A 144,179-nucleotide genomic window follows, 5' to 3' on the forward strand; every position below is an offset into this window, starting at 1 on the left:
GTGCCGTTTGTGAGGGTGTCCTGCCAGAGCGAGCCGGTGGAGTCTTCGTCGACCAAACCCAACTGCAAGAGGAGAAAAGCAGTTGGCCCGACGACGCTTCCCCGCCATCGTCTCCCTCGCCGTTCACATCGTCTCACGGGGCGGCTATCTGCCGCCGAGGAATAGGAGGGGGCTGCCCCCCCAGCCCAATAGTTGATCAGGTTGTGAATTGTCAGGAGGAGCTTAGGGTTGTCATTATTTGCAGGTTGTGAATTGTGTTTTGTGTTGTGTATTTTGAGAGTACTTTCAGATATGAATGTCTTTTGAATTTCAGATTTGCAGTATTGAGCATATGAAGTATTTTATGAATTCTAGAGATCTATTTTTAGCACTTAAAAAATGTAGTTTCATAGGAGTATAAAAGTGCAGACAATGTGATTCTTAGAGAAGAAACTGCAAGTTTCAGTTTCAGATAAGAAACTGCAAGTTCAGTTTCAGATAAGAAACTGCAACTTTCAGAGGCAGAGCATTTATATTAACACGGCCTTTTCAAACAGGGTTAACATCATGTTGGAAGTTTTATTCATGGTCGAAAATGGAACTACCAGCCAGTTAACATCATGCTGATCAACATTCATGCATAGCACATCTTCATATGATGCACAATCAAAATGCCCACACAATGTCGAGTGTGCGAAACACAGAGAAAACGAGGGACGAAGTTTTGGCAAGTGTTGGACGTGGTTTTGGGCTGCCCCGTCTAGGCCTGCTCCCTCCTCCCCGCGGCCGGCTCTGCTGCCGCGCAGGCCTCACCGCCCCACCGTACTCCCATCGCTGGCCTAGCCATCCCTCTACTCACCCACACCTGCTGTTATTCTCTGGCGACGGCAGACGAACCAGTAAACCCTCGTACAGTCATACTCCCCTCCGCGTGGGAAACAACTCCCGAGTCTTCTCTGCCTCCGTGTCGTTCCCTTCCTAGGCCTCGCCGTCGTCCACCACCCTGGTGCTCTCGGCGTGGCCTGGTCAACGTGGTCAACGACCGACATGCATATGAAGTGGACTGTATGTGGAGAGGCCGACAGCTGGGTCCATGGCCGCACGCAAGGAAATGCCTCCTTATTACGCGCAAAATAATGATTCCTCCACCTGACATCAGGGACACACCGAAAGGGCCTCTGTATTTCGCGAAAAAAACGTTACCGCCGCAGACAGCTCGGACCCACCAGCTATATCTTCGCACGCAAGGAAGTGCCTCCTTATTACGCACAAAAAAATGAATACTCCCCCTGCTAGCTGGGACCCACCATGGTGGGAGGCTGACTTGTGGGCCTACAAAGTTGACTGGGACGGGGGCCTTTGTCAACTTTAGTCAATATGAATGATTCTAGCTCCAGTGACCGTACGATGTCCATCCAACGGCCGTAGTGCTTCTTCAACCTCTGGTCTTCTTGCTCCAGCCGCCCAAAGCAGCACCGGCCATGCCGCATGCTCCTGCCTCCCATGGCCGGCTGTGCCGCCGCAGAGGCCTCATCGCCCCCTACTATTCCCACTGCTGGCCAGGCCCTGCATCGACGGCAACCTCACACCACAGCCGAACCAGTGAACCCTCGTACTCCTCTCCGCGCGGGCTTCCACTGCCGCGTCTTCCCCGGCTCCCCGTCGTCCCCTTCCTAGGCCTCGCCGTCGTCCACCGCCCTGGTGCTCTCGGCGCGGCGTGGTCAACGTGGTCAAGGAGCGACTTCCATCGGACGTGGACTGTACGTGGAGACGCTGACAGTTGGGTCCACGGCCGCAGCAAAGAAGTGCCTCCTTATTACGCGCAAAATAATTATTCCTCCACCTGACAGCGGGGACCCACCGGACAGGCCACAGTATTTCCCGAAAAAATGTTTCCCCCGTGACTGCTGGGACCCACCAGCTACACCTTCGCACGCAAGGAAGTGCGTCCGGGCAAAAAAAACGATTCGCCCCCTGACTGCTGGGACTCGCCAGCTACATCTTCGCACGCAAGGAAGTGCCTGACAGTCGGGACCCACCTGGTCGAAGCGTACGTAGCGTTGTCATTCTGGTCGCGAACGTGTATGTACATATATACTGGTGGATGTAGAGGCGCGCACGTGTCGTAGTAGAGGCGCGCACGTAGCATGTACACGTACGTACAGCGGCCAGGGTGCAAGAAAGAAATTATGGCCACGTATGTGTACATACGGGCAGGGTCTCGAACGCCTACTCGCGCATACGTACGGCGAGGGCTCGTTGACATGGCTGGGTCGGAACGGAGAAACAGCGTCGTCGTCGTGTTCATGGGGAGGCAACGGAATGCGTCGTGTTCATGGGGAGGCAACGGAATGCGTCGTGTTCATCGAGAGGCAACGGAACGCGTGGGAGCCAACCGGCTGGGTCGGAACGGAATGTGTGGTCGTGTTCATTGGGAGGGCTTGGACGGAACAGGCGATGGAAACGAGGCCTGGCGTACCGCAGAACGGAGGAAACGGCCTTGTGTTCGACCGGCCACGTTCAAAACAGGATCCTGTTCATCAGGAGGGGTCTGGCGTACCGCAAAATGGACGAAACGGACCTCCTACAGTAGAAATGGGGGTCCTGTTCATCGGGAGGGGTGTGGTGTACCGCAAAACGGACGAAACAGACCTCCTACAGTCGAAACAGGGGTCCTGTTGATCGGGAGGGGTGTGGCGTACCACAAAATGGACGAAACGGACCTCCTACGGTCGAAATGGGGGTCCTGTTGATCGGGAGGGGTGTGGCATACCGCAAAACGGGACTCCACGGGATACTGTTCATCTCCACCGTCGACCTCCTCCAGCCTCCACGGGCTACCGTCGACCTCCTCCAGCCTCCACGGGCTCCATTTCATCCAGCCTCCACCGCGCGCTACTCTACCGGCTACTGTTCAACCACCCCTCCACGGGCACCCCTCCACCGTCTACTGTTCATCCAGCCCTCCACACCACGGGGTCCTGTTCAACCACCCCTCCACGGGCACCCCTCCACCATCTACTGTTCATCCAGCCCTCCACCACACCACGGGGTCCTGTTCATCCAGAGACAACGCCACCGCTCACTGTTCATCCAAACCCCCCCGCAACACTCACTATTCATCCCAGAGGCAGCATCGATCGGCTTCAGTTAGCAGTAGTAGCGAAGGAATCGCTCGATCGGGTTCAGTTAACAGCCATCGATCGATCGCTCGGGTTCAGTAACGCGTAGCCTGCAGTGCAATCGCTCGGGTTCAGTTAGAGCCCAACGCCTCGCTCGGGTTCAGTTAGAGCCGACGCCTCGCACACACGCGCGTACGTGTACGAGAGAAATGCGCATCGCTCGGCCCCCGACCTCCCACCGTAAGCGGGAACTCCCCAAAATTTTCCTCGCTTCTACCACGGTTTTTTCCGTCATGGACGACCCAAAGAATGTCATGCAGCCGCGTCTCCGGCCCGCCCAGGACGAAAAGCCCATTTTCTGTCATGATGTTTTGTCATAGAAGTAGGAGCCCACCACATCTATGATGATACCGGGTTTTGTCACAATTATCGTCATAGAAGTGTCATATGTATGACAGGAAAAAAAATCGTTCGGCCCAAAATGTCACGGATGTGTCTTTTTTTTTTTGTAGTGTCTGTAGCATCACGTGGCCTTTTTAAACCTGCCTCAATACGGATCTCCATTCTCCTCCTCTAGATTTAGTTAACCTATCGAGCATTATCCCTGATGTTTGTTTCCTCTTGTGCCTAGGTGCTAGTCCAACAACGAACATAGGAAGTGTTAGTGTACATCAAACTGTGGGACTACATATAAAGAAGCATGAAACTGTAACTTGACTCCAGCAACTACCTTCTTGCTGTTGAAGCTCACAAGGTTCATCTGATATTGCCAACTCGTCTTGTGTCAAGAGTGCTTGGGAAGTAGTGTCAGGTGGCAAGGGAGCTTGGGAACGTGCTGCTAGCTCAGTTGACGCACGAGTAAGTCGTGCAGCTGGTAGTACTGTGGTAGGTGTTGCAAGAACTAGGGCTGTCTCTGCTTGTTTGGTGGCAGCTATTTGTTTCTGTTTGGCTTTTTTTGCAACTCGTGTAGCATGGGATGCCGTGTTTGTAGAATTTTCCGCTGGACTTTGACCTTCTATTGCACCATCAATACCAGCAGAATCTGCAGGATTCATCCGCTTCTCATTCCCTGCCATTCTGTGTTTCTTCCTCTTTCTCTGTGCCATGTTAAGTCAAGCCGACAAGAAAAACGAATAACAATTTAGTTCTTCAGAACAAATTGATGCGTGATGCAGACGAACTGAACTTTGATGTTAGACAACCACATGATAGGAGGATGTAATATGTATGAAAAACAGGACGGAAGAGATAACCAGAACTATGATGTGTAAACTAAGAAGAAGACATTGCTCCAAATTAGAAGCAATGCAATGGAAGGTAGAGACCATATGAAAGATGCTACAAATATCGCTCTGCCAAGTTAACAGTGTCTCATCATAAATGGCGTTTAAACAAATGTGAAGCAGTACAAGAAATAAATCATATGCAAGATGCAAACAACATCACACTACCATGTTAGAGGTCTCTCGTCATTAGTGCCATTGCATATTCACAGCTTATGATGTGTAAACTAAGGAGAAGGCATTTCAACAAATTAGAAGCAATGAAAGCTAGAGACCATATGAAAGATGCAACGAATATCACTCTACCAAGTTAAAACTTTCTCGTCATAAGTGCCATTTCAACAAATTAGTAGTACAAGCCAGAAAAGAATGTGAGATGTAACCTATATCACACTCTGAAGTCAAACGTGTCTTATGATAAGTGATTGTTGCAGGTTACACAACAGTAATAATTTGATGTAAGAACATGGTGTGACAGACAGATATTGTATGTTCTAGAAACAGGAACACGTGTCTTATTCAAGTATAATGTGTAAAGTAAGTAGATGGAATTCAACAAAATTAGAAGCAATACAAGCTAGACATCACACATAACATGCAACCACATATAATAGTGCCAAGTTAGAGGGAGTACCGGTGATGCTGCACTAAGGGAGACGTGCTCATCATAAACACAGCTTTGTTGAGTGTCTATGCATGTGTTGTCTTGGAAATCATCTTGGGGTGTGGAGGAGTAGAAACTGTAGAGGCCCTCGTTCGGAAGGAGCACCTTTTTCCGCTGCCTTGCTAACTTCCTTCCGCTTTATTGATTTTGAATTGTCAAGTAAAACCGACAAGAAAAAGCAATAAAATTCTCTCTTCAGAACTCATTCATGCATGATACTGACAATCACTACTTTGATGTAAGGCAAACACATGATACCAGGATGGAATATGTACGAAAAACAGGACGGCATGGCATGTTCACAACTGTTTGTGTAAACTAAGCAGAAACCATTCCAGCAAATAAGAAGCAATGCAAGCTAGACACCACATGAAAGATGCAACCAATATGACTCTGCCAAGTTAAAAGCGTCCCATCATAAATGGAATTTCAACAAATTAGAAGCAGCGCATGCTATAAATCATATGAAAGATGCAACTAATATCGCACTGCATATACTAAAGGTGTCTCGTCATGTTGATTGATGCGGGATACAAAAAAAACATAGTTTTATGTAAGGACATGCTTAATAGACAGATGTACTATGTACTAAATACAGGAAGGCATGTCACATTAACAGGTATAATGTATAAGCTAAGCAGACTAGCACATGCAGTTTAACCAGATTGGAAGAATTACAATCTAGACACCATATGCAACATGCAACCACATATCACGCTGCCAAGTTAGAGCAAGCACCTGCGATGCTAGTGTAGGGGAAATGCTGTAATCAACTACAGAGCTACGTTCACTATCTTCATCTAGCATTTCTGTTTCTTGAGAATCATGTCGGGAGGCTGACGCTCCATTCTTTAAATGAGGAGTAGTCCCCTTGCCTGCCTGCCTCGTCATAAGTGATTGATGAGGGATACACAAGAACATTAGTTTGATGTAAGAACATGGTTAATACACAGATGTACTAGTATGTACCAAAAACAGAAAGGTATGTCATATTCAAAGGTATAATGTGTAAGCTAAGCAGATGCAATTTAACCAAATTGGAAGCAATACAAGCTAGACATCCGGCTGGAGTGGTGAGCATGATCATCTAGGACCTGAGAGCCTGGTGGGAGGCGGGCTGCTTCGCCACCATCGCAGCTTTTTAGTTGGCTTCCAAGTGATGCCTATCTTTGTTGGGCTTGTCACTGGCTCGGCCAGTGCCCTGACTAGCTATTTGTCTTCTGGTGCTCACGGGATGGTGGTTCATGTAAAAAAATATATTTCCTTATCTTACCGACTTCGGCCTTTCGAATACAAGCTAGACACCATATGGAACATGCAACCACATATGACACCGCGAAGTTAAAGCAAGCACCTGGGATGGTGGTTCATTGCAAGCGAGGTCATCAACTCCAGAGCTACGTTTACCGTCTCCATCTGCTGACACTGCACCCTTTATAGCGTTGTAACGTGTCTTGCCTACCCGCATACGAAGCAGGAGCGACTTCTCTCTTTTATTTTTGGCTTCTCTCATGGCAGCAGAGTGTGAAATACCCCATCATAAAAACACAATAGTGAGAGTAAGGGTGAAGTGTGTGCAGAACTAGTGCACTATAAAAGTAGCAGATAGCAGGTGGCTGAAAAATAAATGACAGGAGACATATGATAGCTCTACAACATTGCATGGCAAACAAAATTAGATTCTACTCCATATGATTTTGTAATATATGAGCACAGGAAATGCAGGTACTCCTCCAGCACACCACCACATGTGGTCATATCTAAGATAACAGTCGACTGAAAATAAATAGGTCAGTCGATTTTTTTAATGAACCGTCCGATCTATAAGGAACGGGCAGATGGCCTTCGTCTACCTCCCGCCAGTCACTGTTGACGATCTTTCTCGAACCGCCAGCGACCACCGCCCCAGACCCCTGCCTCCGCCGCCCCGCCCTCCCATCGACCTCACACCACCGCCGTGCTTGGCAGCGCCCCCAGGCCATCCCTTTAATCCCGGCCGACCTCCAGATCGGGCGCCAGTAGCTCTAGGCCGCACACGCCCCTAAGATAAACACCAAGGCGCTGCTTCCCCGGCGTAATAGGCGTACTAGTGCCTGTTACGCCGGGGAATGCTTCCGTTAATTGGGAATCAACTGGCCAGAAATTGAAATTCAGGGGGGCGACGGACCTCTAGCTAAGGTGAAATAGTATATGAGGAGAAACCTTGTGCATCGCGAGTTACTAGGAACATCTAGTATCAAGAAGAAGCGGTCAACTAGTGTCTTATGTGGGATGAATACCGTGCAAGCAGAGACGTAAGATTTGCACGAATAAGGGAAGAGGAGTACCTTTTTTGATTGCCGGTGTGGTCACCTCCACATGTAGCGCCGATCTTCTTCTTTTTACCGGGGAAACCGATGTTCTGGAGGGTGCAGGCTTGGACGAACCCATGACCAAATTGTTGACTATGTTGCCGTGGCCGTATGTCGGCGGAGGGGAAGCAGATCCGAGGTGGCGAAGGATGGCGTAGCAGGAACAGCTCCGGTGCGGTGGAGGGTGGCGAAGTTGGAGCGGCAGCGGTGAGGCGCAGGACGGCATGGTTGAACTGGCTCGGGTACGAACGGCTCGACCTCGGCTTCAACTACTAGCGGTGGAGGGCGTTGCGGTTGACGTTGCGGTGGATGACGACGTCGGGGTATCGGCTCCGGCGTGATGGAGGAGGGCGGCGGTTGATGGGTGGGATGGGGTGGCGGACGGAGGACGCCGGGGTTTCACGGCTGGTGGAGAGGTAGTTTTGGCACCCACGGAGTACGAATGGGGAATTAGACGGGTGGGGGGAACCATGTTTCGGTCTGGGACGCCCTTATTTTTGGCTTTTTTGAACAGAAGATGGGACGCGCTTGCTTGAAATTTGGGGAAAGTACAAACTTTGCCCCCCTCTTAAATTTCGGACCTACTGCGGGTCGGGTATAGGATGGTAATCCCAGGTGTCCCAAATAGTGGGCGGGAGCGATTTCGGCCGTGCGCATGTGTGCTTAGGCGGCCAATGTGTATGAATGTTTTTCGGATGCGGTTGCGTGGCGTCTAGATGAAGCTACAAACCTACCCCGGTTTAGACCTTTGGACGTCGGGCCGGTAGGTTTCACGGGTCGGAGTTATTAGAAAAGTAATTTCCTTGTACTACCAAACATTGGTCTCACACGGTTTCGGGCGAGTAGAGGCTCTTTTGGCGCTTCGTTCGAAATTTTGAAACACAAGCATTCACGTTTAGAGTACTCTTGAACTATGAGGATTGACCTAAATAGACAACATTATATTTGACCTTGTATGTTTGAAAACCTCATTAAATTATCCGCTTCTTTTTGAAATTTTGACACTTGAAAATCCTATAACTACGATTATTTTGGAATGGAGGAGCTAAATTTGAATCTATTTTTACACGACTACATATGCTATTATGTACAAAATCAGACCAAAGATTGGTGCCCCCATAATTTAGGTATGGTTTACAAATGCCATGATATCAAATTCAAATAATTGAATGGACTTCATGTTGAATTCGATTTTTTTAAACCACCTTAAGTTGAATTCAAATGTATGCTAGTTCATAGGTAGCTATTTATAATGTCCATTGTGTAACTTTCGTATGTATAATGTGCTTTACACACACAACATGAACTATACTCACGTTTATATTCGATTGCTAAAGCGATGCATTGTCTGGAGTTCAAAATACTAACTATGTGGATCAATTGTGTCGAATAATAACATAGACATGCTCAAATTCGATAGAATCTAGATGTCTGATGGATCAATGACCGCTCCTTACGCGAATTGCAAATATCATGATCCCATCCTAATATTTGGATACAATTTATATCTTTAATCAATGTGTAGAGCAGTCTTTTACGTGTAGTTTCACTCTCCATCGGTGGTCTCTCACACATGCTCACACACTCTCTCCCGAGGTGTCTTTCTCGCACACATGCTCTAGATATAACCCTCCCTCCCTCTCGTAACCATTTAAAACTGTTTTCACTAACCTTTATCACAAGCACTCTTCCTCTCGCAAACATACACACGCACAATCCTTATCGACCCTTTCTATATACATGGACCTGCCTACGTGTCTCATGTACGCACATTATCTTTACGCCTGTCTCTCACGCATTGTCTCACACCTCTCTTCCTAATCGACGAGTACGATTCTAGCAGAGCATTCTGTAGGATGCCCCTTAAAGTTAGGTTGGATGAATAGTAATATCAGAGATAAAGGGGTTACCTTAGTCCGAGAACCTAGGGTTACAAATCCTAGCCGGCTTTGTTAGTGGACACAGAGTCCTTCACAATTCTGCTATCTTTGTCTTGTACGACTAGTCATCCATGGGTCTTCCTAAATGCGTCATGGGCCGACCAATGTGGCGCAGGACGGAACCGAACGAAGGGCCTCACCTCGACCCACCGGACCTCACGCGGTGACACACCCTCTGCCCCCACGTCTCATTATCTTCTCACACCCACACATACCAACACAAACACCACACACAGAAAATTTCTCCTGGTGACTCTATTCCCTCCCCCCTTGCATATACACACTCAAGGGAATGGAATCTCTTGTCGTGACGTCATATTCGTCTCTCTCTCTCTAGACCACTCTCATTTCTCGTGCTATCTCTCCCACACCCCCCCGTCGGCCCCTCTATCCATGCCTCTCTCGAATACGTAATACACACACATACCTCTCTAGGCCCCGCCAAATGCATCAACTACACATTCACACATGTTACATCACGTACCCCATTGATCTAAAAAGCCCTCTCTTCACGTTTATTTCGCATACAACATTCCTTTTGAGTAAAGTGTGGCCAAAAAATTATTTTAGAGTTTCTACATATATACAACATTACAAAGTTATATGGAGGAGTACGAACGCTAATTTGCATTGCATGGTGCCCACAATGATATTTATTCCGCACTGTGAATTTGTATATTTTTATACTATATACAAAGTTAGTCATAATAAAGAGAAATGAAGAGCATCTCTCTCTCCATCGCATACCCCCCTGTACGCCCCTTTCACGTATGCACACAAAACTATCTCTAGGTCCTCTAAAAGTAAGCCCCCAGAAAATTCATGCATGTTTCATCTTTCTCTCGCGATATATGTAATGACGATCATTGTATTTGAAGCGAAAGCACGATACGTACATTGGACTTCAGAATCCACTCATTACGGTCACCATTTACGTTTAGTGGTTATTATACAGTCACGGGCTCACCGTACAACTCTGTATTTGCTCATGACATGACTAGTTGACCAGTTAAACACTCCACGTGGCACCTCTAGTGTTGCATCACATTATCTCACTACCATCGTGCCCACCTGTCGACTTGTATCTACTCTAAATCTACACTCTTATAAAATACATAAAATACACTCTTATAAAAAACAGAGTTGGTGATGATGGTGTGCCTGCCATCCTGCAATATAGGCCGTCCGGTTTATATCTGACGGATAGGAAAGAAACTATGGCAATTTTGCAAAAAGGTACCCACACACCTCTCCACATTTGGAAGTAAGTCCTTCCCTCGTTCATCCTTTTCTCTCACAAGATAAACAAGTCATACAAATGCATCTTGATGTTACGTGCAACGCACGGGCATCTTGCTAGTAAGAATGAAAACAAACGACAAAAAAATATTTGGACGGTCGTTCGAAGTCATGACCGCGGGCACAGCGGACAAGGTGGCCTTGTATTGGTATGTTGAGCCGTCTATTTTAACACACAGGAGCTGGTGTGGTGATTATACACACACGCACACATGCACACGAACTGCATCCACGCAACACTCACACAAACACATGCACCCACGCACGTACGCAACATTCACATGTACACACGCAGCCACGCACGCACGCAACACTCACACGCACGCACGCAACACTCACACGCACACACGCACACATGCATGCACACACCAGTACACCACACGACCAACACACACTCTCATGCTCAAGTGCTCAACCTACACGTGCATGTGCACACATCAGGCCCTGACAGACACATACACAACCAGGTGATTCCCGCGCACGGGTTGGAGCCTTGTCGCGCCTGCGTAAATTTGTGTTTATCTGACCTTTTGCCTATGCGAACTGACAGGTGGGTCCCACAAGGAATGTGGTCAATTTAACTAGTCAACATGGCGCCACGCAGACTATTTGGCCGGTCAACAGAGTGCAATCCAATGTTGAACTGTGAGCAAATAACCGTATAATCACCGCAAAACGTACATAGTGACCGTAATCAGCTTATTCTGAAGTTCGGTGACCGTATTACGCTTTTCTCTCTGTAGGCCCTCCAAAACTACATCTCTACACGTTCTCGCATGTTACATCAAACAACTATGCAATACAGCACTACTACTACACTCTAGCACAATAAATCATATGTGTTTTTAGTTTTACTAGATATCATATTGTTACTTATAATTATTCAGTTTGCATACATTAAAATTGCCTTTGAAATGTATGGCCAGTATCATCTACCGCGCGGGAAAAATCCCGCCCTTTCCTGTTTAATCGGGTTTGTACCGATGGATCGTGCGAAACAGCAAAACTATAGTACTATACAGTACTACAAGTGACAGTTCACTGGGCCGTCGTGTCGTCTACTCCTCCGTCGTAAGAGTGGAGTGCTCGCTTTCATAAATCTTCTAGTCCCTTTCGCCGACATGTGGGACATCAAGCTACCGGGTCCACGTGCCATACCGGAATACAGTGCAGAACAGCCGGGGTGAAGCGGCCCAGTCATGGCGCCGGCGTAGTAATGAGCAATGAGGCGTCAAATCACAAAGCTGCACCTTTCCCGCGGTTAAGTTGGAGGGACGAAGCAACCATCACATCATTTCACTCGTTGCTGAATCCGCTTCTCGCTCATCTTCTTCAACTTAACCACGTGTTGCTTCTGCCGTTGTTCTGCCTCATGTGGGACGCGGATCGGCTAGGTAAAGCACTGACACGTGGGACCGCATGTTAGCAAACCGCCAGGACAACGTCCTCCGAAAATAAGAAGCCTAATCCTAGACTTACAAAGGGCTACGTAGCTGCTACGTATACTTTCCATCTAATCTATATATGCCCCCCTGATTTTCAGGTGGGGTGGGCCTAACCTCTCCTTTAATCCAATCAAATAGTCCCACATCACATCAGTTCGTAACTTTACGTAAACCATTACGTGGATGTAGCATTGCTCAAATAAGAAACCTCCCCCGCCATCCGGGCAGCAAAATCACCTCCTTTTTACTAATCTTGATTCTATAATTTTTTAGATCAATATAATTGAGATTTGTATAGATAGCACACAGGAGCAAAACCAAGTGGTACGGTTAAGGGCATCCACAATGTGTAGCCAAATGTGAAAATAGCTTTTGGCATCGTGGGAACCATTGTGGACGGTGTTGCCAAAGCCAAAAAGATGGAACCGAAGCTCCCTGATTGATTGATTGAAGGAATAGAAACATGCAACGTCTCTCCTCTTTCTCCCATGCTTGGACGCATGTAGTACAGTATAGAGCACAGAGTCTACTCCCCTGTCCCTTCTATCACAAATCACAAAGCAGTGAGGCGACAAATCACAAAAGCACGGACGAAGCAACCATCATTTCACTCTTCGCTGACTCCGCTTCTCCATCGTCTTCTTCGAGAAACCATCTCACCGCACTAGTACTCCTAGTAGTACTAGTAAAGGACTTCCTGGATGCAAATAAGGCGGTTGTCTCGGCTTGCAGGTGGCACTTGCGAACGACTTACCGTGGTCTCCCTCAATGGTGTTCTCCGTCGAACGCACTTCGCCAAACCACCAAAAAAAAAGATATCGTCGACGTCACCGCAATGGGGAAGGAAGTCCAATATAGTTACTACCTCTATTTTTTTGTACACAAGGCCAGTATATCAAAATTACAATTTGCAAAGGGCCACTAACACAAATCGAGGCAAAATTGATGGGGTTAGCAACCAAGGACATTAATATCCCCTGCATGCATGCGGAAGTGAGAAGGTTGGTTTGCATGGCGCTGCATTAATCAAGCGATGAGGAGTGAGATGGTTAGCTCTTTGGTCTTTGGAGAAAAAATACGCATTAATTGACACGTGAAACGAGGATTTGTATCGATTAAATCCCGCGAAGGAAAACCCCGCCTTTCTTTTTTAACACTAGTACTCCTAGTACGTACGTACTTATCCTGTTTGGGTCTAGGCCTTGCATTGCCAAACTTCGCCACACATTTTTGCCAAGCTTGCCTAAAGTTTTCAAAATGAGAAGGAGGTACACTTGCGCACGGCTGTCGCGGTCGCACCGCACCCTCACACGGTCGCTCCTGCACGCCGCAGTCGCACCGCACCCTCACACAGTCGCTCCTGCACGCAGCAAACCCAACCAAGGGAACGCACCCTCACTGACACGTGCTGTCGCATGTGAACAAACCAAACTCAGCCATCCTATCGCTGAGACATAATTTTCGTTCATAGAGTATGTTTATCCAACCGGATGTTGGGGAGTATCCGTACGGCCCGTGCGGTGGTCTGTTGGGGAAGAAGAAGAGGTGAGGAAGAAGGAAAGAAGGGTTAGGAGATGTAGGATATTCATCCAACCGCCTGAAATGGTAGACTGACCCAAGTCAGGCGACTTGCATAACAAATATATGTTTTTACACAGCAAAAGATCCAGAAAAACAACAACATAAAGAAAAACTATCACTGCTCGCGGAAAGAGATGGCCTCGTCATCTTTGGCTGCCGGCGCGAACCAGCCGTTGCGGCCGACGTGTGTCTCCGCACCGTGGTTGTCCTCGGCCTCCAGCTACTCGTTCAAGCGGAGCGTGCGGGCGCTCTGCACGGACGAGAGCACAGCCCGGTTCAAGTCGAGGACGTCCGGTTCTGCCTGCAGGAGGGCCTCGATGGCAGCGGCATCCGCGCGCTCCACGTCGAGTCGAGCCTCCGCCGCCCGTTTCAAGTCGAGGACGTCCGGTTCCGCCTGCAGGAGGGCGTCGATGAGAGCGGCACCCGCGCGCTCTGCATCGCGTCGAGCCTCTGCTGCCCGGTTCAAGTCCAGGGCGTCCGGTTCCGCCTGCAGGAGGGCCTCGATGGCAGCGGCATCCGCGCACTCCGCCTCAAGTTGAGCCTCCGCCGCCCGGTTCACATCCACGACATCCGGTTCCACCTGCAGGAGAGCCTCGATGGCAGCGGCATGCGCGCGCTCCGCGTTGAGTTGAGCCTCTGCCTCCCGGTCCTCCTTTAGTATCGCCATGTTGAACCGCTGGTCCGCCTGCACCATGGGGGACTCGGACGCCGGCACGAAGTCGACGTCCACCGTCTCATACCCATCGAGGGCCTTCTGCGCCGCAACCTCCGCCATGAACAATGGATCGGCTTCCTCCTCCTCATAGCTTGGCTCCAGAGAACTCAGGGATTGGCCCGCCGCAAAGCGAGCTTGGGAACGGAGGTCTGTGGCACCGACCGCCGCCGCAATTTCTGCGCGGCGCTCCGGCGTCAGCATCTTGTAGTAAGTGATCTTGCGGCGCACCATGGCTTTCCGGCGAACTAGGGGATGCTTGATGCGGGATAGGGGATCGAAAGGTGGGGGAATGGGCTGGAGATTTGGTGTGGTTTTAGGGCAGTGGCTGGCGTAGGCCGAGCAGCGAAGGTTCTGGTGTGAATAGTGGTTCCGGTGACGACCGGTCAATCAGTTTTGACTGTACATCGCTCTTGTCGCGTTCGCGTTGCAGCCCGGCACGCTGGACCCTCCACGTCGCTCACCGAATGGAACACGCTTCGTCTTGCATTTTCGCTCGCTTGTGGGACCGCAGTTGAGAGCAAACCGATGTCCCTCCCCCTCCCCCGCCTGCGTCATTTATTATACCACCACTCCCTCCGTTTTATGCGGAGTAAATAAAAACAGAGGGACTATACTACAGATGAGGATCCCCTGACGTGGCCGAACCCATTGAGTAACTGACATGCGGGGCCTAGCAAGCATGGGGTCCGCCAGTAAGTGACCGAAAGGGAGGGTAAGGCAGGGATACCTACATCAGAGGATCCACTTCCACTATACTACTTTGACCAAATGTTAGAGTAATAATATATGACATGCAACTTACACAAATGTTAGAGTAATAATATATGACATGCAACTTACACAAAGCATACAGGGTCTAATGCATTTTTCGAGGCTAACTTTGACCAAATGTTAGAGTAATAATATATGACATGCAACTTACACAAAGCATACGGTCAAATTCGTATGTGAAAGGAGTTTCCAATGATATAATTTTCACATTATACATCTCATGTACTATTAATCTTGTCAATAGTCAAATTGGAAACCATCTTGAGTACAAATCTAGGAGTACGTACGAATCTAACAATAGTGATTGGGCTTTGTTGAATGTTGATACCTTTTTGATCAAAGTAGAGATACTTTGACTACACATAAAACTTATATGTAAACTAGAAAGGATAGGGGGAGTATATTGTACGTTCAAAAACGAAACGAACATTGAATACCCTTTATATATGATTTGCGGATGCTATGATCACCGGTTCAAAATTTTGAATCCGCCTTAGGTATCACGTGCCCCCACTCGTTCCCTCTCGATTTCATCTCGGGGTCCGGAGATCTATTGAAAGAGGACTAGGGTGGGTACATGCGAATGATACTCGGCGGAATGTTCAAATGAGGCATGCGGGAGGATGGACTCGACTGGAGGGCGACATGATCGATGGAGAAGAGGGTTGGAGAGGAATGAGAAATAAGCAAACGCCACATGATTATACTTGAACGGCTCAAATAAACAATAAGTTGTCTCGCTTGGCCTACATAGTGAAAGGCCTAATGCGCAACGCGGAGCACTGACGCTCAAATATGGCCGGGAAAAAAGGGAAACCGACATGTGGGGCACACCCGTCGGGACGACGTAGCGCAGACTAGTCCAATGGAGGAGCTGGCCCACGACCTCCTCGCCACCGACAACCGTTCATGTGGGTCGTTGGGGCCAACAACGGGGCGCAGCTCCAGCACCGCCTCTGGACACGGCGACCGCGGTGAGCGACACGCTCATATTGTCGCAAGACACGGTCGGTTTCAGTGTGCCGAGGGTGGCGTTAGTGTTGTGGCACGACCAACGGTATGTTTGGTTTGTGCCCAAGGTTGCCCCATCAAAGCATTGGGTAGCCAAAATTTTGGTTGAGGTATTGGTTGCCCATGATTTGGCCGACATTGGCAAGAAAAATGAACTAGAGTTGGCTAGAGTTAATTGGCATGCCAAAGAAATGGCAACCATCCAAACAAAGACCAATCTTTGGGTCATGACCAAAATTTTGGTTGAGGTATTGGTTGCCCATGATTTGGCCGACATTGGCAAGAAAAATGAACTAGAGTTGGCTAGAGTTCATTGGCATGCCAAAAAATGGCAACCATCCAAACAAAGACCAATCTTTGGGTCATGACCAAAATTTTGGTAAGGTGCACTTTGGCCACAATCCAAACACACCCCAACACCCGGCTCGTCGAGGACGCACGGGGCGCCGCGACGCGTCCGCGGAGTGGTGTAGCGCAGCCAACTGCATCCTCTGGACCTGAGACCATGCCGGGTCGTCCTGCTTTTTCAATGACATGCGGGGATGGCATGTGAGCAAAGGGCATCTCCATCGTTGCCATGACCGCAGCTGACTACCCTGGCACACCAAAACCCTCGTCCCTCGCGCCGTCGCGCGGTGCGTTCCCATCCGGCGCCAGCTGCCCGCATTCATGCCGTCCGTTCGTATGTCATCGTTAAGAGGCTCGGTGCCCGAGGAACCAACTCCGGTGACTTAATGACGCACCCGGACGCTTGGCCTCACCGGAATGCGCTACTTAAAGCGGCAACGCCCAGCTAACATCCACACCATAGCGCATCGTCCTCCTACCTGGCACCACATCCGCCATGACCGCAAGTGCGCACGCTCTGCGGGAGAGCTTGTCTTCGGGGATGAAGCTCGAGGTCGCCGCCCTCGCTCAAGTCGCCTCTTGCGACACAATAGCGGCGTAGCCGGACGCGGACGCGACCGCACAAGCGGTGGCCACGCTGGCGGCCGACGATGGGAGCACCGTCAGCCACGCGTCCTACTTGCCGCCGTCCAACGTCCGGCACCGCCGAGGTCGGGGACTCCTCCGAGGATGAGTAGGGCATGGGAGGCGGCAAGGCATGGTGTGCCAACTGGCCGGTCCGTATCCCGTGTTCTACTCTTCCTCGCCGGAGACCGCACCTTCACTTCACGGGTCTTGAACCCCGTCCCCCGTACATAGAGATCGCAGATGGAGGACGTCCGTCGCCGCCGCAGAATAGGTTTAGGGTCGGGTTTCTTTTATTTTTCTGTCCTATAAAAGTTCGAAATGTAATGAAAATCTGTCGTGTTTGCATTAATCTCGGCCGGTGTATATGAACTTTCACAATAATATACATATTGTGGGAGTACTAGCAAGATGCCCGTGCGTTGCACGGAAGATCCAGATCTTGTGGGAGAAAAGGATGAACGAGGGAAAGCCTTATCTGCAAATGTGGAGAGGAGTGCGGGTAAATTGTCATAGTTTCCTTCCTATCCATTAGATATAGATCGGGCGACCTATATTGCAGGATGACAGGCACACCATCATCACCAACTTTGCTTTTTATTGAACCGAGACAAATCTAACATGCGAAGTAAAATAAAAACATAGGGTCTATACATACACAAATTATCTTAGGCACTCCAATAGTACGTCCACTACACATTCACGCATTTCACATCTTTCTACATCTACGGGAACCTACAAAAGGGTGAACGTAAATTGCCTCTCTCTCTCCTCCCCTGATTTTCATGGTGGTGGGCCCCTCCCTCCCCCCAATCTACAATCAACAGCTCACACGTTTCACATTACGTTAATTACGTAACTGGGATTACGTAGGTGTAGCATTACTCGTCCTAAAAAACCCAACTAAGCCAACCTCCCAGCATATCGCACGGGAAAAGACCCGGCCGCGCCGTTTTAGTCGGGATTACCGGATTACTAGTAGTAGTATCGATGGATCGCGCGAAGCAACAATTTTTTTTTTGAGGGGGCGAAGCACCTAGTTTAAAATGAAAAAAGACGGTACACTCACAGCACTCCTGTCGCGGTCGCATTGCACCCCACACACGTTCGTGTTGGGAATCGTAGCATAATTTAAAATTTTCCTACGCTAACCAAGATGCATCTATGGAGTCTACTAGCAACGAGGGGAAAGGAGTGGATCTACATACCCTTGTAGATCGCGAGCAGAAGCGTTCCAATGAACATGGATGACGGAGTCGTACTCGCCGTGATCCAAATCACCGATGACCGAGTGTCGAACGTACGGCACCTCCGCGTTCAACACACGTACGGTGCAGCGACGTCTCCTCCTTCTTGATCCAGCAAGGGGGGAGGAGAGGTTGATGGAGATCAACAGCACGACGGCGTGGTGATGGATGTAGCGGGTCTCCGGCAGGGCTTCGCCGAGCTTCTGCGAGAGAGAGAGAGGTGTTGCAGGGGAGGAGGGAGGCGCCCAAGGCTGTTGTCTTGCTGCCCTCCCTTCCCCCACTATATATAGGGCCAAGGGAGAGGGGGGGCGCAGCCTTGACCCTTCCTCCAAGGAAGGGTGCGGCCAGGGGGGAGTCCTTCCCCCCCAAGGCACCTCGGAGGTGCCTTCCCCCTTTAGGACTCTCCTTTTTTTCTTATCTCTTGCGCATGGGCCTCTTGGGGCTGGTGCCCTTGGCCCATATAGGCCAAGGCGCACCCCTTACAGCCCATGTGGCCCCCCGGGGCTGGTGGACCCCCGGACCCCTTTCGGCACTCCCGGTACAATACCGATAAAGCGCGAAACTTTTCCGGCGACCAAAATAAGACTTCCCATATATAAATCTTTACCTCCGGACCATTCCGGAACCTCTCGTGACGTCCGGGATCTCATCCGGGACTCCGAACAACTTTCGGGTTTCCACATACATATATCTCTACAGCCCTAGCGTCACCGGACCTTAAGTGTGTAGACCTTACGGGTTCGGGAGACATGCAGACATGACCGAGACGCCTCTCCGGTCAATAACCAACAGCGGGATCTGGATACCCATGTTGGCTCCCACATGTTCCACGATGATATCATCGGATGAACCACGGTGTCGAGGATTCAATCAATCCGTATGCAATTCCCTTTGTCAATCGATATGTTACTTGCCCGAGATTCGATCGTCGGTATCCCAATACCTTGTTCAATCTCGTTATCGGCAAGTCTCTTTACTCGTACCGCAATGCATGATCCCGTGACTAACGCCTTAGTCACATTGAGCTCATTATGATGATGCATTACCGAGTGGGCCCAGAGATACCTCTCCGTCACACGGAGTGACAAATCCCAGTCTCGATCCGTGCCAACCCAACAGACACTTTCGGAGATACCCGTAATGCACCTTTATAGTCACCCAGTTACGTTGTGACGTTTGGCACACCCAAAGCACTCCTACGGTATCCGGGAGTTGCACGATCTCATGGTCTAAGGAAAAGATACTTGACATTGGAAAAGCTCTAGCAAACGAAACTACACGATCTTTTATGCTATGCTTAAGTTGGGTCTTGTCCATCACATCATTCTCCTAATGATGTGATCCCGTTATCAATGACATCCAATGTCCATAGTCAGGAAACCACGACTATCTGTTGATCAACGAGCTAGTCAACTAGAGGCTTACTAGGGACAGGTTGTGGTCTATGTATTCACACATGTATTACGATTTCCGGACAATACAATTATAGCATGAATAATAGACAATTACCATGAACAAAGAAATATAATAATAACCATTTATTATTGCCTCTAGGGCATATTTCCAACAGTCTCCCACTTGCACTAGAGTCAATAATCTAGTTCACATCACCATGTGATTAACACTCACTGGTCACATCACCATGTGACCAACATCTAAAGAGTTTACTAGAGTCAATGATCTAGTTCACATCACTATGTGATTATCACTCAATGTGTTCTGGTTTGGTCATGTTATGCTTGTGAGAGAGGTTATTAGTCAACGGGTCTGAACCTTTCAGAACCGTGTGCTTTACAAATATCTATGTGATCTTGTGGATGCTACCACGCGCTATTTGGAGCCATTTCAAATAATTGCTCTACTATACGAATCCGGTTTACTACTCAGAGTCATCCGGATTAGTGTCAAAGTTCGCATCGACGTAACCCTTTACGACGAACTCCTTTCCACCTCCATAATCGAGAAAATTCCTTAATCCACTAGGTGCTAAGGATAAGTTCGACCGCTGTCATGAGATCCTTTCCCGGATCACCATTGTACCCTCTTGACCAACTCATGGCAAGGCACACTACATGTGCGGTACACAGCATAGCATACTATAGAGCCTATGTCTAAAGCATAGGGGACGACCTTCGTCCTTTCTCTATTTTCTGCTGTGGTCAGGTCTTGAGTCTCACTCAATACTCACACCTTGTAACACAGCCAAGAACTCCTTCTTTGCTGATCTATTTTGAACTCTTTCAAAATCATGTCAAGGTGTGCTGTCTTTTGAAAGTATCATCAGGCGTCTTGATCTATCTCTATGGATCTTGATGCCCAATATGTAAGTAGCTTTATCCAGGTCTTCCTTTGAAAAACTCCTTTCAAACAACCCTTTATGCTTTCCAGAAATTTTACATCATTTCGGATCATCAATATGTCATTCACATATACTTATCAGAAATGTTGTAGCGCTCCCACTCACTTTATTGTAAACACAAGTTTCTAACAAACTTTGTATAAACCCAAAAACTTTGATCACCCCATCAAAGCGTATATTCTGACTCCGAGATGCTTGCTCTGATCCATGGAAGGATCGCTGGAGCTAGCATACCTTTTAGCATCCTTAGGATCGACAAAACCTTTCTGATTGTATCACATACAACCTTTCCTTACGAAAACTGGTAAGGAAACTTGTTTTGACATCCATCTGCCAGATTTCATAAATGTAGCTAATGCTAACATGATTCCGACGGACCTAAGCATCGCTACGGATGAGAAAAACTCATCGTAGTCAACTCCTTGAACTTGTGAAAATATTCTTTGCCACAAGTCGAGCTTCATAGACGGTAACATTACCGTCCATGTCCGTCTTCTTCTTAAAGATCCATTTATCTCAATGGCTTGCCGATCATCGGGCAAGTTCACCAAAGTCCAGGCTTTGTTCTGATACATGGATTCTATCTCGGATTTCATGGCCTCGAGCCATTCGTCGGAATATGGGCCCACCATCGCTTCTCCATAGCTCCTAGGTTCATTGTTGTCTAGCAACATGACTTCCAAGACAGGATCACGCATTACTCTGAAGTAGTGCGCATCCTCGTCATCCTACGAGGTTTGGTAGTGACTTGATCCGAAGTTTCATGATCACTATCATAAGCTTCCACTTCAATTGGTGTAGGTGCCACAGGAACAACTTCCTGTGCCCTGCTACACACTAGTTGAAGCGACGGTTCAATAACCTTATCAAGTCTCCACCATCCTCCCACTCAATTCTTTCGAGAGAAACTTTTCCTCGAGAAAGGACTCGTTTCTAGAAGCAATTACTTTTGCTTCCAGATAGGAGGTATACCCAACTGTTTTTGGGTATTCTATGAAGATGCATTTGTCCGCTTTGGGTTCGAGCTTATCAGCCTGAAACTTTTCACATAAACATTGCAGCCCCAAACTTTTAAGAAACGACAACTTAGGTTTCTATAAACGGTGTCGTCTCAACGGAATTGCGTGGTGCCCCTTTTAAAGTGAATGTGGTTGTCTCTAATGCCTAACCCATAAACGATAGTGGTAATTTGATAAGAAACATCATGGCATGCACCATATCCAATAGGGTGCAGTTATGATGTTCGGACACACCATCACACTATGGTGTTCCAGGCGGTATTAATTGTGAAACACTTTCCACAATGTCTCAATTGTGTGCCAAACTCGTATCTCAGATACTCATCTCTATGATCATATCATAGACATTTTATCCTCTTGTCACGACAATCTTCAACTTCACTCTGAAATTGCTTGAACCTTTCAATAATTCAGACTAGTGTTTCATCAAATAAATACACTCAGCATCCACTCAAATCATCTGTGAAGTAAGAACATAACGATATCCACTGCATGCCTCAGCATTCATTGGACTGCATACATCAAAATGTATTACTTCCAATAAATTGCTCTCTTGTTCCATCTCACTGAAAACGAGGCCTTTCAGTCATCTTGCCCATGTGGTATGATTTGCATGTCTCAAGTGATTCATAATCAAGTGAGTCCAAATGATCCATCTGTATGGAGTTTCTTCATGCATATATATCAATAGACATGGTTCGCATGTCTCAATCTTTTCAAAAATGAGTGAGTCCAAAGATCCACCTACATGGAGCTTCTTCATGCGTTCTACACCAATATGACTCAAGTGGCAGTGCCACAAGTATGTGGTACTATCATTACTATCTTATATCTTTTGGCATGAACATGTGTATCACTACGATCGAGATTCATTTTAGGTGCAAGACCATTGAAGGTATTATTCAAATAAACAGAGTAACCATTATTCTCCTTAAATGAATAACCATTTTGCGGTAAACATAATCCAATCATGTTCAGCGCAACCACCAAATCTCGATGGTAGAGGGAGCATGCGATGCTTGATCACATCAACCTTGGAAACACTTCCAACACATATCGTCATCTCACCTTTAGCTAGTCTCCATTTATTCCGCAGCTTTTATTTCGAGTTACTAACACTTAGCAACCGAACCAGTATCTAATACCCTGGTGCTGCTAGGAGTACTAGTAAAGTACACATTCATATAACGTATATCCAATATACTTTGTCGACCTTGCCTGCCTTCTCATCTACCAAGTATCTAGGGTAGTACTGCTTCAGTGACCGTTCCTCTCATTACAGAAGCACTTAGTCTCGGGTTTGGGTTCAACCTTGGGATTCTTCACTAGAGCAGCAAACGACTTGCTGTTTCATGAAGTATCCCTTTTGCCCTTGCCCTTCTTAAACTAGTGGTTTTACTAACCATCAACAATTGATGCTCCTTCTTGATTTCTACTCTCGCGGTGTCAAACATCGTGAATAGCTCAAGGATCATCATAACTATCCTTGATATGTTATAGTTCATCACGAAGCTCTACTAGCTTGGTGGCAGTGACTATGGAGAACTATCACTATCTCATCTGGGAGATTAACTCCCACTCGATTCAAGCGATTGTGGCACTCAGACAATCTGAGCACATGCTCAACGATTGAGCTTTTCTCCCTTAGTTTGCAGGCTTAAGAAACTTGTCAGAGGTCTCATACCTCTTGACGTGGGCACTAGTCTGAAATCCCAATTTCAGTCTTCGGAACATCTCACATGTTCTGCGACGTTTCAAAAATGTCTTGGGTGCCACAATTCTAAACCGCACTGAACTATCACGTAGTCATCAAAACGTGTATGTCAGATGTTTCGTAACATCTACAGACGACGCTGAGGTTCAGCACACCGAGCGGTGCATTAAGGACATAAGCCTTCTGTGCAGCAATGAGGACAATCCTCAGTTTACGGACCCAGTCCGCATAATTGCTACTACCAACTTTCAACTAAATTTTCTCTAGGAACATATCTTAACCAGTAGAACTAAAGCGCAAGCTATGACATAATTTGCAAATACTTTTTGACTATGTTCATGATAATGAAGTTCATCTGATTATGAACTCCCACTCAGATAGACATCCCTCTAGTCATCTAAGTGAAACATGATCCGAGTTCAACTAGGCCGTGTCCGATCATCACGTGAGACGGACTAGTCAAGATCGGTGAACATCTCCATGTTGATCGTATCTTCTATACGACTCATGCTCGACCTTTCGGTCCTCCGTGTTCCGAGGCCATGTCTGTACATGCTAGGCTCGTCAAGTCAACCTAAGTGTATTGCGTGTGTTTCGAGGCCATGTCTGTACATGCTAGGCTTGTCAACACCCGTTGTATTCGAACGTAAGAATCTATCACACCCGATCATCACGTGGTGCTTCGAAACGACGAACCTTCACAACGGTGCACAGTTAGGGTGAACACTTTCTTGAAATTATTATAAGGGATCATCCTACTTGCTACCGTCGTTCTAAGCAAATAAGATGCAGAAACATGATAAACATCACATGCAATCAAATAGTGACATGATATGGCCAATATCATCATGCTCCTTTGATCTCCATCTTCGGGGCACCATGATCATCTTTGTCACCGGCATGACACCATGATCTCCATCATCATGATCTCCATCATTGTGTCTTCATGAAGTCGTCACGCCAACGATTACTTCTACTTCTATGGCCATCTCGTTTAGCAACAAAGTAAAGTAATTTACATGGCGTTATTCAATGACTCGCAGGTCATGCAAAATAATAAAGACAACTCCTATGGCTCTTGCCGGTTGTCATACTCATCGACATGCAAGTCGTGATTCCTATTACAAGAATATGATCAATCTCATACATCACATATATCATTCATCACATCTTCTGGCCATATCATATCACATAGCACTTGCTGCAAAAACAAGTTAGACGTCCTCTAATTGTTGTTGCAAGTTTTTACGTGGTTTGTAGGTTTCTAGCAAGAACGTTTCTTACCTACGTATGACCACAACGTGATTTGCCAATTTCTATTTACCCTTCATAAGGACCCTTTTCATCGAATCCGTTCCGACTAAAGTAGGAGAGACAGACACCCGCTAGCCACCTTATGCATCTAGTGCATGTCAGTCGGTGGAACCTGTCTCACGTAAGAGTACGTGTAAGGTCGGTCCGGGCCGCTTCATCCTACAATGCCTCCGAAACAAGAAAAGACTAGTAGCGGCAAGAAGAATTGGCAAACTCAACGCCCACAACTACTTTGCGTTCTACTCGTGCATAGTAACTACGCATAGACCTGGCTCATGATGCCACTGTTGGGAATCGTAGCATAATTTAAAATTTTCCTACGCTCACCAAGATGCATCTATGGAGTCTACTAGCAACGAGGGGAAAGGAGTGGATCTACATACCCTTGTAGATCACGAGCGGAAGCGTTCCAATGAACGTGGATGACGGAGTCGTACTCGCCGTGATCCAAATCACCGATGACCGAGTGCCGAACGTACGGCACCTCCGCGTTCAACACACGTACGGTGCAGCGACATCTCCTCCTTCTTGATCCAGCAAGGGGGGAGGAGAGGTTGATGGAGATCCAACAGCACGACGGCGTGGTGATGGATGTAGCGGGTCTCCGGCAGGGCTTCGCCGAGCTTCTGCGAGAGAGAGAGAGGTGTTGCAGGGGAGGAGGGAGGCGCCCAAGGCTGTTGTCTTGCTGCCCTCCCTTCCCCCCACTATATATAGGGCCAAGGGAGAGGGGGGGGCGCAGCCTTGCCCCTTCCTCCAAGGAAGGGTGCGGCCAGGGGGGAGTCCTTCCCCCCCAAGGCACCTCGGAGGTGCCTTCCCCCTTTAGGACTCTCCTTTTTTTCTTATCTCTTGCGCATGGGCCTCTTGGGGCTGGTGCCCTTGGCCCATATAGGCCAAGGCGCACCCCTTACAGCCCATGTGGCCCCCCGGGGCTGGTGGACCCCCTTGGTGGACCCCCGGACCCCTTTCGGCACTCCCGGTACAATACCGATAAAGGGCGAAACTTTTCCGGCGACCAAAATAAGACTTCCCATATATAAATCTTTACCTCCGGACCATTCCGGAACCTCTCGTGACGTCCGGGATCTCATCCGGGACTCCGAACAACTTTCGGGTTTCCGCATACATATATCTCTACAACCCTAGCGTCACCGGACCTTAAGTGTGTAGACCCTACGGGTTCGGGAGACATGCAGACATGACCGAGACGCCTCTCCGGTCAATAACCAACAGCGGGATCTGGATACCCATGTTGGCTCCCACATGTTCCACGATGATATCATCGGATGAACCACGGTGTCGAGGATTCAATCAATCCGTATGCAATTCCCTTTGTCAATCGATATGTTACTTGCCCGAGATTCGATCGTCGGTATCCCAATACCTTGTTCAATCTCGTTACCGGCAAGTCTCTTTACTCGTACCGCAATGCATGATCCTGTGACTAACGCCTTAGTCACATTGAGCTCATTATGATGATGCATTACGGAGTGGGCCCAGAGATACCTCTCCGTCACACGGAGTGACAAATCCCAGTCTCGATCCGTGCCAACCCAACAGACACTTTCGGAGATACCCGTAATGCACCTTTATAGTCACCCAGTTACGTTGTGACGTTTGGCACACCCAAAGCACTCCTACGGTATCCGGGAGTTGCACGATCTCATGGTCTAAGGAAAAGATACTTGACATTGGAAAAGCTCTAGCAAACGAAACTACACGATCTTTTATGCTATGCTTAAGTTGGGTCTTGTCCATCACATCATTCTCCTAATGATGTGATCCCGTTATCAATGACATCCAATGTCCATAGTCAGGAAACCACGACTATCTGTTGATCAATGAGCTAGTCAACTAGAGGCTTACTAGGGACAGGTTGTGGCCTATGTATTCACACATGTATTACGATTTCCGGACAATACAATTATAGCATGAATAATAGACAATTACCATGAACAAAGAAATATAATAATAACCATTTATTATTGCCTCTAGGGCATATTTCCAACAGTTCGGTCCTGCACACGGCTCATGCAAACGGAACGCACTTTGGCTTGCCTCTTCACTGACACGTGGGACTGCACTTGGAGGAACCGACCATGCGCCAAACTCCCCCCGCCCACCGCGCGAAAATCCTCCCCCCCCACACCCAAAAATTCCCCCCAAATCCGATTCAACCGCCCTTCGGCCAACTAGCCAATATTATTCCCCAAACACCCCTCCCCCCTGTCCCCCTCCACTCCATTCGCTCCGCCAAAGCCGCCCTCCCCGCCGCGCCGATACGCCGGCGCCGCGGTTCGGCGATCCTCTCGCTCCCACAGTACGCTCTCGTAGACTGCCGTCCTCTTGCCACGCCGCCACCTCTGGCTACGTTCTTGTGGAGGCGCACGGCGGTCAGCGCCGCCACCGCTGGCGACGTTCGTGTGGAGACGCACGGCGGTCAGCTTCTCCCACGGTACGCGCATTCTAGACTGAGGCCCCGTTCATGTCGGTGTAGCGCTGAATGTTAGCTGATAGACGCTCTTAATCTCACTGTTTGCCGAAGTAGTTTACTGTCAATATGCTTTGCTTAAGAAGCTTCCTTGCCCTGTTCTGCACTCAATCTGCTTAGCTGAGATGGCATGCCAAGGCCGATTAGTTGCTAAAATATCCTACCATATATTTATTGTGACGTAGATTGCCATGGTCTAGTAGCCAATATGTTAGGTGAAATAGCTCTACACCGTTTTATACTCGATCTTTGTTGCTGCGATGGCCTTCGATAGTTTGATGGCTGTGTGCTCGGCCTCATTGACTGCTCAAACAGCCTGCCATAATTTGGCACTCAAATCTGTTTGTTGAATTTGCTTTACATATATTTCTTTACTTAGATGTGCTCGTCCAAATATCTTGCCATAGCTTTAGACATCGACCTAGGTATTTTTTTCTGGACTTCATAAAAAAGCATATATGTTTTTCTGTAATATCTAGTAGAAGAACTAATTTGTATGTCTAACAGATGGACAGGACTTGGATAACTTCTGCTCGAAGATTCTCCGCTGCATATGTCGAGGGGGTTGAAAACTTCATGAACTTTATCAGAGCTGAGTACGGTGGTCCGAAATCAGATGTGTTATGCCCGTGTAGCAGTTGTATGAATTCAGTTACAAGACCCCAGTCAACTGTGCAAAATCATCTACACTTGTATGGGATGTCGGTCACATATACTAGGTGGGTTCATCATGGTGAAGCTGTGAACGTCAATGTTATTGACTACGTGGAAGCAGCAGATCACCATCTTGATCCGCCTGATGCTCAGGTGGAAGAGAAGGAGGAGGTGGTGGTGGCGGAGCCAGTGAGTTTGACCAACATTGAATCAATGCTACGAAATGCTCGTGCATTCCGTGAAGTTTCACCTGCAGAAGAAAAACGGTGGGCCCGCATGTTGGAACAATGCAACGTTGCTGTCACCCCAGGAAATAAGCTGTCAGTATTCTTAGCTATGGTCACCTTTCTTCAGGTGAAGACATCTGAGCGGATGACCAACAAACCATTCAATGCGATGTTGGCTGCTTTCCGCAAATCTTTCCCAGATGCGTCTGAGCTGCCACACACCTACAGTAAAATGAAGAATTTCCTTCGTGCAGTTGGAATTGGATATGATATGATCCATGTTTGTAAGAATAATTGTGTTCTGTTCCGGAAGGATTATGCCGACTTAAGTGAATGCCCGAAATGTAAATCATCAAGATGGAAAGATGGCGATGCTGTGAAGAGGATTCCTCATAATGTTCTGAGACATTTTCCAATTACACCAAGATTGCAGAGGTTGTTTCATGATGCTAAAACAAGAGAGGATGTACTGTGGCATTCTAGGAACCAGGAGTACAGAGATCAGAATGTAATGAGCCATCCATCTCATTGTAGTGAGTGGAAAAGCTTCAATGATAAACACAGAAAGTTTGCTGCTGACCCAAGAAACATTAGACTTGGCTTAGCTTCAGATGGATTTAACCCATTTGGCCACTAGAGCGCCACATATAGCATGTAGCCAGTGCTTGTTATCCCTTACAACATGCCTCCAAATGTCTGCACCAAAGAATCAAACTACATGATGGCCTTGCTCATCCCAGGTCCAAAAATTCCTGGAAAGGATTTTGATTTGTTCATGGAGCCTCTTGTGGAGGAACTTCAACAGCTATGGAAGGGTGTTCTCACTCGAGACCTATATAGCAGCCCACCAGCTGATTTCTTTCTGCGTGCTATTATAATTTGGTGCATCCATGATTATCCGGCTTTGGGCACTATGTCAGGGCGAACGACACATGGTTACAATGCATGTGTTCGCTATGACAGGAATCCGCTGTCATACGCAATACTTAGGAAGATCTGTTACATTGGACACCGCCGTTTCCTTGCCAAGGACAAGCCGCATCCTAGAAAATATCGAAGACATGTGTTCAATGCAAAGCATGAAAACCGTGATGCACCAAAGAGGCTCACCGCCGATGAGTTGCAAGTGGAATTAGAGAAGGTCAGGCATATTACACCAGGAAACCATCCTGGTAATGGTAGCGGGAAAAGGAAGCGTGGCAGGGTAGAAGAGAGATTATTGTTTACCCGCAGGTCCACTTTGTGGGACTTCGAGTATTGGAAAGATTTGGATCTGCGGCATAATCTTGATGTGATGCACATCAAGAAAAATATATGTGACAGCATTATCGGCACACTTCTTAATATTGAAGGCAAGACGAAAGATACCTTAAAATCTAGGATTGATTTGACACACCTGGGTATCAGAAAGGATTTGCAGGTGCAAGATGAAGGTAAACCACGGGATATGGCACCAGCTGTGTACGTCTTGGACAAGGTAAAAAGAAAAGAATTCTGCGAGGTCCTGTCACGTGTGAGATTCCCACATGGATTTGCTTCCAACCCTGAAAGGAGAGTCAGTGCAGATGGAAACAAGGTACAAGGGTTGAAAACTCATGACTGCCACGTCCTACTTCAAAGGGTTTTACCTGTTATCCTTAGAGGATTGGGCCGCCTTGGCTTATATAGAGCAGTTGCAGAGTTGGGACAATTCTTCAGGGAACTCTGCAGTAGGAATATCAGGATAGATGCTTTGGAGCGTCTTAGAGACAAGATACCAACTATCCTATGCGACCTTGAGAAGATATATCCTCCAGCCTTGTTTGATGTGATGGTGCATTTGGCTGTTCATCTACCTGATGAGGCACTACCTAGAGGTCTAGTACAGTATGGCTGGATGTACCCTATTGAAAGGCGGCTAGGCACTTTCAAGGGCTATGTTAGGAACAGAGCTAGACCCGAGGGTTCCATTGCAGAGGCCTACATTGCTACAGAAGCGTTGACATTCTGCTCAAAATACATTGAAACAGCTGATCAGCTTAGCAAAGAGGTGGGTGAAGACAATCCAGGGCTCAATGTTTTCGATTATTCTGTTCGAGTTACAGGGAAGAGTCGACAAGAGGACAAACCTAAAGATTTGGACAAAATGGTTTGGTATGTGTTGAATAACTGTCCTAACATACTACCTTATATCAAGTAACTGCAGTACTGCAGCTTATACATCGTAATCTACTAAACTTGCAGCACATTCTTATATATTTAGATGTTTGACGCGATCACTATGTTGTGCAGCATCTACAAAGAGGAGTTACTGCCGCAAAATCCAAGAAACATTGACAAACTGGTTATGGTAGGATTTGCGAAATGGTTCAAGAACCATGTAAGCTTTTGAAGTGCACTGTCAGTTTTTTTAATATATTGAGTACATAAGATGATCAGCTTGTCTATTTTCTAACCAAAGGTTAAGAAGATGCGGGAGGATGGGCAGGCAGTTGATGATGCCCTTTACTCACTAGCAATGGGTCCTGATACTCGGGTAAGACATTATGAATCTTGCGTTGTTGGAGATGTGCGCTACAACACCCTTGCACGAGACGAAGGCAGGAAGACACAAAACAGTGCCATCATGAGCACGGATACGTATGACAAAGAGACAACTGAAATGTATGCTAACATAACAGACATTGTTCAGTTGCAGTATATCTCCGATTTCAAGGATCATTGGTGTGTGGTTCTGTTGTGCTGTCGTTGGTATAACCTGTTTTCCAGGATCGCAAAACCCAGAGCTGATGATTATTTCAAATCCATCAATGTCAAGGCGGCGTACAAGACCAACGAGCCTTTTATTTTGGCAAATCAAGCAACACAGATATTTTTCTTGGAAGACACATTTGCACGTAGCGATGACTGGAGAGTATTGCAAAGGTTTGAGCAGAGGAATTCGTTTAATGAAGTTGCACAACAAGATGATGCTTACACTGCTCCTGATGTACAAGATAACATAGATGTTCCTAATATCTTTGAGAACCATCACGTCAATGACGCCGGCGAAAAGATTGCCTGACGTGCTATGGACATACAAGAGTTGGTCAAGAAGAAGCCAACGTTCGCGGACGTTGAGGATGAAGAAGAAGATGACACCGTGGGGAATTACGATTCAGACTGATACACATGGCGAAGATGTTTACGCTGCTGCTGCGGATGATGATTGCATTGCTTTTGTCGTATTTGCCTGTCAGAAGACGTTTTTTTATCTACTATGTGAAATTGTGTTTGCTATGACAACTGAAACCTGATGAACATGTTGTTTAGTATTTTGCTGTGAGAACATCACTTGTTATGTATGCTGATTTGGTGTTTGGTGACTGTATGACAACTAAAACATGATGACATTGTTGTTTAGTTGTACTCATATTTGGCCATGAAACTTGAATTTGATGACATAGTTTGCTGTTGGACTGCAATTTGCTCGACGTCTTCGAATAAGAACAAAGCTGACCCGACAGGGCCTCTGCTATTTATTTATATGAGCAAAAGGGGATACCCCCTTATTTCCGTTAATAGAAATCATTAGATGTTCACAACACTACGCCCAGCCTGCTACACAGGTTTCATTCATTACTAGTTTTAGCAAAGTGCTCATGTCGTAGCCACTGAATACATCACGACTGCTACATACACTGCAAATAAAGAGACAATCATCCTATAGAGCACATCGATTTTGCCCATTATCTTCACAAGATCTTTCATCTCCTCATTGCTGTCAAGGCCGTTCAGCAGCTGTTGCTTGGCCATGATCAAAGGAACTGCATCTTTAACCTTCTGCTCTGCATCTTCCTCTTCTGTCGTTCCTTCAGTTACTTGTCCAACACCCCAACCTGCTGGTATTGGGATTCCTCGGCTAACCAAATAATCAGCGTAGTTGCATTCCCCCACATCAGTAACTTCCTAGAAATACAAACCACACGAATCTTTCCTTTTCTGCATGAATCAAATTGGAAGATCATCAACCAAACTATTAAAAAATCAGCAACTGAAAGCAGCAGAACAACACTTAAACATATTATTACCCCATGATTCGGGCATTTGTAGAAGACTCGGCCAGGGTTGCGGATTGTGGTTGAGACGCGACGGATGACTCTGCGTGATTTGCAGCAGTGGCACCACACCAACGGCAGCGGGTTGCGATGAGCAATCGGCTACGGTGCGCATGCCGGCGGGGGTGTGATGAGACCCACAGGCGATGGTACGGGTGGCGACTTGGCGCATATCTGGTTGTTGCCTGCTGAAGAGCAGGTGGACGAGCAGCCAGCGGACATGGTTGCTGTGGCCAGAGCTTCTGATGCTAGGCAGCGTAAGTAGAGAAGAGGAGAAGCGAACGTTGGATATGTCAGTTTCATTACTTGCAGAGTAGCATAGCACCATATATAGTCATAGTCTAGGTTTGGATTCGAACCAGCTACAGGAGCACGTCTTTCTTTTTTCTAAAACTCGGCAACGTCTCTTTACTGGTACACTAGCTTGTTCTGTACGCCTTCCCAAGTCTTTTATTTTCTTTCCCTTTTTTTGCGAGGAAGGAAGGAGGACAAAATTGAGAGTTCCTGGGACTCGAACACAAAACCTCTCGGTTGAAAACCAAGGGTGCTAGTCACTTATGTGGCGAACGTTCCCTGTGAGGAGGACGGCAGACGAACGCATTTTCCTCGCAGTTTTCTTCCTATATATAAAAAAGTATGCTACTTGGTGTCCGCTTAGTCAACAAATGATTGTGCCAACCTTCACCGTTGGATTGACATTCAACGTCTGTCGCGTTTCTTCAGTCTCTTCTTCCTCGAGCCGCCAAAGCCAAACCAACACCGGCGGGACCGCCTGCTCCCGCCTCCCACGGCTGGCTGTGATCTTCCCCGGCTCCTGTTCGTTCCCATCCGAGGCCTCACCATCGTCCTCCGCCTTGGTTCGCTCGCTGCGGCGCCGCCCTCCGGTGTTGCCAACATGGTCAACAACCGAGAGGAATAAGGAGATGACTGTACATGGTGAGGATGACAGTAGGGACCCAGCAGCGCGCGCAGTAATTTTGTTTTTTCGGGACGGAGAAGGGTATCAACTGGGTTGTGCGGGACCCGTGGCCCGTCTAGCCCAGGCTTTTATTTCAAATGTTTAGCACATGACCGGCCCAGTTTGTTTTTTTCCTTTCTGAAAATGGCTAGCCAGCTATTTTGTTTTTTGCAGAATAACCAACGTAGGCCTACTTGCTTTTCTACGCCCTGCTGGGCCGGAAATATTTCAAGACGAGGAGGGATGCATTTTGCCCAGAAAATGGGCTATAAGTAATAAGAAATGGGCTATAAGTAATAATAAATGGGCTGTAAAATGAAAAAATACAGCAAACAGGCAATTAGTTCCAAAATACTGTTTTCTTTCGGATTTTGATATTTTAAATTTCATTGTTTTTGTGCGGGTAAAATTTCATTGAATTTAAATTAAGGTATATTTAGATTTAAAATCAATTTGAATCTGGCTAGAAATTTCGGGCTGTATGCTGTTTGGGACAGATTTGGAGGCTGACTTGTGGGTCTACTAGGTTGACGTGTACTTTGGCTTTGTCAACTTAGTCCAGAAACGATTCTTGCAGCAGTGACCGTTGGATGTTAATCCAACGGCCGTGCTGCTTCTTCAATATCTGATCTTCTTGCTCCAGCCGCCCAAACCAGCTCCGGTGGGACTGCCTGCTCCCGCCTCCCATGGCCGGCTGTGCTGCCGCACAGGCCGCACCGCCCCACCCTACTTCATTGCTGGCCAGGCCATTCCTCTACTCGGCAGCCGGACCAGTAAACCCTCGTACTCCCCACCGCATGGGCAACCATTGCCGAGTCTTCCCCGGCTCCGTGTCGTTCCCTTCCTAGGCCTCGCCGTCGTCCACCGCCATGGTGCTCTCGGCGCGGCCTGGTCAACGTGGTCAACGAACGACATCCATCGGCCATGGAGTGTACGCGTGTGACGCCCTCGATTCAATCGTACACTAATCATACACGCAAATGTGTACGATCAAGATCAAGGACTCACGGGAAGATATCACAACACAACTCTAGACACAAATTAAAATAATACAAGCTTTATGTTACAAGCCAGAGGCCTCGAGGGCTCGAATACATAAGCTCAAAAACACAAGAGTCAGCGGAAGCAACAATATCTGAGTACAGACATAAGTTAGGCAAGTCTGCCTTAAGAAGGCTAGCACAAAAGCAACATCGATCGAAAAGGCAAGGCCTCCTGCCTGGGAGCCTCCTAACTACTCCTGGTCGTCGACGGTCTCCATGTAGTAGTAGGCACCCTCGGGGGTAGTAGTAGTCGTCGGTGGTGTCGTCTGGATCTGGGGCTCCACCATCTGGTTGCGACATCCGAGAAGAATGGAAAAAGGGGAGAAAGAGGAAGCAAAGCAACCGTAAGTACTCATCCGAAGTACTCAGCAAGCAAGGATCTACACTACATATGCAACATTATCAAAAGAAGGCTGTATATGTGGACTGGGCTGCAGAAATGCCAGAATAAGAGGGGGAGAAGCTAGTCCTATCGAAGACTAGCATCTTCTGGAAACCACCATCTTGCAGCAACATGAGGGAGTAGAGTAGTATAACATAAGTAGTAGCAGTGTTATCAACCTCGGCCAGAGATCCTTCCTCGACTCCCTGCGAGAAAGCAATCCCAGAGCCATACTATCCAGTTCCAATCATAATCCAATTCTCATATCCATGTCTCATCTCAAGTATCCAGTTCTAGTTGTATCGATCGGGATACAACTCCAAGTGTCCGTTACCGTAGGACAGGCTATTGATAGATGTTTTCTTCCCTGCATGGGTGCACCAACTTACCCACCACGCTCGATTAACTCCGTCCGGACACACTTTCCTGGGTCATGCCCGGCCTCGGCCAAACAATACGCCGCAACCCGACCTAGGCTTAATAGAGAGGCCAGCACACCGGACTAAACCTATGCCCCCAGGGGTCATGGGCCATCGCCCCGGGAACTCCTGCACGTTGCGTGGGCGGCCGGTGAGCAGACCTAGCTACCTCCCTAAAAAGGCAGGAGCTTACCGGTCCAACCCGGCGCGCGCCGCTCAGTCGCTGACGTCTATTAAGCTTCAGCTGATGTATACGACGCAGAACGCCCATACTATGCCTACGTGATGGTTAGTGCTATCAGGCCAGAGGCCCCTCGGATCAAATATCCAAATCATAGTGGATTAGGAGCACGCGGTAACAAGCAGAGACTCACGAAAGATGTGACCCCGTTGCCCCATCTCGAGGACTTGCGGCAATGGCTAGGAATGCCCGGCCACGCCTCGTAATTATCTCGCGGGCACCCTCCAGGTCAACCCGTCTCCACATCTCTCGCAATTAAGCTCGCGCGGGTACCCCTCAGGGCTGACCCGTCTTTAGTAACATGGTTCAGTGTAAAGTCATAGTAACCACAGTAACTGTGTGTCCAAACATCAAGGGGAAAACCCGAGGAATCACCCCCGGTGAATTCCACCCGATGTAATCATCAAGGTGAACGTAAGAGGAACCACCCCCGAGGTTCACACTTGTGGGGTTGCACGACAGAGTCGTATCGGAAGTGGTTAAGGCGGAATCACCCTCGATGACCACGACCGAATAGCTACACTACAGGGTTAACATCAGAAGTGTTGTAGAGGTCTCACCCTCGGCACCCGATAGTAACCTAGTAGTGTCGAGCAACTAAGGGGAAAGTGATGTGCGGTGCCGGGGCCTGGTCTTTGATCCCGTTGATCGGGTCTGCGATGATGAAGCGGGGGCAACAAGGAGAAGGTGGGGGTCACTGATGGATCACTAACCAACCTATACTAAGCAGTTTAGGATAAGCAGGTAGGTAACAATAAGCAGGTTACAAAAGCAGGCTATGCATCAGAATAGGAGCAAACAATAACAGTAGCAAAATCTAATGCAAGCATGAGAGAATGGAATGGGTGATATCGGGATGATCAAAGGGGGGCTTGCCTGGAAGCTCTGCTGAAAAGGAAGAAGTGTCGTCGTCGATGTAGTCGATCACAGGGGCATCAGCATCGTCACGGGGTCTACCGAAAATAAAAGGGGGGATAAACAGTAAATACATAGCAAGCAAGTGCATAACAGGACAACAGGCAGAGCTAGACGTGTTCTAACGCGGTGCTACACGATACCGGTGAAGGGGGAAGCCAACCGGGAATGTTTTCCCGGTTCCGGACCTGTGTCACACAGATGACCGGAGAGGGAAAGTTCCATGTTCAGATAGTTAGAGGCATCTGACAGGTAAACGGACCGCGTGTTCGGATTCGTCTCGTCGTCCTGAGCAACTTTCATATATAAAACTTTTTCATCCGAGTTACGAATTATTTACTTCTAATTTCCAACGATTTAAACATTATTCTAAAAATTCTGGATATTAAATTAAATTCGAAAATAAAAAAGTAAAATACCATTTTTACCTTGTGCAGTGCCAGCCACAGTCAAAGACATGTCGGGCCAAGTCAAAGTCAACAACAGAGCAATCTATTGACTGGGTCAAGCAGTGAATAGTGCATGGGTCCCGCGTGTCATTGTCTCGGGATAAACTAGGGCTAAATAAACTGGTTAATTAAAGGACGAGGTCCCACTTGCCAAAGGTTAGTAACTAACCTATCCAATCTAATCTAATCCTAATTAATCTAAACTAACCGGCCAGCCCATCTAGCAGTGGCCGAGCTGGGCACTTGCATGCACACGCTCATGCACGTAACCATGGCCAAGCCATGGCGGCCGGCCAGCAGCAGCTGCGACGAGCGCAGCAGCAGGCAGCAGTAAAGCAGCAGGAGCAGCGGCAACAGATGGTGGCAGCGACAGCAGGCCGAAGCAGCATGCAGTAGGGGCGAGCGGCGGCGACGACCAAACAACAGCATGCATCAGGCAGTAAGCAGAGTAGCAGCGCCAAGGCAGCAGCAGTGCCATGGAGAGCAGAAGCTTAGAACACGCACATACGTACACGTACGCCCCGGCAGAAGCAGCAACGGGGCGCGGGCTCGGTGGCGTGGCCGCGGGGCGCTGCCGGGGGGGCGTAAGCGAGGCGAGGCAGGGCCCGGCTGGCGGGAGGCGCGCACTGGAGGGCGCCGGCGGCAGCAGGAGGGCGTGGGGCCATGGAGGCAGCAGCATACGGGTGCGCGCGCGCGTACACGACCAAGGCGAACTCGTGGACGACGACTACTGCGTGGATCGAGTGTACAAGGAGGGGGGTGGAGGAGGAGCTCACCGTGGTGCGGATGACGAGCTCGGGGAGGCCGGATGTGGACCGGAACGGTGGGAATCGACGATGGCCGCCGGCAATGTACGTGATGAAGAAGACGGCGATGCCGAGCGTACGAGCCGCGCCGGCTTGAACTGATCCCGGGATGGACGAAGCCGGCCTCCGCGGATCTCCTGGATGTCCTACCACGCGAAGGCGACGACAGTGGCCGCGACGGTGACGATGTCGCGGCGATGATAGCTTCGGGTGTGTGCGGGGGAGCAAGCAACGGCACGAGGAAGGAAGAAGTGGCGGCTAGGGTTCGACCGGGGGAGAAAGGAGGGGCTTGAGGTGGCCTTGTAGTCATCGGGGAGGCGGGGGATGGCCTCCACGCACGACATGGCCGGCGGATGAGCGCCACGGCCCCCCTGTCCCCTGTAGCGAGAGGAACAGGACAAGTGGGGGGGTGAGCTGGGCCTTTTGTGTAGCTAGCTGGGCCAAAGTGGCCAGTAGTAGCTCTCCCCCTTTTCTGCTTTCTATTTACCTTTTATAACTCTGTTTTGCATATTAATGTGTTAGCAAACGAGTTTTGTAAAAAGTGTAGATGGCCACATAAATAGTATTGCAATATTCGGCACTGCCACAAAAAGTTTGGTACTCAAATAACTTAGTTTGTTATTTTATAAATTATAAAAGGCTTTCAATTAATTGCTTAGGCCACTATTTTAGTTATTGTTGTGCATTAAAACACTTTACAAAAATGTTGGCTCACCACCAATATTAACAAATGAAAATTTGCCACACGATAAATATTTTACTTTTTTCATTTGAAAACTTTTATTTTTGACTTTAGATTGGATTTGAATTTGAATTTTGATTTGGATCAAGTGAAGATTAGCAAGAGTAACATGATGACATGGCACCATTAATAGAGGATTACTATAGCATGACACTGGGGGTGTTACAAATCTCCTCCACTACAAGAAATCTCGTCCCGAGATTTAAGGGGTGGAGTAAGGGGGAAAGACTCGGGAAGGATGGAGCTCAACACAAGATAGTTACCTGGGGACTATCTCAGTGAATGTGGCAAAGAGGCATCTCTCGAGTTGAAATTCAAGAAAGTCATCGAGAGCAAGGTAAAAAGGTGCAATAAGAAGCTTCAATCAGGTAGGAAATTGTTCGTTGCTTGAAACAGAGTGTGAAAGGGTTTCAGAGCGACGGGAATAAGTATTTTGTCTGATACCAGAATTGGTGATTTCTCAGAAGGTGGCTCGTGGATTACATACGAAACCAAGCGTGAGGAAAAACTTTTAGAAACAGGGGTATACATGAGAGTCAGGTTTCGATCCTGTGGAACTGTGGGTTATGGGCCCACCTTGTGTGTTCAGAGTAGGAAAAGCGGCAACATCTTGCACGGTCATGATAGCAAGGCATGTCAGATGATAGACTGTCAGGTATGTTGCCAACAACGTTGGTACCAAGGGCGAGGGACGAAGAGAACTATTTTCCTACTCGTTGAACGAGGCGGACCAATAGGCAAAGTTCTCGTCCATCGGTGGTTACCGGACTGTCAACAGCAATAATAACAAGGTCTTACTGACAGAGGAGTTCATCGGGGTATTTTATAAGCAAGGAATTATTTCTGCTTATATCATATAGATCACAAGAAGGTTAAACAACCCAATAGAAAGGAAAAAAGAAATTATCAGATTAATCAGACCAATGGAAAGGAAAATGTGTTTACACACAAGAATTGGAGTAAATCCATCCCAAGGGGAAGCGGAGCAGGATATACATGATATGACAACAAGTTCAAAAGCATTTAGATAATGGGGGCGAGGGAAGAATCATGATATTACCCATACAACGGTGTTTGGATAATAGATCAAGAAACATTCGACAATGTGCTTCCAATGTTCTTGTTGATAGTCGGAATACCTCAGTCATGCTTCGAGGTAGCATTAACATGGTGTTCCAAGTAGGGGTTGGAATTGAAGATCACAAGAAATACCCAAGGAACAATTGCAGGAATAGTAAGGAGTCCAAGGTATAACCAAGACATGATCAAACATGTGTTGGAAAAAGGACAAGGGGGTTGTCGATGACAACTCAAATCATCGAAGGTCAAGGATGGTATTTCTTATCCGAATTCGATTGATATGCTGGAAGAGCTCAGAATGTTGACGAGCACGACACAATTGTCGAGAGATTTCAGGAAGAAGTAATTGATCGACAATGACATCAAGTCAAAGGAATGATGAAGTGAAAAGTTATTGGAACCATGGGTATGACACAAACTCGTAAGCAAGCTTGCTGTTCAAGGCGGAATGGTATGACGAGGAAGATCGACATAAGCTTAGCTCATCGTCGAAAATTCTGTTCCGGGAAGAAGGACCAGGTAGCACAGTTAAAATTTAGCACGATAATGACATAGCCGGCCAGGCTAGGAATGACCTGAAGGATTATTAAACTCGTAAGCAATGAAAATTACTTAGAGTTATAGAATCGGAGTGCGGAATCGATTCACTTACCGGTGTTCTCGAGTGACCAACCACTCAGAACCCGGGGATATTGGAATTGATGAGCAATAGTAGTTCGATGAAGAACTCATAAGAAGTTATGTAGTTCCTGCGATATTCCCGAGATACTAAGGGGTAACACTCGAGGGTAAATCAGAATAGAGGTTGGGTAGGCATATTGGTTTGCAGAAGACAAGTGCTTTAGCTTGTCCGCGAAATGGGATCAAAGAAGAACAATCATGGTCGGGACCACGATTGCAAAGAATCAAAGCAAAATACCGATGGATTATAACAAGAGTTTATTATTATTATTTTTACGAGCAGCTTCCATGATAAGTTCTACATCAGGTCCATGGGCATAAACGCAAAGGTTCAAGGTCGACTCCCACTTCTTCAATGCGTAACCTTTCATTCACTTCTCGCCTTCGATGGAGTTGTAGTATTGGAATTTATCTGGCGAAACACCAAAACAGTAGGACTCGTGAGAACTCTCGGGTTCACATGGATTATGGAAGGCATAAGTTCAACCCATCGAGGCATTTTTACGATCTATACAACCATCAACCAAGCAAGAGATACGAGTTCAAAAGCAGAGTATCGAAGTCAAAGTAGGTGATACAATTTACCGAAGGTATTATGTATCAATGGAAAAACTCACAAGATTTTGGATGTGAAGTACACTGTCGGATAACAACCCAACAATGGATCTGGCGATTTCACGACAGAGTTGAGGTGAGTATTGGTAATCAATCAGATGAAGAAGGGGATGCAAAGGCATCGACTTATAGAAACGTCTGAATAATTCGATGCTTGAGTACAAAGGAGTCATGGTTTCAAGACGAAGGATCAGAAGCAGAGGCTCTGATCAAAAGATGAGTAAGTTGAATAGACTTAGAGGTGCACCCGATCAAATCTTGATTGGGCAAGAACTAGCCCATATCTAGAGCGATGTCGGAGCCGGAAGGAAAATTTCCAAGGATTAATTGATGATTGCGAGTATTCTCTCACACGTTAAATCCATAGGAACAGAATGACAATCACAAGGAATTTAAAGAATATTGCTAGACATATGGAATTAATCCTAAGGCAAGCAGGCAAGGAGAATCAAGAGTAATAGGCTGCAGAGGATTTTCGGAAGATCAGATAGTATTTCCAAGTATTTAGGAAAGCATATGAACAGCTGGGGATGAACGAACCCCGGTTAAGTGAATTATCCGCAGCGCAAAAGAAGCTGGAAAGGAGAAGGCACAAAGGATTCTCGGAATATCGGAGAGTACATCTTGTAATAATAGGAGCAACTGGGTATGAATGTACAAGCGGCAAGGATGTCATTCGCGGGGATTATCTATGGTCAGGAACTGCAAGGCAGTTGGCACAGGGTCTCGAGAAACATCGAGGAGTATCCATAGAATCTTCTGGTGAAGCAAGCGATCATCGATAATGTTGGGGCTCTCCGGGAGGAAGTGGTTACGAGAACCTAATGTCAGAGTTAGTAAAATGTTTAACCTAAATAGACGAGAGATTAGAGTCCCAGAGTATAGACAAGGAGTAAAAGATCCTAATACCACCCAATGGCGACGTGGGCCCGTAAGCCACACAACCAAGTTAGTAAAAGTTTTTCATTGACTAAACTCAACTTCGGCCAAGGAGTTGGAAAGGGGGCTACCTCCAGGCAGTCGGCTCTGATACCAACTTGTGACGCCCTCGATTCAATCGTACACTAATCATACACGCAAATGTGTACGATCAAGATCAAGGACTCACGGGAATATATCACAACACAACTCTAGACACAAATTAAAATAATACAAGCTTTATGTTACAAGCCAGAGGCCTCGAGGGCTCGAATACATAAGCTCAAAAACACAAGAGTCAGCGGAAGCAACAATATCTGAGTACAGACATAAGTTAGGCAAGTCTGCCTTAAGAAGGCTAGCACAAAAGCAACATCGATCGAAAAGGCAAGGCCTCCTGCCTGGGAGCCTCCTAACTACTCCTGGTCGTTGACGGTCTCCACGTAGTAGTAGGCACCCTCGGGGGTAGTAGTAGTCGTCGGTGGTGTCGTCTGGATCTGGGGCTCCACCATCTGGTTGCGACATCCGAGAAGAATGGAAAAAGGGGAGAAAGAGGAAGCAAAGCAACCGTAAGTACTCATCCGAAGTACTCAGCAAGCAAGGATCTACACTACATATGCAACATTATCAAAAGAAGGCTGTATATGTGGACTGGGCTGCAGAAATGCCAGAATAAGAGGGGGAGAAGCTAGTCCTATCGAAGACTAGCATCTTCTGGAAACCACCATCTTGCAGCAACATGAGGGAGTAGAGTAGTATAACATAAGTAGTAGCAGTGTTATCAACCTCGGCCAGAGATCCTTCCTCGACTCCCTGCGAGAAAGCAATCCCAGAGCCATACTATCCAGTTCCAATCATAATCCAATTCCCATATCCATGTCTCATCTCAAGTATCCAGTTCTAGTTGCATCGATCGGGATACAACTCCAAGTGTCCGTTACCGTAGGAAAGGCTATCGATAGATGTTTTCTTCCCTGCAGGGGTGCACCAACTTACCCACCACGCTCCATTAACTCCGGCCGGACACACTTTCCTGGGTCATGCCCGGCCTCGGCCAAACAATACGCCGCAACCCGACTTAGGCTTAATAGAGAGGCCAGCACGACAGACTAAACCTATGCCCCCAGGGGTCATGGGCCATCGCCCCGGGAACTCCTGCACGTTGCGTGGGCGGCCGGTGAGCAGACCTAGCTACCTCCCTAAAAAGGCAGGAGCTTACGAGTCCAACCTGGCGCGCGCCGCTCAGCTGCTGACGTCTATTAAGCTTCGGCTGATGTATACGACGCAGAACGCCCATACTATGCCCACGTGATGGTTAGTGCTATCAGGCCAGAGGCCCCTCGGATCAAATATCCAAATCGTAGTGGATTAGGAGCACGCGGTAACAAGCAGAGACTCACGAAAGATGTGACCCCGTTGCCCCGTCTCGAGGACTTGCGGCAAGGGCTAGGAATGCCCAGCCACGCCTCGTAATTATCTCGCGGGCACCCTCCAGGTCAACCAGTCTCCACATCACTCGCAATTAAGCTCGCACGGGTACCCCTCAGGGCCGACCCGTCTTTAGTAACATGGTTCAGTGTAAAGTCGTAGTAACCATAGTAACTGTGTGTCCAAACATCAAGGGGAAAACCCGAGGAATCATCCCCGGTGAATTCCACCCGATGTAATCATCACGGTGAACGTAAGAGGAACCACCCCGAGGTTCACACTTGAGGGGTTGCACGACAGAGTCGTATCGGAAGTGGTTAAGGCGGAATCGCCCTCGATGACCACGACCGAATAGCTACACTACAGGGTTAACATCATAAGTGTTGTAGAGGTCTCACCCTCGGCACTCGATAGTAACCCAGTAGTGTCGAGCAACTAAGGGGAAAGTGATGTGCGGTGCCGGGGCCTGGTCTTCGATCCCGTTGATCGGGTCTTCAATGATGAAGCGGGGGCAACAAGGACAAGGTGGGGGTCACTGATGGATCACTAACCAACCTATACTAAGCAGTTTAGGATAAGCAGGTAGGTAACAATAAGCAGGTTACAAAAGCAGGCTATGCATCAGAATAGGAGCAAACAATAACAGTAGCAAAATCTAATGCAAGCATGAGAGAATGGAATGGGCGATATCGGGAGGATCAAAGGGGGGGCTTGCCTGGAAGCTCTGCTAAAAAGGAAGAAGTGTCGTTGTCGATGTAGTCGATCACAGGGGCATCAGCATCGTCACGGGGTCTACCGAAAAGAAAAGGGGGGATAAACAGTAAATACATAGCAAGCAAGTGCATAACAGGACAACAGGCAGAGCTAGACGTGTTCTAACGCGGTGCTACACGATACCAGTGAAGGGGGAAGCCAACCGGGAATGTTTTCCCGGTTCCGGACCTGTGTCAGACAGATGACCAGAGAGGGAAAGTTCCATGTTCAGATAGTTAGAGGCATCTGACAGGTAAACGGACCGCGTGTTCGGATTCGTCTCGTCGTCCTGAGCAACTTTCATATATAAAACTTTTTCATCCGAGTTACGAATTATTTACTTCTAATTTCCAACGATTTAAACATTATTCTAAAAATTCTGGATATTAAATTAAATTCGAAAATAAAAAAGTAAAATACCCTTTTTACCTTGTGCAGTGCCAGCCACAGTCAAAGACATGTGGGGCCAAGTCAAAGTCAACAACAGAGCAATATATTGACTGGGTCAAGCAGTGAATAGTGCATGGGTCCCGCGTGTCATTGTCTAGGGATAAACTAGGGCTAAATAAACTGGTTAATTAAAGGACGAGGTCCCACTTGCCAAGGTTAGTAACTAACCTATCCAATCTAATCTAATCCTAATTAATCTAAACTAACCGGCCAACCCATCTAGCAGTGGCCGAGCTGGGCACTTGCGTGCACACGCTCACGCACGTAACCATGGCCAAGCCATGGCACGGCCGGCCAGCAGTAGCTGCGACGAGCGCAGCAGCAGGCAGCAGTAAAGCAGCAGGAGCAGCGGCAACAGATGGTGGCAGCGACAGCAGGCCGAAGCAGCGTGGAGTAGGGGCGAGCGGCGGCGACGACCAAACAGCAGCATGCATCGGGCAGTAAGCAGAGTAGAAGCACCAAGGCAGCAACAATGCCACGCAGAGCAGAAGCTCAAAACACGCACATACGTACGCGTACGCCCCGACAGAAGTGTCGGAGTAAATGGCCACGGGTAGCCCAACCGACTACCCCTGGTTCTTCAGAAAAATTATCAGGCCTTTGGGCCTTCAAGCACTCCAAGCATTTGGGCCGCCTTCCCTGGCCGGCTAACTCTGAAGCCGACTCCCGGAAGGCGACCCAGCCTCAAGCAACCTCTCCCCAGGACGACTACGGGGTGGCCGACTCCAAGAAGCCGGCCAAGAAGGACGCCGGCTCCTAGCAGCCGGCTGAGACCACAACCACCAAAGCTGTTCCCACATAACGGCGACACGACGGGGTGTGGCCACAGTGCGGCCCACTACCCCCGAAGCCTGAGGCGGGCATGGCTACAGGAGGCCGTACGGGACGGCCGTCTCCCGTGCGGCTCGGCACTGTAGCCATGCTAGCCTCGACGTCATCCACGACCAACTCCTGTACGGCCCAAGGACTGCGGGCCCCTTCAGCCAGAGAGAGGCGCGAAGGCGGCCCGGCCTTTCCCAGTCGGCCAAGAGCATAGCCGGCCTCCAGAAGCCGGCTACTCCCTTCGTCGAAGCAGGAGCCCCATTAAGGAGACAAGACGAGGTAAGGCTACAGTGATAGCCCCTGAGGCGGCCCGCTGTAGCCACGCTTACCTCGACAAAGCCCTCGTCATCACAGGCGAGGCTATAGTAAGCAGCCGCCGACAAGACCCTAGGCGGTGGGGCCGGCCTGTCGACCAAGTAGCCGGCAGCCGGCGGGACCCACCAGCCGGCGGGACCCAGCAGCCAGCGGAGAAGCCGGCGAGCGTAGACACTGACGGCTGGGACCAGCTCCCAGTCGGGTTACCATTGTACCCCCGGGGGGTAGGCCTATATAAACCCCCCGGAGCACCCATGCAAAGGGTTCGCTTCCAAGCATAGTTGGCCTCTGAGCATAGAGTTGCCTCCTAAAGCATAGCACACACACCATAGATAGAGAAAAGCAAGAGCTAGCCTTGTTCTTCTTCTCCCTTGATCCCAACAGCTCTAGGAGCGATTGTAGCTACCTTTCATCGATCTAGTGATCATGCGGAGACCCCGCAGAGCAGGACTAGGGGTGTTATCTCCTCGGAGAGCCCCGAACCTGGGTAAGATCCGCCGGCGTGCATGTCTTCGCCTCATCCCGTTTCCAGGCACCGGCGACGTTTTATTGGCTCCCACAATGATAAGCCATCCCTTGGCATATGTCGCACCAACCACCCGACATTTGGCGCCCACCGTGGGGCCAGGTGCACCGTCGTCCGGAGACCTGTTCTGGACGGGAACCCTCTTCCTCCCCCGCGAGCGCAGCCAGCCTGCTGCGCCCGATGGCGTTTGCCTTGATGCACTGCAAGGCGTCAACGACGCCTGCGCAGCGAGCTGCCTCGCCGATCTGCTCGGCGAGACTCGCATCTCCGACGAGCCTGCGTCCGACGCAGGCACCGACTACCCCGAGAGCCGCCTCGTCAGCCTCCTCGACCAGCTTCACGTCTCCAGCGAGCCCGCTGCAGACATGGAGTCGGTCGGCTCCACCGACCTGATGCTCATCGACTCCGACACCGCGTCGCTTGACGCCTACCCCTCCGACGTGGTGGTCTTCGACGACCCCCTCCCTCGAGCTGACAGCGGCAGCAGCGCTATCACCGAAGTGCCGGTGATCAGCCACGTCTCCAACTCGGGCGAGAATGCCCGCGACCCTCAGCGAGCGGCGATGCACGACCTCTCCGTCCCCATCCCGGCCGACGCCGACGCCGAGACCCTGGAGGCCCGCCGCCTTGCCCTCATCGCGGAGGGCCAGAAGATAGCCTCGATGAGACGCCTCACCGAGGCCCACCAGCGCGAAGTCGACCGCGCCGCCTTCGGCACGCCGCCGCCTAGCGGCCCGAACCGAGCCGGCTTCGTCCAGAAGCGCGGCGCGGCCGTTGCCAGCATGCTGGGCGCAGATCGCCCCGTCTACGCCACCCCGCTCAAGAATCTGCGAGCCGCTCAGGCGGCTGCAGAGGAGCTCAATGGGCTGGGAGCCGATGAGCTCCCTTACATGACAAGACGGATCCAGCAGCTGATCGACGCAGCTGCAGAACGGCACGAAGCCGGCGCCCGTGCTGATAGTCATCCCCTGCGCCGGGAGCACGCCGCGACGTCCCGCTCGCCGACTGCGAGCGGCACGCGCCAGAAGAAAGACAAGGAGCCGGCTGCCAGCCGCAGCCGGACTCGCATCACCATCGAGCGCGACGCGGAGGGCCGCCCTCGAGCAGTAGAGCACCAAGGAAACCTGCCTCCTCCCCCGCCTCGAAGAGAAAGACGCCTCACTCCGCCGCCTGTCACACATCCGACTCTTGGCGACCGACTCGGCCGCCGAGAAGGAGTCGGCGAGAACGACGCCCGCCACAGGATCGACCGCCTTGCTCGGTCCTTGGCGTTAGAAGAAGAAGACGATGTCGGCCCGCCATGCTTTGGCCCCCGCATCCGCGACGAGCCCTTCCCCAAAGGGTTCTCGCTCCCCAGAGACACGCCCAAGTACAACGGCTCGGTGAAGCCGGAAGATTGGCTCATCGACTACTCCACGGCCGTCAGCATAGCCAACGGTAATCGGCGCGTCGCCGTGAAGTATGTCCCCCTCATGCTGCAAGGCACGGCACGCACATGGCTCAACAGCCTCAAGCCCTACAGCATCAACAGTTGGCTGGACTTCACCGAAGTTTTCGTCCGCAACTTCACCAGCACCTACAAGCGGCCTCCCAAGCCTCGCCAGCTCTCCCTCTGTGTCCAGGGGCCCAACGAGTCGACCCGCGACTACCTCACGCGATGGGCCGAGCTCCGCAACTCCTGCGAAGGAGTGCACGAGGTCCAGGCCATCGAGTACTTCACCGCCGGGTGCCGAGAGGGCACCCTCCTCAAGCACCGACTCCTCTGCGACGAGCCGGCTACCATCGATGAGTTCCTAGTCATCGCCGACAAGTACGCCACAGCCGACTCCTCGATAAAGACCAAGCTGCGAGTAGACGCCTCGGGGAAAGTAATTGCTCCGGCTCCCAAGACGCCGGCTGGCGACCCTAATCGGCGCCCCTACCAGAACGACCACAAGCGCAAGGGCCCCATGCCGACTTCCTCCAGTCGGCAGGTGGCCACAGTTGAAGACGAGCAGCCCGAAGAGCGGCCCGCTCCCAAGAAGAAGGGTGGCCGGCCGCCCTGGCAGCCGTCTTTCTCCTACGAGCAAGCACTCGACGCCCCTTGCAAGTTCCACAGCGGCGCGAAGCCGTCCAACCACACAACCTGGAAATGCCACTGGCTCACCCGCATCACCAAGGGCAAAGGGATGTTGCCGCCTCCGCCTCCCGGCCCGCCGCCTCCAGCCCCTCAGCAGCCGGCGGCTCGGCCGGCAGTCGGCGCCATCCAAGACGAATTCCCCGAAGAGCACGCCGCCTACGTCGTCTTCACTAGTCAAGCCGACGACAAGCGCAGCCGACGCCGATAGCACCAAGAAGTGAATGCAGTCGCCTCTAGCACCGCCAAGTTCATGCACTGGTCGGAAAAGCCAATCAGCTGGAGCCAGGCCGACCACCCAGAGGTGATGCCTTTGCCTGGCTCCTATGCGATGGTCTTGGACGTCACCCTCGCGACGGAGAGGCGAGCTGCCAGATTTTCCCGCGTCCTGATAGACGGCGGAAGCAGTATCAATATACTGTACCGCGATACCATGGAAAAGCTGAACATCAAAGCGAAGCAGCTCATGCCGAGCGTCTTCCATGGTATCGTACCCGGCCTATCTTGCTCTCCAATCGGCAAGATCAAAATGGATGTTCTCTTCGGAGACAAAGATCATTTTCGCCGGGAAGCAATATGGTTCGAGGTAGTGGATTTGGAGAGCCCCTATCATGCACTGCTTGGCCGACCTGCTTTGACCAAGTTCATGGCTCTGCCCCACTACGCCTACCTGAAGATGAAGATGCCGAGCTCGAAGGGGATCATCACGGTAGCCGGCGACTACAAGAAGTCCATCGAGTGCGCCATGGCCAGTAGCCGGCTGGCCGAGTCCCTCGTGGTGGCAGAAGAGAAGAAGATGTTGGAACGGGTTGTGGCCATGGCCGGCAAGCCGCCGGCCTTGTCCCCCAACCCCAAGGATTGCGATGTGCAGGGCTCCTTCCAGCCTGCAAAAGAGACGAAGAAGATACCTCTCGACCCGGAGAACCCGGAGAGGTTCGCTGTGATTGGGGCGAACTTGGATAGTAAATAGGAAGGCGAGCTCGTCGACTTCCTCTGTGAGAATCGAGACATCTTTGCATGGTCCCCAAAGGACATGCCGGGTGTCCCGAAGGATTTCGCCGAGCACAAATTACATGTCCGAGCTGATGCGAAGCCGGTCAAGCAACCCCTCCGCCGACTGTCTGAAGAGAAGCGAAGAATTGTGGGAGAAGAGATAGCCCGGCTCCTTGCCGCCGGCTTTATCATGGAAGTGTTCTTCCCAGAGTGGCTTGCCAACCCAGTTCTGGTTCTGAAGAAGAATAACAAGTGGCATATGTGTATAGACTACACGAGTTTGAACAAGGCCTGCCCAAAGGATCCGTTTGCTCTGCCGCGGATTGACCAAGTGATAGACTCCACAGCCGGATGCGAGCTGTTAAGTTTTTTGGATGCATACTCAGGGTATCATCAGATCAAGTTGGACCCGGCTGACCGCCTGAAGACTGCCTTCATCACACCCTTTGGAGCTTTCTGCTACCTGACAATGAAATTCGGCTTGAGAAATGCCGGTGCCACTTTTCAGCGTTGCATGCAGAAATGTCTCTTGAAACAACTCGGCAGAAATGCCCACGTCTACGTAGACGACATTGTGGTGAAGACAGAGAAGCGCAGTACCTTGCTGGAAGACCTGAAAGAAACATTCGCCAACTTGCGCCGATTCCAGATCAAGCTCAATCCCGAGAAGTGCGTGTTCGGAGTGCCAGCCGGCCAGCTGCTAGGCTTCCTGGTCTCCGAACGCGGCTTGAGTGCAACCCCGTCAAGATCAAGGCCATCGAGAGGATGGAGATTCCCACCAAGCTGTGAGATGTGCAGAAGTTCACTGGCTGCTTAGCCTCCCTGAACCGTTTTATCAGCCGACTAGGAGAGAAGGCTCTCCCCCTGTACCGACTCATGAAGAAGTCCACTCACTTTGAGTGGAATGATCAAGCCGACAAAGCCTTCCATGAGTTGAAGAAAATGCTGACCACTCCGCCTGTCCTGGCTGCGCCGACTGAGACGGAGCCCATGCTCCTCTACATCGCTGCGACTAGCCGAGTCGTCAGCACTGTTGTTGTGGTCCAGCGCCCGGAGGAAGGCCGAGCCCAGCTAGTCCAGAGGCCGGTCTACTATCTCAGCGAAGTACTGTCCAGCTCAAAGCAAAACTACCCGCACTACCAGAAGATGTGCTATGGGGTGTACTTCGCTGCCAAGAAATTGAAGCCCTACTTCCAAGAGCACCCCATCACGGTCGTGTGCACTGCCCCGCTCGCCGAGATCATAGGCAGCCGGGATGCCTCCGGCCGGGTGGCCAAATGGGCCATTGCCTTGGCGCCCTACATGATTTTCTATCAACCCCGCACCGCCATCAAGTCGCAAGCATTGGCCGACTTCCTCGTCGACTGGGCCGAGACCCAGTACTTACCGCCGGCTCCCGACTCTACCCATTGGCGGATGCACTTTGACGGGTCCAAGATGCGCACCGGCTTGGGAGCCGGCATCGTCCTCACCTCTCCCAAAGGCGACAAGCTCAAGTACACGCTGCAGATCCACTTCACCGCCTCCAACAACGTCGCCGAGTACGAGGCGCTCGTACATGGGCTCCGGCTAGCCAAAGAACTCGGCATACGCCGGATCCTGTGCTACGGCGACTCAGACTTGGTGGTCCAGCAATCATCTGGCGACTGGGACGCCAAGGACGCGAACATGGCGAGCTATCGTTTCCTCGTCCAGCAGATAAGCAGATACTTCGAAGGGTGCGAGTTCCTTCACGTGCCAAGGGCCGACAACGACCAAGCAGATGCCCTAGCACGGATCGGCTCCACCCGACAAGCCATACCGACTGGCGTCTCCCTCCAGCGCCTCCTCAAGCCGTCCATCAAGCCGTCTCCAGAGTCGGATTCCATCTTCGTACCGCCTGCGCCAGATACAGCCGGATCCGACTGCAGAAATCCCGCAGGCGGCACGGGGACTTTGACAACTGGCCCGGGGACTGCCGTAGTGGCACCCGGCCCGGGGACTTCAGAACCCAGCCCGGGGACTGCGGCAGTCGGCCCGGGGACTGCAACGACACAAGAAGCGGTGGCCGACTCCAATTCAACACCCAACCCACCCACCCGAGTCATGGTGGCCACATTAACAGAAGAAGAAGTCACAGCTCCCTCATGGGCCCAGCCCATCCTCAAGTTCCTAGTCAGCAGAGAGCTGCCGGCTGATGAGATCTCAGCAAGACTAGTGCAACGACGAGCCGCAGCATACACAATAATCAACAGGGAGCTTGTGAAGCGCAGCGTCACTGGAGTCTTCCAGCGTTGCGTCGAGCCAGAAAAAGGAGTGGCAATCCTCAAAGACATCCACCAAGGCGAGTGCGGCCACCACGCAGCTTCAAGATCCCTTGTGGCCAAGGCTTTCCGCCATGGTTTCTTCTGGCCGACTGCCTTGGAGGATGCTAAAGAAATAGTCAAGAGCTGCAGAGGATGCCAAGTTTTTAGTTCCAAGCAACACCTGCCGGCTTCTGCCCTCAAGACCATTCCCCTTACTTGGCCTTTTGCCGTCTGGGGACTGGACATGGTGGGCCCTTTCAAAACAGCCCGCGGCGGCCTGACACATCTACTCGTTGCTGTGGACAAGTTCACAAAGTGGATCAAAGCCAAGCCGATTAAGAAACTCAATGGGCCGACTGCCGTGACATTCATCACCGACATCACTACTCGGTACGGCGTGCCGCACAGCATCATCACCGATAACGGCACGAACTTCGCCAAAGGAGCACTGGCACGTTTCTGCGCGACGCAGGGCATCCGACTGGACTTAGCGTCCGTTGCCCACCCGCAGTCAAACGGCCAGGTCGAGCGAGCAAATGGACTCATCCTCTCCGGCATCAAGCCCCGACTGGTTGTACCACTGGAGCGATCGGCCGGCTGCTGGCTCCAAGAGCTGCCGGCTGTCCTCTGGAGTCTGCGCACTACACCCAACAAGTCAACCGGCTTCACTCCATTCTTCCTCGTGTACGGCGCCGGGGCTGTCATCCCAACAGACATCGAGTTCGACTCGCCTCGGATCACCATGTACACGGAGGAGGAAGCCAAATAAGCAAGAGAAGACGGCGTCGACCTACTGGAAGAAGCCGGCTGTTAGCCCTCAGCCGGTCCGCCATCTACCAGCAAGGGCTGCGCCGCTACTACAACCGCAAGGTCAAGCCAAGATCCTTCCAAGAGGGCGACCTTGTGCTCCGGTTGATCCAGTGAACAGCCGGCCAGCACAAGCTCTCGGCCCCTTGGGAAGGCCCCTTCGTTGTCAGCAAGGCACTCGGCAACGACTCCTACTACTTGATCGACGCGCAAAAACCAAGAGCACGCAAGAGAGACGACTCCGGCAAGGAGTCGGAGCGACCATGGAACGCAAACCTCCTAAGACGATTTTACAGCTGAAAAGCAGTATGTATCACGCTCCCTTTTTGTATTAAGTACAAACCAACAGGCCCCCCGAACAGTACTCGGGGACTGCCTTTTTATTATCTATGAATGACAAGTGTCATATCCATGAATGTATTATTACATTTTGAATTCTTGTCCGGCACCGGGTTCGACTAGTCGGCCCGGGGACTGGCCGCCTTGAGCTATATCGAAAGTTTTTCCTAAAGTTAGAAAAGTAGTGCGCCGGCTCCCAAGTCCTCTCTTGTTGAAAGTCGCAGCTCAAAGAACTGACTGTCCGACTAGTAAGAGAGAAGACAGAAAGGACGCCCACACGAAAAATGGCTAAGGAACAACTAACCTATATAGCAAAGAGACGGCCTCCAAATATGCCTGCCGGCTGTCAAAGCAGCCGGCTGGCCGGCTTCCTAAAAAACTTAGCTTTAGTCCAGCAGAGCCAAAGTACTTCCCCCTCCCCAACCGGCCAGGCACCCCCCGGCTACAGATTGCAGAGCAACTGTTTGACTGGGGAGGCGGCAACCAAGGGAGGGCGGCAAAGGAAAAAGCAGAAGGACAAAGAGCAAAGCACAAGGAAAAGGCCGAATGCATAAGTTATATACATAAAAGCCGCCAACAGGCCGGCAATCGACATAAGTTCGAATACACCCAGTGGGTGGAATTGTGCAGACTTAACCAAACATTGTTCAAAAGTAACAAGACAGGAAAACAAAAGAAAGAAGACTAGGGCGCGACATGAAGGCCGAGCTGGTCGGTGAAGACGGCCTCGCCGGCTGAAGGAGTGGCCGCCTAGCGGGTCCCGGCTTGACCACCTCCTGCGGCAGGAGACGCACTCGCGCGCGACGTAGTGCTGGAGGCGCGGTCAGGCTGAGGCTGGCTGGCTACTCCACCAGCCGGCTCGGCGTCTTCACCCCCCTCCTCCTCCTCCTATTCGCCCTCGTCGCTGGAGTCGATCTCCTCCGTCGAGTCCTCGCCGTACGCCGGGTCCAGCCCGAACCACTCCTCCGGCTAGGCGACTCCATTGTCGTCCACCTCGGGGGTGAAGACGTTGGTGTCGGTGTAGTCGGCGATCGCCGAAGCCCACCGAATGATGGCCGGCCGCGCCGGCTCCAGCTCCGTGTCGGCTTGCTGCCGCCAGGTAGCCAGCTGGTCCAGGCTCAGGCCGGGATACCAGGCCTTGACGAACTCCAGCGCCCGCCTGGCACCGGAGCGAGCCGTCGACGCCTTCCAAGCCTCGAAGCGGCCGACTGCCACCTCCAGCCAGTCGGCAGTCCGACTGGGGGTGCGAGGGACCACTTGGCCGGGCCAGAGGGCGGCCAAGACCTGTGACCCGGCACGCTGGAGCCGGCGGAGCAGCCGGTGAGCCAGCTGGATGCGAGCCTGGATAGCCAGGAGCTGTTCCTCCAGCGAGCGGCCGGCGGTTGGCGAGATCTCGAAGCCGGCCTGCCTCTTCGCTTGGCGACGGGCCTCGATGGCCTGGTTGGCGGCAGTCGAATAGCTAGGGAAATACTCTGCGCGAAGAAGAAAGGAAGAGAAGAACACCAAAATCAGAAAACAAGCCAAAGTGGCAGATGGCAGGAAAGGACGAAGGGGTAGACGGCTTACCGTCAACCAGATCCTCGATCTGGCCATAGCCGGAGACCAGAGTCTGCCTGGCCTCTGCCCAGCCGGCCGCCTCCGTCTCGAACTCGGCCTGGAGGGTGGCTTCGCGATCCTGCGCAGCCTTCAGCGCCGCCTTGTGGCCTTCCTCCTGGTCGGCCAGCTTCTTGACCAGGCGGTCGCGCTCCTGCACCAAGGCGGCGAGCTCGGCATCCTTGGCACGAAGAGCAGTCTGGGACTCCCCCAGTTGTGCGCTCAGACTGGCGTTGGCCGCTGCAGAAACGGAAGAAGAAGAAGAACAATAAAAAATCGTCAAGGAAGATCCGAACCGACTGCTCAGCAGTCGGCCCGAATCTCGGGGACTACACCCAGTGGGTGCGCTGACGCGCCCCCACATGAGATAAAAATCAAGCCACGTACCTCGGCTTTCAGTAAGGTCGGCAGTCTTCTGAGTCAGCTCCCGAGCCTGGGAGTTGAAGGCGGCTGCTCGAAGGTTGTGGTAGTCCTGCAAGATGGACAGAAGACCAAAGTAAGAACAAAAACAGCAAAGGCAAATCCTCCAAGAAGTTCCAAGCCGCCTGCTCAGCAGCCGACTCGGAACTCGGGGACTACACCCAGTGGGTGCGCTGACGCGCCCCCACGGAAGAAATCAAGATCAAGGGAAGAAATCAAGTTCAAGAAGAAACAAGATGGGAATACTAACCCAGATGGCCGCCCGCGTTGCGAGGAACTCATCGGTGAACTGCCTCAGCGCCGCGACTTGGCTTTGGAGCCGGGTCCGGACGTCTTGCGCAGCCACGTTCACCACGGCCGTCCCTCCGCCTGGTGTCCACCCCGAGGTAGCACTGGCCGCCTCCGCATCTCGGGCCGACGAGCTGGAGCCTACGGCCGGCTGTGGCTCCGACGCGGCCTTCTGCGGCTCCGACGCGGCCTTCCCCGCACGCCGGCTTGGCGGAATCCGGACCGCCACCTCCGCCCTCGCGGCCGGCTCGCCCTCCGCCGACTGTGCAGGCGGTGAATCAGGCCGGCCGCCTTGGGCCTCCCCAGTTGGCGGGGTCGGCTCCGGCCCCTTCTCCAAAATGATGACGTCGTCGCGGCTTCCTCCCAGCCCCGGCTGGGAGCCGCTGGCTCCCCCTGGCGAGGGCTCCACGTCCACAGGCGCCACGACGCGCAGGGGGGTGACCATCAAAGCCTCCCCTGCCACCGCCGCGGCCTCAGCCTCCGCTTGGGCCCTGGCTGCGGCCTCGGCGAGTGCCTTCGCCGCCTCCTCCTCCCGTGCCGCCTGGGCGGCGGCCGCCTTCCGTGCCTCCGCCTCTCGTGCCTCCTGCTCCTCCCGCGCGTTCCTTTCCGTCGCCTCCTGGAGGTCGGCGCGGGGGTCCACGCGGCGGGTGGTGCTCCCAGAGCCCCCGGGCGACTCGACGACGGAGCCGGCAGCCGCCCGCTCAAGTGACAACGGAGCTCTGATCGTTGAAGAAAAAGACGAGAGTTCAAGAAAATAAAGAAAGAAAGAAAGAAAGAGAATACACAAAGCAAGATTCGGACTTACGCCGACACGGTTTGCGGTTGCTTCACCACTTTGCGGAAACGAGCCGCCTTCGCGGCCGCCTCTTCCCGCCTGGTGGCCGCCGCCCCGCCCCTGGGCTTCTTCGTTCGGCTGCCGAATAGACCCTGGGCGGCGCGACGCTTCTGCCCTCCACCTCGAGCAGGATGCGCGGCGGAGGAGCCCGCGCCGCGTCCAGATTCCGGCTGGCGGCGCGGGACAGCTTCGGCTTCATCCTCGTCCGGCCAGTCGTCGAAGGTAGCAGTGAACCCGGAGCCGCCTGCTTCGCCGCCGGCTTGGCCACCGCCCGGCTCGACGGCGTCGTCCATATGGACCGCCCCCAGGTCGGGGTCCTCCAAGTCGTGTTCGGTCCGGTCGGGGGCGAAGCGGCGCTCCACGTCTGACCCGCCGGCCGGCCGAAGCAGAGGGCTCTGTCGAAGAACAAGCCGACTAAGTCAGAGTCGGCCAAAGATGCTCGGCAACAAGGCTGAGAGAGAGAGAAAAAGAGACAAGGGGAGCATACCGTAGGCGGAGGATTGGCTCGGCTATATGGCTCCTTGCCGAACTGCCACTCTTCAGCGAGTTGGCAGTTTGCAAGGTAGTTCACCATGTAGGCGACCTCATGGCGCGGCATCTCCTTGGTGCACATTCGGCTCGGATCGAGCTGGCCGCTCATCTGACAGATCAGATGAGGCCGGCTCTGGAGCGGAAGAACCCAGCGCGTGACGAACGCGGCCAGGAGGTCGGGCCCCGTCAGGCCCTCCGACTGGACCATCACCCGCAGTCGGGCGATGGCGGCGTTTCCCGCCTGCGACAGCGGCACAGCCCGGAAGGACCACTGGGGCAGCCTGCCCACTGGTGGGCCGGCTACGTAAGCCGGCAGGTTGATGTAGTCGCCCCGTGGAGCGATGTTCCGCACGTAGAAGTACGACTTCTGCCACTTCTTCATCGATTGGATCAGCGTGATGACGGGGAAGGGGTTGTCGGCGCCCGATCTCCGCGACGCGATGAAGGCGCCAGTATGAGCCGGCACGCCCTTGCTGCGCGTGCCCAGCTTCGACTGGAAAAGGTCCCCCCAGAGCTCAAGGGTGGGGAGGACGCCGAGATAGCCCTCGCACAGGGTGACGAAGGCAGACAGCAGCACCACCGCGTTGGGGGTGAGATGGTGCGGCTGGAGCTGATAGAATTCGAGCCAGGAGCGGAAGAAGGCGCTCACTGGCAGGCCGAAGCCACGCAAGAAGTGCGAGCGGAAGACCACCCGCTCGCCCTCCTGCGGCCTCGGCGAGATTTCCTTCGCCGGCGCAAGGCGGACCTCCACTTTGTCCGCGCTGGGCAGCCGCCGCGTGTCGCGAAGGAAGTCGATGTGGTCGTCATGGACGATGGAGCCGTCCCAATCCCCGCCAAGCTGCTCTACGGCGGGAGGCATGGCGAAAACTAGCACGGCAGCGGAGGAGCGTGCGGTGGAAGAGCGCGGCGGCGAGGCGCTGTTGCGAGAACGGGCGAGCGAAGAAGATGGTGGAAGTAGGAGGAGCGTGCGAGGGCCTGCCGCCCTCCACCTCCCCCTACTTATAGCCTCACGAGGCCAAAGAGGCCGGACGTGGGGGGAGACGTGGGATTAACTGCGCCCACTCCCCCCACGTCTCGCGTTTATTGCGCATAAGTGCGAGCCGAAACTGCCGCACGGAACATGCGGGCGGTTTCGGGATACAAAGGATCCGCGCCTGGGCCAGGGCGCGGACGTGGCGGGCCCCCTCCCTGCGGCGACGTCCTGTCACGCGCGTGGGCTGGCAGGCTTTCCGGCCACGTGGTTCGCCGACGGCCCGTGGCCGGCCCTCGGCCCGGTGCACGTGCCGGCGGGTTCCCGCCCTCCGACTCCAGAAGATTTCGACTCAGGCGACGCGCCTGACCAAGGCCGGCTCCCAGCTACCGGCTTGTCAAGATAGGAAGCTGATCGAGCTTCTCAACCCCTACTCCACCTCGAAGCCCAATCAGCTTCGGGGACTACTGTCGGAGTAAATGGCCACGGGTAGCCCAACCGACTACCCCTGGTTCTTCGGAAAAATTATCAGGCCTTTGGGCCTTCAAGCACTCCAAGCATTTGGGCCGCCTTCCCTGGCCGGCTACCTCTGAAGCCGACTCCCGGGAGGCGACCCAGCCTCGAGCAACCTCTCCCCAGGACGACTACGGGGTGGCCGACTCCAAGAAGCCGGCCAAGAAGGACGCCGGCTCCTAGCAGCCGGCCGAGACCACAACCACCAAAGCTGTTCCCACATAACGGCGACACGACGGGGTGTGGCCACAGTGCGGCCCACTACCCCCGAAGCCCGAGGCGGGCATGGCTACAGGAGGCCGTACGGGACGGTCGTCTCCCGTGCGGCTCGGCACTGTAGCCATGCTAGCCTCGACGTCATCCACGACCAACTCCTGTACGGCCCAAGGACTGCGGGCCCCTTCAGCCAGAGAGAGGCGCGAAGGTGGCCCGGCCTTTCCCAGTCGGCCAAGAGCATAGCCGGCCTCCAGAAGCCGGCTACTCCCTTCCTCGAAGCAGGAGCCCCATTAAGGAGACAAGACGAGGTAAGGCTACAGTGATAGCCCCCGAGGCGGCCCGCTGTAGCCACGCTTACCTCGACAAAGCCCTCGTCATCACAGGCGAGGCTACAGTAAGCAGCCGCCGACAAGACCCTAGGCGGTGGGGCCGGCCTGTCGACCAAGTAGCCGGCCGCCGGCGGGACCCACCAGCCGGCGGGACCCAGCAGCCGGCGGAGAAGCCGGCGAGCGTAGACACTGAAGGCTGGGACCAGCTCCCAGTCGGGTTACCATTGTACCCCCGGGGGGTAGGCCTATATAAACCCCCCGGAGCACCCATGCAAAGGGTTCGCTTCCAAGCATAGTTGGCCTCTGAGCATAGAGTTGCCTCCTAAAGCATAGCACACACACCATAGATAGAGAAAAGCAAGAGCTAGCCTTGTTCTTCTTCTCCCTTGATCCCAACAGCTCTAGGAGCGATTGTAGCTACCTTTCATCGATCTAGTGATCATGCGGAGACCCCGCAGAGCAGGACTAGGGGTGTTATCTCCTCGGAGAGCCCCGAACCTGGGTAAGATCCGCCGGCGTGCATGTCTTCGCCTCATCCCGTTTCCAGGCACCGGCGACGTTTTATTGGCTCCCACAATGATAAGCCATCCCTTGGCATATGTCGCACCAACCACCCGACAAGAAGCACCAACCGGGCGCGGGCTCGGTGGCGTGGCCACGGGGCGTTGCCAGGGGGGCGTAAGCGAGGCGAGGCAGGGCCCGGCTGGCGGGAGGCGCGCACTGGAGGGCGCCGGCGGCAGCAGGAGGGCGTGGGGCCATGGAAGGCAGCAGCATACGGGTGCGCGTACACGACCAAGGCGAACTCGTGGACGACGACTACTGCGCGGATCGAGTGTACAAGGAGGGGGGATGGAGGAGGAGCTCACCGTGGTGCGGATGACGAGCTCGGGGAGGCCGGATGTGGACCGAAACGGTGGGAATCAACGATGGCCGCCGGCAATGTACGTGATGAAGAAGACGGCGATGCCGAGCATACGAGTCGCGCCGGCTTGAGCTGATGCCCGGGACGGACGAAGCCGGCCTCCGCGGATCTCCTGGATGTCCTACCACGCGAAGGCGACGACAGTGGCCGCGGCAGTGACGATGTCGCGACGACGATAGCTTCGGGTGTGTGCGGGGGAGTGAGCAACGGCGCGAGGGAGGAAGAAGTGGCGGCTAGGGTTCGACCGGGGGAGAAAGGAGGGGCTGGAGGTGGCCTTGTAGTCATCGGGGAGGCGGGGATGGCCGCCACGCACGGCATGGCCGGCGGATGAGCGCCACGGCCCCCTGTCCCCTGTAGCGAGAGGAACAGGACAAGTGGGGGTGAGCTGGGCCTTTTGTGTAGCTAGCTGGGCCAAAGTGGCCAGTAGTAGCTCTCCCCCTTTTCTGCTATGTATTTACCTTTTATAACTCTGTTTTGCATATTAATGTGTTAGCAAACGAGTTTTGTAAAAAGTGTAGATGGCCACATAAATAGTATTGCAATATTCGGCACTGCCACAAAAAGTTTGGTACTCAAATAACTTAGTTTGTTATTTTATAAATTATAAAAGGCTTTCAATTAATTGCTTAGGCCACTATTTTAGTTATTGTTGTGCATTAAAACACTTTACAAAAATGTTGGCTCATCACCAATATTAACAAATGAAAATTTGCCACACGATGAATATTTTACTTTTGTCATTTGAAAACTTTTATTTTTGACTTTAGATTGGATTTGAATTTGAATTGTGATTTGGATCAAGTGAAGATTACCAACAGTAACATGATGACATGGCACCATTAATAGAGGATTACTGTAGCATGACACTGGGGGTGTTACAACGCGCAAAATAATGATTCCTCCACCTGACAGCTGGGACCCACCGGAAGGGCCTCTGTATTTCGTGAAAAAAATGTTCCCCCCGCTGGCATGTCGGACCCACCAGCTATATCTTCGCACGCAAGGAAGTGCCTCCTTATTACGCACAAAAAAATGAATACCCCCCTGCTAGCTGGGACCCACCATAGTGGGAGGATGACTTGTGGGCCGACTAAGTTGACGGGGACGGAGGGCTTTGTCAACTTAGTCAATATGAACGATTCCAGCTCCAGTGACCGTACGATGTCCATCCAAAGTCCGTAGTGCTTCTTCAACCTCTAGTCTTCTTGTTCCAGCCGCCCAAAGCAGCGCCGGTCGTGCCGCATGCTCCTGCCTCCCGTGGCCGGCTGTGCTGGCGCGGAGGCCTCACCGTCCCCTACTACTCCCTCCACTGGCCAGGCCCTGCGTCGACGACAGCCTCACACCACAGCCGAACCAGTGAACCCTCGTACTCCTCTCCGTGCAGGCTTCCACTGCCGCGTCTTCCCCGGCTCCGCGTCGTCCCCTTCCTAGGCCTCGCCGTCGTCCACCATCGTGGTGCTCTCGGAGCGGCCTGGTTAACGTGGTCAAGAAACGACTTCCATCGGACGTGGACTGTACGTGGAGAGGCTGACAGCTGGGTCCACGGCCGCAACAAGGAAGTGCCCCCTTATTACGCGGAAAATAATGATTGCTCCACCTGACAGCTGGGAGCCACCGGACGGGCCACTGCATTTCACGGAAAAAACATTTCCCCCTGACTACTGGGACCCACCAGCTTCATCTTCGCACACAAGGAAGTGCGTCTGGGCAAAAAAATGATTCGCCCCCCTGACTGCTGGGACCCACCAGCTACACCTTCGCACGCAAGGAAGTGCGTCCGGGCAAAAAAAAACGGTTCGCCCCCTGATTGCTGGGACCCACCGGCTACATCTTCGCACGCAAGGAAGTGCGTCCGGGCAAAAAAAACGATTCGCTCCCCTGACTGCTGGGACCCACCAGCTACATCTTCGCAGGCAAGGAAGTGCCTGATAGTCGGGACCCACCTGGTCGAAGCGTACGTAGCGTTGTCATTCTAGTCGCGAACGTGTACGTACATACTGGTCGATGTAGAGGCGCGCACGTGTCGTAGTAGAGGCGCGCACGTGTCGTAGTAGAGGCGCGCACGTAGCATGTACACGTACGTACAACGGCCAGGGTGCAAGAAAGAAAATACGGCCACGTATGTGTACATACGGGCGGGGTCTCGAACGCCTACTCGCGCATACGTACGGCCAGGGCTTGTGTACATGGCTGGGTCGGAACGGAGAAACAGCGTTGTCGTCGTGTTCATGGGGAGGCAACGGAATGCGTCGTGTTCATGGGGAGGCAACGGAATGCGTCGTGTTCATGGGAAGGCAACGGAATGCGTCGTGTTCATCGGGAGGCAACGGAACGCGTGGGAGCCAACCGGCTGGGTCGGAACGGAATGCGTGATCGTGTTCATCGGGAGGGCTTGGACGGAACAGGCGATGGAAACGAGGCCTGGCGTACCGGAAAATGGAGGAAACAGACCTCCTACGTTCGGAACGGGGTCCTGTTGATCGGAAGGGGTGTGGCGTACCGCAAAACGGAGGAAACGGACCTCCTACGGTCGAAACGGGGGTCCTGTTGATCGGGAGGGGTGTGGCGTACCGCAAAACGGACGAAACGGACCTCCTACGGTCGAAACGGGGGTCCTGTTGATCAGGAGGGGTGTCGCGTACCGCAAAACGGACGAAACGGACCTCCTACGGTCGAAACGGGGGTCTTGTTGATCGGGAGGGGTGTGGCGTACCGCAAAACGGACGAAACGGACCTCCTACGGTCGAAACGGGGGTCCTGTTCATCTGGAGGGGTGTGGCGTACCGCAAAACGGGACTCCACGGGATATTGTTCATCTCCGCCGTCGACCTCCTCCAGCCTCCACGGGCTATCGTCGACCTCCTCCAGCCTCCACGGGCTCCTGTTCATCCAGCCTCCACCGCGCGCTACTCCACCGGCTACTGTTCAACCACCCCTCCACGGGCACCCCTCCACCGTCTACTGTTCATCCAGCCCTCCACACCACGGGGTCCTGTTCAACCACCCCTCCACGGGCACCCCTCCACCGTCTACTGTTCATCCAGCCCTCCACACCACGGGGTCCTGTTCATCTAGAGGCAACGCCACCGCTCACTGTTCATCCAACCCCCCCCCCCCCCCCCCCGTAACGCTCACTGTTCATCCAATCGATCGGCTTCAGTTAGCAGCAGTAGCGAAGGAATCACTCGATCGGGTTCAGTTAACAGCCATCGATCGATCGCTCGGGTTCAGTAACGCGTAGCCTGCAGTGCAATCGCTCGGGTTCAGTTAGAGCCCAACGCCTCGCTCGGGATCAGTTAGAGCCAACGCCTCGCACACACGCTCGTACGTGTATGAGAGAAACACGCATCGCTCGGCCCCCGACCTCCCACCATAACCGGGAACTCCCCGAAATTTTCCTCCCCCTCGCTTCTACCACGATTTTTTCCATCATGGACGGCCCAAAGAATGTCATGCAACTGCGTCTCCGGCCCGCGCAGGACGAAAAGCCCATTTTCTGTCATGATTTTTTGTCATAGAAGTAGGAGCCCACCACATCTATGATGATACTGGGTTTTGTCACAATTATCGTCATAGAAGTGTCATATGTATGACAGAAAAAAATTCGTTCGGCCCAAAATGTCACGGATGTGTCTTTCTTTTTATAGTGTATATCTTCTTATCATCAAGGTAAGCATATTTAAGAGTATCAGGCAATGATTTAAGCTCAAACACGGGATCACCCTTGGGTGGAGGAGGATCCCCTAAGATTTCAACAGGCAAGTTGTGTTTCAGAAGAGGACCCTGTTTAAAGAACATTTCATCTATTTCCCTTCTTTCATTCATAAACATATCATTTTCATGGTCTAGCAAATATTGTTCTAAAGGATCATTAGGAGGTACAGCAATAGAAGCAAGACCAATAATTTCATCTTTACTAGGCAATTCCTCTTCACGGTGTTGTCTACGAAATTTAGAGAAATTAAACTCATGAGACATAACACCTAGACCAATAGTAACAACATCCTTTTTGCAGTCTATCTTAGCATTAACAGTGTTTAAGAAGGGTCTACCAAATATAATGGGACAAAAGCTATCCTGTGGGGAACCAAGAACAAGAAAATCAGCAGGATATTTAGTTTTCCCACACAAGACTTCAACATCTCTAACAATCCCAATTGGTGAAATAGTATCTCTATTGGCAAGTTTAATTGTCACATCAATATCTTCTAACTCAGCAGGTGCAATACCATGCATAATTTCTTTGTATAAGTGATGAGGACATGACTACCTTGGATACGACCAAAAATATTGCATACATGCATATTTGTCAGGTGATTTCTAGTGCAAACTATTCAATAATCTATTTATGTTATTCAGAACAAAAATACTTCACACACTTTTGTGTTTTGTCTAATTGCAGGTGTATGGGATATTTGTACAATCCACATATGAAGATAGAGGAAAAGGAGAAGTTTAGGTTATGTTCAAAAAGTCCTCTCATGTCACTTTTGGGCCAAGAGAAGATAGAGTCCAAGTCTCTCACGTTCTGGATTCAGATTCGGACTGCACAGACATACCTGACTCAAAACGCCAACAACTTTTTCATACGGACTCCGAATTGGGTGATCCTTTTTTTGTTGGAAAGTAGATTTCGTCCTCTTTCCAACACAATTGGATTCACCTTTAAATTCGTCCGGAGCGTTGAGATATGGACGAAAAAATCTGACGCTGCAGCAAAATCCGAGTCAAACAACAAGTTCAAAGGTGTTGCATCACCTCCACTTGGGCCCATGAGCCTTGTACGACCTAGGGTTGGTTTTAGGCTGCCTTGGGACGTCCTCCCACCTCCTTGGCCGCCACCCCTTGCTCCTATATAAGTAGATCCATCTACTAGCTTTTTCCTTGAGATTTGTTTATTTAAAAGTTAGCCATTGCAACTTCGTGTACTTCGTTTGTGTCCAACGACCAGACCAAGACCGCGGACGGATCCCCACCTTTATCAATACTTCATCTATATTCGCAATATTCAGATTGCATTATCATATTCTTGCTTGTTCTTCGATTGCATGCAGGAATAGACCTTCGTGGTCAGGTTGATCGTGCTCCGGCGTGGTCAATAACCTCTCGAAGTTGGTTTAGCGATTGCTAAGGCGCAACGTCGTGCATGTTTGTAGTCGGATCGTCAAAGTCGAATCCACCAAATCGATAGTTGTCATCTCATCGAAAGATCGGGACACCCTCGCCTCTATCAAGTGGTATCAGTTTTCAGGTTGCTCGGTGAGAATTTCCAGTTATCCCTAGATTAGATTTATTTTCTTACCTATTGTCCAAGAAAAAGCCACAAGAAAAAGTTAGATCTATTCATCCTTTGCCCTAGCCAGTCTGAGCCTTTGCAATTTTCTTTTCATTGTTTGCATTATTGAATTATCGGTTGCATCGTCGTGTCGAGTTGCAGGTCTTAGCGTCTAGTTTGTTTAGAGTTTCGAGTTCTGTTCACATAAGTCACATCGTCGCTGCATCGTTATCCCTTCCGCTGTCCACCACCCATCCATCAATTTCCACCACGTGCTACCCATCGTTCATTGTCATAATCATAGTTCAGATCGTTCACATCTTTGCTTGATCCAATCTGCATCTTATCTAGTTTGTTTTGGAAAGAGGGAGAGAGGAAAAAAAAGATAGAGAAAAAAAGAGAAAAAAGTAAAAAAAAATCAGAAAAAGAAAAAGAAAAAAAGTGTGAGGAAAAAAAAGAGAGAAAAAAAACAAAATTCGGATCTATCTAGACTCAATCTCGTAGTTGAATTCGGATTGGAATCTGTTTTGTACACTGTTCAGTAAAACAGGCATAACTTCCTCATACGAAGTCAGTTTTGGCTCCACGAGTACTCAAATGAAAGCTAGCGACGAGCCGCGTCTAAATAGTTGCAGAGGCTACTTCACTATTTGGCACCTCAAAATCGGCTTCTAAATAGGTCTTTTTGCCCTCCGAAGTTCGCGACACAGCTTATTCCAGTTTTTCAAGCCAGTTTTAGAATTTTTTGACTCCACATATCAACTCGGAATTGAGTGATTCTTTTTGCATTTGAAAGCTTGAGTCAGTGCCATTCTTGAGAAAAGTTATCAGAAAATTGGCTCAATCTTTTCAAAAGGAAAGTTGGAGAGAGAGTTGTTGTATATCCTGCTTGGCAGTTGTTTTTCATCATTATCTTTACTGCCGTTGTGATCTTCACTTATATCTTGTTGTCCAGAGCTACTTAGTATCCTTCATTGATACTAGTTGTGCTACGCCGTGACCTCATTAGTGTTCTAGGCGTCTCTAGTCCGGTCTAGCCTAGGACCAGCACAGTACCGTCATTGAACGTTTATTCAACATTGCATCTCTGAATTGATTATTGCTAATCTTTTGCTACCATATATTCAAGCCTTCCAAGCTCCACATATTTCTACACCGTGTATACGTACGTTCCCCTGGCAATCACTTTACTCAATCTTCGGAGTTATTTGACACCGCTGGTTGCCTGTCACCACCTGCTGCTTGGTAAGAACTTGTAAGATATTGATATTTGCTTTACTGTGAGTACTTTACAACCACATCCTAGTAGTTCATCGGAACATTATTCTCGAATTTTGTTTCTTGTTTCTACTAATCATGACAGGTTCCGAAGATAGAAGTCCTTGGACGACGGATACATCATTATCATCACGAGAGTTGGGACAACACACACAAGCACATGGTCAGGTTATCTCTTCACCGTCATTTGAGGGTAGATTTAATCCTGCTATTTATCTAGCTTGGGAGCTTGAAGTAGAACAAGTTTTTAGTCACCATGACTTTTCTGAACTTGAGCGAGTACGAGCTGCCACTAGAGCATTTACTGGTTTTGCTTCTGTTTGGTGGAGTGTGCATTGTAAGAAAAACTTTGATAACCAACCCACAACTTGGAAAGATTTGAAAGATGTAATGAGACAACAATTTTTCCCTCCTTACTATCATCGTGAATTGCTTCGCAAATTTGAACAATTTAAACAAGGCAACAACATTGTTCATGCTTACTACCAAGAGTTCAAATCTTATATGCATCATTGCGACATAGAAGAATCTGAGGATGATACAATGAATAGATTTTTTGGTGGTTTGAACCATGATATTCAGGCACGATTTCAGTATATTCCTGGTTGCATTACTGGTATGTATGTTCGTGCTTGTACCTTTGAGAGACAGTTGCAGGAGGATGCATTGGATGACTACAACAACTACTATTCTATTTCATGCTCACCACCACCGCTTGGTTCCTCCACCGTTGCACCTACTAGAGCATCCACACTTCAGATTGTGAGCCCGACATCATCTCAAGAGTATGGTACATTGCCATCATCCGTACCTACATCAGCTACATCTTTGTGTCAAGGTAACTGTAAAGGTATTGATGATATAACTTCACATGAGAATGATGCATGCCTAGTTAACTTGAATACATCATGTGTTGAGTTACCTATTGATTTGAGCGCATCACCTATTTTAGAGAATCATGTTACTGTCATGAATGCGTCATGTGATCAAACATATGAAATACCAACAATTTTGAGTGGACCCAATGAATTAACTGTTGATGCAAAAGAACCAATGTTTAATCATTTTGATATGACCTCTAATCTTGGTGATGATTCTGTGTCAAATGACTTATTGCATGTTTTCTTATTTAAGCATGTTGTAGCATGTAAATTTGATGCAAGTAAGGTTTATTCACCAATGTTGGGATGGTTTAATGATGAATATTGTCAATCTTTTCATATGAATAAGAGCTTCACTTATATGTGCAAACTGAGTTGCAATACTTTCATGCCTTCTACTTCTTGTAATAATATTTTGGCTTTATATTTTATTAACTATGAAAGTTACTCATGTATACATGTGTCATATGTGCAAAATCCACGGGAAGTAAAAATGGATGACATATACATATACAACATGTACACCTTGTCTCTTTTGTTAGCCACATTTCAGATTAAGCAACGCCGAGGACGGCTTTATTTTCAAGAAGGGGAGGATGATGAGGACATGACTACCTTGGATACGACCAAAAATATTGCATATATGCATATTTGTCAGGTGATTTCTAGTGCAAACTATTCAATAATCTATTTATGTTATCCAGAACAAAAATACTTCACACACTTTTGTGTTTTGTCTAATTGCAGGTGTATGGGATATTTGTACAATCCACATATGAAGATAGGGGAAAAGGAGAAGTTTAGGTTCTGTTCAAAAAGTCCTCTCACGTCACTTTTGGGCCAAGAGAAGATAGAGTCCAATTCTCTCACGTTCTGGATTCAGATTCGGACTACACAGACATACCTGAATCAAAACGCCAACAACTTTTTAATACGGACTCCGAATTGGGTGATTCTTTTTTGTTGGAAAGTAGATTTCGTCCTCTTTCCAACCCAATTGGATTCACCTTTAAATTCGTCCGGAGCGTTGAGATATGGACGAAACAATCTAACGCTGCAGCAGAATCCAAGTCAAACAACAAGTCCAAAGGTGTTGCATCACCTCCACTTGGGCCCATGAGCCTTGTACGACCTAGGGTTGGTTTTAGGCTGCCTTGGGACGTCCTCCCACCTCCTTGGCCGCCACCCCTTGATCCTATATAAGTAGATCCATCTAGTAGCTTTTTCCTTGGGATTTGTTTGGTTAAAAGTTAGTCATTGCAACTTCGTGTACTTCGTTTGTGTCCAACGACCAGACCAAGACCGCTTACGGATCCCCACCTTTATCAATACTTCATCTATATTTCGTAATATTCAGATTGCATTATCATATTTTTGCTTGTTCTTCGATTGCGTGCAGGAATAGACCTTCGTGGTCAGGTTGATCGTGCTCCGGCGTGGTCAATAACCTCTCGAAGTTGGTTTAGCGATTGCTAAGGCGCAACATCGTGCACGTTTGTAGTCGGATCGTCAAAGTCGACTCCACCAAATCGATAGTTATCATCTCATCGAAAGATCGGGACACCCTCGCCTCTATCAATAAGTCAATAGGTATTGCACTAGCACTAGCACCCATATCACACAAGCCATGATAACAATGATCTCCTATTTTAACAGAAATAACAGGCATGCCTACCACAGGTCTATGTTTATCTTTAGCACAGGGTTTAGCAATTCTAGCAGTTTCATCACAGAAATAAATAACATGCCCATCAATATTATCAGCCAAGAGATCTTTAACAATAGCAATATTAGGTTCAACTTTAACTTGCTCAGGAGGTGTATAAATTCTAATATTGCTTTTACGAACCACAGATGAAGCTTTAGCATGATCCTTTATTCTAACAGGACAGGGTGGTTTCTCAACATAAGCAGTAGGAACAATAGGATCATTATAAGTGATATTCTTTTCTTCTACTTTAATAGGTGCAGCTACTTTTACTTCTATGGGAGGATGATATTTAAACCACTTCTCCTTAGGGAGATCAACATGAGTAGCAAAAGATTCACAGAAAGAAGCTACTATCTCAGAGTCAAGTCCATATTTAGTGCTAAATTTACGGAAAACATCGGTATCCATAAAAGATTTAACACAATCAAACATAGGTGTCATACCTGACTCCTTACCTTCGTCGAGGTCCCAATCTTCAGAGTTGCGTTTAATTCTTTCCAATAAATCCCATTTGAATTCAATAGTCTTCATCATAAAAGAGCCAGCACAAGAAGTATCGAGCATGGTGCGATTGTTATCAGAAAGCCGAGCATAAAATTTTTGAATAATCATTTCTCTTGAGAGCTCATGATTGGGGCATGAGTATAACATTGATTTAAGCCTCCCCCAAGCTTGAGCGATGCTTTCTCCTTCGCGATGCCAAAAATTATATATATAATTGCGTTCACGACGAACAAGATGCATAGGATAAAACTTTTGATGAAATTCCAATTTCAATCGTTTGTAGTTCCATGATCCCATATCATCACATAGCCTATACCATGTCAATGCATCTCCCTTCAAAGATAAAGGGAAGACCTTCTTCTTGATAACATCATCGGGCATACCTGCAAGCTTGAATAATCCACAAACTTCATCCACATATATTAGGTGCTCATCAAGATGTAACGTTCCATCTCCTACAAAAGGATTAGCCAGCAGTTTTTCTACCATACCCGAAGGAATTTCAAAGTAGACATTTTCATTTTCAGTAGGTTGAGGAGCAACTCTTTGCTCTACTGGTCGGGGCAAAGATACCCCGAACAAGCCCCTCAGAGGATTACTTTCCATAGTAACAAGTGACAGTAAATTTCAGCACACTATATAAATTTTTCCTTACCAAGTTCCACCTACCAAAGGCGCTTCACTCCCCGGCAACGGTGCCAGAAAAGAGTCTTGATGACCCACAAGTATAGGGGATCTAACGTAGTCCTTTCGATAAGTAAGAGTGTCGAACCCAACGAGGAGCAGAAGGAAATGATAATAGGTTTTCAACAAGGTATTCTCTGCAAGCACTGAAATTATAGGTAACAGATAGTTTTGTGATAAGATAATTTGCAACGAGCAACAAGTAACAAAAGTAAATAAAGTGCAGCAAGGTGGCCCAATCCTTTTTGTAGCAAAGGACAAGCCTGGACAAACTCTTATATAGAGAAAAGCGCTCCCGAGGACACATGGGAATTATCGTCAAGCTAGTTTTCATCACGTTCATATGATTCGCGTTCGGTACTTTGATAATTTGATATGTGGGTGGACCGGTGCTTGGGTGCTGTCCTTACTTGGACAAGCATCCCACATATGATTAACTCCTATTGCAAGCATCCGCGACTACAAAATAAGTATTAAGGTAAACCTAACCATAGCATGAAACATATGGATCCAAATCATCCCCTTACGAAGCAACGCATAAACTAGGGTTTAAGCTTCTGTCACTCTAGAAACCCATCATCTACTTATTACTTCCCAATGCCTTCCTCTAGGCCCAAACAATGGTGAGGTGTCATGTAGTCGACGTTCACATAACACCACTAGAGGAGAGACAACATACATCTCATCAAAATATCGAACGAATACCAAATTCACATGACTACTAATAGCAAGACTTCTCCCATGTCCTCAGGAACAAACGTAACTACTCACAAAGCATATTCATGTTCATAATCAGAGGAGTATTAATATGCATATAGGATCTGAACATATGATCTTCCACCAAATAAACCAACTAGCATCAACTACAAGGAGTAATCAACACTACTAGCAACCTACAGGTACCAATCCCAGACTTAGAGACAAGAATTGGATACAAGAGATGAACTAGGGTTTGAGAGGAGATGGTGCAGGTGAAGATGTTGATGGAGATTGGCCCCCTCCCGATGAGAGGAGCGTTGGTGATGACGATGGCGATGATTTCCCCCTCCCGGAGGGAAGTGTCCCTGGCAGAACAGCTCTGCCAGAGCCCTAGATTGGTTCCGCCAAGGTTCCGCCTTGTGGCGGCGGAGTCTCGTCCCGAAAGCTTGCTTATGATTTTTCTTCGGACGAAAGACTTCATATAGCAGAAGATGGGCACCGGAGGGCCAACAGGGGGCCCATGAGGCAGGGGGCACGCCCCCCACCCTCGTGGCCAGGGTGTGGGCCCCCTCTGGTATTTCTTCCGCTCAGTATTTTTATTATTTCCAAAAATAACTTCTGTGGAGTTTCAGGACTTTTGGAGTTGTGCAGAATAGGTCTCTAATATTTGCTCCTTTTCCAGCCCAGAATTCCAGCTGCCGGCATTCTCCCTCCTTATGTAAACCTTGTAAAATAAGAGAGAATAGGCATAAGTATTGTGACATAATGTGTGATAACAGCCCATAATGCAATAAATATCGATATAAAAGCATGATGCAAAATGTACGTATCAGGGTGCATGCTTAGGTCCCATGCAAGAATGGGAATGAATGTCAAACACCCTGCCACCGTCACTCGGCCGCAAACATTGAGAAACCTTGTTTTTAAATTCTAGTAAATTCAAAACTCGTCTGAAATTCATGAAACTTGGCGTGCTATCATGGAGCGGCATCAACATGCCGTGGTAAACTTTTTGGCCCATTTGGGGCAGGTTTGGGCATATGCTTCTCACAAACCAGAGCTTCTCACAATAAGCATGATGGTTTCGCTAGGGAACATCCCACCTTTGGGGACGAAACAATATCCATTGCCTCTTATTGCTTTCAAAAAAAATCTCGTGTCAACATAGAACAACAGGAGTGTTGTGTCATTTTTTGTGATTTTTCGGGGTTCGTTTGGACACTTTTATGAATTAAGTGAGTTTTCAATGCATTTATGTGCATAATTCAAATTTGAACTACATGCACATGCTCCAGTGCATATAAATTGGCTGAGAATCAAATCTTTGTCATTGGGTGCATGCTTAGGTCCCATGCAAGAAATGGGAATGAATGCCAAACACACTGCCACCGTCACTAGACCGCAAACATTGAGACATCTGGTTTTTAAATTCTAGTAAATCCAAAACTCGTCTGAAATTCATGAAACTTGGCATGCAATCATGGAGCGGCATCAGCCGTAGTAATTTTTTGTCCCATTTGGGGCAGGTTTGGGTATATGCTTCTCACAAACCAGAGCTTCTCACAACAAGCATGATGGTTTTGGTAGGGAACGTCCCACCTTTGGGAACGAAACGATATCCATTGCCTCTTATTGCTTTCAAAAACTTTCTCCTGTCAACATAGAACAACAGGAGTGTTGTGTCATTTTTGTGATTTTTCGGGGTTCGTGTGGACATTTTTATGCATTAACTGAGTTTTCAATGCATTTATGTGCATAATTCAAATTTCAAATACATGCACATGCTCGAATGCATATAAATTGGTTGAAAAATCAAATCTTTGTCCTTGGGTGACTGCTTAGGTCCCATGTAAGAAATGGGAATGAATGTCAAACATCATGCTACCGTCACTCGGCCGCAAACATTGAGATACCAAGTTTTTAAATTCTAGTAAATCCAAAACTCGTCTTAAATTCATGAAACTTGGCATGCTGTCATGGAGCGGCATCAACATGCCGTGGTAAATTTTTTGTCCCATTTCGGGCAGGTTTGGGTATATGCTTCTCATAAACCAGAGATTCTCACAACAAGCATGATGGTTTCGCTAGCAAACGTCCCACCTTTGGGGACGAAACGATATCCATTGCCTCTTATTGCTTTCAAAAAAATTCTCGTGTCAACATAGAACAACAGGAGTGTTGTGTCATTTTTTGTGATTTTTCGGGGTTCGTTTGGACATTTTTATGCATTAATTGAGTTTTCAATGCATTTATGTGCATAATTCAAATTTGAACTACATGCACATGCTCCAGTGCATATAAATTGGTTGAAAAATCAAATCTTTGTCCTTGGGTGCATGCTTAGGTCCCATGCAAGAAATGGGAATGAATGTCAAACACCCTGCCACCGTCACTCGGCCGCAAACATTGAGATACCTGGTTTTTAAATTCTAGTAAATCCAAAACTCGTCTGAAATTCATGAAACTCGGCATGCTACCATGGAGCGGCATCAACATGCCGTGGCAAATTTTCTGTCCCATTTGGGGTAGGTTTGGGTATATGCTTCTCACAAACCAGAGCTTCTCACAACAAGCATGATGGTTTCGGTAGGGAACATCCCACCTTTGGGAATGAAACGATATCCATAGCCTCTTATTGCTTTCAAAAATTTTCTCTTGTCAACATAGAACAACAGGAGTGTTGTGTCATTTTTTGTGTTTTTTCGGGGTTCGTTTGGATATTTTTATGCATTAAGTGAGTTTTCAATGCATTTATGTGCATAATTCAAATTTGAACTACATGCACATGCTCTAGTGCATATAAATTGGTTGAAAAATCAAATCTGTGTCCTTGGGTGCATGCTTAGGTCCCGTGCAAGAAATGGGAATGAATGTCAAAATGTCAAACACCCTGCCACCGTCACTCGGCCGCGAACATTGATATACCTGGTTTTTAAATTCTAGTAAATCCAAAACTTGTCTGAAATTCATGAAACTTGGCATGCTATCATGGAGCGGCATCAACATGTCGTGGTAATTTTTTTGTCCTATTTGGGGCCGGTTTGGGTATATGATTCTCACAAACCAGAGCTTCTCACAACAAGCATGATGGTTTCGCTATGGAACGTCCCAGCTTTGGGGACGAAACGATATCCATTGTCTCTTGTTGCAAAAAAATTCTCGTGTCAACATAAACAACAGGAGTGTTGTGTCAATTTTTGTGATTTTTTGGGGCTCGTTTGGACATTTTATGCATTAAGTGAGTTTTCAATGCATTTATGTGCATAATTCAAATTTGAACTACATGCACATGCTCGAGTGCATATAAATTGGTTGAAAAATCAAATCTTTGTCCTTGGCTGCATGCTTAGGTCCAATGCAAGAAATGAGAATGAATTTCAAACACCAGGGCACCGTTGATTGCCGGCAAAACGTTGAGATACTTTGTTTTTAAATTCTAGTAAATCCAAAAGTCGTCTGAAATTCATGAAACTTGGCATGCTATCATGGAATGGCACCCGACATGCTGTGGTATTTTTCATGTCCATTTTGAGAGAAGGCGCACTCAAATAACAGCAACAAAGGCATTTTGAATAAATAGCTGCCACTTTAATATCTCAAACGTTTGTATAATTCAAACCGTGTGCGTTCTGTTAACCATTCACGTGACGCCACGTGTCTTGGTTTTAATGGCTCTTGATCGCAAACGTTTTAGATAGAACACTCGTATGCAAAGTGAGAGCGGGATTTGTGCATCTCTTGAATACAAATGGTTCTTTTGGATGACCTGTGTGAACCACTTTCAAACAATTTGGTAAGATTTGCATCTGTCATATTGGGTATGTCGCCATTTGTCAAACTAGAATGATTGACATTTGTTGACCTAGTAACATTGCCATTTGCCAACCTTGTAAACTGCGATTTGTCAAAATATGAAGCTAAAAATCACTAGCAGTATCTAATTTTTGCAACAGTAATTAAGCATAGATGGAGGCGGGGAGGCGTGTTCAGCCGGGCGTGCAGCGGGCGGCGCAGTACTATTCGATTTGACAGCGGGCGGTGCAGTTCCCGATACGGCTTTAATGTAGACGAGGGAGAGGGTAGCGGTTCCCAAAATGTTGAACGACCAATGATGCATCCTCCTTCAATTAGCATCGTGTGAATGCATGAGGGAAGTAATGGGAGGAGGACCGGGAAAAGAGGCAGCACGATGTGAATGCAACGCAGTTTGCACTCATATAAAGGCGCCCCTCCATTCCAATGCATCTACCACAGTGTACGCACCTAAGCATTTGCCTAAGCACCTACACTAATAAGCGTAAAAGTGCTCACTCCAGACCCATGGCGGCGATGCGGGTGAGCGGCCAGCGGCTGTGCCAGATGGTCCGCGACGCCGGCCTGCGGCATGGCACCGAGGATCGTCTCCAGGCGGTGTTGGCGACCGGCTGGTGGATGGCCGCCATCGACGCCAGCTACGACTCTCAATATGACCAGATGATCGTTGCCACCACCAACAAGTGCACCGTCGTCAAGAAGCTCGCAGACGAAATCGCCGTACTCCTCCAGCCCGCGCGCCCGGGCTCCTCATTGCCTGCCACCCTAATCGGCCTCCATGGTCGGAACCTCCTTCAAGCACTGGTGGCCCTGTGACTGCCCGCCGACACCACGAAGAATGTCCACCTGGAGGTCGCGCTCACCACGAGGCGCCTCGCCCTGGAAGAATTCGTCGACCTACACATCCACGTGTATGAGCGAATCGTGTACATAGGTATCTACAAGGCCAGTGAGGACGCTGCGACGTTGGCCTTCTTCAACCGGCTGGAAACCTTGGATGCCTTTGCTGAGAAGCACCTTGACCTCACCACAAAAGCCGCCGGTCGGTGGCCCGGCGCACTGAGTTGAGGAGGAGGAGGTCATACATTGATGGATGCATCTTTCTTATTGCCTCCTGTAACCACCACTGCGATCTCATCATCGTGGCCCTAATTCTTATTGTGCTATTGCATTCTCGTTCCAGTCAATACAGACATGTGTGATCCCTTTGCTTAATTATATGCATCACTGTAACTAGTACTCCATCCGTCGATTTATAAGTTGTGCTGCTAGTGTTTGGGACCAGCGCACGATCACGCGCGTTCGTGTGCATGCGGTTGCGTCGGGCGCGGCGCGACGATGTAGTACCCGCTGCAAAAACTGCCATGCGGGGGACGTGGCATTGACCATTAGGCGGCAACAGTCGGTCATCTGGGTGCCCAATAAAGGATGCAAAGAGGGATCCTACAGCAGCAAGGACCAGCTTCCCTACCGATAGCTCATCTACCGGAACTCCCAAGTTAACTATGCTGAGGCTTGAGTAGTCATCAGATAGCTGACCGGATGGGAAGTGGCCTCGATATTAAATTAACTGATGTGATGTGTCACTGTAAAAATTTAATTGTGTTGAATATATATAATGTTCCATCATATTAGTTGAATTAACATCGAGGTCCTTGTTTTGCAATTTTTGACATTTTTTGTTTTTTGTACACATGTTGATTGGCTTGAAGAAGGTCTATCTCGTTACTTTTTGATAATTTTTGTTTTTTGAATTGATTGGCTTGAATGAAGGTTTATCCCGTTACTTTACAACATGTTTCCAAAACTTGGACCTCGAGGTTAATTCAACTAATAGGACGAAGCACTATATACATTTAACGCAATTAAGTGTTTTCCAAAAAAGTGATATGATTCTGTGAAACTATAAGTCATGTATATTAAATTAACCTCTGTGTACTTGTTCTTGAATTAACCTCCGGGCCTTTTTGCCGCGTATCACACACATCTTGTTAAGTTGAACCGTTTATGTTCTCTTCCCTAATCGAAAACGGTTCATTTGACTGAACCGTATGCCGTATATCACAGACACCTTGATCTGGCTGACCGTTTCTGTTGCTTTCCCTAATAGCAAATAGTTCATCGGAGCGAACTGTATACCGTATATTGCACACACATTGATATGGCTGCCCGTTTCTATTGTTCTGTCTAATCGCAAACAGTTCGTCTGGATCAACCGTATGCCCTGCATCGCACACGCAACTAAAATATGAACCGTGTTTGATGGCTCCGCCATCGCAAACGTTTTCACCTTTTTGACGGGTTTTTTACACCACCGTTTGCAATTATTGCATCACACACAGTTTTGTCGAAGGGTCTCTGATCGTAGTGTCGCGTTAGCAGCATCCTGCACTAGTGCTAGGCTTGTGGCCCCCTCGTGGCACCTCTTGACGTAATTCCACCTCTATAAATTTCCAAATATTCCCAATACATGAGAGATTCACCCAAAATACTTTTTTCGCCGTCGCAAGTTTCTATTCTTCAGCGATCCCATCTAGAGGCCTTTTAAGGTACTCTGTCGGAGGGGAATGGATCACGGAGGGCCTCTACATCAACCTTGCTGCCCTTTCGATGATGTGTGAGTCATTTACTACAAACCTACGGGTTCATAGCTAGTAGCTAGATGGCTTCTTATCTCTCTTTGATCTTCACTACAATGTTCTCCTCAATGTTCTTGGAGATATATTCGATGTAATCTTCTTTTGCGGTGTGTTTGTTGGGATCCGATGAATTGTGCGTTCATGATCAGATTATTCATGAATATTATTTGAGTCTTTTCTAAATTCTTATATGCATGATTATTATAGTTTTGTATTTCTCTCCGATCTATAAGTTTGGTTTGTCTAATTAGATTGATTTATTTTGCAATGGGAGAGGTGCTTTGTAATGGGCTCAAATCTTGCGGTGATCTATATTCCAGTGATAGAAGGGTACAAGACACATATTTGTATTGTTTCCATTAAGGGGAAAATGACGGGGTTTATTCATATTGGTTGGATTTACTTTGTCTACATCATGTCATCTTGCTTAAGGCGTTACTCCGCTTCTTATGAACTTAATACTCTAGATGCATGCTGAATAGCGGTCGATGGGTCGAGGAATAGTAGTAGATGCAGGTAGGAGTCGGTCTACTTGTCTCAAACGTGATGCCTATATACATGATCATTACCTTGAATATCGTCATAACTATGTGCTTTTCTATCAATTGTCTCACAGTAATTTGTTTACCCACCGTATGCTTTTTATTCGAGAGAGAAGCCTCTAGTGAAAACTATGGCTCCTTGGTCTACCTTTGCCATATATTAAAATGCAAAAATACCTTGCTGCGATTTATTTACCGTTATTTTATTTTGTGTTTTTGTTTGCCTATCTACCATTATTAGATTTGATCCTTGCAATTAACCGCCAAGGGGATTAACAACCCTCTTGGTCGCGTTGGGTCCAACTATTTGCTTTTTGTGTGTAGGTGTTGTTCACGAGGTTTTGCGTGGTTCTCCTACTAGATTGATAACCTTGGTTCTTAACCGAGGGAAATTCTAAATATACTAAATCTGACCACGTTTGATTTACCCTGTTTTTTTTTTTACTTTTTCCTATCAGTGAAAATCTGGCCAATCAGGATGCAACACGATAAATAGTGGGGGATATAGCGGGGTGCGCTCTGTGGTGGATCTAGCGATGCGTTTTTGGATTTGTTTTACTCTGGTCAATCTGCTTTGTCGGGCGGCATGCGGTGGTGGTTTCCGATTTTTTCTCTGCTAGGTTCATGCGGGCGTGGTTTTCGAGGATAGTGTGCATGCATGAGCAGGAAGTTGTATGTTCTAATTTTTATACTGCTTGCTTGTGTGAGCTGTTACGAATGGCAGAAATCACATATTTGACCTAAGGGCGAAATCAAATCACAAACTGACCTGCTTTCGAAAAAAATTCACTCTACTGACCCTTTCATGTGGCGCCCGACAGCTAGGCGCCGCACACTACTATGCAGCGCCTCTGCCTTAGGCGTCGCACCTCCTGCCAGCGTGGCAGCCCTGGTCCAGTTGCGGCCCCACAGACAGCACTGCAGCGCCTAAGGCTTAGGCGCCACACTGTGTAAAGTGCAGCGCCTAAGGCTTAGGCGCCACACTGTGTAAAGTGCAGCGCCTATCGCTTGGGCGCTGCACATTGACTTAAGCCGCATCGGGGCCCCTCCCAGCAGTTCTTCCCCCTCTCTGAGGAAGTTGCTCTGATTACAGAGAGCGGCGGCGGCGGCGCCCCCTTCGGATCCCCCCCACACCCCTCTCAGATCTGAAGTTTTGAGGCCCGTATTCGATCTCCAATCCCTCCTACTAGGTAAACTCCTTTGTTCCCTTTCTTTTCCTCCGTAAATGCGTTGCAATTTTAGGGATTTGCCCAAGATTAGGTGGAACCTTTGATTTGCTTGGTTTGGATCTTTGTTTGCCCAAGATTAGGTGGAACCTTTGATCCCCCCCCCCCACACACACACACTATATGATTCTTGTTAGTGAAACCTAGATTGTAATTTTTTTAGATATATATGAGATGCCTAGTTTTGTAGATAATTATGAGATGTTGAGTTTTGTAGCTATTTGTGAGATGTTGAGGTTTTTTAGATATATATGAAATGTTTAGTTTATTTGAAATATGAGATGTTGATTTACTTGAACACATATGACATACTAGATATATATGATAATTTACAATCATTTATTCATTGTGTGAGAAGGAGATGTTGAGATTCTTGTAGATTAATACATATGAGATGTTTAGATGAACACATATGAAATGTTGAATATTTACCGATATTTGAGATGAACTCATATATGTTTATTGTTTGAAATTTGTAAGGATGGTTTGGCTTCTTCACGATGTCTACGACACGAAACACCGGGCCTACATGATGCGCGAGAAGGAGATGGTAATAACGAGTAATCTAAATATTTTGCAAATTTGCCTTAAGTTGAAATTTACATGCCCTAAGATTTGTCATTACTTGTTTTTTACAGAAGCTTGAACCTTTGACGATTCGGTATCACGGGGTCTCTGGTCCTGCCATGCCTTACGATGAGCGGTACACACCGTACATCAAGCAGGCAGGACTACTCCCGTGAATTCAGTTGGTCAGCCGGTCCACGCCGAATCTGAACGCTCCACTGGTGTCCGCTCTTGCTGATCGGTGGAGGCCGGAGACGCATAGTTTCCATCTTCGGACTGGGGAGATGACCGTGACGCTCAAGGATGTCTCGTTGATCACCGGTCTTGCTATCGACGGGATGCCTCTCTGTATGAGCACCGATTCTGATGGGTGGCGCGAGCAAATGATTGCTCTTATCGGTATGGCTCCTACTAAGGCTGAGGCTGATGTAGAGGAGGGAGAAGAGAAGAAGAAGAGGGAAAGGAAAGCAGCTGCCCTCCGGATGCCACTGATGATGTGATCCAGACACATGCTCGTGTCTACATGTGGTATGTTGTGTCGAGGACTTTGTTTCCTGACTCCACTGGCAAGAACGCTCCATGGATGTGGCTGAAGGCGTTGACCGTCTTTGATAGCAAATGGAGCTGGGGTTCAGCGACTCTTGCCTACTTGTATCGACAGGTAGTTGGTCTGTTTTCTGATCAACTCATTTCTTCATTAGCAATGCAAGCTTGCTGTCAAGTTAACATTGTTTTTTTTCATATGCAGCTGGACGATGCGTGTTGCAGGATCACAGATAGTGTAGGCATTGGTGGTAATATGCTTCTACTTTTTGTATGGAGCTGGGAGCGTCTGCCTGTTGGACGCCCGAAGAGCGTCAGGTTTAATCCTTCGTATGAAGATGAACATGACGAATTACGGCGCCCCACTTGGGCTTACAAGTGGGATGTGGTTTCCGAGATGACGAACGATGTCAATCTCATGTACCAGAAGTACGTTGCCGAGTTGGACACGATTACGCCTGAGCAGGTAACGAGGTCATTACTTCAGTCATTTCTCATGTTTGCCAGAAAAAAAGTCACCAATTTTGCATTGTTGCCCTATTTCATAGGTGGAATGGCAGCCATATGGCGCCGATGACAGACTTGGGTACACCCCAGAGTTTGGCATCAACCCAATGTGCTTGCGGGATAGGGATCTCTGGCTTATGCGGTGCCCACTGATATGCAACTGGGCTGTTGAGTTTCATTTGCCACATCGCGTGTTTCGTCAGTTTGGTCTGTTCCAGCCTCACCCGCCGGAATGGGTGGATACGGACAAAGCACTTCATAGGTAAGAGAGCGTATTGACTAAGCATCGTCAGTCCTTCTTGATTTTGCTAATGTTTGGTATTGTACCATGCAGGTTGGACAAGAGAAGGCAGCGGAAGATAAAGGACTGGGACAAGCATCATGCTTCGTATGTTACACGCTTCCAGCTTTGCGTGGAGCAAGCTCGTAGCAGTGCACGCGCCCAGCTTCGTGAGCATAACCCACTTGCTTTTGATAACTACATACGATGGCTTCTTGAAAATACTCGAGTTGAGATATGCCCGCCAGCATATAATGAGGATATTCTTGAAGAACCCGTAAACTTTGAGGATCTATCGAAGGGGAAGTACAACAGAGATGTCAGGGTAGGGCAAGGAGTCCCTGCTGTTCCGGTGATTAATTATGTGGTAAAGTGTTCCTTCTTTACTTTCCCGTTGGCCGTACTACACATGTTTGAATGGCTAACGTGTTCATTCTTTCTCATCCGCAGCGCACCGAGATCAAGAAAGCAGCTGATGAGAGCCAGTCTATTCTCGAGAACACACCGGTTGGAAAAGGCAATGATGATGGTTCACTACGAGCATTCCTCAAGGTACATATCGCATTCACTATGAGAGCCAGTCTATGTTGCGGAGTTTGATATCTTCCACACGTGTTCATGTTACAGCATCAGGCCAAGAAGTTAAGGCGGTTATCGAATCTTCTCGGTTGCCGTGATCCCGAATTTGATGAACCATCTGCCTCTAGGTCTGGTACACCATCAGACCCCTCATCTCACCATCAGGGGGACGATGTGAGTTCCTCATATGCTTATCTGGATGATGATGGCATGGTCACCCAAGAGGTATGACTAATCCTTTAGATGTGATTCTCACTTGATTACGACGCCGGTCTTCACCATATTGTTTGATTGTGTGATAGGGCCATGAGCTTGATGATGACATGACTTTGGCGGACGCTCAACTTTGGTCCCCATATGTGTTCAAGCCTAGGCAGCCTAGACGCCGGTACACGCCCAACGACTTTGACAACAGAGGCAACCCAAAGGTGGTCGTAGGGACCTCGCGGATGGCTAGCTTGGATGATGAGGCGGAGGCGGAGGCGGAGGAGGAAGTGCAGGAAGAGGAGCCTCGTCCACCCAGGAAGAAGAAGATTGCCTGCAGGCGTGGCACCAGGAACACGCGCGGAAGGCATTAGTGCGTGTGTTTGTTAGTGCTCTTGTAGCCGTTTCATTAGGTCGATGAACTTGCGAGGTTATGTCATATTTTGGTGAATTCTTACTAGTGTGGTATTTGTGTTTGCGAACTAGTAGTAATGTTGAATTGTCCTAAATGATGTGATGTTCAAGTTATTAGTTGTCTTTGTTCAGTATGTGCAGTCTACAGTAATTTTATTTATGTTGTAGCAAGTTATGTCAGTGCTGCATGAGGCCAAAATGGCATCTGTTTCTGAAGTTTGGCAGTTAACAACACTGCAGCGCCCAACAGACAGGCGCTGCACAGTACTGTGTGACGCCCAACTCCTAGGCGCTACACAGTACAGTGCAGCGCCCGTCTCATAGGCGCTGCCGGCCTGGCCATGGCTATCCAGAGGGCCACAGAAGGCTTTCAGCACTGACCATCCACGAAAATTACCAAGTCATAGTGCAGCGCCCAAGAGCCAGGCGCTGCACTATACTGTGCGACGCCTATCCCTTCGGCGCTGCATGGTATAGTGCAGCGCCTGTGTTATGGGCGCTGCACGGTTGTTTACTGATAAAACAGAGTTTACAGCATATTCATTTCACCGGAACAACATAATACTTACAATGACTGCAGCATCACAACAATTTGAACAAACACAAATTTTATGCCGAGTTCATAACTTAAGACAATTCAAACGTTACTACGACATGGTTCACGACACATTCATTACAAATGACAAATGGCAGCTTGCCCTAGAAGATACTTCACCAGCATCTCACATGCCCTCACAAGTTCACGACAAATTCAGTAGAAGATAGTTAACGACGAGTGCACCGAAGCGAAGTCCCTACTGAGTAGAGCGAGGCCATTTCCCCTTCTTGTCATGGGCCGAGTCCTCTTGCGCCTCGCGAGCCTTTGCAAGCTTTCTTGCCCTCTCCTCCTCACGAGCAAGTTTCGCTTGGCGTGCCCTCTCCTCCTCTCGTTTCTTCCGCTCCATCCTCTCCTTCTGACAATGCTCTTCCTCCAAGCCTCTTCGAAACGATTCTTCGAACCGCCGTTGCCGCCTAAGACAATCTTGGTATTGGTCCTTTTTGACATCTTCTGGCACTTCAAGATCTATCCACGTGAAGTACTTGCATAGAGGAGGCGGTGACTGCATACAAAATTTTTGTTAGTGTTGACACACATTTGATAGTAACATTTTACTTCTCGAGCTTACCGGTGGTTGGTCATAGGCGTTAGTTGGAAGTGCACGATCATAAGCATAGTTCGGGCATACAAAATATCTCCGCCCTTCCGTCCATTATTTCTTTCGGTCGGTGGACACCTTCACCTTGCAAACATCTCCACACCAACATGGCGGGATGTCGACATCTTTCTCCTTCACCTTGTCCAAAGATGCGTCCTCCCACTTGTTCGGCATGTCTTCTTGGTTAGCACACGGTGGCCTCGTCATGGAACCGGATGAAGCCATGCCTACAAAACCGAGAAGCATAACATCATTCAACACAAATTTGCAAATCCAAGCCAAAACTAGGGTTTCCCCAAAGTAGCAAGATTTGAGCAAATGTGACAATTCCTATGGATGGAAACGAGGGGGTCGGAGGAGATTACCTTAAGGGAGGGGTTGGCTTCGAAATCCACGGTCAAATACTCCGGATCTGAGGAGGATTTGAGAGGGGGAGAGAGGAGGGCAGAGGGGAGGCACTGAGCTTCGGGTTTGTGTGGGGGGTGTGTGGGGTGGGGATGGGTGGGAGGGGGTGAGTGCAGCCTAATACATGTCCAGATGTGCAGCGCCCAAGGGTAAGGCGCCACACACCACAGTGCAGCGCCTTGCCCTTAGGCGCTGCACGGCTTGACATCCCAGTCCAGAGAGCAACAGAAGCGTTCCAGTAGGTTTTCGGCCCAAAAATTTGCTAAGTCAGTCTGCAGCGCCCAAGGAAGAGGCGCTACACTGTACTGTGCAGCGCCCAAGGAAGAGGCGCTGCACTGTACTGTGCAGCGCCCAGCAGTGAGGCGCTGCACATTACAGTGCAGCGCCTCTCCCTTAAGCGTTGCACACTGACTTAGCAATTTTTTGGGTCGAAAAGCTACTGGAACGCTTCTGTTGCTCTCTGGACTGGCATGTCCAGACGTGCAGCGCCTAAGGGAGAGGCGCTGCACTGTGGTGTGTGGCGCCTCTCCCATGGGCGCTGCACACCTGGACATGCCAGTCCAGAGAGCAACAGAAGCGTTCTAGTAGCTTTTGCACCCAAAAATTTGCTAAGTCAATATGCAGCGCCTAAGGAAGAGGCGCTGCACTGAGTAGTGGGGCGCCTTACCCTTAGGCGCTGCACTATCTGATGTTTTCAAATACAAATTGCTTTTTATGTTTTGTGATTCACATAGATGGCACATGATCATATCCAAATCACATGTAGTAGTCCAAAACACAGAAAGAAGACATAGCACATATAGTAGTCCAATCACATAGTCATACACAAACATTCAGCCAAAAGACCTAGTCATTTACGTCTCATAGCACATAGTAGCACACATTTTGGTTCGTAAGAAGGTCACGGTCCTTGTCCCTTCTTCTTCCTCTCTTCTTCTTCTTCTCCCTCCTCCGACCACCAAGGGAGCTCACCTTCCCCCTCCGTGTCCTTCACCCCCTTCATTGTTTCCATACCTATGGAAATGGCAATATAATAGTTAGTCACACAATGCAAAATGACAACACAAGCATTGAGCCAAAAGGACAAGATCATAGTAAGTCACATACGGCAATGGTCCATTGAGCCAACTGAACATTCCTCCACCACGGCCGCCGCCAAGGCCAAGATCACCACCACGGCCTCTACCACCACCACGGCCTAGACCACCACCACGGCCAAGACCATCACCACGGCCTCTCCCACCACCACGGCCAAGACCCTCACCACGGCCAAGACCATCACCACGGCCTAGGCCTTCACCACGGCCAAGACCATTCCCACGGCCTAGGCCATCACCACGGCCTAGGCCTTCACCACGGCCAAGACCATCCCCACGGCCTAGGCCATCACCACGGCCTCTACCACCACCACGGCCTCTACCACCACAACGGCCTCTTCTAAGACCTAGTTGACTCCCTCTTTGTTGCCTAGTTCCTCGTTGGCTTGTTTGACTTGGTTGGCTACTCCTTGGTTGAGTTGGTTGGCTATCATTTGCTTGGCTTGTACTTGCATCATTTTTCTTTGATCTTTTTCTTGGTTTGGGACAAGTTCTTGTGTTGTGTCCTCGATGACTGCAGTCCCCACAACGGCTTTGCTCATGAGGCTCTTGGAATTGGCCGGTGCCGTATTCTCCACCGCCACCACGGCCCCATCCGTCCATGTCACCTCTAAGACGCTTTGTCTTACGTCTTCCCCGTCTAACGACCTTCAATTCCGGGTCCGACCATAGTTGAACTCCATGATACTCCGGCCATTGTGATTGGTCCAAGTATGGCTGAAACCGGGGAGCCCATGTATTCTTTACCGTCATGATTGAGAACTCGGACTCCCTCACGGTAAGAGGGTGATTGATGTCCACATTCCTAACACGGGATGCATTTAACAAGTGCGAGCATGGGAGATGAAGCAACGATGGCCTCATGCAGCTGCAATCACACCGTGTTAGGGAGATCTTGAAAGCGCGGCCTCCGTGTTGGTGCCCATCGTTTGTGGTTCCTCCAGGCTCTTTCACTTCATACTTCCACTCGTTGTCGTCATATAGTACAGCTTCTTGGGAGTCTGCCTTTCGTGATTGAAAGTCCAACCATTCTTCAACCTTTGGTGAGAAATAGTACTTGTGCTTATCCTTGTTCTCACCAGCAATCTGCTTATCCGTCTCCATTGAGTACTTTAAAAAGTATCCATTCATCTTGTCAAATGTGTATTGAACTATTGCCGTCACGGGTAATGCACGTACACCCTTGAGCACCTTATTGAAGCATTCTGACATATTGCTTGTCATTTGACCGTACCTCCGACCATCTTCATCGAAAGCACGTGCCCACATATTGAGAAATTCAAGACCACCGGGGTCAAGTTTCTTGTGTCTGAGCAATGCATTGAACAATGTGGCAAACCGCTTGTTGGTGAAAGCGAGACAACAATCTTGAAGATCATCGGCCAACTCCTTGATACCACATGCCGTATAGAAGTTTGCACAAAAGTGCCTCATGCACCATCGATGGTGCAACTTTGTATGTCCGGGAATGTCAACCACCACCGCGTTTAGAATTCCTGGATGGCGATCCGATATGACACAAATTTCCCTTTTAGCCGGTAATACCCTTGTTCTCAATTGACGCAAGAACCACTCCCGGTTATCATTGTTCTCCACCTCAACCAAAACGAAAGCCAAAGGCAACACCCGGTTATTGGCATCACTTGCTATTGCAACCAATAAAGTGCTCTTGTATTGTCCGGTCAAGAACGTGCCATCAATGGCGATGACGGGCCGACAATGCTCAAAAGCCCTCACGCATTGCTCAAAGGCCCAAAATGCACGGCCAAATACTCGGATGGTCCTCCCGTAATGAATCAATGTTTGGTGTCCATGAGGCTCAACCACGTGAACCATGCCTGGGTTTGTGGCGGCCATAGCTAACAACAACCTAGGGAGTCGGTTGTATGCTTCCTCCCAATTGCCATATAACATCTTGAATGCGGCTTGCTTCGCCTTCCATGCCTTGCCGTACTTCACCTTGTAATGAAAGATGGCTTTCACAAGGTCAATGACACTCTTGATGCTCATTATTGGAAGTGTGGATATTTGGTTGGATAACCTGTAAGCAATGAACTCGGACGTGAGTTGTCTGTGTTGTTGGTACACAAGCTCGCCATCCGCATTCTTGTGCCGGCACATGTGAGTTGGTAGACAACTCACTATGCGCCAAGTGGGACCTCCTTTCCATGGCCTCGCACGCACAATCCATGGACATCTTGGCACTTCACATTTGACCGTGTAATGCACATTGACGTCCGAGTTGGCCACTTTATGTGGACGATAATGTGTAACCGAATAGTTGTCAAGCCACATCTTCAATTCTAAGAAGGATTCAAACTCACAACCGGGATATATCCCGTTCTTGCTGTCTTCCAAATCACGGTGAGAACTTGGCCTAGCTCCAAGAGATATGCATTTGCCACCATCCACAACGGCTTCATCCGCGAGACTAAAATCCTTGAACAATGGTGTCTTGTGGTCCTTCCCGAATACCTTCTTGAATGCTTGGGCCTCCTTCGGCGTGAACCCCTCCTCATCAACTTCTTCATTGGGACCATCGTCATCCGAGTCCGATGCATATGCACGGGAAAAAGAAATGGATTGGTCCATTGTCTCTTGCACATGATATTGGTCGAGATCACCCACATTGTTGTCATGGAGATCAACTTCGTTGTCATCCTCCTCGTACTCATCATTCTCCTCTTCAAAAACTTCATTTTGGTTGTTTGGAGTCGGGCTCAATGTTGGCCAATCTTGTTGCATGAAATGAGGTTCACTCATTTGATCTTGGTTAATGGGTGGGGAAGTGCTAGCAACCAACGGGGAGGGGTTCCGGTTCAAGTCCAAATTCAAAGTAGACTCAACCTTCTTGGAGGCAAATAACTCAAGAGCCTTGTCTAGAGATTCGGCAACCGTCTCCTTGTATGCAACCCAACGTTGCTCGGAGTTCACACGCATTGTCTTCCAATGGATGTGCATTCCAAAACCAACATTATGCCTTCCCTCGAACTCAACAACGTCACTTGGGTCCATCCAATTCAAATCCTTCCTCACTTGGTCCAAGAGCTCCGTATAGCTAGGACTACTCTCAAACAACATGTCAAGCTCATCCGGGTCCGGCTCAACATTGCCTTTCAAAAAGGCCTCTTTATCCACATGATGAACATAAACACATGTTCTCCCCATCCCTACAATAATCAAAAACACACATATATCAAGTAAGTACTTAACAAAAATATTTGCACAAACACACATATATGAATTAATAACCATAACCCCCACTTAACAATAACCACAATCCTAACCATAGGATAACCCTAACACCAACATCAAACACACATAACCCTAACCCTAGCATACTATGAAAGCCTAACCATACCAAATTAGCAAAGAAATATAACATCATTCAACACAAATTTGCAAATCCAAGCCAAAGCTAGGGTTTCCCCAAAGTAGCAAGATTTGAGCAAATGTGACAATTCCTATGGATGAAAACGAGGGGATCGGAGGAGATTACCTTAAGGGAGGGGTTGGCTTCGAAATCCACGGTCAAATACTTCGGATTTGCAAGATTTGAGAAGGATTTGAGATGGGGGAGAGGGGAAGAAAGGAGGGGCGCAAGTCTAAGGGTTTGGGTGGGGTGGGGGTGTGTGGGGTGGGGGTGGGAGGGAGAGAGGGTGGGGCCAGCCTAAGTGGAACGCAGACTGTGCAGCGCCTAAGAGACGGGCGCTGCACATTACAAGTGTGGCGCCTAAGCCTTAGGCGCTGCAGTGCTGTCTGTGGGGCCGCAACTGGACCAGGGCTGCCACGCTGGGAGGAGTTGCGACGCCTAAGGCAGAGGCGCTGCATAGTAATGTGCGGCGCCTAGCTGTCGGGCGCCACACGAAAGGGTTAGTAGAGTGAATTTTTTTCGAAAACAGATGAGTTTGTGATTTGATTTCGCCCTCCCGTTGGCTGCCGCTTAGATCGTACTAGGTTCGTGATTGCGTGGCCGGATTGATTCTTTCCTCTCAAACCTCTCAGCGTGTCATCTACTAATATGCTATCCGGGCGTCCTGTTGAATCTACACCAGGTTCCACCGCCGCCGTAGATCACGTATAGCCGCCGTCAGGCCCCGGCTTGGCCGACCGGCCCTTCCACCGTGGCCTTCTCCGGCGCGGCCAATCGGCTAATGGCGTTGCGGTTGTCCATGCAGGCGTAGTGTCAGCGTGCAGATTGTGGCCGGTTGCCGTGCAGGGATAGAACAGCCGGGGATGCAATCCCGTCGCCGCCGTCATGCTCTTTTCGAACACGCAGCGGCCTCAGCTCAGAAGCAAGACTCGAGGAAACACGGCGTTTACCATTACCTGCACCGCCCGCAGGCAGCACCGGCGGAAGCCACACGCTTGACCCAGACAAAGATCTCCATCGCTGTGGGCAACGATGCGTCGGCGCGGTCGCCGCTTGCGTCCAAGCAGGAGCACACACTGGAGTCCAGACTCCAATCAGCTCCCGCAGAGCACGCCTTCGCCGAGCCGCCTTCGCCGAGCACGCCTTCGCGAAATACTGCGCGGCAGCTGTCTCTTCCTCTCCGTGTTGCGTCCGTGCCTCTGGCCTGACGCGTCCTGCTGCTGCTTCGCGTATCTGCGTGGCATGGATGATGTTGCTGCTGCCTGTGTGGTGTATAGCGTTGATGTGTGCGGGCCAACCAACTCGCCGGCGACGTGCTCAGCTCTACAAGGAGATAACCACGTTAGCGTGGTACGGCTGCACAACTAGGCCCACGTAGAGCCACCCATGGTCTGCTTGGCGGTGGCTCTCCACGCCAGCGCCCGTTCCTTTTTCACCCGACGACGATGGCAGCGCCGTGATCGCATAGCCTGCGGCCTTTCACAGCGAAAGGCGCGCCGATCACGCTCGAGGCCGCCCTGCTAACCGTCTTGTCGCCGCGAGCTCGCCCTGGGAGGGCACCCAGTGCAGTCCTACACCGTTCCACGGTCGTGCAGCGACGGCGGCTGCACCAGACCAACCCAGAATACTGCTTCTCCTCGAAGTCGCAGTTCGAGCTGAGAAACAGAGGGGCGCCACAGCGGACGGAGACGTCGAGGACGTGGCATACGGCGCAGAGCAGGGGGCGTGGCGCCGCAGCGGACGGAGACCGCGACGACGCGGCATGCGGCACAGAGCAGGGGGCGTGGCGACAGCGGAAGGAGACCGTGTTGGCGTCGCGGACATGGCGGTCGCACGGCAAGCAGAGCCCCGCTGTGTCCGCCCCCGGAAGTATACCACGGCCAACTCGCGGGAGCATGTCGGCCGCAACCCCTGGCACCATGCATGTAGGAGTAGTTTTTATAGTAAACAGATGAAGAATGGCATGTGCATGTGGTTCTTGGCTAGATGCCACTACACGGGGGATGCGGCGATCCTGTATTTTCATACAGGTTCATTGCACTCTACGCGTGCGGCAGTTGCGACACCTCGCATCTCGATCGATCCTGGTAAAGGTAATTTGTTCGCCGGCCGCCTCTATGCTATAGGAGCTATGCATATGTATCATGATCGCGGCCTCTCTGAATTTAGAATATAAGAATAGACCATGCATGACCGGGTGTATACATCCGTTAGTTCAACTAGCTAGCTACCAAGGAAAAAGGCAGAACCAAGAAATAGATCGCATGCAAGCCTTTGCTCAGGTGTGTGTACTGTGTAGCTCGGTGCTTAGCTGTTTTGGCTTTTCTATATACGGTGCAGCTGGTTTCTTTTTTTTGTGAATTTAGAATATATGAATGTTTGTCTTCTTGGGAAGTGCCTGTAGAAATTTGGATCTGAAGATGCAACTGACGTGCTGCAGAAAAAGTTTCTCAGTAGTCAGACTTCGTCACAAGCCAAAGAAGGACCTAGGCACTCACAATTTTGGAACTCCCTCGTGGGATTTAAAGACCTGTTCTGTTCCTTCTATACAAGGAAAATTGGCACCCCACCAGATTCTTGTGGGATTTACAGAACTAATTTTGTCTCCACATCACCTATCTTCTATAGGAAAAAGTCTCTTCCAAAGAACAATACTTTTGTCTTCACATCACACCTATCTTCTATATTGAAAAAATACGCTCAGAAGTTTAGCTCTCTATGTAAAAAATACAACCAATTTTGGTACTCCCTAAAAGATTTGCTACCTCCGTTACATTCTTCTGGTGATGATAAATGCATCCTTTCAGAATTGTTTATGTACATAGCTTACACTCTTATTTTTCATCAAATGAGCCAACAATAGAATATAGACACATGCCGTATCGATGGCGCGGCGTGCCGCGGGATGGCTAGTACTTATCTATATTGTACTACATCATCCTCTCCTCTTCGAGAAAATTCCAATGCAGCTCACAAGTAGCAAAGGATACCTCGTGCGAGGGGTTACAATGATGTATGATGTGGCTACTGAGAGTTCTCCTATGTAAGGATAGATGATGAAGATGAACCCTAGACTTCCCTTTATATAGACAGGAGAGGCGAGAGTTCTCCTATCTGAGGATAGATGATAAAGTGGAACCCTAGATTTCCCTTTATATAGACAGGAGAGACGTAGGTTTTACATGTTGGATGCAATCTGAGGCGCCGCCACTCTCTCTTGGGTGTCAAGAAGGTCATATGGCCTCCTACGATTAGTGCCATGTTGTGGGCCCATTGTGCCCCTTGTAGTTGATGAGGCTGGACTCCTTGGGGTTAGCCACCCCTCGTACAGGATGACGTCAATGTTACCATGTCACTTATAGCCAAGCTTATAGCCAACAAGTACAATAGTTAAATATAAAAATATGCAACTTTATTATTACATGACCCACCTTCCACTTTTACATAGTGCCTAGAAATACGTGTTGCAGTTGTCTATTATTCTGTAGCCGGCTCCTTCTCTCTCTTCTCTTCTTTCCCCTTCATGTGAGCAGAAAAATAATATTTTAATTCCTATAGACGGCTTGCATAAGCTTATTATACTTACTTTAATAGTTGCTTACGTGAGAAGGCCAACATTATCAAATGGCAGAAATGATGTAGAGAAATTCCAACTGTTTTTTTATTTCCCTTAATCACCTGAACCAATGCATTTTTCATCAAACCACCAGGTTTCATGAGAAATCTAATTGATGGGTACATGCTAGGGTTTTTGACATGGACATCTAAGCTAGCATATGCATGTCACATCTCTATGTGGTTGAACACAAATATAAACATAAACGTATACTAGCATAATGTATGTATACATGACAAGACAACCACTAAATCCAATTACACACTCAAACCCCAAAGTGGTACCACTATGGTCGGTAATTAATTAAGTAAAAAAAGGAGCAGGTGATTGGCAATTAACCGCTAGTTAATTTACATTACTTCAGCTCGGGTACAAGCAAAGCGTGCACATGACGAGTCCGTTCTCGTTGCATCCGTGGCACCGGACACCACCGCGCTCGCCGTCGAACACCTTCCGGCTGCCATCGCACTCACCGCATACCACGAACCTCAGCCCTCCACACGCCTCGCACTTCTCCTTCTTCTTGTTGCTGCTGACCGCCGCCTCCGGGGCCGAAAGTGACGGCAGCTGGAGGAGGGAGGTAAGCCGACCGTCCTCGTGGAGCGCGAGCACCTGGGCGGCGCCACCGAGGTCGTGGCCGCGGACGAAGAGCCGCGGGGGCACGGCCTTTTTGCCGGTGGCAGCCCAGAGCTGCTCCAGGAGACCCCGGTCCATGGACACGTCGCGCTCCTGAAACGCCACGGCGAGGTTATCCAGCAGAGCGCGCACGTCGTTACAGTCTTCGAACGTCTTGCGGATGCCCCGGAGCGTGGTGGTATAGAGCACCACGGCTTCGTCGCCGCCGGGTGGGCACCTGGCCGGGAAATCCCGGAGCATGCCGTCGGGATCAGACGCCGGCGCCGGCCCCGAGGCAAGGGAGTCCCGGTCGTTGCCGTCCTGGTCAACGAGCTCCCAGTCGTCGTCGATGGGCTCAGCGGGGAGGTTAATCTTGGTGGGGGTCTCGTGGGCGTCGAAGAAAGACGCATCGTCGGATAGTCCGTCGGTGGAGTGGAGCACGACGAGGCCGGGCTTGGTCGGCGACGGCGGCAGGGATGCCGATGCGGTGGCGGGGGCAGCGGGGAGGGACGATCTGAGGACGCGCAGGATGCGCGCCTTCAGCGTCTGGATAGTCATGGCAGGAAGCTCCGGCGGGAAGGATTGCTTGGGATTGATTTATTCCTTTGAGTGCTCGCTTTTGGCTCCGGATGCGTGTGGTATTGGTGATGGTTGAGGAGAAACTGAGAAAGAGGGACGAAGAAGAGGTAAGGTTGGTGTCGCTTTTAACCGCCTTTTTAGACCTTTTTAATATGGTATATAAGTAGATGCTCTAATATGGTATAAGTACTATATAGTTTAAAAAAAAGTTGGTATGTCTTGACTTACACCCATCCACCTCTCCCGCACAAGAAAGAACTCAACTCCCCTCATATACTAGAAGGTGCAGTTGGGTCTCTAACATGTGAGCCAGCCTACCAAAGAACCCACATGTTAGTGGCCCAACTGCAGTCTGCAATATGTTAGGGGAGCCTCATCCCATAAGAAAAAAATCATGAAATTCCATGTTCACGCGGGTATGAAAACCCGGGACACCAACCCACCTCCATGTTTCTTTTTTATTTTCTCTCCCCAAATCTCTCTCTTCTGAACCATCCAACGTGCACCTCTCATGACCAACCCGGCGGCTCCTCTCCCTTCGGCGACCGCCCTGGTGCCATCTCTCCTCCCCTCCTATCTGGCATGTCCCTCTCCCTCTAGTCTCAACTCTTAATGCGCTTCCCTCCCCCTCTAGCCTCAACTCCCCAGCGTGCTTTCTTCCTGTCCCAAAAACTAGGAGTGAGAGCCATGTGGACGACGGAGGTGCATCCCGAGATACTTATCAACTTCAAATCAAGTAGAAGGTTGATATATCTCCAACTTATCTATAATTTTTTATTGTTTCATGCTAGTATATTATTACTTTTAGATACTTTATATGCAACTTTATATCATTTTTGAGAACTAGCCTATTAACTCAGTGCCCAGTGTCAGTTGCTATTTTTTTTGCATGTTTTGGTTTTACAGAAAATTCCTACCAAGCGAAGTCCAAACACGATGAAACTTTATGGTGATTTTTCTCGACCAGAAGAGACCCTAAAAGCTTCAGGAGGAGGACCGAAGATGTACGGGAGAGCCACAAGCTCACACGGCGCCCCCCCCCCCGGGGGGGGGGGGGACGCGCCACCTGAGTTTGTGGGTCCCACGTAGCTCCATTTGACCTCCTATAAATTCCCATAAATCTCAAAACCAACAGAGAGCCACCCGAAGCAATTTTTCCGCCAACGTAGGCTTCTTTTCTTCCACGGTCCCATCTGGAGGTCTTCTTTGGTACTATGTCGGAGGGGGAATCGATCACAGAGGGCATCTACATCAACCTTGATGCACCTCCAATGATGTGTGAGTAGTTTACCACGGACCTACGGGTCCATAGTGATTAGTTAGGTGGCTTCTTCTTTCTCTTTGATCTTCAATACAATGTTCTCCTTGGAGTTCTATCCGATGTAATCTTTTTTGCGCTGTGTTTGTTGGGATCTGATGAATTGTGGGTTTATGATTGTAATATTCATTGAAAGTAACTGAGTTTTTTTCTTAACTTTATAATGTTTGATTGGTATAGCTATGTAATGCTTTCCGGCCTATGGGTTCTCTTTGGCCAAGTTGATTCATTGATCTTCAGTGGAAGTGGTGCATAGTAGTAGGTTCAATGTTGCGGCGTTCTCACCCAGTGACAGCAAGGGTAGCGAGGCACGTATTTTGTTGTTTCTACTAAGGGTGAAACAACAGAGTTTAATCATATTGCTTGGTTTTATTCTGTCTACATTATGTCATCTTGCTTAAAGCGTTACTCTGGTGCTACTTGTGAGCCGTGTTCATATTTCCTCGAAGAGGAGAGGATGATACATTACAGTAGAGATAAGTATTTTCCTCACTTATGAAACCAAGGTTATCAATCCAGTATAAGAACCAATCAACGACTAGTAAACAACACATGCACACAAACAACAAATACTTGCAACCCAACGCATAGAGGGGTTGTGAATCCCTCAACGGTTATGAGCAAGATTAAACGATGTAGTTTTTGATAGATAGATCAAACAAAAATACAAAAGTAAATAAATAAAAGTAAATTGCAGCGAGATATTTTTGGTTTTAATATATGATAGAAAATAGACCCGAGGGCCATAGTTTTCACTAGAGGCTTCTCTCATAAAAATAGCATACGGTGGATAGACGAATTACTGTTGGGCAATTGATAGAAAAACAAATAATAATGACAATATCCAAGGCAATGATCATTGTATATAGGCATCACGTCCGAGACAAGTTGAGCGAAATGATTCTACATCTACTACTATTACTCCACACATCGACCGCTATCCACCATGTATCTAGTGTAGTAAGTTCATGGAAGAATGGAGTAACGCCTTAAGCAAGATGACATGATGTAGAAAGTTAAACTCATGTATTAAATAAATCCCATCTTGTTACCCTTAATAGCAACGTACATGTGTGTCATGTCCCTTTCTGTCACCGGGATTGAGCACCGCAAGAACAAACCCATCACAAAGCACCTCTTCCCATTGCAAGACAAATCAATCTAGTTGACCAAACCAAACCAATAAATCGGAGAAGAAATAAGAGGCTATAACAATCATGCATAAAAGAGTTCAGAGAAAACTCAAATAATATTCATGGATAGATTTGATCATAAACTCACAATTCATCAGATCCCAACAAACACACCGTAAAAAGTCATTACATCAAATAAATCTCCAAGAACACCGAGGAGAACATTGTATTGAAGATAAAAAAGAGAGAAGAAACCATTTGGCTACTAACTATGGACCCATAGGTCCATGGTAAACTACTCACGCATCATCGGAGGGCAGCAAGGATGATGATGAGCCCCCTCCACGACCGAATCCCCCTCCGGCAGGGTGCCGGAAAAGGCCCCTAGATGGGATCTCAAGGTTATGGAACTTGAGGCGGAGGAAAAAATATTTTGTGGAATCCCCTGTTGGTTTCACGATTTTAGAGAATTTATAGAGGCAGAGCTAGGTCAAACGGAGCCTTATGGGCCCCACCACCCCCAGGGCACGCCATGGTGTATTGTGGGCCCATGCTCCCTCGTCTGGTCTTCTCCCAATGCTTCTAGTGTCTCGTTTGTCCAGAAAAAAATCTCCAAAAAGTTTCGTGGCATCTGGACTTCATTTGGTACTGATATTCCGCAAAACCAAAAACTAGAAAAAAAACAACTGGCACTAGGCACTCAGTTAATAGATTAGTCCTAAAAAATGATATATAATTGCTTGTAAGTGTATATAAAACATCCAAGATTGATAATATAATAACATGGAACAATAAAAAAAATAGATACGTTGGAGACGTATCATCTAGTTATCATAAACTTAATACTGTAGAGGCATGCTGGATAGCGGTCGATTGGTGGAGTAATAGTAGTAGATGCAGGCAAGAGTCAGACTACTTGTCATGGACCTAATGCATGTGTACATGATCATGCCATGAATATCGTCATAACTATGTGCTTTTTCTATCAATTGCCCAACAGTAATTTGTCTACCCACCTTATGTTATTTTTATGAGAGAGGAGCCTCTAGTGAAAACTATGGCCCCCAGGTCTATTTTAATCATATTACAAAAGCCAAAAATACCTTGCTGTAATTTTCTTTCTTTTATTTTACTTTGCAATTTAACTATCACCTAGTACCATATTCAATCCTTGCAGTTGACGACTACAAGGGGATTGACAACCCTCTTGCCCGCGCTGGGTGCAAGTATTTGCTCTTATGTGTGTAGGTATTGTTGACAGCTGTTTGCGTGGTTCTCCTATTGGTTCGATAACCTTAGTTATCTACTGAGGGAAATACTATCTGCTACTATATTGCTTCACCCTTCCTCTTCGGGGAAAATCCCAACACAACTCACAAGTAGCATAAAAAATTATGGCGCCGTTGCTGGTGAGATTTATCAAACAATCTAAGGTACCTGCACACACACATTATTTGCTCGCAATAATCATGTCAACTCACTAAAATAAAAATAAAGACATATGGATCCTCATCCACTTGCTAATATGCTCAAACTTGCTGCAAGTTGTAATCCAATAGCTAGTGGTGAAGAAGTGATAAATGACAATGCTACTGGGATACATCTTTTGAATGAAAAGCATGATTGCAATTGCATTAGTATAAATGCTATGAATAGAAATTGTTCTAATGATCATGATTGGGGTGATAATTATGATGTTTCTTGTGATCTTAAAAATTCGTTTGAGCTTCATGATGAATCTATTATTGATAATGATATTAGCAATACTACTAAGAGTGGGTTTGGAAGAGCATCAACTTTAGGTAATGATGATCCCACTACTTTGGAGAATGATCAATCTTGTGAAATTTTTGATAAAAGTTGGTTTGGAGAGGTCATGATTTTAGTTGATGTTATTCCCACTATCTCGGAAGATTATAAAAAATGCATGTGGATCATAAAGAGTATATTGCTTATGATAGCTATATTGTTGAATGTGAATATGATCCTATATGTAATTATGATGAGAGAGGAAAATATGGTTATAGGAACTTTCATGTCACTAAATTACCTCTCTTTGTGTTAAAATTCTTAATGCTTTGTTCTTCCTATTTGCATATGCTAGAAGTTGCATGTCCATATAATTTGTTTACTTATAAATTGCCTATGCATAGGTAGTATGTTATACTTAAATGTGTTTTTGACATGCTACATGATGATCTCTTTGAGTTTCAATTATTATCTTTCATGTAAGCATCGATAAAATCTCAAGCCTATCTTAATGGCTATAAAGAAAGAGCTTGTTGGGAGATAACCCAATAGTTATAATTTTGTTATTATTTGCGAAAAATGGTTATTGCTACTATAATGATTGTATTTTTATCTTTTAGTTAGTGTTTGTGCCAAGTAAAGCCTTTGGGATGATTTGGATGATAGTTGATTTGATCTCTCTAAAAACAGAAACTTTTGTGCCACGTGCAGAAATTTACTTTTTTTTACTGGAATGTGATCTTGGTCTGATTTTTTTAAACGTGATTGATATACAAATTTCCCATGTTATCCTATTTTTTAGAATTTGTGGAGTTACAGAAGTATGATTTTTGTTTAGATCATTACAGATTGTTTTGTTTTAGATACATTCTGTTTTTTATTGCATAGTGTGCTCATTTTAGTGAAGTTAGAATACAGTACGTACTATGGAAGAATAATTATGAATGAGTTTACAATAGTACCTAAGGTTTATTATTTGATGATTATACTAACAAATCTCATGAAGTTCTGTTGAGTTTCGTGTGCTGAAGTTTTCAAGTTTTGGGTGATCACGATGGATGAAGGAATAAGGAGCGGCAAGGCCCTAAGCTTGGGAATGTCCAAGACACCCCAAGGTAATATTCAAGGAGGATCCAAGTGTCTAAGCTTGGGGATGTCCCATATGGCATCCCCTCTTTCATCCACAATTTATCGGTATGTCACTTGGAGCTATATTTTTATTCATCACATGATAAGAGTTTTACTTGGAGCGTCTTGTACCATAGTTTTATTTTGTTTGCTTGTTAGTTTGCCAAAATCATTGTTTGTTGGAGACACGTTTTGAGAGAGACACACATTCATCATGATTTGTTACAATACTCCATGAGCTTCAGTTATATCTTTTGACCTATGCAGTTGCTCTTCTGCTTCACTTATATTCTTAGAGCACATTGATTGTTATATTTTATAGAAATGATTGCACTCTCATGCTTTATTTAAATATATTTTTAGAGTGTCTTAAATAGGAAGTGATAATCTGCACGGATTTTAATACTAGTCTGAAAATGATAGGTATATAAAGTGATATAATAAAAACTCTCATGTCGATCACTAAATATGAAACATATGATTTAATTATATTGATGTCGTGATATGAAAGGGTATTAGTTCATGTTCATTGGTTAGTAGAAATATCGATATTAAAGTTTTTATTAACTACTCATTTAAGTGTCGGTCATGGCATGGTGGGGAGGTTTGAGCATTTTTATGTCTGATTGAAATCCTTGTGTGCTGTTTGAATTGGGCGCGCGCGATGGTTTACTCATACGAACCTCCTCCCTAGGGGCATGCGAGTAGTACTTTGCTTCGAGGGCTAATAGAACTTTCAATAGTAAGTATATGAGTTCTTTGTGACTAATCTGAGTCCATGGACTAATACAACACTCCCACCTATCCACATATTACTAGCCTCTTCGGTACTGTGCATTGCCCTTTCTCACCTCGAGAGTCGGTGCAAACTTCACAAGTGCATCCAAACGAGTGATATGATACGCTCTATCACACATAAGCCTCCTAATATCTTTCTCAAAACAGCCACCATACCAACCTATCATGGCATTTCTATACCGATTCCGAGATATATTGCCATGCAACTTTGTAACACCCCGATAATCACGCTACAGTAATCTTCTCCCTAATGGTGCCATGTCATCACCTTTTTGCAATCCAATCACTTGATCAAAATTCAAGTCAAACTCAAATTTAAAATAAAGTAACAATACTATTATTCAAACAACAAAATAAAAATGTTCATTGTGTTGAAATATTCAGTAACTAATTTTCATGAAGAAACCAACATAATTTGAATTCCCCAAATGCCCCTAGATATATTTAAAGTGGCCCAACAACACTAAATTTGGCCATTTTGAAATAAACCAATACTTGTGCTTTTCAAAAATATGTGAAACTTGTGGACAGCTCCAAAATATTGCATAGTAATTATGAGACAATTTTTTTGTTTAACAAAATTCGATTTTTGTGAAAGAAAAATACAAAAAAGTAATGAAAATTAGAAAACATACGTAAAAAAGAAAATAAAAGAAAAAACTACTATGCAGCTGGGCCCTATTGGCCACGGTGCACAGCCCAGCCAACTCCCCGGGTCACCCCCACCTCCCTCCTCCAACTGGCCATGGCGACCGAGCACAGGCACTGTGCGAGCCGGACCCTGCCCTTGGGGAAGATAAGGGCGACGCCCTGGTCTCCCTAGCCTAACTCCTCCCCCTCCCACGCGCTCTCTCCCTTCCTGCCAATGATGCCCGAGCGCATTGGTTGCCGCTGCTCGCCATTGCCACGGCCACCGGCCACCCCGCGCAACACCGATTTGTCCAGGAGCACCGCCGATGTCGACCACTTCTCCTGCGGGCATCAGAACAAGCTGGGATACCGTCGAGCTGGCGGATTGAGCCGTCCCTTCTTCGGTAGTCAAGACAACGCCGCCATTGATCCGCTCCACCCTGAGCCTCTCCGACCAGCCCCGGCCTCCTCGAGATCGCCACTGCGCCCACTGTGAGCTGCTGGTCCTTTCCCCTGCTTTTCCCTCTCATTTCGCTCGCCGTTTGACCGCGCCCGCACCCCCACCGAGCTTTGGCCGCTGCGCCCAAAGCCGCGCTCACCATGTCCGTGGACGTGCTACCGCGTGCCTCTTGCAGCCCCTGGTGGCGCCCTCACGCGCGCGCGCGCCCAGGCTCGCCCGCCCGCGCCCCATGCACGCCAGGCCATGCTTCGTCGTGCCCCGCCACCGCCGGCCATCGTCGTAGCGGTCAATGCTGGCCAGCCCCATGCCAGCCATGGTCACCATTAGACGCGGCACATCGTTCCGTGCCCCGTGCACATTTTCCGGCAAACTCCGGCCACCTCCGCCACGTCGGACCTTGCCGCTCACGCGCGCGCAGTTAGGTCACCGCTAGGTGGCCCCTAGGTGCTAGGCGTTTAGATTAGTTACTAATCCACCCCCACAAACGAACTAACACTCGGGCCCAATTATTATAGCATTAAGATTAACTAAATTAACACGCGGGCCCAATTATTATAGCATTAAGATTAACTAAATTAAAACGGTTGTTTAAACTCTGGCACTGACAGTAGGCCCCACCACCCTAATTAACTTAATTAGGCTAACCAACTTCGGTTAATACTAACTATGCCACTGACTACTGGGTCCCACAGGACCCAGTTGACCAGTCAACACTGCTGACTGGGCACTCCCAGTCAGTGACAGGTGGGACCCCCAGGTCCCCTATGACTTCGTTGACCGGTTAATTGGTCAACATTTGACTGGGCTGACTCAGCCCCTTTGGGCCCACATGTCATACACTGTGGCTAACTGCTGATATGTATAAAAGTTATTGCACTATTTATTTTCGAATTAAAACAATTTAGAAATTCCAAGAAGTGTTTAAATGTTTGAAAATTCATATAAAATAATCTATAACTCGGATGAAAATAAATTATATACGAAAGTTGCTCAGAAAAATTATAACGAATCTGAATATGCTATCCACCTACCCGTCACATGCCCCCAATACTGTAAACATGGAACCTTCGCCTCCGATTCGTCTGTCCGATAATTGCCTAGAGCCGGGAGAATATTCCCGTATATTTTCCTGCTCCATCTGTAACGCCTAGCACAACGTATTGCCATGTCATGCATTGTGATGCATTTTATTGCACCGTTATTTATTGTGTTCCCCCTATGTTACTTCTTTTCCGGTAGACCCCGGGACCGTTGATGATCGGGTGATCGTCTACTTCGTTACAGATCCGTTTTCATCGGCAGATCTTCCAGGCAAGCAAAACCTCCTTGATCATTCCTATATCGCCCATTCTTTCTCTCTCATGCTTGCATTAGATTTGCTACTGTTATTCGGTAGCTCTTATTCTGATGCATAGCGTACTTTTGTAACCTATTGATACTTTACGTGTTATCCTATATGCTTAGAATAGGTTGGTTAGTGATCCATCAGTGACCCCTCACCCTTGTCCTTGTTGCCCCGCTTTGTTACCGATGACTCAATCAATGTGACCGATGCGCAGAGACCGACACATAACCGCACACTCCCTTAGTTGTACGACTCTCTAGAGCTACTATCGAGTGTCGATGGTGATACCTCCTACCTCACTCCTGATGATATCTCTATAGCGTAGCTGGTCGGTTGTTGGTTACCGAGGGTGATTCCTCTTTCACCACCTCCGATGATGCCTCTGTCGTGCAGCCCCTCAAGTGTGAACCTATCTAGGGTGATTCCTCCAAGTTCACCTTGACGGTTACATCGAGTGGGAATCCATCGAGGGTGATTCCTCAGATTTCCCCTTGATGTTATGGACACATGGATACTTTGAATTTACCTCAGTACCTTGTTGAAGTTGGGTCGGCCTCATGGGGTACCCGCGAGAGTTACCGAAGTTGGGTTGACCAGGAGGGTACCCATGAGTTAATTATGAGGCATAGCCGGGCAGGCAGACCGCCCTAGAGAGGGATGGGTTTGACCCTTGCCCTAAGTCCTCGAGACAGGGCGACGGGATCACTCATCGTCTCCGCGCGCTCCCAAGACACTAACGGGTTTGGATATGTGATCTGTGTAGGCCTCTGGCTTATTCGCACTAACTACCATGCAGGAATAAGTATGGGCACCCGCCGTCGTACAATTCTTCTGAAAGCTCTCAAATGTCAGCAGTTTAGCGACGCGAGCCCGGCTGTACGGGAACCACCTGTGCTTGTATAAGGGGGTGGGTATGCTTGAGGCAGCGCTCGCAATGTGCAGGATTGCAAAGGATGATTGTCCCATGACCCCTTCGCATTTAGGATGTAGACCGGCATGCTGGCCTCTCTGTTGAGCCTAGGTAGGACTACGGTGTGTCTATCAGCCGAGGTCGGACATGACCCGAAAAAGTGTGTCCGACCGGAGTTAATCGAGCGTGTTGGGTAAGTTGGTGCACCCCTGCAGGGAAGTATATCTATTCGAACAGCCGTGTCCATGGTAGCGGACGCTCGGAGTTGTATCCCGATCTATTACGACTAGAACTGGATATTGGAGACACTAAATGGATATGATGGCTCCGGGATCGCTTTCTCGCAGGGAGTCGAGGAAGGATCTCTGGGCATTGTTACTACATACTTATTGCTTTATGTTATACTAATCTGCACTCTTCTAATGTTGCAAGATGCTGCAAGATGTTAGTCTTCGATAGGCTAGGCCTTCCCATCTATTCTGGCATTTCTACAGTTTAGTCCAATGATATGGCCCATTCTTTTGATACCGATGCATACTTAGTATATATAGATCTAATGTGAGATTTGCGAGTACTTTGGATGAATACTCACAGTTTCTTTGCTACCTCTTTTCCCCTCTCCCCGATTGCTGCGATCAGATGACGAAGTCTAGGAGCCAGCTGATCCTGCCGATGATTATTACTACCCCGACGGAGCCTACACTCGTACAGCGAGGTGCTATACAAACGGTTTTTAACCCCTTTCGATGACGGCTTTTTGAACCGTCTCCAAGTGAGTGACTGCAATAGGGGGGTCCTTCCCACACGACCCAAAAACTGTCTAGGATAGGGAGCCATGATGCATACAGTTGTCCCTATAAAACTGTTTCTAATATCTCAAATATCCCAAACGCTCCATCCTTGCAACTCGTTTGTGATCGCATTGCCATCGCAGTCGGTATTCTGTGGTGCTATGTTTACGATGCGCGACCCATAACAAACAGTTCACGATTATAGAAGCATGCAATCACAAACATTTACTTTTCCTCGACTATATGTGATTCGATGTAAGAGCGCATATAGTTGTCCCTATGAAACTTTATGCAAAGCTTGAATACATCCCACATGATTCATCCGTCATACCCGCGTTGGATGAAGACCTATCACACGCGTTCTTCTATGACCAAACGTTTGCGATGCGCACAACATCATAAACAGTCCATAATTGCGAAGCATTTGAGATAAGGTGACTTTCGCAAACATTTAATAAGAAAGAACTATGTGCGATGATGTTGTTAATCACACACGTCTTTTCTTAGTTGATTGTGTGTGCAGTAGAGATTGATCGCACACGTACTGCATCCGAGAAACATGTCTGATCTCCACGTCTATCCCAGATGTTTCGCTTTCGCAAACCGTGTGCAGTGTAATCCCTAATTTAATCCCAAATTTAAAAATCACATATTTTCAATTTGAAAGTAGGCAATCACTTATTCCATATAGAACCATGTTTATTACAAGTATAGGTTCAACCACGAATGCATAATTCAATGCACAGGTACATGTACTGAAGAACTACAGAAGCACCAAGTAAAGAATGATGAACCACAGTTGTACTAAAGACTGTAAAGAGAGAGGCGAAAGACATTCTGGTTGCTGGAGAAGGTGAAGCGGAATGCCCATATTGTGCCCCGCTCCATGCATATTGCACGCATGACTGTAGACCAACCCCTTGTGATGGCTGCCCGTCCATCCTTCACTGTCTTCATTAGGACTTCTCGATGCTCATTGTAGTCTGGATGAAATACTTTAACCTTCATTGCATGTTCACCAATCATGTACTTTGCGAGGTAATCTTGAGTAAACTGCTTCGGGAGCCACTGTGAATGAAAAAGATACAGACAATGTTGTCTGACAACTCATTATGGGCAGTAAAAATAGGAGGCTGCAAATTTTGTAGTTACCATCCTACAACTCACTGTTGTGTTGGATAGAGCGTAAACAAATAATTTGCTTGCCACCGTTTGTATCTTTTTGCTAATAATCCTTATTAGTTTCCTCACTTGATGCTTGTTCATGAATATCTCAATGCCCCATTGCAAAAAGGGTCGATGCGTGGATCCTTGCCAAGGGCATATGTACCTACAAGCAACAAGTCAATATTAGAAGCTAACAACTGTCCAGGCCTAGATCTATATGCACTACATTATGGAACGACAGGGGGAGTACAAGCCGAGGGATGAAACTAACCTCAGCGGAAAATGGTGGCCACTCCCGTTGTTGTCTTGCATAAGTAGTGGAAAAGCATGATAAGTACAACAACCTTAACATCAAACAAATATAGCAAAGGTAAACAACATCATCTCCAAATGATAGCTTGAATCTTTTGGTTTCAACATGTTGTTAAAGCAGATATAAAATGGAAGGGAATGTTACCTACAACAGGCTTAACAACCATTAAATATTGCAATTCAAACTGGTATTGTTGAAAATGAATAGAACGCGGGTCATGCTTAAACATCACACTGGATAAATGTGTAAAACTGAAATAAATGGCATGTGTTAACTACACCATGCATAAGTGGAACCAGTGGCGGAGCCAAGGGGGGCGAGCAGGGGCCTGCCCCCCCCCCCTAACGATCGACAAATACTCGGGAAGCGACGAGTAATCAGCGACCAGATTTGGTGAATATACGTACTTGGCCCCCCTTAACTCCAATGGAGAGTATAAAATCTGAAAAGAAAAAGGCCCATTAGTGAGCCCACGCATGGTCATGGCCTGCCTCCTCCGCTCTTCAACTCGCTAGCCCCTCTGTCGTTCCTTAAAAAAAGGCCTTGACATGATTAACGTGTGACCTGAGGCCATTACGCTGCCGGCGGCCGCCACCTCCTGCCCGGTCGATTAAATCAGGGGAGATCCTAAAAAAAGATTAAATTAGGGGACACCAGCTGCACGACAGGCAAATCGTCCTAAGGGGTTGTGTTCTGCTTCAATAAAATGGGGCAGGGGGGCAACCCCCTTTCATTAACAAAAATCGTCCTAGGGATACAATCTGTCAATTCTCTAGTGGTTCAGCTCCAAGGTTAGCACTATCGACTGTCTACTAAGCCCTCTGAATTCTCATTTAATATGGGTTGAAATTGCACATTCAATTTTAATTATTTTGATGGTGTGATTTACAATGCTAATTCATTTGTAATGTCCTTTGATTGTCTGATCTACGATGTGGCAATGAAGAGAAAAATGTGTCTACAAATTTTAAGTATGTTACTTCGAGATCTTGACATATTAAAATTCTTAACAAGGCTAACGTGGAAGTTACCAATCCAAGTGCAGTGGGAGATGATTTGCTTCAAAATTACATGATAATATACATTCATAGAGAATTACCTAGCAACTAGGTTATCTTCTTCCGATGAAATTATTTATATTTCAATCTTATTGGCAATTGTAGAGGCAAATTTGAATTAATATAAATTTCGCTATGTTTTAGTAGTGTTGACATGAAACAAGTACTATAGTACAGGGGATTTTTTTGCATTGCCCGACTTGTTTTTGCCGACTTGGCTTGGCCCCCCCTATACCTAAATCCTGGCCCGCCCCTGAGTGGAACCAAATATAGTCGTTCAAACTGGTATTGATGCAATCGAGCGGCATAGTTCTGACTTGCACATAATGAACATCACATTGTGAAGGACTGAAATAAACAAGGCATAAATGATCAGTATAACAACCAAATATAGCCATTGAAAACTGGATAGAGTCTCACTGTAACCAACCTAAGAAGCAAATACAGATAAAGAGAGCATATGCTTGAAAACTAGAAAAATGCTCACTGCAATCCCAAACAAGCAAATACAGATGAACAAGGCATCTGCTTGAAAACTGGACAAATGGTCACTACAACCAACCTAACAACTAAATACAGATAAACAAGGCATCTGCTTGATAACTGGACTAATGCTCACTGCAACCAACCTAACAACCATATACAGATAAACAAGGCATCTGCTTGATAACTGGACAAATGCTCACTGCAACCAACCTAACAACCAAATACAGATAAACAAGGCATCTACTCACTATAAACAACCAAATATAGCCATTCGTGAATCTGAAGTCAAGTGGAAAATTCATACTTGAACATCACATAGCCCTATTGAACATTAGTTTTTTGCATAACTAAAATAATTAAACATGGCACAGTTAAAACACCGCATGGCAAAAGCTACTACAACAAAAGGTACGGATTGGTAAGCAAGAAAAGGTGAGATTTGCTGATAGGATGTTGCCTCACATCTCATGGACGGGATCCTTCCAGTTGGAAGAGCACAGACCCATGGTGCTCTCTCTGATGTCACAGATGGGATGTTTCACCTTGGAAGAACCTTTGTGGGTGCCCTCCTCGTGGTCATGGTCAATGAGATCTGTGTCGGTGTCAAAACCGGCCGATCTCGTGTAGGGGGTCCCGAACTATGCGTCTGAGGATCGAGGGTAACAGGAGACAAAGGGGACACGATGTTTACCCAGGTTCGGGCCCTCTTAATGGAGGTAGTACCCTACGTCCTGCTTGATTGACTTTGATGAGTATAGGGGTTACAAGAGTCGATCTACCTCGAGATCGTAATGGCTAAATGCTACCTCTTGAGCACTGCGTTGGTTTTCCCTCGAAGAGGAAAGGGTGATGCAGCAAAGTAGCGTAAGTATTTCCCTCAGTTTTTGAGAACCGAGGTATCAATCCAGTAGGAGGCCACGCACGAGTCCCTCGCACCTACACAAACAAATAAATCCTCGCAACCAACGCAATAAAGGGGTTGTCAATCCCTTCACGGTCACTTACGAGAGTGAGATCTGATAGATATGATAAGATAATATTTTTGGTATTTTTATGATAAAGATGCAAAGTAAAGAAAACAAAATAAAAACGACGCCAGAAATAGCTTGTTGTCAGGAGATTAAATATGATGGAAAATAGACCCGGGGGCCATAGGTTTCACTAGTGGCTTCTCTCAAGAGCATAAGTATTACGGTGGGTAAACAAATTACTGTTGAGCAATTGACAGAACTGAGCACAGTTATGAGAATATCTAGGTATGATCATGTATATAGGCATCACGTCCGAGACAAGTAGACCGACTCCTGCCTGCATCTACTACTATTACTCCACACATCGACCGCTATCCAGCATGCATCTAGAGTATTAAGTTCATAAGAACAGAGTAACGCTTTAAGCAACATGACATGATGTAGAGGGATAAACTCATGCAATATGATATAAACCCCATCTTGTTATCCTCGATGGCAACAATACAATACGTGCCTTGCTGCCCCTACTGTCACTGGGAAAGGACACCGCAAGATTGAACCCAAAGCTAAGCACTTCTCCTATTGCAAGAAAGATCAATCTAGTAGGCCAAACCAAACTGATAATTCGAAGAGACTTGCAAAGATAACCAATCATACATAAAAGAATTCAGAGAAGATTCAAATATTGTTCATAGATAAACTTGATCAACCCACAATTCATCGGTCTCAACAAACACACCGCAAAAGAAGAGTACATCGAATAGATCTCCACAAGAGAGGGGGAGAACATTGTATTGAAATCCAAAAAGAGAGAAGAAGTCATCTAGCTAATAACTATGGACCCGAAGGTCTGAGGTAAACTACTCACACATCATCGGAGAGGCTATGTTGTTGATGTAGAAGCCCTTCGTGATCAATGCCCCCTTCAGCGGAGCTCCGGAAAAGGCCCCAAGATGGGATCTCATGGGTACAGAAGGTTGCGGCGGTGGAATTAGGTTTTTGGCTCCGTATCTGGTAGTTTGGGGGTACGTAGGTATATATAGGAGGAAGAAGTACGTCGGTGGAGCAACGTGGGGCTCACGAGGGTGGAGGGCGCGCCCTGGGGGGGTAGGCGCGCCCCCTACCTCGTGCCCTCCTGGTTGATGTCTTGTCGTAGGGTCCAAGTCCTCTGGATCACGTTTGTTCTGAAAATCACGTTCCCGAAGGTTTCATTCTGTTTGGACTCCGTTTGATATTCTGTTTCTGCGAAACTCTGAAATAGGCAAAAAAACAGCAACTTGGGCTGGGCCTCCGGTTAATAGGTTAGGCCCAAAAATAATATAAAAGTGTATAATATATAGCCCAATAATGTCCAAAGCAGAATATAATATAGCATGGAACAATCAAAAATTATAGATACGTTGGAGACGTATCAAGCATCCCCAAGCTTAATTCCTGCTCGTCCTCGAGTAGGTAAATGATAAAAACAAATTTTTTGATGTGGAATGCTACTTGGCATAATTTCAATGTAATTCTCCTAATTGTGTTATGAATATTCAGATCCGAAAGATTCAAGATAAAATTTCAATATTGACATAAAAGTAATAATACTTCAAGCATACTAACTAAGCAATTATGTCCTCTCAAAATAACATGACCAAAGAAAGTTCATCCCTACAAAATCATATAGTTTAGTCATGCTCCATTTTCGTCACACAAGAATGCTCTCATCATGCACAACCCCGATGACAAGCCAAGCAATTGTTTCATACTTTAGTAATCTCAAACTTTTTCAACCTTCACGCAATACATGATCGTGAGCCATGGATATAGCACTATGGGTGGAATAGAATATAATGATGGGGATTATGAGGAGAAGACAAAAAAGGAGAAAGTCTCACATCAACGCGGCTAATCAATGAGCTATGGAGATGCCCATCGATTGATGTTAATGCAAGGAGTAGGGATTGCCATGCAACGGATGCACTAGAGCTATAAATGCATGAAAGCTCAACAAAAGAAACTAAGTGGGTGTGCATTGCTTGCTCACGAAGACCTAGGGAATTTGAGGAAGCCCATTGTTGGAATATACAAGCCAAGTTCTATAATGAAAAATTCCCACTAGTATATGAAAGTGACAAAACAAGAGACTCTCTATCATGAAGATTATGGTGCTACTTTGAAGCACAAGTGTGGTAAAAAGGATAGTGACATTGTCCCTTCTCTCTTTTTCTCTCATTTTTTGGGCCTTTTTTTATGGCCTTTCTCTTTTTTTATTTTTTTTATTTTTTTCCTCACTTGGGACAATGCTCTACAAAATGATGATCATCACACTTCTATTTATTTACAACTCAATGATTACAACTCGATACTAGAACAAAGTATGACTCTATATGAATGCCTCCGGCGGTGTACCGGGATATGCAATGAATCAAGAGTGACATGTATGAAAGAATTATGAATGGTGGCTTTGCCACAAATACTATGTCAACTACATGATCATGCAAAGCAATATGACAATGATGAACGTGTCATGATAAACAGAACGGTGGAAAGTTGCATGGCAATATATCTCGGAATGGCCATGGAAATGCCATAATAGGTAGGTATGGTGGCTGTTTTGAGGAAGATATAAGGAGGTTTATGTGTGAAAGAGCGTATCATATCACGGGGTTTGGATGCACCGGCGAAGTTTGCACCAACTCTCAATGTGAGAAAGGGCAATGCTCGATACCGAAGAGGCTAGCAATGATGGAAAGGTGAGAGTGCGTATAATCCATGGACTCAACATTAGTCATAAAGAACTCACATACTTATTACAAAAATCTACAAGTCATCAAAAACCAAGCACTACGTGCATGCTCCTAGGGGGATAGATTGGTAGGAAAAGACCATCGCTCGTCCCCGACCGCGACTCATAAGGAGGACAATCAAAGAACACCTCATGTTTCAAATTTGTTACATAACATTTACCATACGTGCATGCTACGGGACTTGCAAACTTCAACACAAGTATTTCTCAAATTCACAACTACTCAACTAGCACAACTTTAATATCACTACCTCCATATCTCAAAACAATCATCAAGCATCAAACTTCTCTTAGTATTCAACACACTCATAAGAAAGTTTTTACTAGTCTTGAATACCTAGCATATTAGGATTATTTAAGCAAATTACCATGCTGTTTAAGACTCTCAAAATAATATAAGTGAAGTGTGAGATAATAATAGTTTCTATAAAACAAAACCACCACTGTGCTCTAAAAGATATAAGTGAAGCACTAGAGCAAAAACTATATAGCTCAAAAGATGTAAGCGAAGCGCATAGAGTATTCTAATAAATTCCGAATCATGTGTGGCTCTCTCAAAAGATGTGTACAACAAAGATGATTGTGGTAAACTAAAAAGCAGAGACTCAAATCATACAAGACGCTCCAAGCAAAACACATATCATGTGGTGAATAAAAATATAGCTCCAAGTAAGTTACCGATGGAAGTAGACAAAAGAGGGGATGCCTTCCGGGGCATCCCCAAGCTTTGGCTTTTTGGTGTCCTTAGATTATCTTGGGGTGCCAAGGGCATCCCCAAGCTTAGGCTCTTGCCACTCCTTGTTCCATAATCCATCAAATCTTTTACCCAAAACTTGAAAACTTCACAACACAAAACTTAACAGAAAATCTCGTGAGCTCCGTTAGCGAAAGAAAACAAAACACCACTTCAAGGTACTGTAATGAACTCATTCTTTATTGAGTTAAATACACCTATAGTACATAAACTTGCGTGGTGGGTACAAAATCATACATAAAGTTGAAAAATGATGCAAATGGGTCACTGAACTATAATTTCGGGTACATTTTGCTACATCTTCTGTTAAATCTAATGATAATTGCAAGGCTTGCCGTTAACTCGCACGCCAGCATGGTAGTGGGTATATGTATACGCTGGGTCCACTTGTTAGATGACTAGAGAAGGAGAAGCAAATATGTAGACGTAGGATTTGACCTTCGGACGTGAGATGTTTCAAGCATAGGGCTAAGGGCATTTCCAACGCTGACGCAAACCTCCCGCAACGATCCAAATCACGGAAGCCATCCAACGTTGGTCTGTATCAGTCCGCGGCACGGTTCAGACGTGATTTCTCCCGCAAACCGAAGATAAAATTGAGGGAGGTTTGCGGGAGTCCAGACCGATCCCAAGCCCATTTCTGACCGCCCTGACCCACTAAACCCCCCCCTTCCCGCGCGTTTTTGGTCAGCGCCGCTCTAAAGCGTCAGCACCCGCGTACATGCCCGGTCAGAACGGATGCGACTGCTCACTGGGGCCGGCATTGAAGCAGCGCGCCGGCCGAGAGAGCGCCACCCGCGTCGCTTCCCAGTGCAGGTGATTGCCACGCATTCAAAGGACACGACGGCCGCCCGCCCACCCGTCCATCCCTTTGCCGCCCACCGACGCTATATAAAACCGCTGCCCCGGCCATATCCACAGTCATCTTTCTCCACACCACTCCCCGCCATAGATCCCTCTGCGGCCAAAGCTCTCTGAGACGGGCTTACGTCAGAGCAGAAGAAGGCCATGCCCGCCATTGCTGCCGATTGGCAGGCCGGCAGGCAGCCGGAGGACGTGCAAACGGAGGACACCTCTGACAATGATCCAACGCCACCCTCCTCTTCCTCCGCGCCACGCTCCTCTTCCACTCCACCCTTGCCAGTGCATTGCACCATGATTATCGGCGAGGCCTGTGCCCATTATGTGGACATGGTGCGGCAGGAGCAGTCCCGGGAGGCGCAGGCCGAGGCCAACTACAACCACAACCTCCTTCAGGAGCATCTGCACGCGGAGGAGCAAGTCGCCGCCGGCAGGCAGGTCGTGCCAGACGTGGACTTGGTGGAGCAGGAGGCACTGCTCGAGTCTTATACGAAGAAGGATACCTGGTCGATCTTTTTTGCAATTGAATGAACTCAATATCTCACGTACAAGCATGTGGTTTCTCAATCAGGCTAGTGGACTGATATTGTAGCTCGACACGTTAAAGCTAGCTAGCTTTGTAGACCGGTGAGATCGTATTGCCAACGGGCCGAATACACAGGCCGGTGATTCAACCTCTCCGCCGGCGGTGAAGGTCAAGACTGCACGTATGATACCCTCGTCAACTTTGCTTTACGAGAAGTCCAACCTCTCCGCCATCGTCACCAGCACATATCTAGTCGGCTGACAGGTGGACCCGCATATACGTATACACAGAACATAGTGGGCTGCAAGTTACTGTCACACCGTTCGATTTAACAGCAAATGTATCAAAATGTACCTGAAATTATTGTTTAGTGGCCTATTTGTATCATTTTTCAAGTTTATGTATGAATCTGTACCCACCGCACAAGTTCATGTACTATAAGTGTAATTAACTCTTCTTTATTTATATTGGTGTTAAACCTACTGTATTCCAACTTCTCTATGGTTTATAAACTATTTTACTAGCCATAGATTCATCAAAATAAGAAAACAACACACGAAAAACAGAATCTGTCAAAAACAGAACAGTCTGTAGTAATCTGTAACTAACGCAAACTTCTGGAACTCCAAAAATTCAGCCAAAATAGGAAGACCTAGACAATTTGTTTATTGATCAGCGGCAATTGGAATCAATATTTTATCACGTTCTGGTGATTTTTAACAATTATTTCCGTGAACAGAAAGTTTCTGCAATTTTCAGCAAGATCAAATAACTATCATCCAAGAAGATCCTATAGGTTTAACTTGGCACAAACACTAACATAAAAACACATCTAACCAGAGGCTAGATCAAATATTTATTCCTAAACAGAAGCAAAAAGCAAAAAACTAAAAATAAAATTGGGTTGCCTCCCAACAAGCGCTATCGTTTAACGCCCCTAGCTAGGCATAAAAGCAAGGATAGATCTAGGTATTGCCATCTTGGGTTTTTAATTTCTTAGCAGAGTTATGCTCGAATCCGGGAGGTTCTTTACGCTTCCCTTCATATTCCGATATTTTTAGATCTAAAGAATCCAACCGCTTATTGCAAAGAGTAATCAACATGTTCATGCGGTGAAGATTTCCATTAACACCCTTAAGGGGTTCAAGAGCTTTTTGTAAAAAAAAATGTTACTTCGCAAATTTTCTCAAAAACTTGCGTTTCTTCCTGGGTATGATGAGGCCCCTTTTGTTGAGGTAATGTCCCCACTATACCTTCTATAACTTCATGCGCAATATGGGGATCAATTTCAATAAAATTGCCTTTGGCAACGCAATCCAAGAGTTGTCTATGAGACATATTCAATCCATCATAAAAATTGCGAAGCAAAATTCTAAGGTTCACTTCAAAAGTACAATTACGGTAAGACTCCATCATTCTAGACCAGGCATCTTTTAAGTTTTCTCCTTGTCTTTGTTTGAAGTGAAAGACTTCAAACTCAGGGGACAACGGAGTTGATAGGGGACTAGCCATAACGACACGCAAACGAAAAAGAGGCGAACGGAGAAGAGAGGGCGAATAAAACGGCAAGGGTGAAGTGGGGGAGAGGAAAACGATAGGCAAATGGCGAATAATGTAATGCGGGAGATAAGGGTTTGTGATGGGTACTTGGTATGTTGACTTTTGCGTAGACTCCCCGGCAACGGCGCCAGAAATCCTTCTTGCTACCTCTTGAGCACTGCGTTGGTTTTCCCTTGAAGAGGAAAGGGTGATGCAGCAAAGTAGCGTAAGTATTTCCCTCAGTTTTGATAACAAAGGTATCAATCCAGTAGAAGGCCACGCACGAGTCCCTCGCACCTACACAAACAAATAAATCCTCGCAGCCAGCGCAATAAAGGGGTTGTCAATCCCTTCACGATCACTTACGAGAGTGAGATCTGATAGATATGATAAGATAATATTTTTGGTATTTTTATGATAAAGATGCAAAGTAAAGAAAACAAAATAAAAACGGCGCCAGAAATAGCTTGTTGTCGGGAGATTAAATATGATGGAAAATAGACCCGGGGACCATAGGTTTCACTAGTGGCTTCTCTCAAGAGCATAAGTATTACGGTGGGTAAACAAATTACTGTTGAGCAATTGACAGATTGAGCATAGTTATGAGAATATCTAGGTATGATCATGTATATAGGCATCACGCCCGAGACAAGTAGACCGACTCCTGCCTGCATCTACTACGTACTATTACTCCACACATCGACCGCTATCCAGCATGCATCTAGAGTATTAAGTTCATAAGAACAGAGTAACGCTTTAAGCAAGATGACATGATGTAGAGGGATAAACTCATGCAATATGATATAAACCACATCTTGTTATCCTCGATGGCAACAATACAATACGTGCCTTGCTGCCCCTACTGTCACTGGGAAAGGACACCGCAAGATTGAACCCAAAGCTAAGCACTTCTCCAATTGCAAGAAAGATCAATCTAGTAGGCCAAACCAAACTGATAATTCGAAGAGACTTGCAAAGATAACCAGTCATACATAAAAGAATTCAAAGAAGATTCAAATATTATTCATAGATAAACTTGATCATAAACCCACAATTCATCGGTCTCAACAAACACACCGCAAAAGAAGATTACATCGAATAGATCTCCAAAAGAGAGGGGGAGAACATTGTATTGAGATCCAAAAAGAGAGAAGAAGCCATCTAGCTAATAACTATGGACCCGAAGGTCTGAGGTAAACTACTCACACATCATCGGAGAGGCTATGGTGTTGATGTAGAAGCTCTCCGTGATCAATGCCCCCTCCGGCGGAGCTCCGGAAAAGGCCCCAAGAAGGGATCTCACGGGTACAGAAGGTTGCGGCGGTGGAATTAGGTTTTTGGATCCGTATCTGGTAGTTTGGGGGTATGTAGGTATATATAGGAGGAAGAAGTACGTCGGTGGAGCAACGTGGGGCCCACGAGGGTGGAGGGCGCGCCCTGGGGGGGTAGGCGCGCCCCCCTACCTCGTGCCCTCCTGGTTGATGTCTTGATGTAGGGTCCAAGTCCTCTGGATCACGTTCGTTCCGGAAATCACGTTCCCGAAGGTTTCATTCCGTTTGGACTCCGTTTGATATTCTTTTTCTGCGAAACTCTGAAATAGGAAAAAACAGCAATTCTGGGCTGGGCCTCCGGTTAATAGGTTAGTCCCAAAAATAATATAATAGTGTATAATATAGCCCAATAATGTACAAAACAGAATATAATATAGCATGGAACAATCAAAAATTATAGATACGTTGGAGACGTATCACTAAACCCTAGCTGTCTAGCCTATGTAAATTCTGATAGCCTCTACGAACTAAACCCTCCGGTTTATATAGACACCGGAGGGACCTAGGGTTGTACATGGTCGCTTTATAGAGAAAGGAAACTATACATCCGGACGCCAATCTTCCCATCCACGCAAAGGAGAGTCCCATCCGGACACTGGGGAAGGCCTTATTCCTTTTATCTTCACGACCCATCAGTCAGGCCCATATCACATACCCCGGACACCCGAGGACCCCATAATCCAGGACTCCCTCAGTAGCCCCTGAACCAGTCTTTCGATGATGATGTGTTCGGTATGCAAATTTTCTTCGGCATTGCAAGGCGGGTTCCTCCTTCGTATACTTCAAAGCAGTCTTCTGAATAAGAGAACTGCATCCGGCTCTGTACAACAGTTACAACCCTCAACCACAAGGGCACAATACTTAATCAAAATAAGGTCTGTCCACTGCCAGCTTTTTTGGCGAAACATTATGTTTGGCCTCTTTATTATTTCGAACCATTTTTTGGCCTCCCGCTTAGCGTTTCGAGGCGCAGCCTCCAATGACACGTCTTGTCAAAGCAGAGATCGTGTCCCCTTATTGCGGGATTCTCATCAATACGGGTTTGGATAATCCAACCGTGCCATTCACACGACCCCTTGGGAACAGGCGAGTTTTAAGGCTTGAGGGGGGCGCTTGATATTCACTGCCTATATAAACGGTAAAGATCCCTTATTTTCACCCCACGCCTTCTTCCTTCCTCAGCCTTCCCATCCTCGAGCTCCAGCGCCCAAGCTTCGAGCTTCCCCACCGCCACCAACCTTTCCAGCCATGTCCGGATCCGGTTCTCAAGGCAAGTGGGTGGCCTTCCCCATGATGGAGAAAGACATCAAGGAGCTCCGGGAGGCGGGGTACCTGAGTGCGGACGTTGCGCACAGGATCCCTACCAAGAAGCAGGTCATCCCCACCCCGGAGCCCGGTGAAAGGGTGGTATTTATCCCCCACTTCCTCCGCAGACTAGGGTTTCCCCTCCATCCCTTTGACCACGGTCTCAAGTTCTATTACGAGTTAGATTTCCACGATCTAGCCCCGAATTCCTTCCCCCACATCTTGGCATTCATCGTCGTGTGCGAGGCGCTCCTCCGCATCCCCCCACACTTCAGCCTATGGCTCAAGGTCTTCAACATGAAGCCGAAGGTGGTCGACGGGCAGCACGCGGACTGCGGCGGCGCCATGGTGAGAAAGCTCCCCAACGTCACCTAGCCAAAAGGGGCCTTCGTGGAGAATGTCAAGATAAGGCAGCAGGAGTGGTTCTACATCACCGAACCTCGCGGCGCCACATGGGCGGCCACTCCTTAGTTTAGGTCCGGACCCCCAATGCGGCTCGTGTCATGGACCAACAAGGGTCTGGACTGGGGGTCGACCGACGAAGTAATGATGCTGCAAACGCGCATCAAAAATATAATAGACAAGAACACCAGTCTCACTGACGTGATTCAGGTGATGCTTTTCCGCCGGACCCTTCCCTGCCAGCGCCAGCCTCTCCACATGTGGGAGTTCAATCCGGAAGGGCCGCGTACCCTGCAGCGATTCTTTGGCACAACGCACGAAGAGATCTGGAAGCTACTTTTCAAGGCCCAGTAGTCGTGGCCGGAGACGACCGACGACATTGGCCTCGACAATGCGCATCCGGCCACCCCGGTAAGTATTTTAGTTTCCGAATGTAACATTAGTTTACCAATCAAAGGGTGTGCTGAGCCTTCCACCCTTTATTCAGGGCTGGACGAAGAAGGCGGAGCGGATCAAGTGTCCGGCTCCGCTACCCGAAGAACCAACCATTCCTCTGCTAACGAGGATGCTAGTCCCAGCGCCATATCAGGCGCCGGAGAAGAAGGCCAAGAAGAAGAGCAAGGAGGCTAGAGGTGGCCTCCGCCGTAAAGGTACTACGGACGCTGTGTCCGGAGATACTGAAGCTCCCTTCTCCCACGAGGGAGATGAAGACGAAGAGGAGGAGGAGGAAGAGAGCAATTCTCTCCTTAAGGGGAGGAAGAAGAAAAGGGCGGCCTATGTAGACCCGGAGGCGGAGGCGTCCAAGAGAGGGAAGATATCGCTCTCGCACGGCTCGGATTCGGATGTCGAAGCCATCCCCGAGCGGCGCCCCAGGGTGAAGCCCCAGGCCGCATTGTAAGTATCCAAGGATGTTTTACATATATCTGATCTTTTATGATAGTTCAGTCCGGCCCGCGATCTCCCCCAACTATCATCATCTTCGGGGAACTCGCTGGAGCCAGGGATGGTGGAGAGCGAAACGCCTCCACGAGCCTCTAACCGCCACGGACGACACCGAAGTGTTGTCCCGAAGGGCCTCTTAGGGCCACGAAGAGGTGCGGGAGGCCGCCAAGACGGCGCCAGAGGGTAATGCCTCGGCTGCCGAGAACATGGGGGGCGCAACCCCCATGGAGACTGACGATGGGGGCCCTGACCAGTCCGGCCCCCAGCCGAACACCATTCCGGAGACCCATGTGGCTCCGGAATCGAGCAAGCAACCTCCTTTAAAGGAGGGGGAGCGCCCACTCCGACGGCGACCTCCACTAATCCGGAGGCGCCGAACACTCTGATGGACGCACTGCAACATGCTTCCGTCGTGGAGGAGCACCGTACCCTGATGGGTACGGTGGTTGAGAAGGTTCAGTCCGCCAAGAGCAGGCTGAACGAAGCCTTCATCAGCCTACTGACGGGCTTTGAGGTATGTGACATAAGATGCTTTTTCATATGAAGGAAATATGCGTGTATATAGATAGTAGCCCCTGAGACTCTGTTCGGTATTGGAAAGCAGCCGAACAGAGGATCAAATGATTATCGCAGAAGGTAACATACTTATCTATTGAATGAACAAGCTTCCCTGTTGGCGGCGACCGCCCAGGCCGCTAAAGTTTTCGAACTCATGCGGAAGCTGAAGCTGGTCGATGATGACCTCGACCGCATTAACAAGCGGTTCGATGAGGCGCAAGGTATGTTTTTAAAGGTTGTTTATACGACTGAAATTATATGCGAATGCGGAGTTTAAGCTCATACACTTGTCATGTATATGATTGCAGGCAGTGTGGCCAAGGTTGAAACCCTCAAGGGCGACCTTTCGCAAGCCAAAGAGCAGGCGAGGGTGAGTAAAGCGGCCGCTGATAAAGCGGTTGCAGACTTAAAGGCCGAGCAGGCCACCCGCCGCCAATATGAGGAGAGGGTGACCAAAGTCGAGCAAGAGCTCAAGGACGCTGCCGGTAAGTGCGAGGCCTTGAAGGAGAAGAATAAGGCCCAAGCAGTCGATCTCGCTAAGGCTCTCTAGGAGGCCAAGGGGGCGCAGACTGAGTCCCGGGCGGCTCACGAGGAGATCAAGCAGGCCGAACAGATAGCGGCTGGTAAGCCCTTTCTTTTGTAGAGTAAATTAGGCAGTCAAAAATATGCCCTGCTCACTCGACTATGGAGTTCTCTAGACGCCTTTGTGGATCTTCCAAAGAGTGCTGCCGATGCCACACAGTATTTTCGGGCCCAAGAAGGTAACACGACGGAGAAGCTCTTCTGGTCGCAGTACCTGGCGCAGGAGCGGCCAGCGCTGCTGAACAACCAGATGATGCAACTGGCGGAGCTGCATAGGATGTCCGGTTTGGCCATGAAGGACATCATAATCCGGCTGTGGCCAGCCGGACCCATTCCTAGCAGCTACTTCGGCCTGGTCAAGCGGCTCGGCGATGCCCTGCCCCGAGTTGAAGCTGTGAAGCGCTCGGCGTGCATAGAGGGTGCGTGGATGGCCTTTGCCCATGTCAAGATGCACTGGGCGAAGATGAAGGCCGTTGTTGTGGCAGTCGAGGGCCCACCCGAAGGCAAGGACCACCGCAAGCCGGAGCGGTATTTTGAAGACGTCCTAGAGGGTGCCCATTTGATAGAGGGTCAATGCTCGAAGGATGTCTTGTTTGAGTGAATGTATCCGGGCTGCTCAGACGTCGTTGTTTTATCAACCAAGGCTTTATAATATATTTGTTCCTTTATCTGAAATTATTTTCCTCGTGTGCGGTCGTTTTTATTTCTGAAAGTTTACCAGTCGTCAGCTTCAGCCCCCACGTAGATACTACGGGGGTGTTCGGAATAGCACATGATCACACTTGACCCAACGTCTTGGTCCGTAAAGGAGGTGTCTGTGCAGAGAACCAGGCAATCAGACTATGCGGCTTTATCACTCTCACTTAGCCATAGGAGTTTGACAATGGGACTATGAGCTAGCCCCTGGTGTCGTTGTCAAAACAGGCGGATCTCGGGTAGGGGGTCCCGAACTGTGCGTCTAAGGTCGATGGTAACAGGAGACAGGGGACACAATGTTTACCCAGGTTCGGGCCCTCTCTATGGAGGTAATACCCTACTTCCTGCTTGATTGATCTAGATGAATATGAGTATTACAAGAGTTGATCTACCATGAGATCGTAATGGCTAAAACCCTAGAAGTCTAGCCTATATGACTATGGTTATGCGTATTGGCCTCTACAGACCTAGCCCTTCGGTTTATATAGACACCGGAGGGATCTAGGGTTACATAAGGTCGGTTACAGAGAAAGGAATCTTCATATTCGGTCGCCAAGCTTGCCTTCCACGCCAAGGAGAGTCCCATCCGGACACGGGTAGAGTCTTCGGTCTTCGTATCTTCACAGCCCATCAGTCCGGCCCATGGCGAATAGGCCGGACGCCCGAGGACCCCTGAGTCCAGGACTCCCTCAGTAGCCCCCGAACCAGACTTCAATGACGAGGTGTCCGGCGTGTAGATTGTCTTCGGCATTGCAAGGCGGGTTCCTCCTCCAATGACTTCAAAGTGATGTATTCGGCCTTCCATTTAATGCCATACCCCACGGCTTCTGTGTATCAACAACTTCAGCTTCCACGTGTCAAGCGAATGCGAGAGGTCAAGGTATTTTTGCAGATAACACCCCGGCCATGCGAAAAAGAGCGTCTATTTAAAGAGATTGGATTTCAGATGCGGAAAAATCCTCAGAGATTGCTAGGGAAAACCATTCCAACATGGCTAGCGCTCCCAGCTCCTCCTCCCGCCCCTGCGGCCCAGAAAAAGGTGAGTGGGAGAGGTGCTCTGTATCCCATGGTCAGCTGGAGAAGCTGCAAACACAGGGGTTTCTTCCTCCTGCGGATCTGGTCCCTAATCGGGCAGAGTTTACCTCCTTCAATGGCGGGGCTCAGGCTGAAAATTTCCCCAATCCATCCAGGGGGAACGAGTGTGCTTCGTCCCTTATCTGCTAAGAGGTGTCGGATTTCTAATTCATCCATTCCTCCGAGGGCTTCTGGAGTATTACGGCCTTCAACTGCACAACTTTACTCCTGTCTCCAGCCTGCATATCGCGGGCTACGTCGCTCTCTGCGATCTGTTCCTGGGTTGCGAGGCCCACTTTGAACTGTGGAGAAAGCTATTCTATCTCGTACCACGCAACCACGAGGGATCAATATTTGAAGTGGGCGGAGCCGAAATATGGTGCATCGCCGAGACCGGATACCTGTCCGGCACACCAAAGAAGGCATCCGAAGAGTGGCCTTCTGAATGGTTCTATATTGAGGACGTCGCACTTCCAGACCTAGTTCGGAGGGGTCTTCCCAAGTTCACCAGCGTTCCTTTGAAGAAACGCCACAGCTGGTGCCCTCGGAGCCTCGAGGAGGAAGATAGTGCGGAAGTTCGTCAACTCATGAGCAAGATAAGGACGCTCTCTCAGTCCGAATTATCAATAGTCGAAGTAATGGCGACTTCCATAGTACGGGGGGTTCAGCCACTCCAATACAGAGGGCTTCCCATGTGGCACTACAATGGGGAGGATGACGCCTCCCGCTGCGGCCGGAAAGGTCCGGACACCCCCGCCGCTCTGGCAAAAATATTGGTCGAACTGTTTAAAGGGGAGGAAGAGGAATTTCTACGTATCAAGCGCAGAGATGGATTTTCCATGTACAGTCCTCCTAGATGGGTAAGACCCAACTCCTCTGCTCTACTCAATCCACTCCCTGAGCTACTCTCAATGAATATTAATCCGTCCATTTATAATAGCACTGGCAAAAGATTTCCGAAGGGCTTCACAGCCCCGCCCCGCAGCCCGAGGGCCACAATCAGGACCTTGACCCCAAATTCGAAGAGGATCCGGATATATTCGTGGTGCTCGAGGACGGGGTGTTTTACCAGGCGACCTATGACGGCACAGAAGTGGCCATCATCGCCCATTATCCCGGTCTTCTCCCTGCTTCACACGTAAGTAAGCAGGAGACATCTCATCTGAAAGAGTTCTTTCATTCTGCCTCACCCACCGCACCGTCCTGTGCTCAAAAGGGGAGGCGTTCGGCGCGCCATGCTGCCCCAGGGGCATCTCCAAAGAGAGGGGCCCCCACGCTGGGCAAGCCTTCGAAGAGGAAGGAAAACAAAGATACGGCCGAGCCTTCATCGAAGTAGTATGGCTTTGCAAATATGTTCTTCAGCAGTCGCATCCAATTGTGACTTTTATGTTTGTCCTGTATCAGGAAAAGAGTGTGCCGGACTATGTCTGGGGGTCCGGCCGGTCATACTCCCCACAGCCGAGATCCAGATCCTACCGTAAAGACGGGGGCTGATACGGGGGTGACGCCGGATTGTCCTCCAGTCGAGGATTTGGATGATGTATCCGTCACCAACTCGGAAGTGGAGAGCGCCATGAATCATCGGTGCTGAAGGGCCGTTTTACGAGACCCCAGCTTTTCAGAAGAGGCATTTAATGCCTTCAGCTCGGCTGATGCATACATCCGAGCTGCTCGAGATCGGCTTAACAGAGCCACGAATCAACATTTAAAAGATGTGCAGGTAAGTTTACTTTGTCCGCATATGATAACCATATGCCAGTAGCCCCCGAGACTTGAAGCAGTTGGTACAAACGATTTAAGGATCGTTGTATAACCAGGTTCTTACGGAGAAGAACGACCTGCTAACCCAAGAGCTAGAAAAGTGTCGGACATAGCTAGCTGTTGTTACCGCCGAACTAGAAAAGTCCAAGAAGGCGTCCTCTGGTAATATTTCCCTCCATCGAGAAACAATAATTATATACCAGCTATGCTAATACTGTTACTTATCTCATAATAGGATCGTCAGATCAACTGGAGGAGAAACTGAAAGCCGCTCAAGCGGGCGAGAAAGAGGAGAAAAGACTACACGCCGCAGGCGAGCGTGTTCTGACCCGAGTCAGAGAGGAGAAAAACAAACTCCAGGATTCACACACCCAGCTGGGGAGGAACTGAAAGACGTGCGTGCCCAGCTGGCTGACTCCATGAAGGAGAATAAAAGGCTGCGAGGCGGCATATTCAGTATGTGGCCGAACTTACCTTATAATAGTTCGGAGATGAAAGGAACTGATAGAGTTATGTTTGTAGGTATGCTGACGAGCCGTCCCGAAGAGGAGATGTCCGGATTGTCGGACGATCTGCTGCAAGGGCTGTCGCAAATGCACGAGCAAGCTCGGCAGGCAATGCGGAGTGTTGCCAAGGCTTTATGGCCATCCGCCTCCCCTCTAGGAAGTATGGAGGAGCTTGTAGAGCTATTCAAGGGAGCGCGGCGGCGTATCCGATTATGGAAAATATCGGCCTGCCGGGAGGGTGCGCGAGAGGCCTGGGCCATGGTGAAAACACGGTATACCAAGCTTGATCCGAATCGCATGGCCCGGGTCAGACCTCTAGGGTCAGATGGAAAAGAAGTTCCCGTTAGTCTGGTATATGACCAGGTAGCAGTAGCCGCCAAATATTCCCAACAGGATTGTAAGTTAGACAACCTGTTGGACGGTATAGAGGAGGAAATCTTTGAGTCCAAGTGACTATGTACTTTCCTTGACATATGTAACACTCTAGCTGAATTGTAAAACGATTGTCATGGCAGACCTTTTTGCTTCAACCTCTGGACCCGAAGGTGCAGAGTGTTTCCGAATACCTGAGCGGCAAAATAAACCAGGGTATGCGTGGAAACCAGGCGTAGGGGTCATAGTTGCTTGAATAGACAAGTTGTATCCGGCTAGTTATGTTATATTACATTTAGATTGTAAGAAACATCTTCCAGAGAGAATAGTTTCGTTAAGGGTTCCTTTCCCTGGGTGTGCATGCGTTAATGTGCATGTCCGAACTGTGATTGAAAAATCGTAGTATATGTAACTTCTGGAGGTTCACAATGGAGTGAATACGAAAACGTCTTTAATTCACCGACCGAATATTCCCTTAAGAACTCTAGCTTTCGGCTTCACCCAGTCTGAGGTACACATCCAGATGACCCGGCAGTAACAATCGCAGAGGTGCTCCCTTTATGCCCTAGCCGAACTAACGGGAACGTAGGGCATAAGCACAGGAGCCAGGCAACCCATCTTGGCCAAAACTTAAGTCATATTGATGCATATAATGGCGAAGAAAAGGTACATATGGAAAAAACGCATATGTGATGAGCTTAATGCTCGGAAAATAATAATAGCAAGCTTCTGTCCAAGAAGCCCCCAGGTATAGTGGACGTACATACTTGAAGATGTATACGTCAGGGGTGCACGGTCTAGCCGCACGGAAGCTTTACGGCTAAAGAGAAAAAATGAAAAGAGAGAAAAAATGATGGAAACAACATGGGGAAGGAGACGAACAAAGAGTTCGGCACTAGGCATAGAATCTTCGGAGTCTGGCCGCGTTCCAGGGGTTCGGCTCTAGGCGATTGTCTGATGCATCACGCAGGCGGTACGCTCCTCCGGTGAGAACTTCGTCAATGATGAAGGGACCCTCCCACTTGGGCTTGAGTTTGCCCTTTTCCTTCTCCGGCAGGCGTGGAACGAGTTCGCCAACATTATAAGTCTTGGCCCGCACTTCTCTGCATTGATACCTGCGAGCCTGCTGTTGATAAAATGCGGAACGGGCTTTTGCGACATCGCGCTCCTCCTCCAGGGCATCTAAGATGTCCTGCCGATCAAGCTCGGCCTCTTTCTCTTCATACATGCGCACTCGAGGTGAGTCGTGAATAATGTCGCAGGGTAACACTGCCTCTGCGCCGTACACCATGATGAAAGGTGTATATCCAGTAGTGCGATTGGGCGTGGTCCGCAACCCCCAGAGTACGGAGTCGAGCTCCTCAACCCAATGCTTGTCTGATTCTTTCAAAGACCGCACTTGTCTAGGCTTGATGCCGCTCATAATAAGACCATTGGCTCGTTCGACTTGAATGTTTGTTTGCGGATGATAGACAGAGGCGTAATCGAGTTTGATGCCCAGATTAGCGCACCAGGTTTTTACCTCATCGGCTGTGAAATTGGAGCCGTTATCGGTGATGATGCTGTGTGGAACACCATAATGGTGTACAACACCGGATATGAATTCTATCACCGGCCCGGACTCGGCCGTTTTAACTGGTTTTAACTAGTGAATTTATCCACCATGACCAGCAGATACTTTTTCTTATGGCTTCCTCCTTTAAGGGGTCCGACCATATCGAGCCCCCAGACCGCGAAAGGCCAAGTGATGGGGATTGTTTGTAGGGCGGTGGGGGGCATATGGCTTTGGTTGGCGAAGAGTTGGCATCGGACGCAACGTTGGACAAGGTCCTGTGCATCTGCTCGGGCCGTCGGCCAATAAAAACCTGTACGGAAGGCCTTTCTAACAAGGTCCCGAGCTGCGGCGTGGTACTCGTCGAGACCAGCATGAATTTCAGCCAGGAGCTGTCGCCCCTCTTCCTCGGAGATACATCTTTGAAAGACTCCGGTAGCGCTTTTCTTGTAGAGCTCTCCGTTGTGGACCTTGTAGGCCTTCGAACACCGGACAATGCGGCGGGCCTCATTCTGATCCTCAGGGATTTCCTTCCTATTAAGGTAGGCCAAGAAGAGTTCGGTCCATGGGGCAATGACTGCCATAATGAGATGGGCCAACGGTGTTATTTCGGTGGCTGAGCCCCCGATGATATCGGTGTGTTCGGGATCGGGGGTTGTGTTCGGATCCGGACTGGTGCTACCGCTCTCCCCTTGCCACACCATGGATGGCTTAAAAAGCCTTTCCAGAAAGATGTTAGGTGGGATGGGGTCACGCTTGGCGCCGATGCAAGCAAGGACGTCCGCCGCTTGATTACTTTCTCGGGCCACGTGATGAAACTCGAGCCCCTCGAACCAAGCCGACATTTTTAGGACGGCGTTGCGATAAGCCGCCATCTTCGGATCTTTGGCATCGAAGTCTCCATTTATTTGAGATATTGCGAGGTTTGAGTCCCCGCGCACTTCCAGGCGTTGTATGCCCATGGAGACAGCCATCCGAAGACCATGTAATAAGGCCTCATATTCGGCTGCGTTATTGGAGTCTGTGTATAATATCTGGAGTACGTACTGGACGATGTCCCCAGTGGGGGACGTTAAAACGACACCCGCTCCTAGCCCTGCCAGCATTTTGGAACCATCAAAATACGTAACCCAGTTGGAATATGTGCGTACTCTTTAGGGAGTTCGGCCTCTGTCCATTCGGCGACGAAGTTGGCCAGTACTTGGGATTTAATGGCTCGATGCGGCTTGTACGTTATGTCGAATGGAAGGAGCTCAATGGCCCATTTGGCGATCCGGCCCGTAGCATTGCGGTTGTTTATTATGTCATTGAGTGGTACTTCGGAAGCCACCATGATCGAACACTCCTGGAAGTAGTGTCGTAGCTTCCGGGATGCCATGAAGACCGCGTATGCTATCTTTTGATAATGGGGGTGCCGGCATTTGCATGGTGTGAGGACAGTGGATACGTAGAACACTGGCTTCTGAAGCGGGAATTTGTGTCCGTCCTGTTCTCGTTCAACGACGAGCACGGCGCTCACCACCTAGGGTGTTGCCGATATGTATAATAACATGGGTTCGCCGACGTTCGGTGCAGCCAGGATTGGGTTGCTCGCTAGAAGGGCTTTTATTTCTTCCAGTCCGGCCGTTGCCGCATCCGTCCACTCGAAGTGATCGGTGCGCCGTAGAAGGCGATAGAGTGGTAATGCCTTTTCTCCCAATCTGGAGATAAAGCGGCTTAGAGCTGCCACGCAACCGGCGAGTTTTTGGACCTGTTTAAGGTCCATTGGCGTAGCCAATTGTGACAAAGCTCGGATTTTGGCTGGATTTGCTTCAATTCCACTATTGGAAACGATGAAGCCCAGCAGTTTTCCAGCGGGGACGCCGAAAACACACTTTTCCGGATTGAGCTTAATGTCATATGCACGGAGGTTGTCGAATGTGAGACGTAAATCGTCTATGAGTGTTTCGACGTGTCTGGTTTTGATGACGACGTCGTCCACATATGCTTCAACTGTCTCGCCAATCTGTTTCTCCAGGCATGTTTGAATCATGCGTTGGTAGGTGGCGCCGGCGTTTTTGAGCCCGAAGGGCATGGTATTGAAGCAGAATGGCCCATATGGGGTAATGAATGCTGTTGCGGCTTGATCGGACTCCTTCGTTTTAATTTGATGGTATCCGGAATATGCATCGAGGAAGCACAGTGAGTCGTGTCCTGCAGTAGCATCAATGATCTGGTCGATGCGGGGGAAGGGGAAGGGATCCTTGGGGCAAGCCTTATTGAGGTCTTTGAAATCGACGCACAGGCGCCAGGATTTATCCTTCTTTGGCACCATCACCAGGTTTGCCAGCCAGTCCGGGTGTTTTATTTCTCTAATGAATCCGGCCTCGATTAGCTTGGCTAGCTCCTCCCCCATAGCTTGCCGTTTGGGTTCGGAAAAGCGCCACAGTGTTTGCTTGACCGGTTTATATCCCCTCAATATATTGAGGCTGTGTTCCGCCAACTTGCGTGGGATTCCCGGCATATCGGAAGGGTTCCAGGCGAATATATCCCAGTTCTCGCGCAGGAACTCTTGTAGCACGGCGTCAACCGTTGGATCTAGTTGTGCTCCAATAGATGTTGTCTTCTTGGGGTCCGTTGGATGGACTTGGAATTTGACTATTTCTTCTGCCGGTTTCAAGGAGGTGGATTTGGGTCATTTGTCTAGGATCACATCGTCCCTGTCCACCGTGGAGCGTAGTGCGGTTAATTCTTCGGCCACGAGGGCTTCAGATAATGCCTCAAGGGCCAGGGATGCGGTTTTATTTTCGGCGCGGAGTGCTATGTCCGGATCACTAGCTAGAGTGATTATGCCGTTGGGCCCGGGCATCTTAAGCTTCATGTACCCATAATGAGGTATAGCTTGGAAGCGTGTAAATGCATCTCGCCCCAAGAGGGCGTGATATCCGCTGTTGAAAGGGGCCACTTGGAAGGTTATCTCTTCGGACCGATAATTCTCCGGCGTGCCGAATACCACGTCAAGTGTGATTTTTCCCGCACACCGCGCCTCCCGACTGGGAATGATTCCGCAGAAGGTCGTGCGGCTTTGCTCGATGCAGCTCCTGTCTATTTCCATTTTGTGGAGTGTATCCTCATATATGAGGTTTAGTCCGCTGCCGCCGTCCATGAGAACCTTGGTGAGCCAAAAGTCGTCCACGATTGGACTGAGGAGCAAGGCGGCTGGTGCTCGGACTGTCCTGTATTTTGGTTCATCACAGCATTAAAAGTTATACCGTGTCATTCCAAGGGTTTATTGCCGCGATTTGGCAGACTTCGGCGAGTTCGCGGAGTGCCCTTTTGCGCCTATTGTTTGAAGCAAATGTCTCGAAGACCGTCAATACTTTGAGGTTGTCGTCTTCTGGGGGGTGTTGTTCTGGGGTATTCTTGGTGAGGATATCCTCGCCGCTCTTGGCCACTTGCCGGAGTATCTAACATGCTCTAAGGCTGTGGGTTGGTGTGTTATCCGGTGTTGTGTGTATTTTGCATGGGCCATCGGGCCATCCTTCTAGAACGGTTCCGCGCCCCGCAATGGGCTTATATTTCTTTACTATTGGACCGGGTGTGCCACGAGGGTGCGCCCTTTTCGCCTGAACGAGCGGTTGAGTGGGGACTGATGATTCCCAACGGGCCGCCTGAGTTTTCCAGGCGCTTTCCATTGCGCTGTACTTCTGTACGATAGTTGCCAAGTCAGCGAAGTGTAATATGCGACGACGGTTGATGGCGTTAAGGATTCCTTCGTCGGTGCAATTGTTGCGAACGCTGAGATCGCGTCTTCGTTGCGGCAATCTTTAATCTTCTCTTTGACAAGGAGGGATCTGACCCAGAAGTGGTGGACCGTTTCTTGAGACTGCTGTTGTATGCTCATGAGAGCGCTTGTGTCTGGGTGGGTGGGTGGATTTAAATCCGAACCCTGACCCAACTTTCGATCCAGAGTCTGAAGATCTTCCGGACTTAACAGTTCGGGCTCCCGGATATCAACTGATTTTTTAGGCCTGTCGTCTGATTCTATGTTCGGAAGACAAGGCGTGTCTTTCTGCCGGTGGGTGTCTAGCTCTTCAAGATTGGAGATCCAAACATAGTTCTTCCTCAATATAAAGGAAGATTTGTCTTGCTCCTCGACTACCGCTATCTGGTGGGTGATCGGCGGAGTTTTAATTTCTCTCTGGTCGGGTTTAAGCCCAATCCGATCGTAGTCTGTAGCGACTCCCAAGGCGGCGATGCGATCTAGGAGTTCGTTTAAATACGATAACTCCGTCGGATCCATCCGTTTGGAGTATTCGCAATCAACGCGGAGGCAATTTTCGATGACTCGAGAGGTCATCGTCGGCTTAAGGGCCGAACAGGCGGTCATGATGAAGCCGCCCAGCCGGAGGGTTTGGCCTGGGGTCAGGGCTCCTCCGGAGGTGATATTTTCCTTGACGACAAGGCGATCCATCAACCCTTTTGACGACGACACAGAGGAACTCTCAATGAAAGCACCAATGTCGGTGTCAAAACCGGCTTATCTCAATGAAAGCACCAATGTCGGGGTCCCGAACTGTGCATCTAAGGTCGATGGTAACAGGAGACAGGGGACACAATGTTTACCCAGGTTCGGGCTGATGACCCACAAGTATAGGGGATCTATCATAGTCCTTTCGATAAGTAAGACTGTCGAACCCAACGAGGAGCAGAAGGAAATGACAAGCGGTTTTCAGTAAGGTATTCTCTGCAAGCACAGAAATTGTCGGTTACAGATAGTTTTATGATAAGGTAATTTGTAATGGGTAACAAGTAATGGAAGTAAATAAGGTGCAGCAAGATGGCCCAATCCTTTTTGTAGCAAAGGACAAGCCTGGACAAACTCTTATATAGAGAAAAGCGCTCCCGAGGACACATGGGAATTATCGTCAAGCTAGTTTTCATCACGCTCATATGATTCGCGTTCGTTACTTTGATAATTTGGTATGTGGGTGGACCGGTGCTTGGGTGGTGCCCTTTCTTGGACAAGCATCCCACTTATGATTAACCCCTATTGCAAGCATCTGCAACTACAAAAGAAGTATTAAGTAAACCTAACCATAGCATGAAACATATGGATCCAAATCAACCCCTTACGAAGCAAGTCATAAACTAGGGTTTAAGCTTCTGTCACTCTAGCAACCCATCATATACTTATTACTTCCCAATGCCTTCCTCTAGGCCCAAATAATGGTGAAGTGTCATGTAGTCGATGTTCACATAACACCACTAGAGGAGAGACAACATACATCTCATCAAAATATCGAATGAATACCAAATTCACATGACTACTTATAGCAAGACTTCTCCCATGTCCTCAGGGACAAACGTAACTACTCAAAAATCATATTCATGTTCATAATCAGAGGGGTATTAATATGCATAAAGGATCTGAACATATGATCTTCCACCAAATAAACCAACTAGCATCAACTACAAGGAGTAATCAACACTACTCGCAACCCACAGGTACCAATCTGAGGCTTTGGGACAAAGATTGGATACAAGCACTACAAAAAAAATATACTTCCGTGATGATACGTGTTTGTCACAGTAGGTCACGTTTTTTGTCATGCATGTACATCCATGATGATTTTATGACAGAATCAAGATAGTCATACCTGTGCTGTCGTAGAAGTGTTCCATGGCATTACCAAAATTATCATCACGGAAGTGTCCACTTCCGTGACGATAAATCGTGCGTCACAGAAGTGCTTTCGTCAAGGGTGACCGACATGTGGCATCCACCGTAACGGAACGCCGATAAGCTATCGGGTCGGGTTTTGGATCCGATAACCCATTAACAGCCCCGACCAATGGGAAATTTCCACGTGTAAAATTCTTATTGGCCGGACGAAACACGTGTCAGCTCGTCAGTGGGTCAGATAGGCGCCTATGATATGTCGACACGTGCCACGGCCCACCACTGGCCCATTTAGCTTACAAAGCCGGCCCGTTTGACTTGGTCAAAAGTTAACGGGCTAGCCCATGAAAAGCCTGTTAACGGTCTCTTCGCAAATAGCCCATTTTACGGCCCGTTAACTCACGGCCCGTTAGGCCCTAAAGGAAATCGGCCCAACAACGTCATGTGGGCCGTCGAATATAACACCAGCCCATTTCACTTTCGGCCCATGTATGGCCCACGACGTCTTTCGGCCCATATGAGGCCTTCGTATCTTTCGGCCCTTTACAGGCCCACGGGGACTCTAGCCCATAATGAACAGTAATTTTCTTTATACCCGTTGACGACCCGTGATTTACATGGGCCGTTTCCAGCCCGTGTTAGCTTTCGGCCTATTGACGGCCCATACATTCTTGGGCTCCTTTTTGGCCCTCGATTACTTCCGGCCCGTTACTGGCCTGTTCCCCTAATGGGCCAAATTCGGCCCATGGCAAGAGTCGGCCCGTTACTGGCCTGTTACCCTAATGGGCCAAATTCGGCCCATGGCAAGAGTCGGCCCGTTTCTGGCCTGTTAACCCGTTGCGCCGTTTCCAGCCCGTCCTATATTCTGGCCCATTAACGACCCGTTATGCATGTGACAGAATTAAGCCTTTGCTGTCCTACGGCCTGTTAACGGCCTATTACCGTGCTGGGCCGATACCAATTACGCCCGATTACGGCCCATGTAGACCCATTTATCCGACGGCCCGAGGCCCACCGATTACAGGCCCATTTATCGACGGCCCGTAGGAGACCCATGGATCCTACGGCCCGTATATGGCCCATGGTAGTTGCGGCCACTAGCAAACCAGGGAAAAAGAAGACTAGGAAATAAATAAGGCCGAAACTAACGCTAGGCTATTAAGGCGATTGCACAGATTACATCCACTCGGCATCAAAGATCGCCACCAGTGCATATATAGGGAACACCCTACACTATAAAAAAATGGCTTGCTGTTTTCTTCAGCCGGTGGCTGCACGTTAAGAATAAATTTTGTATCGCACCAAAACAAATTACAACTATATAACAAAAGGAAGGTTGGCATAAAACTTAACAGTCTAGCAGATAAATGCACCACCAGAAGTTCAGAAGCTCAGTTCATTTGACCTGACTATTACGTCTTCATGCTGTATTGTCCGATGGAGCACCATAACCCTCGCCTTCATTTCCCCTAGGCTCCTGAACAACATAGCAAATGTCTGATAGTCTGGTTTCAAAACCATGCATATCTTGACGACAGTGAGCAATGTTTCTCCTTGTTTCACAAAGGGTCTCTGTTAGGGAATGGACTTGTGTCTGGAGCGCAGATACAACATTGCTTTGAGCTTGCATATCTTGATCATGAGGAAGTTTGGACGATATTGCCTTAACAACCAACCCAGTATTACGCAGGAACATGCTTTTGGCACTGTTAGTGGACAGGTACTGACCCACTGCAGCAAGAGCTGACATTGCGGTTATAGTTGCCTCGCTACCTTCAGAAGGTGGCGGTTCCACCATTTTTTCCATAGCTTGCTGAAAAGTTGAGGTTTTACATTAGTAGTACCAGAACAGAAGATATTAAGGAGGCAGCAAAACCAAACAAAATAGCTTTGGTCTATATACACAACTTATTCTGGTGAACCCATGTAAAATATTAGTTGTATTTTATTGCAAAGTACATAGTAAAACCAGGTTCCAAACATATGACCATGTACCATCGCTAATGTATTGTCTATTTCTTCACATTGTATTGAGGGCTAAGGATAAAGAGACAAAGTTTATAATACGGTAATCATAGTATGACATCATTCATATCACAAAACAACTGAGAACAGACAAACAGGCAATTGTAACGTTGTGTGGGAAAGTCCAGCACGGAACTAGATTACGGGTCAAAATCAAAGGAACATCACTCCTCTCTTTTAAACCTTGTAAGGTGCAATGATACGCTAAGACAATTGTGTATAAAATTGAAAAGAGTAATAGACATTGGCTGCAAACCATGCAGTTCAAGGCACAAGTCAGAGTAAGTGGTAGTTAAAAGGCATGAGGATTAAGGACTTACAACATCGGCTTTGACTGGTGTAGTCATGCCCTTCTTCTTGCTGGTGTGATAGTCCTTGAAGATTTCCACAGCATTTGGTTCAGGTACTTTTTGGTCCTTGCGAGCTTTCCTCTGCATTTCGAACAAGTCAATATAGATCTGATAATATGGTACAGCGAAAAGAGTGAAACAGCAGCTAATTACAAGAGCCTCGCAGTGTGCAATATAGCTACGAGATCCTATCGTCTGTTGGAATTTCACTTTCGTACGGTTGGCCTTGTTCTTTGAACAGTTCACCTACAAGAAGATAGATTTGTGTGGAACATGCGTAAATAGGACTTCAACATGTGATCTGATCACATATATATATAATGTACCTGATACTTCGGATCAGACCAGTGTTTAACAAGGCCCCTCCAGTCTTCATCCGATATATTTTCCACTGGAGATGTTTGGGAAAGTTCACTGTTAGCCTTGCCTTCAAAGTGAGTTTTCCTCAAGTTATACCGATACTGTCGCAGAGCAGACTTGAAAACATGGGTGCAAGCTTGTCTGGTTGCATCATCTTGGCTATCCAACTTGAACCTCATCTGTTGAAAATTATGGGAGTCTCATTATCAGCAACCTAGAAAGTATGGGACAGAGCAAGACGATATTACTAGTTTCCATACATAACCATACTTACAGATAAATGGTCGAGGAAGGTGTTGAACTGGGTTTCGTCTTTGTCATTCCTGTACTGAATCCATGTTGGGAGGATACGTACATGACACCTAACGGCAACCGCTGCCTCTGATACTAACTTGGCTGACTCTGTAGCATCACGTGGCCTTTTTAAACCTGCCTCAAAACGGATCTCCATTCTTCCTCCTCTAGATTTAGTTAACCTATCGAGCATTATCCCTAATGTTTGTTTCCTCTTGCGCCTAGGTGCTAGTCCAACAGCGAACATAGGAAGTGTTAGTGTACATCAAACTGTGAGACTACATATAAAGAAGCATGCAACTGTAACTTGACTCCAGCAACTACCTTCTTGCTGTTCAAGCTCACAAGGTTCATCTGATATTGCCAACTCGTCTTGTGTCAAGAGTGCTTGGGAAGTAGTGTCAGGTGGCAAGGGCCCTTGGGAACGTGCTGCTAGCTCAGTTGACGCACGAGTAAGTCGTGCAGCTGGTAGTACTGTGGTAGGTGTTGCAAGAACTAGGGCTGTCTCTGCTTGTTTGATGGCAGCTATTTGTTTCTGTTTGGCTTTTTTGCAACTCGTGTAGCATCGGATGCCGTGTTTGTAGAATTTCCGCTGGACTTTGACCTTCTATTGCACCATCAGTACCAGCAGAATCTGCAGGATTCATCCGCTTCTCATTCCCTGCCATTCTGTGTTTCTTCCTCTTTCTCTGTGCCATGTTAAGTCAAGCCGACAAGAAAAACAAATAACAATTTAGTTCTTCAGAACAAATTGATGCGTGATGCAGATGAACTGAACTTTGATGTTAGACAACCACATGATAGGAGGATGTAATATGTATGAAAAACAGGACGGAAGAGATAACTAGAACTATGATGTGTAAACTAAGAAGAAGACATTTCACCAAATTAGAAGCAATGCAATGGAAGGTAGACACCATATGAAAGATGCTACAAATATCGCTCTGCCAAGTTAACAGTGTCTCATCATAAATGGCGTTTAAACAAATGTGAAGCAGTACAAGAAATAAATCATATGCAAGATGCAAACAACATCACACTACCATGTTAGAGGTCTCTCGTCATTAGTGCCAATGCATATTCAGAGCATTGCATATTCACAGCTTATGATGTGTAAACTAAGGAGAAGGCATTTCAACAAATTAGAAGCAATGAAAGCTAGACACCATATGAAAGATGCAACGAATATCACTCTACCAAGTTAAAACTGTCTCGTCATAAGTGCCATTTCAACAAATTAGTAGTACAAGCTAGAAAAGAATGTGAGATGTAACCTATATCACACTCCGAAGTCAAACGTGTCTTATGATAAGTGATTGTTGCAGGTTACACAACAGTAGTAATTTGATGTAAGAACATGGTGTGATAGACAGATATTGTATGTTCTAGAAACAGGAACACGTGTCTTATTCAAGTATAATGTGTAAAGTAAGTAGATGGAATTCAACAAAATTAGAAGCAATACAAGCTAGACATCACACATAACATGGAACCACATATAACAGTGCCAAGTTAGAGGGAGCACCGGTGATGCTGCACTAGGGGAGACGTGCTCATCATAAACACAACTTTGTTGAGTGTCTATGCATGTGTTGTCTTGGAAATCATCTTGGGGGTGTGGAGGAGTAGAAACTGTAGAGGCCCTCCGTTCGGAAGGAGCACCTTTATCCGCTGCCTTGCTAACTTCCTTCCGCTTTATTGATTTTGAATTGTCAAGTAAAACCGACAAGAAAAAGCAATAAAATTCTCTCTTCAGAACTCATTCATGCATGATACTGACAATCACTACTTTGATGTAAGGCAAACACATGATACCAGGATGGAATATGTACGAAAAACAAGACGGCATGGCATGTTCACAACTGTTTGTGTAAACTAAGCAGAAACCATTCCAGCAAATAAGAAGCAATGCAAGCTAGACACCACATGAAAGATGCAACCAATATGACTCTGCCAAGTTAAAAGCGTCCCATCATAAATGAAATTTCAACAAATTAGAAGCAGCGCATGCTATAAATCATATGAAAGATGCAACTAATATCGCACTGCATATACTAAAGGTGTCTCGTCATGTTGATTGATGCGGGATACAAAAAAATAGTTTTATGTAAGGACATGCTTAATAGACAGATGTACTATGTACTAAATACAGGAAGGCATGTCACATTAACAGGTATAATGTGTAAGCTAAGCAGACTAGCACATGCAGTTTAACCAGATTGGAAGAATTACAATCTAGACACCATATGCAACATGCAACCACATATCACGCTGCCAAGTTAGAGCAAGCACCTGCGATGCTAGTGTAGGGGAAATGCTGTAATCAACTACAGAGCTACATTCACTATCTTCATCTAGCATTTCTGTTTCTTGAGAATCATGTCGGGAGGCTGACGCTGCATTCTTTAAATGAGGAGTAGTCCCCTTGCCTGCCTGCCTCATCATAAGTGATTGATGAGGGATACACAAGAACATTATCTTGATGTAAGAACATGGTTAATACACAGATGTACTAGTATGTACCAAAAACAGAAAGGTATGTCATATTCAAAGGTATAATGTGTAAGCTAAGCAGATGCAATTTAACCAAATTGGAAGCAATACAAGCTAGACATCCGGCTGGAGTGGTGAGCATGATCATCTAGGACCTGAGAGCCTGGTGGGAGGCGGGCTGCTTCGCCACCATCGCAGCTTTTTAGTTGGCTTCCAGGTGATGCCTATCTTTGCTGGGCTTGTCACTGGCTCGGCCAGTGCCCTGACTAGCTATTTGTCTTCTGGTGCTCACGGGATGGTGGTTCATGTAAAAATAATATTTCCTTATCTTACCGACTTCGGCCTTTCGAATACAAGCTAGACACCATATGGAACATGCAACCACATATGACACCGCGAAGTTAAAGCAAGCACCTGGGATGGTGGTTCATTGCGAGCGAGGTCATCAACTCCACAGCTACATTTACCGTCTCCATCTGCTAACACTGCACCCTTTATAGCGCTGTAACGTGTCTTGCCTACCCGCATACGAAGCTGGAGCGACTTCTCTCTTTTCTTTTTGGCTTCTCTCATGGCAGCAGAGTGTGAAATACCCTTGCATAAAAACACAATAGTGAGAGTAAGGGTGAAGTGTGTGCAGAACTAGTGCACTGTAAAAGTAGCAGATAGCAGGTGGCTGAAAAATAAATGACAGGAGACATATGATAGCTCTACAACATTGCGTGGCAAAAAAATTAGATTCTACTCCGTATGATTTTGTAATATATGAGCACAGGAAATGCAGGTACTCCTCCAGCACACCACCACATGTGGTCATATCTAAGATAACAGTCGACTGGAAATAAATAGGCCAGTCGATTTTTTTAATGAATCGTCTGATCTATAAGGAATGGGTAGATGGCCTTCGTCTACCTCCCGCCAGTCACTGTTGACGATCTTTCTCGAACCGCCAGCGACCACCGGCCCAGACCCCTGCCTCCGCCGCCCCGCCCTCCCATCGACCTCACACCACCGCCGTGCTTGGCAGCGCCCCCAGGCCATCCCTTTAATCCCGACCGACCTCCAGATCGGGCGCCAGTAGCTCTAGGCCGCACACGCCCCTAAGATAAACACCAAGGCGCTGCTTCCCCGGCGTAATAGGCGTACTAGCGCCTGTTACGCCGGGGAATGCTTCAGTTAATTGAAATTCAGGGGGGCGACGGACCTCTAGCTAAGGTGAAATAGTATATGAGGAGAAACCTTGTGCATCGCGAGTTACTAGGAACATCTAGTATCAAGAAGAAGCGGTCAACTAGTGTCTTCTGTGGGATGAATACTGTGCAAGCAGAGACGTAAGATTTGCACGAATAAGGGAAGAGGAGTACCTTTTTCGGTTGGCGGTGTGGTCACCTCCACATGTCGCGCCGATCTTCTTCTTTTTACCGGGGAAACCGATGTTCTAGAGGGTGCAGGCTTGGAAGAACCCATGGCCAAATTGTTGACTGTGTTGCCGTGGCCGTATGTCGGCGGAGGGGAAGCAGATCCGAGGCGGCGAAGGACGGCGTAGCAGGAACAGCTCCGGCGTGGTGGAGGCTGGCAAAGTTGGAGCGGCAGTGGTGAGGCGCAGGACGGCATGGTTGAACTGCCTCGGGTACGGACGGCTCGGCCTCGGCTTCAACTACTAGCTGTGGAGGGCGTTGCGGTGGACGACGACGTCGGGGTATCGGCTCCAGCGTGATGGAGGAGGGCGGCGGTTGATGGGTGGGATGGGGTGGCGGACGGAGGACGTCGGGGTTTCGCGGCTGGTGGAGAGGTAGTTTTGGCGCCCACGGAGTACGAATGGGGAATCGGACGGGTGGGTGGAACCATGTTTCGGTCTGGGACGCGCTTGTTTTTGCCTTTTTTGAACAGAGGATGGGACGCGCTTGTTTGAAATTTGGGGAAAGTACAAACTTTGCCCCCCTCTTCACTTAAAAAAAGACACATCCCTGACATTTTGGGCCGAACGAATTTTTTTTCTGTCATACATATGACACTTCTATGACGATAATTGTGACAAAACCCGGTATCATCATAGATGTGGTGGGCTCCTACTTCTATGACAAAAAATCATGACAGAAAATGGGCTTTTCATCCTGGGCGGCCGGAGACGCAGCTGCATGACATTCTTTGGGCCGTCCATGACGGAAAAAACCGTGGTAGAAGCGAGGGGGAGGAAAATTTCGGGGAGTTCCCGGTTACGGTGGGAGGTCGGGGGCCGAGCGATGCGCGTTTCTCTCGTACACGTACGTGCGTGTGTGCGAGGCGTTGGCTCTAACTGAACCCGAGCGAGGCGTTGGGCTCTAACTGAACCCGAGCGATTGCACTGCAGGCTACGCGTTACTGAACCCGAGCGATCGATCGATGGTTGTTAACTGAATCCGATCGAGCGATTCCTTCGCTACTTCTGCTAACTGAAGCCGATCGATTGGATGAACAGTGAGCGTTGTGGGGGGGGGGGGGGGGGTTGGATGAACAGTGAGCGGTGGCGTTGCCTCTGGATGAACAGGACCCCGTGGTGTGGAGGGCTGGATGAACAGTAGACGGTGGAGGGGTGCCCGTGGAGGGGTGGTTGAACAGGACCCCGTGGTGTGGAGGGCTGGATGAACAGTAGATGGTGGAGGGGTGCCCGTGGAGGGGTGGTTGAACAGTAGCCGGTGGAGTAGCGTGCGGTGGAGGCTGGATGAACAGGAGCCCGTGGATGCTGGAGGAGGTCGACGGTAGCCTGTGGAGGCTGGAGGAGGTCGACGGTGGAGATGAACAGTATCCCGTGGAGTCCCGTTTTGCGGTACGGCACACCCCTCCCGATGAACAGGACCCCCGTTTCGACCGTAGCGCTCCAACACAAGTCTGTTTCCTCCGTTTTGCGGTACGCCACACCCTTCCTGATCAACAGGACCCCCGTGTCGACCGTAGGAGGTCCGTTTCCTCCGTTTTGCGGTACGCCAGACCCCTCCCGACGAACAGGATCCCGTTTTGAACGTGGCCGGTCGAACACAAGGCCGTTTCCTCCGTTTTGCGGTACGCCAGGCCTCGTTTCCATCGCATGTTCCGTCCAAGCCCTCCCGATGAACACGACCACGCATTCTGTTCCGACCCAGCCGGTTGGCTCCCACGCGTTCTGTTGCCTCCCAATGAACACGACGCATTCCATTGCCTCCCCATGAACACGACGCATTCCGTTGCCTCCCCATGAACACGACGACGACGCTATTTCTCCGTTCCAACCCAGCCATGTACACGAGCCTTGGCTATACGTATGCGCGAGTAGGCGTTCGAGACCCTGCTCGTATGCACGTACGTGGCCGTATTTTTTTTCTTGCACCCTGGCCGCTGTACGTACGTGTACATGCTACGTGCGCGCCTCTACTACGACAGGTACGCGCCTCTACTACGACACGTGCACGCCTCTACATTGACCAGTATATATGTACGTACACGTTCGCGACCAGAATGACAACGCTACTTACGCTTCGACCAGGTGGGTCCCGACTGTCAGGCACTTCCTTGCCTGCGAAGATGTAGCTGGTGGGTCCCAGCAGTCAGGGGGGTGAATCGTTTTGTTTTTTTTTCGGACGCACTTCCTTGCGTGCGAAGGTGTAGCTGCTGGGTCCCAGCAGTCAGGGGGGAATCGTTTTATTTTTTTTGCCCGGACGCACTTCCTTGCGTGCGAAGATGTAGCTGGTGGGTCCCAGCAGTCAGGGGGGCGAATCATTTTTTCGGACGCACTTCCTTACGTGCGAAGATGTAGCTGGTGGGTCCCAGTAGTCAGGGGGGTGAATCGTTTTTTTCGGACGCACTTCCTTGCGTGCGAAGATGTAGCTGGTGGGTACCAGCAGTCAGGGGGAAACGTTTTTTTTTTCACGAAATACGGTGGCCCGTCCAGTGGTACCCTGCTGTCAGGTGGAGGAATAATTATTTTGCGCGTAATAAGGAGGCACTTCCTTGCTGCGGCCGTGGACCCAGCTGTCAGCCTCTCCACGTACAGTCCACGTCCGATGGAAGCCATTCCTTGACCACGTTGACCACGCCGCGTCGAGAGCACCAGGGCGGTGGACGACGGCGAGGCCTAGGAAGGGGACGACGCGGAGCCGGGGAAGACGCGACAGTGGATGCCCACGTGTAGAGGAGTGTGAGGGTTCACTCGTTCGGCTGTGGTGTGAGGCTGCCGTCGCCGAAGAATAACAGGGGGTGTGGGTGCGTAGAGGGATGGCCTGGCCAGCGGTGGGAGTAGTAGGGGGCGGTGAGGCCTCCGCGGCATCATAGCCGGCAGGAGTAGGTGGCACGACTGGCGCTGCTTTGGGCGGCTGGAGCAAGAAGACCAGAGGTTGAAGAAGCACTACGGCCGTTGGATGGACATGGTACGGTCACTGGAGCTAGAATCGTTCATATATTGACTAAAGTTGACAAAGGCCTCCGTCCCAGTCAACTTAGTAGGCCCACAAGTCAGCCTCCCACCAAGGTGGGTCCCAGCTAGCAGGGAGTATTCATTTTTTTGTGCATAATAAGGAGGCACTTCCGGTGGGTCCGAGCTGACAGCGGGGGAAACGTTTTTTCGCGAAATACGGTGGCCCGTCCTGTGGGTCCCAGCAGTCAGGGGGAAACATTTTTTTTCGCGAAATACTGGTGGCCCGTCCGGTGGGTTCCTGCTGTCAGGTGGAGGAATAATTATTTTCCGCATAATAAGGAGGCACTTCCTTGCGACTGCTGTGGACCCAGCTGTCAGCCTCTCCACGTACAGTACTCTTCCGATGGAAGTCGGTCGTTGACCACATTGACCACGCCATGCCGAGAGCACCACGGCGGTGGACGACGGCAAGGCTTAGGAAGGGGACGACGCGGAGCCGGGGAAGACGCGGCAGTGGAAGCCCGCGCGAAGAGGAGTACGAGGGTTCACCGGTTCGGCTGCCGTCGCCGCAGAATGACAGGGGGTGTGGGAGAGTAGAGGGATGCCCTGGCCAGCGGTGGGAGTAGTAGGGGGCGTTGAGGCCTACGCGGCAGCATAGCCGGCCACGAGAGGTGGGAGTAGGCGGTCCCGCCGGCGCTGCTTTGGCGGCTGGAGCAAGAAGATCAGAGATTGAAGAAACACGACGGTCGTTGGATTGACATCCAACGGTTACATCTGCTAGAATCGTTTGTTGTCGTATATAATAACTAAAAAAATCTTGCATACGCGTCAACTAAACAGGCCCACAAGTCAGACCACTCCCTCTTTTTTTTAATAATTTATATATATTTCATGGCAACTTCTTATGCAATTTATTCCAGTCATTTTTTTGGTTGGCCAGGGACAATTTCACATATTTCTGTGGGTTCCAAACTATTTTTAATACCGAAATGTCGAGCCAGATTTAAAGTACTTTGAAGATATATTTAAATTAGGTTAATGCCCAGTGAAATAGGAATCTGAAAATGTGAAAAATTCAGAAATTATAAAGTAATTGCCAATTTGTCATCAGTTTTTATATTTACAACCCATTTCATATTACTTTCAAGATTTGCAGGCGTCTTGAAAGAGTTGCAGCCCATCAGGGCGTAGAAAAGTAAGTATGACTGGATTGGGTATTCTTCAGAAAAAATAAACTGGGCTCATTTTCACAAAGAAAAAATAGCTGGGCTCGTCACATGGTGAACACAAAATATAAGCCTGGGCTAGACGGGCCACAGCCCAGTTCAAACCCTGCTCCGTCTCAACAATACCAAACAAAAAATAATACTGCTCGAGTAGCTACGCCCCAGGTGTCAGCCGATCTTGTGCTGTTCTCTTGTCTATTGACTATATACGCTCACAATGTCGTGGGTCCCAGATGTCAGGAAAACACTAGGAGGAAGCATTTTATTTTTCCATACGCTGACGTGGTGGGCCCCTACTGTCATCCTCTCCACGTACTTCTGCCGATTCCTGTTGTTTGTTGGCCATGTTGACAACGCGAGAGGGCGGCGCCGCGGCAAGCGCACCAAAGCGCGCGGAGGACGTCGGCGTTAACGATTTAGGAGACGGTGGGGCGGCGATGCATGCGCTGAGGTGCAGCCAGCCGTGGGAGGCGGAAGCAGGCGGCCCCGCCGGCGCTGGTTTGGTTTTCGCGGCTGGAGGATGACAGGACTGAAGAAACACGACAGACTGTAAAAGCAGCAGGAGTACTTAACAACCTTAACTGAAACCAGCAGGGGCACTTAACAACCAAAGCTGAAAGCAGTATGAGTACTTATACAGGTTCAACCGTACAAAGCACGCCTCGAACTGTGCTACTTTGCCTACAGTTAACCAAGGGTGAGGCCGCCAAGCCCCAGGACAAGGCCCAGGCGCCACCCCGCGCATCCACAACCTTCTGAAAGCGGCTTCATCTCGCAATGTGGTAAATAAACAGGATATTCGCTTTAGAGCCATGGAAAAGCATGAACATAATCTTCTGTCCTATTCTCCAAGATGGACGGGCCTTCATTATTTGAGACCACCCATGAATAAGTATCTTTTCACCTCCAAGGGGAATTGAGTCGACATAAACATCATGTTGTGACCAAGCGCAAGTCTGACCCGACCATGGTCAGGCATCTGTATAGGAACAATAAAACTTGGCAGTTCCTGTTTCAAGAAGATCACAGCTGTAAAACTATGTATAAGCAATAGTTTATGAACAACATATATAACAGAAAACATCTCGTACCATAAGTTTCTCGACACAGTTGGACCTGTTCAACGAGTGCAGCAGTGGCACACATATCCCACGTGGCCTTCCACCATTGAAACGCCCCACAAGGACCTCAAGACGATCAATAAAGTGTAGGAACTTGTGGATGTCGATCCAGTCAACTTCAGTGCCATTAGTAACAGCCGAGTTATTATAGAGTAACAAACGAGCAGCCTGCTTAACTCTGAAAAAACCTACACGTGCCACCAATTATAAGAAAATATTAGTTAGAAGTAGCATCTTCGTGAGAGATTCGTTGCTACTTCTAAAGTTAAATTGTGATTAGTTAGATAGAATAGGTGGATTAAGAAGTAATCGAGGCAACAAGCAAGAACCAGATACAAAACTAACATGGATGAACAATTGGAACGACGTCGGGGTGGAAGATCGCAGTGAAGATGAGACCAGGTTCTGCTATTTCCATCAACATTCGTGCGCCAACTTTCAGTCCGTAACACTTGAGAAAGTTTATCCAAGTTCGGCCATAAAAAAAGCAGTGATCTTCTTGGTTCATGAACCCAACCCGGAACTTATATCCATGGCTTGTCTTCACTGTGACCATTAAACTAGTGTATTCAGTTATGGCAAGGCCGAGCATCTTGAGTACATGTGTTCTGGCAGAGCAAATAATACACTGTAGGAAAAATAATATGAGAACACAGCATGTTCAAAAAAACCCCACCCTCCCGGATAGAAAAGAGGATTCTAGGAACATACTGTGCGCGTTTCAAAATGCCGTGTTAGGATGAGAAGGAACAAGTGTGGCGTCTCGCCGAGGGCGCAGAAACCTGTAGGGTACTCGCACTTTGGGCACTACAAATGAAACACACTAGATTCAGTAGGAAGAAAAATGCATGAACGGTGGCGGCTGCCATCCTAGGATTACCTGCGACCAAGGGACTTGGATTTATCGGGGATGGATGAAGAATTCGTACCTGGTTCTCCATGAGAAAACCCTACACAATCGCCGAGAGGGGGTTTTCTCTGAACAAGCAGACGAGGGAGAAGGGGATTCAGGCCCAGTGAAATATTGTCGCTTCGTCCGTCCAGCTTACTGCTAAAGCTGGAAAGGGGGATTGTGATTTGACGGCTCATTGGGCATTACTATGGCGCTACGACCGGGGTGTGTCTACCGTGAAGTTGTGCGCTCTAATTTCTACATATGGCACGTGGACCCCGTTGTCGGTTGCCCCACATATCAGCGAAAGGAAGTAGAAAGACAGGAGTAACTAGTTACACATAAATATATTTTTTGACAGAGAGATACTCCCTCTGTAAAGAAATATACAAATCTTTTATATCACAGGCTCACTTTGCCGAGAAATATACCCCCTCTGCAACGCACGGGCATTATGGGGGTTCAGCTTTTTTATGGGGGTTCAGCTGAGAATATAATACTTTGATAGGCTCACGGTTCTGGACTTTGGGCCGCAGGCTGACCCTGCATGTTTGGGGGCCCATGTGTTCTACCTCAACGCTTTTCATATTGCAAGCGATCGGTACGGCGCTGGTTTTAGATGCTGTCGCAAGGCGAATACACAAAATTGAATAAAGCACGGCAGCTATTGGAATGAAATCGAACGACAGTTCCTAACCAGCAATCAGAGTTGCAATTCTATCAACGATATACCATGTGATAAATAATACTGTCGTACTACGTATACACACAGGACACTTGTTTCACCATGCCAGATTATTACATCAAAATCTCTCGGAGGATAGATCAGTTCGGCAGTTGCATGCTGCTATTGAAGAATTTCAAAGTTGATTTGGACCAGCTCTCCTTGCCGAGAAAGTTCGATTTTGACATCATCCCCTACCGCAAGATATGATTTATATTTGAACCTTGACCATCCTTTAGCATCAATCATCATGCGACCATCCTTTGTACTTACGGTATATTGAGCAGGTTCATTCACACCAAGGCTGCGCATGGTAAGAGAAACATGGTCGCGGTCGCCCGGATTGTTGAACGAATCCCTCGTTGCTCTAGGAATTCTCTGTTTGCAAACAAGAAGACATACCTAAACAGTTAGGTCAACACAGTGAATCATGTGAAACAACATGGAAAGAAAAAAGAATGAAGCGCTTGGGAGACCAATGCTTACCAAGAAGGTGGACATGTCGGTTTTTGTAAGGACTTTCGTATATGAAGTGCGAACTGTAGCCTAGTCTGTTGCCGGTGCAACTGCACGGGCTGGAGCAGATGCAAGTGCAAGTGGTGGTGCAGGTGCCGAAGCCGCTGCTGCTGCCGGAGATGGTGCTCCTTTTAGAGCTGGTGCCGGTGTCGGAGTAGGTGCCGGTGTCGATGCCTGATCCTC

At 48.4% G+C, this 144,179-nt stretch overlaps 1 protein-coding gene across 1 annotated transcript; it reads right to left on the bottom strand.

The window, feature by feature from the left end:
* Positions 1–91,160: 91,160 nt before the first annotated feature.
* On the bottom strand, positions 91,161–92,293 carry LOC109762918 (uncharacterized protein At5g39865). Its single transcript, XM_020321803.4, has one exon. It carries the CDS (start codon positions 92,135–92,137, stop codon positions 91,325–91,327), a length of 813 nt encoding a protein of 270 aa, XP_020177392.1. The 5' UTR covers positions 92,138–92,293; the 3' UTR covers positions 91,161–91,324.
* Positions 92,294–144,179: the final 51,886 nt, after the last annotated feature.

The sequence above is a fragment of the Aegilops tauschii genome, chromosome 2 (genome assembly GCF_002575655.3).
Source record: "Aegilops tauschii subsp. strangulata cultivar AL8/78 chromosome 2, Aet v6.0, whole genome shotgun sequence".
In the NCBI taxonomy this organism is placed as follows: Eukaryota; Viridiplantae; Streptophyta; class Magnoliopsida; order Poales; family Poaceae; genus Aegilops; species Aegilops tauschii.

Coding starts and splice junctions, on each gene's coding strand:
- LOC109762918 (XM_020321803.4), bottom strand. CDS start 92,137: ATGACTATCCAGACGCTGAAGGCGCGCATCCTGCGCGTCCTCAGATCG.